We start from the raw sequence: 121,896 nt of genomic DNA, 5'->3' as shown, positions 1-121,896 counted from the left end.
ACACACTCGGTTGTGACAAAATGCTCAGTCAAGCATCCGCGCAAGCCCACGTTTTTTTCAGCGCTCGACGGTCTCCTTCGCTGACGCTGCAAAGACTTGAGGCGCTGACAAGCAAGTCAGACTCCCCGCCCACCCTTGGTTCCTTTACGCATGAATCGAGCTCGATCATGCTGGCCCGTGTCCATCTTTAAACAAGGACACCGGATGCGTGCAGCCCGGGTTCGCTTGATTTCATCCCGACAAGAGCCGCTAGGCGCGCTCCCTTCCTTATCAACCTGCAAGGCAGCAGGGCGGCTCTTAGGGCTGTCTGCAGAAAAGATATCCCCTTTCCGCGCCAGATACACATAAACATTGTAGGCTTTGTATACTGAGAACATTATCAGGGAAAAGCGGTGATGCCTGTCTGGGCAATGATTTCAATGATAAGAGACTACGAATGGCCGTGGTCGCGTAAACGCATGAAGGTGGTGCTGAAACCGCCGGCTACGCCAGTGATATATGCTACGACCTACGCGTAAGCTGCAGGAAACTTATTGAATACAGTACTATACCACTGCAAGACAGCATGCAAGTTTCCGCTTTCGTAAGAGAAGTTTGTCTTCTCCCGTTTCCTCTGCATATTTTCTCCGGTTTCCCCTTTTTCCTCTGTCCAAGTGCAGGGTATCCACTCGGGCGCAACCTTTGCTAACCTTTCCGTGTTTTCTCCCTTTTCGTTTTTCTTCCTTCTAAATTTCAGCCTCCATACTCTGGCATCACGGAAATTGAGCTTTGCAGATCCCGTGCCCCAACAAACTTCTGACGCCAATAGTACGAATTTTGAGCGGAACGTGAGCAGTACTACTGCTAATTTCGAACAAGTTTTTTGACACTCAGAAAGCATAAGGAACCTCTCTCTTCTTTGGCTGCTGAAATTTAAATAACAAAACGACAGTTATCGTTAGGACTAAAGAACTCCCAGCTGCTGCTTTCATCTGCCGAATGTAGTTTCGTTCGCCACAGCTTTCAGGACTCTTAACCAGGCACGCATTTCGCAGGTTTGTGTCACATCTCGTCGCAACAGGAGACAACGCTTCACTGACGGAGAGAGAAAAACGATTTAGTTATTGAATAAAAATAAAGTATAAGCCCCTATTCCAGAGCCAAGTAGTCTTGGTCCACAGAGGTGCTAATCTGCCAGTGACACAAGCTAGAGTATGATTCTCGTATGTGACAGAAAGGGAGCCCGCAGTCCGAGGACGACGCACGCACTTGGCCTCAGGTTTACTGAGTGTGCGAGAGGGCGGAGCCAGATGTGCCTGTATCCCTTTCACCGCACATCAAGAGAGAGATAGAGAGAGCGTGCGCAAAGTGTGCAAATGGGGACCTTGTGCTCGGCGGAGATATAACGTATCGACTACCATACGCAGGGACGCAGTCGCACAACTTCGGCACGATCAGCTGATTTGACCAACTCTACATAATCGTTAACTTATGCCTGGCCGGTTTTCTCTGGAATTCCTTCAACCGGAGGTTCGGAATGTCACGCAGCAGGCCGTAATTCGCATAAAAGGATTATTCATCAGAGATTATTTTATTAACGGCATTCAGGGACGCGATAACTAAGACACCGTCCACTCTGACTTTCATTCCAGAGTCCTCAGCGTGGTGTTCGCCAAGTTTGCATGCTGGGCAAGAGTAACCAGCTGCGAGTATGTAATGTTAGTCATATACAACTCTAAGTTACGTTACCTCACCCAGCATGGTTTAGAATACACTTCCCTGATACACTCCGAAAGAGAAAGAGAGAAAGTAGGAACGGCAGCAGGGAAGTTAACTAGACGCAGATCTGGTTTCCTACCTGGTGAAAGGGGATATAGGGACGAAAAGAGAGAAAGAAGGGCAGAGAAAGAGCAGTAGCTTTGTGTACACGTGGCTGGGGGCAGTCTATGTAAACACTCGCAGATACCTGTCGACTTGAGGAACTGCAAAAATGCTCTTGGGCTTTCTGCATCAGCGACGCGCGCTTTCAAGATCCCACCGTCAGTACGAGTGCGACAGGCCAACTCGTATGGAAAACATGTCGTACATTTCGGCATATTGGCTCCAACTGAGGCATCATGTGATTTTCGCCTTCGTCCAATTCACGCGCAACTGTACAGAGTGTACCATTCTTATATTCAACATAGACGATGAGCAAAACGAGAACAAGGTGAAAGCAGGAGCCTACGTTTCGACAAGTGGACTTGTCTTCTTCAGGGCGCCTTGAAGAAGACAAGTGGACCGCCTTAAAGAAGACAAGTCCACTTGTCGAAACGTTGGCTCCTGCTTCACCTTGTTCTCGTTTTGCTCGTCGTCTTGAATTTCCATCTCCCGCCTTCCCCATGTTTTCCTCATATTCAACATAGAAATTTCTCTTTCACTTCTTGGTCTGTATGAGTGTGACAACTGAAATCGAAACAAATCGAAACAAATAAATCCTAGAAGCAGCAAAGCAATTTAATATCAGATAAAGTATTCGTTATTGACCTTCTATTCAAATTCAATGAAATGACAGGAAACTCACGAGCCCGAGGACACGAAGTTGTATCCTTCTCGATAGAACAAAGCCTATATGCTTGATAATACTGTAGCGGACGCAGCTGCGAATCAGGCGCACAGTAACAGTCAATCTTCCCCCTTTGCGGAGTGAAGTCCGTCTGCTCCTGAGACAGATACCCTGTCGTCTCAGCAAAACTGCATCATTTGATCAGCAGTCTAAGAACCCGGAGTTATACTTTATAGACCAATGTGTAAACCTATGACTTCCGGAAAATCTAAGAGAAAAGAGAAAATTTGAAGCATTGGTTAACCGCCTGCGCCTTAGTACTGCATTTACGAGACACTTCTTATACAGGATAAAACGTGTCTCTAGTCCGCAGTGTTCTTGTGGCCATCCAGACGAAGATGTGCATCACCTCCTCCTCGATTGCGCTAAATACGATTCACAAAGAAGGGTACTTCAAACAAATTTGTTACTTTTAGGCAGAAAAAATTCACTCTAAAAATGATACTTGCTCCATGGCCAACAGCGGCCTTCAGAAAAGAGCACTTCTTGCTTTGAAAAAGCTTTTCGGAGGCACTAACATTTTGGGGCAATACTAAGTTTCAGTTGACCTTAATAATCTAAATGAGTTATATCAAGGTTGTTTTGGTTTCAAAATTTATTTAAGTAGTGATCATAATTTTTACGCAATGTCTAATTGTGTTCTGTGCTTGCAGTCTAATTACATGTGTCGTGTGTTTTGGCTGTTCAAATTATCTGACTTTATATATGCGTATGTGTGCTGAACTTATGCACAAAACCTTGTGATTCATGCACTGTTGGACTGTATAGCTTTATTCGCCTGGTGTTCTACTGAGTGCCATATTTTGTGACATTATTCTCCCTTTTTGCGCATATTTGTTTCCTTTGCTAAGTGACCAGGAGTAGGCGGCGCCGCCATAATTGCGCCAACCTCTCCTGTTAGTGTTTTCAATAAAAAAAAGGCCTATTGAGCATTACTGCAGTAGTCAGTGATCGAAATCTAGCATGAATGACTGGAGGGTTAAAGTATTGGTTATACTGAAAGCAAAATGTCGATTTCAAGTTAGCCGACTTTCCTTTCCGCCCCCTGTCCCTAAGAGATGCAATTTGGGTGCTTTTTGCAGTAATTATTCGTTGACGATTAATAGATTACAGTTAGTTGCCGAAGAATTTACATCTGTGGCCAAACCAGGGCCCACGTTCACAAAACTTCTCGTACGTTTGCGTTTGATAAGTAGACAATGCAGGAATCGATGGCCAATCGTCGGGGTTACCTCCATATTGGAAGTTGCGTAAAAACATACCCAGATCACGAAGCGTTTCTTTTTTTTTCTAGAAAGGATGCAGTTAGTCGGTTGCAAGTGTAAATATACGAAGCTACAAATTGTCATTACGTAAAACAAGCTGCTCTTGAGATTTCGTAACTGTCATGTAATGTCCAGATTCCGGAACAGGAAATGAGTTAATACCTCTGTTGTACTTAATTATGTGAGCAATCTTTTGTGCTGGAGATAAACAGGCCTGTTGCCCTACCCAGGCAGCATTGCGAAAACGCCAGCGAACAACGTCCCTTCTTAAGTGCCACGTTTATCGGTTTCGGGTGCAGACACTTCGCGGCGAGTGGTTCGTACGAATGAAATAATATAATGGTGCTATCAGTTTGCTGCGCGCCTGCGTTTATGAGGTCACGCAATGTGTTCATACCGCAGAGCATGGGAAGTAGAGTAACAGAGGTGCAGTAGTAGTAAAAAAATTATGTGGTTATACATGCCAAAACCCCTTTCTGATTATGAGGTACGCCGTAGTGGAGGACTCCGGAAATTTTTACCACCTGGGGTTCTTTAACGTGCGTCGAAATCTAAGTACACGGGTGTTTTCGCATTTCGCCCCCATCGAAATGCGGCCACCGTGGCCGCGATTCAATCCAGGGACCTTGTGCTCAGCAGCCTAACACCATAGCCACTGAGCAACCACGGCGGTTAGTAGTTGTATTTGTTGTTGTTGTTGTTGTTGTTGTCGTTGTTGTAGCAACAGCAAATTAGTGGCGTGAGATAATAAACGCAAAGTAGAGGCTGGTTACTAAAACATGGCTAGTTGAAGAAAGAAACAAAATGAACTTGATCCTTATAGCTGTAGAAGCACTGGTGGGCTTACGTGGGCGCTAAGTTTGCTTGTTTACTTCGCACACAGTGCTCTCTCTCTCGCACCAAGACGCCAGTCAGAAATACGGCACCAGTCAGAAACCAAATCTATAAAGCAGTGCGGGTTGGCAAACAACCAGAAAAAAAGACTGATCGCCTCATATGGGTCGCGTCACTTTGCAGGATCGTAATTATGTGTTACCGTATGAGTAGGGCCAGTGGCCTTTGTAGCACTGTAGCGTCGCTTTTCGCAACATTCGCATAGAGAGAGAGCTTAGAGCTAGGCTACCCTACGGCTGGGGGAAGGGAGAAGGGGTATTGCATAAATTGTGAACAAAATAATGCACGTGACATTTTTATAGCGCAAATGTGTCAAGGAAAAGAAAAACGAATGTTTCTTAGGGGGGCACCTCCACGGCTGCAGGCAGATTTTTCTTTAGGGGGTGGGGTGGTCACTGGTCAGTGTCCCGAAACTGTAAAGTCGGTTATGATGAAAGTCTAGCCGAGGTCTCTAGATTAACTTTGATCTCCTGGGGTTGCTTAGCGTGGACCTAATGCACGACGCACGAGCGTTTTTGCATTGTGCAGACCGCATTCCATTGGCGACCGTATTCCATCGGAATGCGGTCGCCGCGGTCAGCATTGAACCCACAACCTCATTCTTAGCAGCGAAATGCCATAGCCATCGAGCTACTGCTGTGGGTTGCAGAAATGCTAGTGGAGAGATCGCAGCTTCCTATAGCTCTTCTTCAACACTGAGTGCAACATCTTGAGCTGCCTGACATGCCCAAGGTTCTGTACAACTGCATATCAGCAGTCACTTAGGACAGTGACGGGTGCAGCAGAATGTAACCTTTTTACACATTACAACGAAGAAAAAAAACATCATATGGAGCGAAAGATGCAGCATCCTGCAACGTGCCCCATGAGGCCAGCAGCCCTTCATTCACTCCTTAAATTCTCAACCATGCTGGTATCTTCTAACTGTTATGAGCATTGTTTTTCTGGTCTATGACTGAGCTGTTTAGTGATGCCAGAAAGTATTCTGCGTCTGCACGTATCTCCAAAGTGTACGTACGTATGATTACAAAATTTTGCAGCTTTCTGGGCTAACCACAATGTCTGCAACAAGCGCATAAGGCGCACAAGTACGTTGGGCCAAGTCAGACGGATGCAATTAAGAATGTACGCGGGCAGCTAGACAGCTGAATGCGAAAATAACCGGCACACATAGTTGTGCACGTGTAACAACAGAGCGCAGGAGTAAACAAAATGTAAACAATTATGTCTAGTGAAGAAGAATAAACTAATACTTCAGTCGCAGCAAGTGCCGCACCTACGACTCAAAGTGGCTCGACGGAAAGCCCGCACGCATATAAACACGATGACATCGCGCTATCATTATCAACTTGAGTAATCATTAAAATTACAAATGATTGAAAATTATGTCGTGTACTTAATTGATTCACGTCTACTCAGTCAACGTCCACCCCCGCACCTCCGAACCTACTCTGCGGCCTACTCTGCGAACCTACCACCGCTACTCTGCGGCCGTGCGATCATCCCGCGGCTCCGCTGCCGGCTTCTCAAAAGCGCGGCTAACAATCATGCCGGCGCTCCTACGTCATCTGATAAGGAGACACCTAAGCCGCGACGCTGCAAAAGGCATATAGTACAAGAACCAAGGGCCTTATAATGAATGAGTGTATACGCGGTACATATTCGTTTTATTTTTATTTATTTACAAATACCGCAGGCATAATTTGGCCCAATCAAGAGGGGCGGCCAAATAATTGAACAGTACTGGCAACAGTACATAAGAATGAATTTGCTTATCTTAGTTGCGCTTCAGTTATAATTACAGAAAATTAGTACATGGTGAGCTTCATATGGTACGCAACGAAAGCGGGAAATTGCTGTGCTAAATACATGTGCGGCTCACAAGATGGTATATGGGCGTACTCTCATCGTGCTATAACTTTTGAAGACAGCTCGAGTCACACGAAGTTAAGCTGAGATAAACTGTTTCGAGGCATGCCTTTTTCGCGCCCTGACCTAGAACCTAGAAGCAATGACGAAATGAATTCTTCAAGCTTCGAAAGAAACGCATCACTTAGCGTTATACTTCGGCTAATCCCACTCCAACGACCACACCTTTGTGCAGAACTGCTGCAATGCTGTGCAAATGCTCTGATTTGTGTGCAACTACGAGAATACGATGACAAAGACGATGACGGCAGGGGGACGAGAGGTCGCAGTAGAATATACTGCGTGTGGTATCCCATACTGAAGAAATTAAAGAATTCATGGATCACGACATTACGATGTGCGCCGTAGGATAATGGAACGGACAGACGGTGCAAAGACTGTTTCCAATTCTTCACTCCTGTTGCAGTAAAACAGTATGCAGTTTCCGGAGAAACAGATCATGGCAAGCACAGAGTAATGTTTGCATATGTAGTTCTATTCGATAATATTGTTTACCAATCTTCGTTTACCCGGCACACGATTATACAGGATGTTTCAGCGAACACTATCAATTTAAAAAAAATTGCCTGTGGGAGATAGCACAATTCTACTGCATGAGCTGCTCTTCTCGAAGAAGTGGACATTACTTGAAAAGAAATGAAACGCATAATCAACTAATTAACAAAAATACACTAATTGAGCTTTTAACGAATCACCTTATGGTGCATATTGCAATTTGCAAATTATAGCGGGTGAGACTGCAAGGCATATCTACTTGAAAATATTTGTGTGGATGACACCCCTTACGAGATACGCGCCGTCAGACTTTCGGTAAGAATGCACTTTCGTTCCACTTATTTTCTTAACAAACCATCATTTTAAGCATTGCAACACAAAGTAACATGAACGCCAATGCATTTCTCTGCAAAGTTCAATAATTTGATATATCGAAAATGGTGTCATGCTGAGAATTCATTCCAAGTGAATCCACCTTGCGAACTCCCCGGATAGAATTTGTAAATTGCATTATGTACCAAAAGGTAATTAGTTAAAACTTAATTATTATTTTTTGTTAATTAGCGGATTACGCATTTAAATTTTTGATGGCTGCCTGCCTCTTCGAGTAGACCAGTTCATCAACTAGAATTGTGCTGTCTACCACAGGCAATATTTAAATATGTTTTAATGTGTTCGCTGAAACACCCGTAACGTGTACTGTAGATACTTAGCGAGGGATCAGGTGGAGAGATTGGCAACGCGTGCCTCGTGCTGTTTCATTTTACTTATACACGGGCTAAGGCGCTAAGAGTGATTAAAATTACTTCAAAAATTTTTGCTGATTGCCTAAAAAAAGAACCAAATGGTCGAAGGCGTGATGTGACACATAAGCACGACGTAAAAAACGTTAATAAAAATAAAATTCGGACACCACAGTGCAAAGTATAGAAATAATAAATCAATAAAAATAAACTTAAAATTCATGTACAGTTATACACGAATACTTTGAATTAAGGTTGCACGAAGGGAAATTTCTGCGCGGCACATAATGCTCTTGGAATGTCTGGAGCCGTCAGTGCAATAATACTGCCAAAGGTGACCGCTGGGTTGCCCGTATTTTTCAACGTAATTCTTTCCTGTACTGGTAATAAAGCGGAAAAGTTAACAACACATGTGAGATGTCCTCATCTGGTTCAACTCAACCGCATGATTATGGTTCAGCCAACCTTATTTATGCAGGAAGTGGTTGCTGAAGGCCGCACCTATAGCCGAGGTTGCCCAGGCAAAACGTTCCCAAAAACACGGCGACATGTGCGTTATTCTTGCCTTCTACCAACGTGATTGTGCGTATAAGCAAAATCTTCTTTAGCTGAGCGAGCAAACGATCACAGAGAGAGCATAGAAGGCCAGGCGCTGGGAAAAAGCATGATAAATGTCGTCGTTCGACTGTATTAACTTAGTAACAGCTTGTGATTTTTTTTTCAACCGGGTCGTTCAGTTCTAGGTGCGACAAACACTTCTGTAAAGACCTGCTTACTTCGTTCTGCCAAGTTCCTTTTTCACTCACGATAGACCGGAAGGGGATATCCCCTTTGTGCGTCTTGGCCGTGAAAAACACGATCAATCCATCACTTTTGCTTTTGTTGACTGAGGTAGCCAGTTTGTGCGGTTCCATATCACTGCACATGGAAACAGCCTTCGCCTTTATATTTGGGGCTTTCACTGGCATAGGTTTGAAGTTCTTTTTGACAGCAGCTTGTGCCTTCTCACAAAAATGCCCCGACGGAATTACTGCTAAACCTCCTTCTTTATCCTGCAGTAGTAGTCTGACGTCATTCTGTGTAAAAAACCGGACAATACCTGACGTTAGGTCCTTCCGCTTTGGCAGCTGTTCAGTCTTCTGAACTGTGTTGGTCAGGCTGTTTGATTGTGCGTCTTGAAGAGACGAAGTTCAACGCGCCATCCTTTGATTTTCTACAAAAAACGAACCTGGCTTCCCATTTGTAGTATCTTTTTCTTTGTTTCCGAGGGAGAAAGCCTCGGTCATTATTTCACCTATTTTCTTAACATTCTTTAAGTAGCTCGACCTGCAGTAATTTGTTCTTTTCGTATACTGCCGAACCCTATTTTTGTCATTGTTTTACTTTAGTCTGTGAGATATGCCGTCTTGTTCTGCATTTTCGCTTTGCTTCCTTTTTTCCTATCTTATATTTCTAAGTTTCTGTTCCCATTCTCCTGAAGAACAGGCAGGCGTTGTGTCCCTTCCGGTGACAGTTGCCAGCCTCCTTCTTGGTTTAATTTTCTCTATGTCAAGCTCATACGTGTTTTCAAAGTAAACAATAATAAGCTAATAAAATAACATAAGACTCCGTGAAAAAACCCTCCAGGGAATGGGCTTTCAAAACGTGTTTAGGCGGTACACCGAAGATGCACATTATTTATGCAGTAGACCCACAACTAAAATTCGAACTTTTCTGTTAACTTGTTGAGAGACATTCAAACGGAACACGCTTTACTGTTGGGTCTGACTGGCTCTGGCAAGTGTTTCCGCTGATTGCCGTTAAACGGTCGGCCACAGGCGTCCTTCAGAGGAAGAAACAAAGAAAGAGAGAGAGGGGGAAGCAAAGGCAAGGAATACAGCCATACGCACGTCCGGATTGCTATCTTATGCAGGAAAAAGGGCGTTAAGGAATGTGAAGACAAAAAAGGAAGATTTAACACTGGAAGCGCGTCTATGCGAAGGTGCACCTGGAAACTATAGTTCGCAAATACAGAGAGAGAGGAAGAGAGAGAAAGAGAGAAATAGAAGAGAGGAGCAGCAAGGATATTAACCAGACGCACGTCTGGTTTGCTACCCAGCACTGGTGGAAGGGGTATAGGGACACAGAGAGAGAGAGAGAGAGAGTACAGAAAGGGCAAAGTTTCGCGCATATTTGAATGTTTGCACAGAGTCTATACACGGTTGCCAAGACCTGTCAACTTGAGGTACTTCAACAACGCTTTCGTGGCTTTCTGTGCCATCAACGCGTACGGCCATGGCCCAAGGATCTTCATTTCCGAAAATGGTCTGAAGTCCAGCCGGCTCAATGCTGTTTGGAAAGCTTCACATTCGACGTCGTACTAGGGACAGAGACATAGTATGTGTTGGTGTTTCTGTAGTTCCACAAGAGTAGCACATGGGCGCATCGCCATTACGAGGCGGAACGAGTAGGCCTTTGTAAATGCTACTCTGAGCCGGAGTCGCCACAATACTGTCGCCTCAGAGCGGGAAACTTTTGATGGCACTTGTAGCTTTAGGGATGGGTCCAGCCTATGAAGATGACACTTCGGGAGGTTGGGAGAAGACCAGTATTTGTGTGCCATAGCTTTCGCCAGTATATGAAGCTTTCTTGTAGCGACCAATACAGAATTCCTGAGAGTGTACCGACGTAAATGGAGCGAGTCAGCCTCGGTATGCTTGTGAATTTGTGAACAAAAAGGTTGGTTACAGATAGTTAAAACATCTGCTTACAACAACGTGTGGAGTAACGGCGTTAAGTAGCAAGCTTTTATGCACATCCCCTGCACTACACGAACCTGCTAAAATGCACTACACGTACAGTAATAATTGATTCCTTGCGGCCTATTCGCAACAGATGGTCATGCTGAAACGCAATCCGTCAGTAAAATGGACAACAATACAAGGGTGAGCCTCCACATGATAGTTTAAAGAAAAAATGAAGAGTACCACGCTCGCTGGGCCCAATCAAACCAAAAATACGCTTAAGCTGAAACAAGAGGCCGGCTCAAACGGCTCGAACAGAAGCTTGTGCCACCTAAGCGAATGCAGCTAAAAGGTGTCTTGTAAGCCTGGGGTGATTCAGGCCGCACGATAATCCAGACGACATATGTTTGACTTTGAAGGCTATAACGTAAACAGGCTATATAGCCTAAAAAAATATCAGTTCTGGGGTTTTCCGTGCCAAACCCACGATATGATTATTACGCACGCAGTGGTAGGGGACTCCAGAATAATTTTGACCACCTGTCTTTCTTTAAAGTGCACATAATGCACGGTACACGGACGTATTTGGCAGTTCGCCCTTTGGAAAGGCTGCAACCACGGCCAGAATTTGATCCCGCGCCCTTGGGCTTAGCAGCGCAACACCAACGCCACTACGACACCATTGCAGGTATCCGACGACACAAAACACCCCGTGGATGCCCCGGAACGATCCGAACGTTCTAACTTTTTATGGGGCGTACAGACGATGTCCACTGCGCCATGTCCACGACGAATTTTCAACACATCTACAGCTGGGCATATCGTGAGCCTAACTTAACATATATCCAAGAAGCATCATGTGCAGGATATTCGCAGGATGTTGCTTCGTGTGTGTATTTGGGAGCTTCATGCTTAACCGAATGAAATCGGGAATAACCAAAAACAAAATACAAATGGCACACTAAAAAAACACTTTTATTTGTAGACTATTTTCTTTTCACGTTATTATTATTATTATTATTATTATTATTATTATTATTATTATTATTATTATTATTATTATTATTATTATTATTATTATTATTATTATTATCACCACCGACGATTCTCTTAAAGCAACAAACAGCTATCTCGAAGGCTATGCTATTGTAAGTGCATAGGGGGTGATGCGCCTGAGGTAGTTCGTTTGATACCGAACTGCATGTTAATAGTGGCAAGAAAGAAAGACGCAAAATTTCTGAGATTTCAGAGCACTTGAAAACACACAAATATAAAAACGGGGCCCTACAATGTGGGTTCCCATATCTAAGCTACGTGAGGCATATATTAACTGAATTTGTGAATAATGAATTGCCCTCTAACCACAGTGCCAAACAGTAGTGCCTTGGAAGACGTCCTGACGTTATCCTAAAATGGTCCTCCAATTATGTACCTGGTATGTTCTCAGTATGTACTTGGGATGGACAAATGAACCTAATCAGGAGCCTTTAGAATTAGTGCAGGTCATCTTTAGGATGTGCGACATCACGGAGACTTACTGAGGATGACTTTGCGTGGTCGGTCTGGGTAGTTTGATAGACTGAAAAAAAAAATGAAAAAGTTCAGTTCGTAAAGCGAAACGTTTACGTTCTATATGAGCCGTCTTACTTATAAAACAGTTTAATATAAAAGTCTCGATTTCTTTTCCTCCTTTCTGTCTTGCTTCCTTTCTTTATTTCTATTTTTTTTTCATTTTCACCGTTAAGGCGCTCTCAGGCTAGAAACAAGTGCTTCCAACGCGTGTCACTGAGCTAGTTTATTTATAACTGCGAAAGAACAAACGGGACGAACACAATTCTGGGACTAATTCTGTAATAGCCTCTCGTGCACGTTTCTCTCCGTTTTGTCATGGTCTAAGTTTGCGACATGTATTCTTCAGCCAAGTTATTCCATTCTCTCCACCCCACGCTGAAACTTATCTACTTGCCTCAAGCATCAGAGACACGAGTAACCTCGAACACGGAACTTCAAAAGCAGCTCGCATGCATATAGGCGGCATTCAAACGGCACCGCTCGTGAAGAACGGAACATAGCTCTGTCGCCATTCTTCAGACGCTCACCCGATGGCGCCACCGTCGCCAATCCTGCAAAAGTGGCGCGCAAGCGTTCCCTCTGGATCAATAATAGTTGTGCTGCCATGGTTGTGCCGGTATGCGAGGTGGTCTGCGCCTGCTCAGCCGCCCTTTGTGCTTTGTAAGCCAAACGGCTTCTCCGCCGCGCCGCGAGGTTTGAGCACCGTAAGTGCGCACAGGATCTTCCTGAGCCTCGCAAGGCGTGATATGAGAGCTGACTGCTGCACACGCGTCGCACGTGCGTATAAGAGACACAACTGCTGCACGTGTTCAACACGGCAGATTACTTCATTTCAAGTTTCCCGTCCTCTCAATCCCGAAATTGTAGTTTCGTCGGCCACTGTAACGAATGATTCTCCGCAGCGTTATAAATAGCTTGCAGCTCTGATATAGATTTACCGGAATGTTGTATTGTAAAAGAACAAACACAGTAAATACGTTTAGCGCGCTGTCTGTGCTTCGGCTTAGTACTTGGCTAGAAGGTAGTTTTACATTCAGAGGGATGTGCTATTTGTTGCCGGCCTGGTTGGTTTTTCGGCAATATATTCGTATCATTTGAAGTTCGTAACGAACTTCCACGCGTGAGCGAGCGCTCGTCCCGTTTATCTTGCTCTGACATAGTTACGAGCGCGAACAAAGCTAGTGGGAAAAGGTGGGACAGGACAGAGCCCTGTCCCAACCCAAATAGCCAAACTCCCTTCGTTAATTATTCTGTTTATCCTGTTGTACATTCTTCCTGCTATCACTGGTTTTGCGGGCAGTGTGTTCGCTCGTTTATTTTTGATGCACAAATCAAAAACGTCAGATTGAAATGTGCTGGGTAAAGTACTGCTACCAAAGGTGCCGCAAGTACCATGCCTCAATTTTGAGGTAAATTATTAACTTATGAGAATAGTGAATGCTTTCTGACATCGAATGAAGTACGAATGTCATTTGTGCAAATATGTCTGCGAGTGTAGACTGAATCCTAGGGCGAATGTTTTTCCGCTGTTCAAGAGCACAAAAAGGAAGACACAGTTAGCTAAAGGGAAATATTTATTTATAAATAGCTTGTAATACACGTACACGCGGAAGTCTGGCAGGGGAAGCTTGCACATGAGCAAAATGTGGAAGGTTGTCATAGTTTGTGTCATCATGGCAGTGACAAGAGCGAGACAATGGTAAAGCGTATACTGAAGTATGCTTCCTTGATGTGGTATCATGTGTCTGAGTACATAGGCGCATCTACGGGGGGTGGGGGGGCACTTGCCCCTCTCCCACTGCCAAAAGTGTGTGTAGGGAGGAGCAAAGTATGTCATTTGCCCCCCTCCTTCCCACTTTTGAAAGCAGGCACTGGCACTTCCGGCTGCACTCTGTTATCGTCCATTACAACTACAGCTGAAGCTAAAGTTTCTTTCTTAGTAGAGGGACCACACGAGTAATGTTTTTCTAAATTACATTACATTATGGGGTTTTACGTGCCGAAACCACATTCTGATTATCAGGCACGCCGTAGTGGAGGACTCCGGAAATTTCGACCACCAGGGGTTCTTTAACGTGCACCGAAATCTTAGTACACGGGTGATTTCGCATTTCGCCCCCATCGAAATGCGGCCGCCGTGGCCAGGATTCGATCCCGCGACCTCGTGCTCAGCAGCCCAACACCATAGCCACTGAGCAACCACGGCGGGTTAATGTTTTTCTTTACTACGCATGTGCCTGCGTGGACAACAACGATTGTCTTTTCTGCCTTCTCGGGACGCCCTGTAGCGGACGACGCGCGGGATTCGCGATACACGCTCGCGATGCGGATAACGCCTGGCGCTGGGCAGTTCCAGCCCAAACAAATTGTCAGCTTGCGCAACTTGCATCAAGCCTAGTATTTTTTTTTTTTTTTTTGAAACCGCTATATCCGTATTCTAAAACACAATCAGCTAGTTACATTTAATCTATGGGTGAGGGGAAGGTCCGGATAAAGTATCATAATCAGCCGCGCCCGACGACTGCTTTGCCTTAAGGCATGAAATCGTAGGATTATCAAATGCTGGAACTATTTAATCTCTGTCCGTTGCAGCATTGCGGTCTCAATATCTTGTCACCACCAGAAATCTAATGAATCCTCTTGCATGTAAAACTGTTGAATTTCATTGTGTAATCATGACTTATCGTAGATATGCTCATGAAAATGACCTTGGTCGATCTCGCAGAGTCATTTCAATACCAATAGAACACTGACCTGAATTTTTTCTGAAGGCATGTGTCACTTTGACTGACGATTTCATTTTCAGACTGTTTCTAAAAAGCTACACTATTACTTGCTTCCCGGCAGCAGCAAACATAGCAGATATTTCGTACTTTGAAAAAATGTGGCCACTTTTTCGTAATGTGTAGCGAAAATTTGCACTGTGTAGGTTGCTTATGTACTCTGAAGGCAGTAACTGACTGGTCGCCTTATCCGAATTTTTATCTGTTATATACGGCATTTGGTTGCTTTGGTGTTTCCTCGGTAAAATATGCGGGGCACGGTGTTCGTCTTTATTCGAAGTACTAAACAATGTACCTAGTGACAAGCGCTATATGTATGCTTATTCTGTACAGGTTTGTTACAGCCTTTGTAGAAAGTTACTCATTGAAGCCTTGCAGGGCGTCATACTGCCGCTAATATAAATGTTTCCTAAATTCTTAAAACAATGCACGAGATACGGACGTGAAATTCCGTGAACATAGGAAACTTTTAAGCGCAATGCGGTGCGGAACTGGGACTTTCCTGCTTTAAATGCAAGTGCCGCAGATAATTACTTAACCCTCGTTATTTTCATGTACTTTTGTAAAATGTCTTTTGTCACGAATCACAATCGACTGTCGATAAATGCGTGAAATTTACATAATTTTATCCCAAGGTGGCTGGAGACTCCATATAGAAAGCAAGTCAAGGTGGGAAAATGACTCTGTGCATTATATAGTGATCCACCATAATTACATAGTGCTTAAATATTCATTTGCTGTACAGTCAGTCATGCTATGTTTCTTCATTAAATATATTGAATCACTCGCTTGAATTACATGCACAGGTTAATTATTGGGCACATACGTTTAAACAAGGAAGGAAATGATGTTTTGTGATTACTACCCAAACGTCCCACTTCAAACGTCCCGTCAAAGACGGTGCTACCTTCATGAAAGCGGTCGTGTGAAGCGATACATTTCTGTCAGAAGGGAAATGGATGTACTTTAAGAAAGCAGAATGTTCAATTTGCTCAAAACTTAATGCGCATTGTGTATTCCTTGCAGCAAATGTACATTTTTTAGGTGTGCTGTACTGCTGCTACTGGGCGAGATCAGGGAACACTGTGGGGCACTCATTGCCTTTTGTCGCTGTATCATCTTCAGATTTCATACAGTTGCAAGAGATAAACGCAAATTCAGCTCATTTTTTGGCCCACTTTGTTTCACCATTTGTGATTGATAAATAGATCTCTGTCTGTTAAATGTAAATATAACTGACAGAACCATTTCCAGTCTATTTCATTTATTGTAATAGCAATTCGCAAGATATATGATATATATACATGAATATATATATATATATATATATATATATATATATATATATATATATATATATATATATATATATATATATATATATATATATATATATATATATATATATATGTATGTATATATATATATATATATATATATATATATATATATAGAGAGAGAGAGAGAGAGAGAGAGATCAGATCGTCTGCCGGTATGCCTCCCCCCCCACTCCAGAAATAGTTGGTGCGCCACTGTCCAAGTGTTATTGTACCCGTAACGTATAACGTTATGACACCTACGTTTAGCTCGCAACTTACCGATACTTGACTTCAGACCACGGAAAAACTATAGCACACAATGTCCACTCGCATTGCTAGGGCAACTATACTAATATGGATGATACCCGCAGGAGCATAAATATACATTGGCCGCTATAACGTAAAGCTGTTCCATACTTTTCTATTCCAATTCTGCAATCATCCCTCCACGACTGATCAAAAAGTTTTCGGGCTGCTCCCAGTTTCGCCTGTCTGTCACGAGACGTCACGAAAACCGCGATAACTCCACATATGATATGATATGTGCGCACTGATAATGCATGATTAAATTGAACAAAAACATTATTGTTACTGATTCGACAACTTTTAGCCATTAGCCATCCGCTATCGATCAAAGGTGTTCGGGCTGCGCCCACCTCGCCTGTCAGTAAGGCGACGTCACAAAACCGCGAAAATTCACCGCGTCAAAGGGACGTATAAGCGGTAAAGATACATTAATATGCCGAACCAAACATATTTTTTTCTTCTGAATAGGCAGAGACTGCCCCGTTGCGAGAGGAAGAAAAGACGGCTGCCCACCGATCGCTCAGGCACTCGCACCTCGCACCTGTTGGTGAGCACGGAATTATTGCCGTGTAGTAAACCTTTTTGCGTGGCAGCAAAACGTTATCCAGCCCTTTCGGCACGTTTACGACATCGCTCTGCCGACTCTTCTTTGCTGAGGATCCGTCTTAGCAGCATGCTTAACCTTCCGTTGCATGCCGCCGCGATTTTCGGCCAGCCACCTAAAGCCAAGTAAGGGAAAGCGGACCAATCGCAGATGCCGGCACCACCCTCTTCATCTGGTTATCGAATAATAATAATAATATTTGGGGTTTTACGTGCCAAAACCACTTTCTGAGGCACGCCGTAGTGGAGGACTCCGGAAATTTTGACCACATGGGGTTCTTTAACGTGCACCTAAATCTAAGCACACGGGTGTTTTCGCATTTCGCCCCCATCGAAATGCGGCCGCCGTGGCCGGGATTCGATCCCGCGACCTCGTGCTCAGCAGCCCAACACCATAGCCACTGAGCAACCACGGCGGGTATCTGGTTATCGAGTTTCAGTGCACTGGCTCGATCCCATCGAATCCTTCTCCACTTAAACGTGCTCCTCGCGTCTCGTCAGCCAATTAAATAACAAAAACTGCTCAGTGTAGGCAATGTTATTCGCTTTGAAAGCGAACAAAGGTGACCTCCTATGAACGAGGAGAGCGATTCATTGGGCTGATCAGCACGATTCTTGCGTCGACGGTTACGTATATTTGACAGGAGATTGGAATAAAAACACATTCTAATAGTTTTACGTTAGAGGACCCATTATTTACGACGGCATGCGGGAGTCGTCGATGTATGACCTCGTCTTACCTGTGACCACCACTTTAGCTTATACATGATGTTTCACATAACTTGAACCAAGGATTTAAGAAAGTGGTTAGCCGCAGCTGAATGAAACCAACGGCATATGGTTTACCGTCATGTGGCGCTCCTTAGAGTATTCTTATATTCCGTTTAATTAGTTCATTAACTGAGATGAATTACACAAAATTTTTAATATTCACTTCAGGGTCAAGTGCGTTTCGGTGCATTGTAGAAGGGATTCAGAAACGACCGATCCAATTTTTTGTGGCAACGTACAAGCCTCGTGGTGATTTTTTTTCGTGTTTAAATAAAGCCTGCAAAATAGAAAATAAAACCACGTGACTGTGCTCGTGCGCTATCGCATTGCACCGCTCTCACCCGTGCGTCGAGCCTATCGCTTATCGAGGACGACGGCGCTTCCTTTCCGTGTGCCACCGCCAAAGTTGCTGACGCATATTGAAGCCGATGCCTATAGACCAGAACACGATAGTCTTGAACCGGATGGGCTGAGCGCATACTCCGGAACCCAACAACTGGCCGCCATCTTCCCTGAGCTGCCAAGACGCATTCGCGTGCATGTAGCATGTGTGTGTTAAGGGGTGTTCAATGTGTAAATATGTCTGTGCCCGCAACATCCAAGTACAGAACATCATCGGGGCATCACTGTGTCATATATGGATGTGCAAATAACCAGCGAAAACGAAGCATATTGCAGAGCACCGTTTGCGACGAACACGATGCACCTCGAGAGCTGTGCCGCTGTGGCATATTCAGCCGCGCATGTTCTTTTGTCTCTGTATGTGTGCATCTGTGCGTGTCTCTCTGTGTGTATGCGTCTGTCTAGGGACCTCGATTACACAAAGGCCTGAGGTGGGCTTCGTATAGCGGCTCTCGCCATAGAACTCCGCACTTGATTCACAAGTAAATGCCGCAAAAGTGTTCGCACCGCTACAAGGTTCTGACGCTCATGACAGTCGAACTAATGCGTAACAGATTGAATTCCGTGCACTGGCGTTAGTGGCCACGAAATTTCGCAATAATTTTCAGCAACTGTTTGAAACCTTTACGTGTTAAAGCTGGCTTGTGTTGCTTATCGTAACTACTGTCCAGAGGGCAAGAGCGGCGATGTTTGTTAAAAAAGTATGCGTACATTGCACAGTAGATCCGGCACGGCTGAAGTAATGTTAATTCATTCTTCCGCCGTCCCGAGACAAAAAACGGACACATCTGGGCGTACACGCACGTGCGCTACGCAAACTCGAACGTACGGCATGCCGCCGGTTTTAAAGGTGCGGGCCGCGAGATATTTAAAGGCACTACAACGCGGAGGTAAAGTATGTCGCGTACTGCAAGGCTTTTACTAGTTCAGGAAGTATTGTCAGACGTGCAAATCAAAGTGGAGTAGCCGCAGAACCAATGTTTCCGCATGCGAAGGTAATACACACTTTCCCGAACGATCCGCTCCACCTGCGGATGTTGCGCTTGCCACAGCCATTCCGATTTGCAGCACACTCTTGCCGAGAAGCTGAAGCTCACTAACTAAATTCGCTAGCTGAAATTCACCATCCCGTCCTTCGTGAGAACTTCAAAGTAATGTCAAAGCGCAAGCACTGCGTCTACCTGCGGTCGCCTCGCTTGGCCGCTCGGAGCCGTTGGAGCAGCAGGTGGCGCCACTGCGCTTTGGAAATGGCGGCGCTTAGGTAGGACATGAGGCAGTATAATAGCAAGAGCTTGGTGGCGCAACCCACCGCCCCGTTCCAAAGGGGACGCTCATAACGTCCATCCATCCAACGGCGCCACTCAATATTTTTCCGTGTTCTGGTGTATAGCCGCGGCTGCTCACTTCGCCACGGTACGCGCGCGCGGGTCTTTCGCACGAAGCGCGGTTAAAAGCGCTGCCTAGACTCAACTGTGTTGATATGATAGGAAGAAATCAGCACATACATTGAAAAGGGGCTGGAATTGTTTCTTTGCATGTTTACTACAACTGGGAACAGTAACGGAAGTGTTTTGTAGAAAAGAACCTTTCTTTATATGCGTGACAATTCTGAAAAGTGAACGCTCATGAGTGATTGTAGTATAAATCGTGCCTATTTATGAGAAGAAAATGCTCAAACGTTCTTTAGATGAAATTTATTTAGATAAAATAACTCTACCTTTTTTTTGTACTCAATGCACGGAAACCTTAACGCGTCATTACGTAGCGTATTTTCGGCAGAAGACTCAAATGATGACGTGAATATGAAACCTTCGGCACCAACGTCCAATGGTACCATAGTCCTTATATTTGCTGTCTCGGTAGTAGGAGATTACAAAGCTTTTGCGACGCGATTTGTCATAATACAGCCAGGTGCAAAGGAAAATGCGCCATCACGTAGAAGGATGCGGCACCACAGGAAGAACTATCTGTTACAATATTCAGTAAGGGATATCATTCTTTACCAAAAGACTCCTATAAAAGTGTCATTATGGTAAGCGTAAATGCTTCGCATTGTAGCTAGTAACGTAAACAAGAATTCGTAAAATAGTCGGGTTCCACGAGAGATATAGGTTGAGGATGCAGCTGTCGGATACTGTCCACGTATGTTTACTTAATAGTGCATAAGCATGTATACACTGAGTGTCTGAGCCCTTATCTATTCTCTCCTTGTTTTGTTGTCTTCTTTATTTCACTTACGCAGTGACATTGTCATTCTCGTGTAGCTAACGTCAATTAAAAAAAGAAATATAGTTATCCTCTCTGTCTTTTCTTACTTCCCCGTTTCTCTATCATTTTCTCTTTAATGTAGAAACACTCTTTCTCTGCCTTGCACAATCGTTAGGCTTTGAATATAACGCTTTGGAACGGATGCCACGTAGTCGAAATCAGCGGCAGCTCTCCGGCGTTCCTCGTAATTCACCATGTAGGATTTCTACATAAGTACCCAACAGGCTGCTTACGTCTTCACGGAAGCATATTCATGGCGCACGTGACATTGCAGCTCTGCACTACTATAATGCAAATAAGGCAAGCTCACCCCTCTGGCTACCCGCCGTGGTTGCTTAGTGGCTATGGTGCGGGCTGCTAAGCACGAGGTTGCGGGATCGAATCCCGACCACGGCGCCCGCATTTCGATGGGAGCGAAATGCGAAAACACCCGTGTACGAAGATTTAAGTGCACGTTAAAGAATCCCAGGTGGTAAAAATTTCCGGAGTGCGCCACTACGGCGTGCCTCATAATCAGATCCTGGTTTTCGCACGTAAATCACCATAATTTAATATTTTTTGCGCCCCTCTGGCTCTAAATATACCCTGCGGGCTCGGTACAGTCAGCAAACCAGCGCCTTATGACAAAGCGCGGCAGAGAAGGCCGTTCACGTGAGTAAAACACATAACTATGCCTCGTCGCTTAGGCTTCTTCGGGTAACATTCACAATCACCTCCGGGCGTGTTACATACGCTCGTATCCTTCTTGGCGACAATAACGTCCCCCGTAGCACGCGCAGCCGACTCCGCCAGCAGTTGATGCATGCCGTAGACAGTACTCTACCTTATCCGTGCGACATGGTTTTCAGTATGCGTCAGCATCGGTAAGAATGAGAGGAAGGGAAGAAGAAGAAGCGCGGTGTAGGTGCTTTGACAAACTGCTTTCCTCGGAATGGTGCCAAGTGCATTCTTTCCAACTCAAATAAAGACACTCATTTCGAAGCAGCAATTGGAGGCGAAAAGCTACCAAAAAATGTGTAGCGTGGACTGCATGCGTCTTAGCGCATCAGCCGAGCAATACACATAGACGCCGCGTTGGCTCAGCGACTGTTGCGTTTCCCTTCGGCGCAGAGGGCCGCGGGATCGTTTCCCGACTGCGCCACGAGCGTTCGCCTTTCAGCGGTAGCGAAATGCAAAAACAAAACAAAACAAAAAAAGAGATTCGTCTACTTAGGTTTGGGTGCGCTTTAAAGAACCCCAGGTGGTCGAAAGTTATCCGGAGCCCTCCTCTACGGCGCCCCGCATTGTCTGCGTGTTCGTTCGGTACGTTAAACCCTACAATTTGACTTGATTTGAAGTTGCAAGACGCTTGCGATGCCTACTCTTTTTGTGTGAATGAAAGATAACTCTAAATGATTTTACCGCATGGCAACACGATAAGGCGTAGACTTGCGGTCGGTGCTCGCAACGTACATTCGAAAACAAAACTGTGCACATTTGACACAGAGATGCGTCACTTACCATCGTCAGTCCTGCGTTAGGCGGCCCTGTAGTCGTTTGCTTGCTCGGATAGGCGTAAATTTGTAGTATAACTGTGGATGTCTGCAATGGTCGTATTTTGTCTCATATGTAACGTATAACCAGTCCTTGTAGCCGACAGACACCCCTGCAGGCCTTTTTCGATTATTGTAGTCAAGGAAGAAATGAACTCGCTTGGACAATTACACATTTATTTACAAAACAAGTTGTGACTTCCAAAAAACAACATCAGTTGCATGTATGTATGTGTCCTGAGACAAACTGTCATCGCTGACAGTTAAAATGTAATATTCTCTCTGTTCTACATTTTCGTGAATTGAATAAGACACTGCAATAAAGCAGCAAAGCAAGTCATTTGTGGGCTGCTTTTCAATTCGCCATGGCACGCTTCGGTTCCCCTGCCTACGAATAACTGCGCCTAGTTGCTTATGTGCACAAAGTGTGGAATGTGTGGACCATTTATATATTTAAAAATGGTATGGTTCTACCAATAATATTATGTATATTAGTAAAATATACTCAGACATCTCCATGGAAACAAATGCAACCTTTTAAAAGCGTGATCCAGGTAACGACAGCAGGAGATGAACATATGTTACGCTATGGTAATTCATTTCTGCATTTTCAACAAGGGGTGAAGCAAGCAGCATGTACTGACCAAGGCGTGGTGGCGCTAACTTCTCAAGTTTTTCTCGAACCTGTTTCTGCTTGACTTTTCTGGACAATTATGACAATGCCACCACACACGAGGGCGCTCGAACAACGAATACCGGTCGTGTTTTTTTCTTTTTCTTGTTTCGCATTCAGATTCCTCCACACTTTCGCGTTCTGCAGTACGTAGCACTACATCGGTGCTTCGTAATCCTCGACCATTCGTTCTGCTTAGAGTCATACGTGCAAGCATTTCAACAAAGCAGATAGATGACTGGTAGCCGTCGCTTTACTTGTGATGCAGAACGCCAGATAAATTAGATATAGATGATATATAACATCAAAAAATGCTGTGCACCTAACTTGTGTACGCAATACTAATGATCCGACGTTCGACCACAATGGTGTAGTCAAAGTCTGCGCTAGGTTGTCTATTAATGAAGAAAAAATATGGGAGGTGTGCGCAGAGCGAAATCGGGGGACGGTGAACAGCCCGTCGTAGCTCATCATCAGTTTTCCGAGTAACAATATACAAGCGGAAACCTTTCAATGTACAAGCCAGTTTCCTCCTCAGAGGCGCCGCCGAGTGTTGTGAGAAGCATGTTGCAGCGACTGCGCGCGCGTCAGTCTGTCGTTGAGGGCTCTCAGAGCCTAGATGAGCTGTTCCGCTCGCCTCCCGCTGATCTCTTGTAGTCATCGGGATAGTGGTGTCCATTGATAACAAAGTCCACGGGAGGCGACTCGGCCGCGTACGCCGAGTTGGACAGGCCATTCCCTGAGCGGCCCTGCTTCTTTGGCGGGCCGGTAAAAGGCCTCAAGATTATCTTCTCCAGGTTAAGCATGGGCACTTCGAACAGCAGTGTGGCGATGAAGGCCGCACCGTACGAGAAGACCAGGTCCGACACCACGTTGTTAGCCTGAGAATAATGAGCATCAGATGTCAATGGCGGCATCAAGACTCGCATCGCATTCATTGTCTCTTTTAGAGATGCTCCACTTTCCTTGGAACAATTAATTACAGAGTTATTAGTGCCCACAGCAATCTACAACTCTTTCAAAGGTACAAGAGAAGAAAAAGGTGGCTCGGAAAGTGCGGAGCCGCCAATGCGAGCTGTTGTGCCAATAGTGATATAAAAAACACCCTCAAGCACTTAAATGAATACTAAAACACCTCACACCAAATGCAGATAATGGTTCAGGTGAAAAGCAGCTCCCAATAACAAACGCGTCTAATCCTAATAGCACTATATATAGTATAATTTGGAAAAGAAGCATTCCGTTAGGCTGTAGAAATGAAGCTCGCGTTTAGAGCACATATAAAACGGCATAATGCCTGAAATCGCTTTTGCTTTTTACAGCAAGAACATCCCTGCAGAAGAAGGCTGTTATAGAGTCAGCCCCATTTGGTCAAACGTTAACGTTGAAGTACGTGCTGCAGGAAAAGGTTGATGTACACGATGGATGCGCTCGGCGTTTCGATAACAAGGACGAAATGTACTTGCCATCTCAGGAAAGTGCCTGAGGTAGAAACGCTCCCTCAGCTGGCCTTGCTTGTACCACATGACCACTGGGTGCAGTAGATACGTCATGAAGGTCAACCTGCTCAGTGGGACCAGTGCCTTCCACTGGAGAAACTGGCCAATCCAACCTGTGCAAGAAACGCGCCCGGAGAAGCGACTACATATCAAATCTGCGTGTGTTATGAGCGGATTAACCGTATTGTTCTCCAGAGGAAATAGCTGTCAGGGGTGTTTTGTTTTAAAATTAAGGTACCCAGGAGACACCAGAGCCAACATTATCGCACTACGCTATAAAGTCTAACGTTATCGAATGAGATAAGGGCGTGGCCGACTTTCATTTCTTTGTATACAGTCTGGAAGACAAAATTAGCTTTATAACTTCACAGGTCACGCTATGTACACCTGAAAGATAAAAACGCTGATTTCAGTAACATAAAAAATAGTCCCCTTAGATTCAGTTTAACGTTCATCCAGGAAACCAACGGGAAGGTTTACCCACAGGTTGTTTAGTCTGTTCGAGTACACCTGTTCAATTGGAATTCAGCAGTTGGTATCGGTAGGCTCTACAAAATGACCTGCTAACGAGCTGAATTGTAATTGAAACCTGTTGCTGCGGAAGTACAATGAGACACGCTCAGACACAGCTATTTCTTTTTTTCCATTGACATGAATAAAAAAACGAGATGCTTGCACCAGTAGATAGTGCCGGCTGTTCCTTTGCGCAAGGGTGCGATGGAAACGCATCACACAATATCACACAGGTGGAAATTATGCAGGTCCCTATGCACTGTGAGAGTCGGTGTGCTCAAAGTTTTCACGAGGCAGCAAGAAATATGGTGCATTACGACTAGAGACGCGCTTCAGATTTCAGTGACCGACGCAACCGTCACTGATCATGATGGATCTTGCTGAGCAAGTGAAAGTTTACTCAGCATTAAGTCGCAAGACACGACGGACTCCGCCTTGTAGAAACGCGCCACAGTACGATGAGAGACGCGCAGCGAATTTCGGCGGCGAATGCGTCCCATTACTTCTGTCGTCATCATCAGGCAGAAAATGCGCGCGCTCACTTTTTGTAAGTAAATTGTTACTATGCGACGTGGCTAACGCGTCAAGTGTCTCAAAATGCTGGCTTGCACGAGGGAAATTCGTAAGAGTGTTTGAGACCAGGACATGCGTACGTGGCCTGATTGTTAGAGCGTCGGGCTTCTGTTAGAGCATGGGGCTTCTCTGGGCCAACAGTGTTCGAAACGTACCATCGGAACTCTCATTTATATGTACAGGGTGTCCCAGCTAACGTCTGCCAAGCTCTTAAACATGCAATATACGAGCAAGCGACCAATGGTATTCTATCAGCAGTAACGTACCGCACCGGGAGGAATCTTTTTTTGTAATTCAACTATCGGTAATTAGATGAGAATAATTAACGAACATTCTGATTACTGAATTGAGGGCGCGAATTTAGACCTAAAAGTAATAATTGTGTTTTAGAACACCCTATTCAGCTGTTTTCAGTGTGCTGTGTTTTGTGTAATTATCTTTTTCCGCGTTAAAAAGAAAACGCGCGAAATATGAAAATAACCGCGTGACCATGGGCCGCGACAGCAGCGGTCCCATGCGTTACTGACTTTGATAGAGACATGGGATCCAAGGACCCAAAGCGACACTGGCGTTAGGTGAGCCAGAACAGTAGCGTAGGGCTCCCAACTAAATTCAGCCAACCACGCGATTTTAGCGTGCATCGAAATACAAGTGCGCGAGGGTGATTGCATTCCTATCCCGGCCACGGCGGCCGCATTTCGATAGGGGCGAAATGCGAAAACACCCGTGTACTTAGATTTAGGCGCACGTTAAAGAACCCCAGGTGGTCCAAATTTTCGGTGTCCTCCATTACGGCGTGCCTCATAATCAGAAAGTGGTTTCGGCACGTAAAACCCCACAGTTATTTTTCTATTGCATTCCTCATTCGCGAGAATCCGGTCACCGCGGCCTGGAAGCCAAACTGCGACCTCGTGCTCAGCAACGGAACGCCATAGCCGCTGAGCCACCACGACGGGTTGTCAGCAATTTTGTACCTATTGTTACATATAGCAATTTTCCTCGCGCCTTAAATGTGATAGCTGAGCCCTATACTACGAGGCGAGTAATTGGTGCATATCTCTTGCGAAGGCACGATGAACAGGGCTTCTGCTTGACGGAAATGCAATCGAGCGGAGCGCAGATCACGCAAGTCGGTTGGATTACCGCTGAGGAAGATTGTATGTGCAGTTAACCGGCTTATTCTTGGAGCGTTTTACGGTTCGTCGCGCAGCAGGCACGATGCAACAACTTGACGTACCTCCGAGACCAAACTGCGAAGCGAACAGGATGTAGGCCACGGTGGCCGCCCAGGCTGTCCGGTGAGTGATGGCGAACACGTAGCCCACGATTCCCACTGTCTCGTAGTGCTCGTGCCAGTCGCGGATCCCGTAAATCATGGCCAACTGAAGCGTGATGGCGGCCGCCCAACCAAGGATGGCCAGCGCCTGCGAGACACCGTCATGGGGAGGCGACCAAAACTCTCGGTGAGGATTCCTTTATCGCAATAGTCACCACTGTGCAGTCATCGCTGTGGTTAATGAAAGCGGGAATGAGTAAGAATGTCGCGAGCATTATACGATGTATTTATAACACGCAGTCGCGCTGAACGTACGAGGAACGCCTGCATGTGAAATATCTGGAACGAAAACATTCTGATTCGGATGCACCTAATCACAGGTAACTTTCAAATCATCACGAGGTCATCGTTATTAAATATTATACATTCATTACTACAGGGAACGAGTGCCTGTTCTTGGCCGCCACTTGGGGATGCCTTCAAAAAACGTCAGCACCAAGGCGGGTTCAGGAAGAGGAGATAAAACGGGCGAGCAATGTACAGCGGACCATAAATGTTTTCGGGGCATAGAAATCGTGATGGAGTTAAGACACCTGACGGCCTCGCCAAAAAGCCGAGAATTTAGATGAGCAGTGCCATCTTTGTGCGGAGAAGTAAACACTTCTCTCTCTCTGGTTCGAGGGTGGTGCCTTAGCTGCGATAAGATTTCGCTTTTTTTTTTCTCGGATATCATGCTCCGAAAACGTTTGCGGTTGGGGGCATCCGCTTTAAACATACGTTTCGAATAGCGTATTCTTTATCGTGCTGTACAGGAGCCGCTCTTGCCTTGTCGGTTTCGTGTTCGCGGACAGTTCAAACATTTCGAAAGAGCTTTGCGCGTCGTGGGAGGCGCAGCCATAACGCGTTCCTTCGTGAACCGGCTGCATTTTTAGCGGAGCTGTTAATGCTACTAAAATCAGCCATGAACACACAGAGAAAAGCCTTCGCAAAAAGTGTTTGTATGCCAACTGTCCGTGTCCAATGCAAGAAAACTATTGGAGTTGTATCCGGAAGAAATTTTACAGAGATACACAAGCCCATGTGTGTGATATAGAGTAGAAATCGCAGGTTAGTGGTTTCACTGAGCGAGTCTCAAGTAATTGTGCAGCTCTTGAGAAAAGCAATTAACACGTACCCGAAAGTTTGAAGGGATTACTGTAATACAGCTAGAAACCAAATCTCCATGAATCTTGGATACATTAAGTGGGTTCTTAATTTGCAGATCATACGGGATGAAGAGTTGGAAAGACATGCGAGGCTAATAGTCGCACTAATTGCAGCGCATCGCAAATATCGCGGTGAAGCGGAAGCGATAGCCGTATGAAAACTAAACATCGAATGGGAATGAAACGTTGCAATTATAAAAGGGAAAGAGAGGGAGGAGAAGGAGTAATAAAAGAAAGGCAGGTAAATTAACTATATGCTATGCCTGACTTGCTACACTGCACTGTGGAAAGAAGAGAAAAATATGAGGAAAGGATGAAAGTGCCATGAACACGTACACTCAATCCTTCTTTGTTCGATTCAGTCGCGAGAAATTCAGCAGCGCCTTCATTGCTTTCGCATCGCAGGCACGTGAGGCCACATTCGCGGTAGTTATCATCTGTTTAAAGCATGTCGTCTAATTCCATCAAACCAAAGCGAAATGCGAGTCTTCGATCGTCGGAAAAAGAGTTGTCCCTCAGTGTGCACGGAAGGAAGACCGCTTGTCTTCGTGTGCGATCAATAGCTTATATACAGAAAGTGTGACTGATTATTAACGTCACAAAAATAATCTTTTTACAGCGAAGCTGTACATGGCTAGCCAATTCGTCCATCCGTCCGTCCATCCGTCACCTGTACGCCGAAAAATTCTCCGGCGCAACGCCATGCGCATGCGCGAAAAAGAAAATGAGAAAGAGAGGCGCGTGAATGGCTGCGCCAGTAGTGAAGTCGTTGCTCTCCGTCGCAGCAGAGCCGGGAACGAGCTCGTCTACGCCGTGCCAATGCTGCAGCCCGGGCACAAGAACAGGCTCGTGCAGCCGAGCGCAAGCAGCAACTGCGTACCGAGGATCCGGCACCCTAGCAAGCCGTCGTTTAATGAACCGCCCGGATTAGCCCAGTGATAAACACGGGGGCCGCGCGTTTCAGCTTTTCTGGTTTTCTGGTTACGGAGTGCTGGGGCGGTGATTTTTTAAGAATTCTGTCGCTTCTACGATTCTGTCGACTTTTTTGTGAGAAACTTGGAGGTACAAAGAATACCAAGAAGGAAGTCCGCGACATACCCCCCCCCCCCCCCCCCACCCAAGACAGTTATATTATGCACACTCTTTATGCGTTTCTTTAGGCTTTGCGGGACAATGTGAAGCATTTATTAGATACACATATACATACTGGGAAGGTCACGTGATGCGCAGGTTAGATAACCGTTGGACCATTAGGGCTACAGAATGGGCACCAAGAGAAGGGAAGCGCAGTACAGGAAGGCAGAAGACTAGGTGGTGCGATGAAATTAGGAAATTCGCGGGTGCTAGTTGGAATCGGTTGGCGCAGGACAGGGGTAATTGGAGATCGCAGGGAGAGGCCTTCGTCCTGCAGTGGACATAAAATTGGCTGATGATGTTGCTGTTGATGATACGTACTGAAGTCTAGATGCCCGAAAATTTGCGGCAAAAAGACATTGCATTCGTGTGGGCTGCGTGCGTGAGCAAGCGCATCAGTAGTTTGCCAAAATAGACTATCCAGACCACGTGCTTATAATTTCCTAATTCGCGAAGTCAGAACACCTGTTTCATATTACGGTAGCTAGGCAGTGTTCCATCAAACAAACGATATGGAAGCCATAACGCGAGAAAGAGAGAGGTGGAAGGAAAGGCGAAGGGGTGCACGTCCGCGTTGCTATACTACACAGAGGGTGGGGCAGCGTGATAACATAAATAAATCAATTAAATAAATAAAACAAATAAATAGATAAATAAATAAATAACAGATAACACTGAGTGCGTGTATGCGGAGGTAAGTGATTACTGATATCTGTCGATTTCAGCAACTGCAGCTATGCACATGTGGCTGATTAACGGCCACAGAGACGCTAAACTGACATCGGCTACAATACCTATGCATTCAAAGAAGCATAAATTAATGACGGATTGAAAAAGTCGCAATTTCGCCAGAATGTCGAAGCATCGATTGCGATAGCAAATTAGTAGACAGCTAGCTATACGAAGTAAGGAAAGTAGTTCTATCGGCCGTATAAACAGGTAAACATAGGCTTACTAACTAAACTAAAAACCATGGTTATTGGTTGTTCATTTTTTAACCAAATATATGTGTTATAAAATTGCGTGAAAACGCATCTTACATTAAATGTCAACGTTATTACGATTATCATTTCCGAAAGTCACGCGCGCACAAGCACACATGAACGCATCTCATTCGATGACCGCAGAAAATAGCTGTAAAAACGCTAGAGTGAGGAAGTGAGGCAGCAGCAGCGAGCGAATTGATCTTCGTGTTGCGTGTCGCATCAATGCGAACTTAGCCGCTAAAAGCCAGCGCGCGGCCGGACTCTGTCCCCGTGGCAGATGGCTTTCAAGATACAGCGGCCGGGCTGGCGCGCGTTGCAGCCCGGGTCGCATAAAGTAGAACGCCCCGCCCCACTCCCTAGCCTCCCCCCAGATCCTTACGCGCGACGGAAGGCGGCGCGGCTCCTCCCCGCTTCCCTCGCTTGCGTGAGCGAGATCGAGCCGCTATCACAGGCTCACCCTCACACGCTTTCACTAGTTCATATAGCACACGGGGCGCGCCGCTGATTTTATCGCCCTTAGACTTTATACAGAGCCTCACGGCGACGCCGACGGCGACAGCAGAAATGCGCTTGGAGTGTATATATAATTGCTATCGCAATGAAAAAAAAAACTTAGTGGCTGGCATGACCCTCTACACACACTTGGTAAAAAGGCACCTAGAGCCATTTATGAATAAGCAAACGTTCATCCTTACCTAATACGTTCCCCGACAGAAAAGGAAAGTCAGACTAGATACGCGAGTGATATACAACAATTCGCCTTCGACATTGTGTGCAAAAGAACGGGCATAACACTACCGGATGCCAGCGCGATGTCACGGCAGGTAGCAAAAACTGCAAGTATTTCACACATCTATTATCGCGTAACAGATACTATAGTGATCATAAATGAAAGATCAAAGGCATCAAATGCAGTGTATCTTCATGTTTCAGTGTAACTTCATGATGCGCGCGATTCCAGAGGACACAATGATTTGTGGAGGACATATCAAAAAACAAAATTCCTCTTACGTCCACTGAATGAAGGAAGATATCTCAGAATACGTTGGCACGCTGTATAACATCAAAAAAGCAATGCCTAGATGACGTGCTATTTGTCTGGCAATGACGCAGTATTCGACAATACAAATTCCATTGCCCACCTGAATTTCACGGAGCTCAGAAGTAAAGGGGCTTGTATAAAGATCACCTATGCCTTCTTGCTGGCTGTCGACGAATGGAAATCAACGGTACACCGAGAAAAAGAAGCCATATGGCGTCTAACTACACTCACGAGCTGTTAAAAGTCGTCGAAGCGAAAGTCTGGGGTTGTGGGTCCACAAACGTGTGAACCGTAATATCCGGAAGCAAATGTAGACACTATAGGTGATGTTAAAACGTTCCCCACGCCTTCACTCGAAGTTTCCAGGTGACCAGAAGTGTGCCTTGAAGGCTACAAACAATCGCTATAATATTTCCCTACAACCAGGCCGTGCTACAAGCCTTATTTCGCCCTGCATGGAAGCTTTGACTGGCAACGTGGTAACCGAGTCCTGGGCATTACAAACCTGACATTAAAGTTGAAGAATATATAACTATTGCGAGGTGAATGGGGTGCTGAACCAATGATGAACACAGAATAAAAATCCAAATAGCATGAAATCCTAGGAAATGAAGCCCGTCTCTGAAAGGAATCACAGCAACACAGTTTTCTTGTCTCGGCAGTGTAGAAGTGATGAAAAGTAAGAACATCGAGACGACGGCAACGCGCACAAAAAAGAAGAAAGAAAAGAAACAAACTTTTCAGAGAGTTTGTGACCATGACACGATAGCATATTGAAAAACACAGATATGGGAGCAATCATGTAGGAAAGGATGTCGTATAGTAAAAACTATACCTGAAAATTGTTTTATACTATAACAACGTTGTAGTATAACTGTTATAGTATAACTATTATGCTATAACAAACGTTATACTATAACAAAAGCAATTTTATACTTACGTCTAGTTCCGCATAAGGCAGAACAACACTTTCGCACCTGCGCTTCAGAATCGCAGCGGAAGCAAACAAATAGTTATTCTTGAACACACGTCTATTGCTGTCAACACTTCACCTTTCTGCAAAGCACTCAAGCGAACAACGATTTTCTCTATGGCGATTTTAAAAGTCAAGTGACCATGGGAGGCAATCGCCGGAGTGAAGGTGTGTGTGCGGGTGTTTTTTTTTTTCGCTTTGTTTTGAACGCTGCACAAGCAGGATCCCTCCTGCCCTCTCCCCTGTCCTCCTCACCAGCCCCACTAAAGACTTTAGCAGGTCGACAAAAGTATGAATGTCATCAAGAGCGCCCCTTAGCCTATTGATAAATTCAACATCCCAAGGACAGCTTATGTGCAGTTTCTGACCCCCACCCCCCTCCCCAACCCCTCGCTCCTTATTCGCTTAAAACACATGTCTTGCGACACATACCTTGCTGAAACGAATTTTCTGCTTCCTGAAGAAAATGAGGCCAAGGAAGAGTCCAACAGCGTAAGGTCCGTAATGCGTGTACGGCCTCCAATGAATGTAGAACGCTTCCTTCTTGATGAGGCTGAAATGAAATACGAACGATTGTCCTTTCTTTTTCCGGCAGCGTTCACACCCCACAGAACACGTCTCCAGGAAAGTCGGCGCGTATGACCGACGAACCATCAAGGACAAGCAGAGGCCTATGCAGCACTACAGAGCAAGTATTACTCCCAAAGTGATGAGCAGCTTATGCTTACACCAACTTTCTGTTATACTGTTCCCCATGCCAAAAAATGTATGCTTATGTCATAAGAGAAGCCAAACGAAAGTTTCATGATGCATTTTACCTTTTTAGTGCCGCTTAAAACTTAAGCATGAAGTTTACATTTTACCAACCAGAATATGATGTCACGTTCTTACGAACAGTTACGTTCTGCTTGCTCTTATGATAGTGTTGCTGCTCATACAACGATGTCGATGAAACAACTTTGTTATCAATCAGTTCTTTTGTAATTTGGCTTGATCACTTTAAAGGCAAACGATAAGAATAAGTATGGTGGCGGTTTGGTGAAGGTGCATTTTTCTATGCTTATGCGTGAAAAGAAAAGTGATTTCAGGGTTCGTTCTCAGTTCGTAAGCGCATGCAAGATAAATAGAAAATTGAAGCTCGCATGGCGCAGATGTACTTACTCGACATCGGGGTGCAGGAAAATCATGATGGCAGGGAAGTTATAATAAACTATTATGACCGCCATTATTATGAAGGACACGACGAGAAACATGAGGTTGATAAGACTTCCAAGGATTGGGTGCCTGCCACAAATAAAGAATAGAGATTGCTGTTAAAAAGACGCAAACTTTTTCCTCGCGTTTATTGTTGACTTATTGCTTTATTTTTGTTATATATATTTTTGGTCGTTCAATCATTACGGTAGGATGTCACAATAGTGATGAATTATTTAGAGAGAGACAGGAACGAAATAACTGAAAAAAAAATTCTAAAATTTCTGAAGCATTATGTCTCTAAAAAGACGACCTAAGTTGAAATACAGAATACAAAATACGAATTTACTATAGCTCCGCTTTCACACAGTGATATTAAATTTTAATTAGATGGATGTATACGATGGGTAACATTTAAAAAATGTATGGTTTATGAAACTCCACAAAAGATTTCGCGATATTGACGACTGCAAAGAATTTCCTTACTTGTACATCGGTAAAACGACTGCAAGCGCAAGGATGTAAAACTGCATGTCGCATTGAAGATACCACGTTGTCTCCAGACACTGCATATAAGAGAAGCACAACACGATACGACTCGTCAGGGCCGCGGTTAATGGCGACTAAAATGACATTCGCCAATGTCTGTTAGTAAATACGAGAGCCCTCGTTAATTAACTTGCGCAGCTAAGACTAACTGGATCGTCTCTGGTTAGAAGCAATAAAATTCTCCCTGACTACTGAACTTTCACTACACAGAGATCCACCTAGACCGCGTGTAAGAGGCCAGAGGGGAAACGAAATTTTTACTTTCAAAATTTACTTTCAGCCATGGTAGAGAACATAGAATGAAACAGCAACTTGATTTCACTTTTGTTCTAGACGATAAAGCTATTGAAGCTGTAGGCGCGAAGTCTACACGGCAGGCACATCTGCAGATACCGATATACATTTTTTATATATATAATGTGCCAAAAGTTCAATATAAGGCACTCACAATGGAGTCGTAGGTGGTGACGAAGTTCGCAAAGAAAAGCAGAGTCTGCCACCAATTTTGCTCGCACTTATTCGCCTGCACGTCCACAATCTCGTGCCACACGGGTCCCCGGCCGAACACGGGCAGCAGAATGATGATGGCCAGAGTGAAGCCCAATGGCGGAACAATCCTAGTGGGAAGAGTGACAGTGAAGCCTTGAAGCGCGTGAAGCACGCAACGATGTTTCACAGAACGCAATCGTGAGATAACCCGCGGCGTCTACAAATACAGTGAGACGCGCCGCTCCTGCCGTCATAACTCAGTCCGTGTCGCCACACATTGATCAAATGAGACCGCGACGATGTTGCTTTCTGTTCTTATAATAATTTGAGCGCAAAAGGTTAACATGGCCTACACGTTTTAATTACTGTCACTGGAACTCCCGTGGGAGCGACAAATGCACTTTTCTGAGCGATACGTCTGCCTGTTTGGGAGAGATGCTATTTGAACCGAAGCTCAACTGGCGCTGCATGGTTTCGTTTTAGGGAGTGCGCCCATACAGCACTAAAAAAAAAAACCCTCGCACGGTGACGTCACAACACAAGGAAGCCCGTACAAGGACTTCATGATGGGATGTTTCTCTGGCATTGCTTATGTCAATATTAATTACAAACATAATCGCTAAATAACAAAGTTTATTCGACCCGTTGTTCGCCAAAGTCTGTTCCAAAGCACATCAATCACCTATGCGAGCAGCATTCTCGTAGCTAGCGTAGCGTTTTCATTCAAATTACTCGTATTTAAAAAGATTTCAAGCTACGGTCGTTCTAAGAGGCAGCGATCAAGGTGCTTTTTCAAGCTTCGATAGCCCAATTTTTCTTTTAAAATGAGAATCAGGCGCCGTATTCCGAAAGCTTTTAGTTTGTAAGTGCTTCTTGCGATACATTGGCTGGCCGCCTTTACTAATGATATGTCCAGCTGCTCCTTCAAACAGCTGCAACGTAGCCACGTTTTCGTGAATATGGGCCCGGGGAGCTGTATTCATAAAACTCCTCTTACGTAAGTGCTGCCCGCAATTGGTCGCCGCTGTGGTGGTACTGTCGTCATCACGCTGATTGCAGTCATGATAGGTGGCCACTCGTTAGCTGACCAAAGAAGAAAAGCTGTTACGCACGAGGAGTTTTGCCAGTACAGACACAAAATGGCAAAGGCCATCGGAAGTAAACGGCCGGCATTCACAAAAAATTACCTTCCTTATATACGCCGTCTGCGATTGGCCCGCGCCACCGCGGTCATCTTGTTATCGTGCTTGTCGCTCAAAATATGACTATGGGAGCCCGAACGCTGGCCATTGAAGACACGCTCTTACGATAAGTGATATATTGTGAATATAGGTCTACGAGCACAAGGAAACGTGTGAAGCTTTTTGTTTGTGTTTTCCTATTTCCTAATAAACCCAACACGACGATTGGCTGGCATGAGCTCCTATGAAAAAAAAGTTTAGCGGAAAATATGTGAATACAGGCCTATGTATCCAATGTGTACAGCGGGCTATACAGGGTAGAGCAAGCGACGTGACGTTAAATATTATTTGTGAAGCGCAGCGAAGAGCAAAGATGTCACTAAATGCGTTCTCTCAGAGCTCATTGGCAGAGATTATCATGACTTGTCGGTGGCCTGATTGTGCTTCAATGATAGCCTTCTAATAATACAAATAATTTAGGTCATAATTAAACGTACGTCTCCTGAAGTAAAAAATAAATTAAATAAATGTTATGTAAGCGAAGAAAGATGCACAAGTGTATTAAATTAAATTATGCGGTTTTAACTGAAAACCACGATCTGATTATTGCACGTCACAGTGGGGGACTCTGGAATTTTGGACCACCTGGGGTTCTTTAACGTGCACCTAAATCTAAATACACGGGTGTTTTCGCCCCATCGAAATGCGGAGGCCGTGGCCGGAATTCGATCCCGCGATCTCGGGATTAGCAGCGCCTCACCATAGCTACTTAGCAACCACGGCGGGCGTAGAAGTTCATGGTACGGGCGGCTTAATTTAACTTTCAATTTGCAACTAGCTGCCTCGATCAATTATGAAATTAAGCGATTTTATTGAAATGACCGTCCACAACCGTTCACACTATTACTTTAAAGGAAGACATGCCGTGGTTGCTCAGTGTATATGGTGCTAGGCTGCTAAGCACGAGGTCGCGGGATCGAATCCCGGCGGCCGCATTTTGATGGGGGCGAAATGCGCAAACACCCGTGTACTTAGATTTAGGTGCACGTTAAAGAACCCCAGGTGGTCAAAATTTCCGGAGCCCTCCACTACGGCGTGCCTCATAATCAGAAATTGGGTTAGGCACGTAAAACCCCATAATTTTTTTTTTACTTTATAGGAAGCGGCTTTTCCTTTTTTTTTTCCAGAAAACCTGGTTTTAAGTACTCCTTAAAACTGGTGTTGAAGCGCCTGTCGTAAACGGTTATAGGGTTCCGCTGGAGGCTGTACTTTTAACAGTGATTTCACCTAAGATCTGTACCATATATTATTTATCGGTCTATGCTCATTGGTAGCAAAACTTACGTACGATGTATCAATATGAAGTCGATAAAAAAAACACAAAAGGATGTTCTTACCTAAAAATACGATGGAAAAAGTAGATGAATATGTTGAGACGTCCTTTGTTTTCCGCCATATGCCGCAGAGTTGAATAGGCAAGGGTAACTCCACTAGAAAGTGAGACAAGAGGAATTAGCCAACGAATACATTGTCAGAAGTAAGAAAAAGAAATAAAAGTTACTTTTTTTTTACACGTGGATAACAATACATACCCGAGCATAAAGAATGTGTCAACAGCCAACCAACCATTCATCATAATTTGGAATGGCCATGTAAATGGATCTTGATGAATGTTCTCCAATGACACTGAAAACGACATTGAATGATAAAGTTCAATTTATTCCTGAAAGCACTTAGTGATGGTGATGAAAAACTTTATTTATCCTCATTAAAGGTAGGGGGGCAACGGAATAGGGGGTGGGGGGAAGAACTAATTGAAGTAGCCTCCTCTATCCTCTCAGCCCACTCCAGGATGGCCTCCTGAAAGGTTTAACTGGTCTAAGTGGATTATATTGATTACTGCTACCTTCCCCATTTCTACACAGTTGAGACAGAAAAAGAAAAGACTGCGACAGGATGGGTATTGAGCAATTACAAAATATCACTAGTCATTTATAATCACCTCGGCAGGGAAAAGGTTGTGACTTGGAGTTGCTTTCACGAATGCCTACTCAGCACTAATTGGAATGGCTGATAGTCCTGCATGTGGCGTTTGCGGATGCGAAAAGAAAATTGACCACTTATTGTGTCATTGTCCTCAGTTTCAAGCACAAAGACAATCTTTGTCCAACACATTGAGAAAAATTAGATGATCGTCCTCTGAGTGAACAGACAGTACGTGAGCACCGTCCCCACCGATCATCGGCTCAGAAGGCAGTGAAGGCACTTTTGTGCTTTCTCAGAAAGTCTGGTTTGCGCGAGCGGCTTTAACTCAAATACTGTCCATACACGTATCTATACCTTCTCTCCCCTTTCTTTCTCTCCCTTCCCCCCGCGTAGGGTAGCCAACCAGACTCTTGACTGGTTAAAATCCCTGCCTTCCTATATTTCTCTCTCTCTCGGCAGGGAAAACGTAAAAACGTGGCAGGGGCGAGCATATATTGTGCCACTTTTGTTAAGCAGGTTCGTAGGACCAGTCGTAATTTAGAAAACACAACATTTTGATGCGCAGAAGTTTGTAATGAATAGAAATCTAATCAGTGTAGGATGAGAGATACAAAGTTAGGGGAAGGGTACGAAAGTTAACTAGGACCACGCCCTACTGCATCTTTATGCCCTGGAGTATAGTAAATAGAAGGAAATAAAGATTGGGACTAGATTGGCACTACCAGTATGCATTTAGCTGTAGCGCATACTTATCGCAGGTAATTTATTACGCTCTTATTGCACTAGTTTAATCATGAGCAAGCCATGAGCAAGTGGTAGTCAACGTGGTGAGCATTCAACAACGCTGCGGATTCTGTCACGTACACTCACACCTGTACGGCGTTACCATGGCTCGAAGGAATCGGGGTGGAATTCACAAAGCTTTACATTTGTAAGTGCTGTTTGCCATTGCCCTGTCTCCTTCGCTTATGATATGACGGACAAATAAAGTTTATTCCTATCCTATCCAACATCAGGATTGACTAGAATTAGCTCTTGCGAACAATTCTATCGTAAAATATTTTTGTGAATACGGGGCAATGATCGGTATAATGCAGCGATTCTTTCTGCTCGGTTCTATTCCTTTCTTATCGCCTACCGATTTTGGTAACAACGTGCTCGTGGCTTCGATAGGACCACGAACGAAGCGCAAATAAGGAAAGGAATTGAAGTGGAATCGTTACATTATCCCAGCCCAAGCTTCTAATTTCTTATTTCACGGTTCGCGTAAACGTTTGTAGTGAAATGCATGCCATGCAGTATTCTGAGGTTGAATGAGCTACGGCGTAGTGTCAGAACTGCCCCGGTAGGTAAATGGCGAGAAATTGACAGTACCGACGCGTTCAGGGTTCATGAATATGTAGGAGTGGCACAGCACGACCCAGCACATGCTCAGGAACTTAATGCCATGGATGGTGCTAAGCATTCCTTGGGAGGACTTGGTGTTAAAGAGCTTCTGAGCGTTGTCGTAGAAAGAGAAGCACTTCATGACGTCAAAGAACACATCTGCAGAGAAAGGCAAAGAAAATGCGTGTGAATTCAAATGCAACGCATGAAAAGCCGTGGAAATCACAATCAAATGGTACCCCCCCCCCCCCCCCCCGTACGGTTCACGCAGGCCCACTGCAATGACAAAGAAAAATGTCCTGAGACATACTCTTGTTTTAGGGTACGCGGAGTAATAAGGTTAATCTTGCGGCAGTCCTTGAATCATACAGAAGTCATTGATGCATGTTTAGCGAGTTATCAAGAGCTGATATTCTGAATATCTTTGCGGAACATTAATTAAAGGAAGCGTGCATAAAATTAGAGCAACAGGCGACAAAAATGAACCTCATATTCGAAATAAACACAACATTACATATATGTACAAGTTTTCAGGGCCATACATCAAGGAATAAATATTTTTTTAAATTTTTGATTCAAGACACATGGCTCCCCTCGCACTGTATGCTCTCGCACTGTATGCAGGTCAAGACATTTCATAGGCAAAGAACGTCGCTACTAAATCCGTCTCAGTCTCGTGCCAGCGCGTTATTTTATTCATGTAGTGCCTGTAGGATCCCTTGCCAGCCCGGAGACAGCTCCTCGGAAGTTGTGGCAAGCTTTAAAATGCACTATACATTCCGCAAGAGTGTGCCATACCTTACGGGCTAATCACGTTGCAAAAGTTAAGTTGCACTGTTTATTCTGGGACATGATTCTCCTGGGGAGAGACCAACGGGGCAACAGAAGAGTCGAGATTATGTAATGTAACAACATGGCAGAAACAGACACCATCCGTAATGGCACTGCCAGAAAGTCGCATGAAACGTTCTTTTGTGCAAACACATCTTTGAACATACTACTGACTATTGGGTGCTAATCCTAGCTTCCACAGCGCGCCGCGATCTCACTGAAGCAGAGCATATTGGAAACATGTCTACCTATATACACAAATTGTAAGTCTCTTAGACGTCCTTAGTAAAATGTTTTGATAATTTATCTACAAGAATGTGCGTATTTATTACAAGCAGATTCGAACATAATTATGGTAATCCTAAGCTTTAAACTTGTACATTGTATACAAGAATGTTTTGCGCAAGCAATGCTGAACAGTCCGCAGATCGCGATGACAAATCTTGACAACTTCGACGGACAGATCTTGCCACTCCATATGCCGCTGGCTTGAGTACCGCAGTAATTTGTACGTGTGTATGGGGTGCGTAATGAACAATGTATGGGACAGTGTATGCAGTAAGACTATGAGTTTCGATGCTGACGAAATGCATCTAGTCTACTCACTCGGTCTTAGGTTCTTTGGATCTTGAGAACATATCCGACGGCATGTGGTTAAAATAGTGCCCAGGACACACAGAATTACCACGATGCCAATGACGATGCTGTGCCAGAGAGCAGAACATAGCGAGAAAGTTAGGTTTCACATTTATTGTGCGCATTCAAGCAATGCCGCCGCAGTTACGTTTTCAATCACGCAATCACTGAAGCAGAACAACTTCATGCACAACGCCAATGTGATACGACTAGAGAACTTGACATCCCATCTTTGGCAAGCTACACTATAAACATGTAACATTACGTCTTTGTAAAACATATCCGATTCTCTGAAATGACCAAATGCTGTAGGGCTTACACCACCCGTTGGAAGACTCCGCTCCACGCTTCTCAGGTGTGCACATGATGCAGCAAGAAGGCAATCACATATGAGCGAGCAGACTGAGAGAGGAAGAGACGAACAGCAGCAGAAGAAAAGAAGTGCCCGGGAAGCTTAACGTATTTGGAAAACGCTTCCTTGAGAAAGCCTGTGATTTAGCTGCAGTGATGTTAGTTGTTAAGCTCGGTCACTCGTTTTCTAACGGTTCTGACGACGCTGCATCAGATGAAATAACTTAAAGGGACACTACCAAAATACATTAAGTTAGTCTTACATTATAGACTTGGAATTTCATGAAGGTCAGTACTCCATTCAGCGGAAACATCATAAGCCATAAGTGGCGCGCAACCAGAAATCAACTAGAGACGCTACCTTGACCTTCCCGCATCAGCTATCCATGATTCCAAACATTTTGTCAGCGTTTACTCACGGCTAGCTAATTGTTTACCAATACAAAAAAAATGTTGCAGCGTGTTTGTTACTAAGAACAGTATCGTAACTGTTCCAGAATTTCCCTGCGCGGATAAGACTTAAGTACGTTTAAATAGCGCGAAATTCGTGAAGTCAGACTGACATCCGTACCGCAAAATTAAAAAAGGACAGTTGTCCGTTCATTTTCTTCGCTCGTAATCAACGTTTTCTTTGAAAAAAGAAGTGCGAGTAAAGGTTTCTAGACCAGCTTAAACTGGTGTATTAATCGTCTGTCTAAGCTTGGGCACGGCACGGAGAGTACATCGTCGAACATACCATTAGTAACACGTAGCGGGCCACTTGCTGAGCGCTGAGAGCTAGGAAAAGAGTGTGAAGGAAACCGATTATCGACGTAAAGAGCGTGAACCCAAGGAACAAGTGGCCACTAGCGCAAAAAGAAAGAAAGAAAGAAAGAAGGAGGGAAGGAAGGAAGGAAGGAAGGAAGGAAGGAAGGAAGGAAGGAAGGAAGGAAGGAAGGAAGGAAGGAAAGAAAGAAAGAAAGAAAGAAAGAAAGAAAGAAAGAAAGAAAGAAAGAAAGAAAGAAAGAAAGAAAGAAAGAAAGAAGGAAAGGTAGATAATACCAGACGCCAGGACTAGAGAAGCCAGAAAAAAAAATTGTGAGCGTACGTCACGAAAAACGTGTAGCAAAAAAGAAAAATTCTCATGCCAGCCGTTAGACGCATAGAAAAGGATAATGAACTGGGAAGCATAAGCGAGTAGTAATGGGCGGTAAACTAAAGCACTGTGTTTCCCATTTAACCTACTGCACGCAACGCAACTTTTTTTTGTTTTCCGATTCGCAATTACCTGAACGCGAAAGTGCAGTAATCACTGTGTAGTGTAGTAAGCAGAGCTCTCCTATTGTCGTAGAATTTCGGTAAGCGCAACAACCCTACATCGCCAGAGAATTAACCCCAAATGTTGTGGTACGAATGAGCAAAAACAAACAAGCTGACTCACATTATAGCCAACTGGTTCTTCTTGATGGTGATTGGTCCGTCAACGTCGCAGTTGATTGCAGTAGCATTCCAATCCATGGGCTTTAGAACTGCACGCAATGAAACGCTGTTTAATAAAAACAATTTGCACAATCATAACTTCGCGTTCATGCAACATGGTGCAACCTGGTTGACCTCCCTGCTTTTCGTTTTCTTCCGTTCCTCTCTCTCTCTCCCTCTCTCTCTCTTTCTCTTTCTCTCAGTCTTACTCTGATGAGCAAGCGCATAGAACCTCATCTAATACTTTATCGAACTTGTTAAGGATAAACAAAATTGATGTAGCTTGGAGAATTTAGCCCTGTTTTAGAGAAAGAAAAACCATGGGACAAAAAAAATTGTTTCCTCATGTTCCTCAGGACACTTCAATTAAGTTCTTGTCAATTGTCCCAGAAAAGCATGAAACCGCACAGGCGATAGCCTGCGCCACAAAGTTTCTTGCAATCACTAGAAGAAACTGTGGCGATGCGATCGTTCAGCCACCATGAGAATGATGGGTAGTATATGGATTTTTCTAAAATTAGTGCTTGGCGCTTCGGACGTTCTTGTGGCTTCGTTTATTGTGCTTCATCTGGGCCTAAATTTCAAAGCAATTGGAAAGACTCTGCAAGGACGCATAATCGCTGCTAATTGCAGTGGTTCCGCTTATCCATGCGCCCGTGGCATAATGGTTTCAATATCGGGCTTCAGTGCTAGAGGTCCTCTGTTTGAATTCTGGTGTCGGACAATTTTAATAATGTTTATTTAATAATTTATAACGCAGTACTTTCTTAAAGATGATCACTTGGCAAAGTCTCGAAGACATTTAAAATCAGAAGGACGAAGTTTAGGCAAATCCATGTACTACCCATCATCCCCATGCTGGCTGAATCACCCCGCTTGCAGCTGCCGTAGACACTAGCGCCCCAGTTACCTCTAGCACTTGCATGAAAGTCTATGGCACGCGCAACGTTACGCGCGGGTCACTTGACGTAAGCAATCGCAGCAACACGTGAAAAGTCTGCGTATCACTATACTGGGCTTTGTGTGTAGCTGACCCGTCCGTATTGAGGGCACTTTTGTTCGGGACCTGCTTTTGACAAAAGTAGGATGGCTCGACTTGAGCCACCGAATTCGGGCTGGGCACAAGGTTTCGTCCCAGCTCCAGCCCGTACAGAGGGTTAATGGCCACTGATTTACGCTACCGAAACCTGCTTCCAACATGCTGTCTTGAACAGCCATCGCGTCCACTCAAATTCCTCTATAATTTACGTAAAAGATAAAGAATAAAAATAAAAATTTTGCGATGCCCTTTGGCCTATTCTTCTGATAATACAAAATGTTAAAAAAACTTTATAATTTTTTTTAAATACGCGGGTGAAACTGCGCCGCAAAGAATCACATCACCAAGAAAAGAGAATTGCGTCATGGAGTTTGGGGCGCATCGAAGGTTTTACTGTCTGAGCTATAACTGCAAAGAGTGCGTTCTGCGTCCGTGTGTGCCCCTCTTAAAAGTGTGTTCTGAAGAAAAGTATTTTCGTCAAGCAATTTTTACTTCTAATGCGCAGCGTCGAAAACAAGTTAATGGGGTACATGATCAGTGAATTTTCTGCTATAAATTTTATGGGCCATACATGACCGCGCATCAGCTGTCTTGTAGCGGACGAGGGAGGTTATCGAGATGTAGATGTTAAGAAAAAAAAAACTTCACGCAACCTGAACCAAACTTTAAGTAAAAATTAAATTCTGGGGTTTTACATGCCAAAACCACGAACTTGATTACGAGGCACGCCGTAATGAGGGACTGCGGATTAATGTTATCCATCTGGTATTCTTTGAGGTGCACCCAACGATGTAGAGTATACACGGACGCTGTTGCATTTCACCCCCGTCGAAATGTCGCCGGGCTTCGATCGCGCGCCCTCCAGCTTAGTAGCGCAACGCCGTTGCCACTACGCCACCACGGCCGGTCGAACCTTAAGAAAGGAATTGCTGCTTAATGAATAGATAAGACCTATAGCGTGTTCTTCGTGGTTGCTTTGATAACTTACGGTATCCTATAGTGTGATTAGACAACTAATTAGTCAATGTCAATTCTGCAAATTCATAACCATTCATCTGAGGACACAACTTTTGCGTGAGAAGTTGTAGGGCGAACTAAAACAGCTTCATAACATTTCTTCAATGAAAGCGAAAGTGCACCTAACAAAATAATGCGAGGTCCTCCAGCGCCGGCCAATATATCAGCGTAGATTCTAGTGGTATGCTGGGGCTGTAGAGACTCACTTTGCGCAGGTGCGTCATTCCGTTTACTTGCATCTGCGCATTTTCCCACTACCGTAAAGGCAGAGAGGATAACCAGATTACAGTTCGCAGTCTGCTACCCTGTACTGGGGTTAGAAAAGTGGGAGTTACAAAGAGTGTAAAAGAGAGAGAGAGAGAAGGAGTGCGACCATGAAAATTTCTGTCACTGCAGTAGGCAAGAAGTATAGTTACCGACGTTGATGAGGGACTCAATGTCCTCTCCAGAACAGGCAGAAGGAATGCATATGCCAAGCTTTGGAGACAAGTGGTAGAAGTAGGGCGCTCCTCTGGCCATGTCCTCAAGGAGCTGTGTAAAAAAGCATGAGTTTGATCGCAGCAATATTTTATGTCTCGACGCATGCCCAGCCCTAAGCCAAGTCGTAGGATATTTTGCATTATATATCAGCACAATCATTTATTGATTCCTCGAATTCCCTGCCCTCTGACAAACCGAGATTTGTGTAGCACGCTTGCGGCTGCCCATTACTTCAGCCACTCGAAGCACTTCATTGCTTTTCCTTCTCAAGTTTCAGATGGTTTTGTTTTTATTGTTCCTCTATTAGATGAGTGCAGGTATTATAGAACCGTCGTTTCCGCTCTTTTATTTAAAAGTGCGCACTCTATCCTCATCAATTGCAAACGCGGCAGAGGGTTGTAAAGAAAGTTGAGAGAAGCCTGAAAAGTTGCGCACCAGTGGTATATCAATCTCAAAAAGCTGAAGGTACTGGACACCACACATGCTGTGAGACCGACAAGTTCGCGAAGAGGCTTATGCAGTATGACGCTGAATATTCTCCCTGACTATTCACCTTACCATTATGTGTTGTGATAAATATTTCGAATAATAATGAAAAAAAAAATAGCGGTGGGAAGATAAGACACCCATTATGCTGGGAGGCAATTTACCCCTCCTTCTTCCAGCGTGGTGTTGAAGATGTTCTGGTGGTAGTTGAGGCGCTCCGGCTTGGGCGGCATCGGCGCGGCGAACTTGAGCGTGCAGTACTTGCCACGGAAGTTCTCCTCGCCCGTGTGTTCGTCCACCAGGCGAATCTTGAGGCACTCGTCGTAGTTGCCGAAGTCGGACAGCGTGCCCTCCAGGGTGCCGGCCGCCGGACGACCCGTTGAGTCGAGCACTGCGTGAAGCGCGGCACGCTGTTACACAAAAGCGTTACGTTTGGGGCGAGTTGGTTGTACGTGGTTCTCATTAGACTTGCGCGCGCACAAAGACAGGACGTCGAACGAAGAAGGGACACACAACATGCGCAAACTTCAACTGGCTTTTACTGTGACAGCGACACACACACACACACACACACACACACACACACACACACACACACACACACACACACACACACACACACACACACACACACATATATATATATATATATATATATATATATATATATATATATATATATATATATATATATATATATAGACACATATAGACACATATATAGAGACACACAACATGCGCAAACTTCAACTGGCTTTTATTGTGACAGCGACATATATATACGCTTCTACAATCAGGAAATTCCTGATTTTTTTTCCTGATTGCGGAAGCGTGTATATATATATATATATATATATATATATATATATATATATATATATATATATATATATATATATATATATATACACGCTTCCGCAATCACAAAGAAAAAATCAGGAATGTCCTGATTGTAGAAGCGTATATGTATGTCGCTGTCACAATAAAAGCCAGTTGAAGTTTGCGCATGTTGTGTGTCTCTATATATGTGTCTATATGTGTCTATATGTATATATATATATATATATGTATGTGTGTGTGTGTGTGTGTGTGTGTGTGTGTGTGTGTGTGTGTGTGTGTGTGTGTGTGTGTGTGTGTCGCTGTCACAGTAAAAGCCAGTTGAAGTTTGCGCATGTTGTGTGTCCCTTCTTCGTTCGACGTCCTGTCTTTGTGCGCGCAAAAGTCTAACAAGCACCATGCTGTTACACGTTCATCGAAACAGGCACCAGAAGCTCCTAACTCGGTGGAAGAAAGGGTCGTGATGACAAATTTCTCTTGACTAACATAGTTTTCCCTAAGAAAACTCTTGCTATACTTCAGCTTTGACGTGTTGGCGAGGTTCAGTTTTCCTTCGTTAGAGTAGGGATGGGGTCAACCTCAAATTCATAGATAACAGCAACGAAGACAAACATGCCTGTATTATTCAGACAGTCTTGTTGCACATGCAAAGACAGTGGCAGCTTTTGCTGCAAGCAAGTCACGCGCAGAGTTCACTGACCATCCTCTCTATCGTACGAAGATTCATCGTAAGCCTTTATTTGTAGAATGACGTAAACTGAGTTTTACACTAGCGGATAGCTTCCCGCATGCTTAACCTTAGAAACATATGGAAAAATACCCATCATGACGGCATAGAGATGCTTTAGCTTCTCGTTGGCGCGGAGGAGTCATCGTACTGGTTACTTTATTGTTAATCGAAGCTTTCCATGAACTAAAGTTCGTTTGTACGCCAGTAAACCGCATAAACACTATATGTAGATACGGTCCCACTATCACGCACCAATAAACAAAAAGTTCGGCAGCATATTACACTCCTGTAACACGTGAAGGCGAACGCCTGCTGCACACGTGGTAATACATTAAGTTGTACGATCGGAGGGTCAGACTTCTTGCAAAACATAACGAGCCGCAGTGTGAAGTAAACGTATGGCGCTGTAGGTCGACGTCTTCAACGACACATGCCACTATCTAATGTACTACCTAATGGTTATTTCATTCTTTCTTTCGTTCCCTCTTGCTTTCCGTCTTTCTTTTCTCTTTCTTCCTTTCTTTAGTTCCTTCTTTCTTCGTTCTTTCTTTTTCTTCTTTCTTTCGTTCTTTCGTTTCTTCATTAATATTCAGCAATTGTATTTTTGCTTCCTTATGGGAGTATGAACTATTCCTGATGATGATATTTTCTGCGTCACTGGACTAGACACCGCTTTGTTCGGATATGAGCCATTGCAACGAGCCACTTTGAGCTTTTGCCTTAAAACTTGTTTAACGCGAAGCCTTATATGTGTATGGAATACACTCCAGCGTATGCGTTAAGCAGCCACCTGTAGAAGCCTCCAGTATTATTTTTTTTCTTGCGTTATACTCGATTCGTTTGTAATTAATATTCAACTCATTTTTAAAACGTATTCGTTAATTTATTTTAATTGTTACATTTTTGCATAAAATATGTGACTACCAAACGTTGCACACAAACTTTTCCTTTTTATTTCATTTTCTTGGGGGGCCGTTAACTTTTCTGCGGCTATTTTTTTTTTCTTTTGCGTTTAAAGGAAAGCGAGCGATACGCTATCTGAAAACAGCCGACCCGGTGTTCCCGCTTGCGTGTCGCAGCATCGCTGCTCTCGGACACATTCTGAACGAACTAAATGCTTTCACAGCATGGAATGTCACTAACACTGATAGCCGATGGAGAAAAAAAACGCTGTAGACAATGCACCCCTTGAAAGATAGTGCTCTAATAGAGAAGCAGACAATAGCAACAGTCTGCAAAATTTCGGGGCATTCCAGGCACACTAATATATATATATATATATATATATATATATTAGTGAGTGCTGGTGAACTCTCCAAGGGTCAGATCTAGTAGTAAAACATAAATAAAGGGGATGGGAAAACGGCGCCGGGGTAGCTCAATTGGTAGAGCATCGCACGCGTAATGCGAAGACGTGGGATCGTTCCCCACCTGCGGCAAGTTGTTTTTTCATCCACTTTCATTTTCATTTAGTTATCATGTATTTAATTCAATTCTTAAGCACAAGTAAATTCGCCTATGTGCCCGTGATACCATTGTTTGTTGGCTTCTTATATATATATATATATATATATATATATATATATATATATATATATATATATATATATATATATAAATTAATGCGGTTTACGTGTGCCAAAACCACGATATTATTCTGTCGCACGCCGTAGTGGGGGACAGCAAGTTAACTTTGACCAGGTGGTGTTCTTTAACGTGCACCTAAACCTAAGTTTTATAATGTTTCATGACCACTTTAGAAGCTTACAAACACCACCAATAAGTCGCGACACGAGCTTGCTCAACAATGAAAGGCTCCCAGAATGTGTTCTTCCTACTCGTGTTTCTGAGGGAGAAGTGAGGTGAACCATCCTACACCAAAAGAGCACAAACAGTTGTCATGCCCACGAAATTCAAATGAAACCTGTTAAATTTGTGGCAAATATTATATGTTTCAAAGTACATATTGGATAGGCGCTTTTCCTTTGGAGTCTTCCCGGGCTCCATACAGACTGTTAAGATCATTGTCATTTATAGCAAAGGAGACAAAAATAACTTAGACAATTACCGACCGATCTCAATACTAGCGGTCTTTTCAAAATTTCTAGAGAAATTGATGCATGTACGGCGCTAGTCATTTGCAAATAGCGCAATAACAATAACTGATTGTAGATATGGCTTCCAGCAACTCATATCTACACGATTGGCTATCCATCGCCAAAAGAAGTTATATTAAGACATTTGATGATTGAAAACTATCCCTGAGAATATTTGTTGACTTTAAAAAGGCATTTCATTTTTTAAACCGTGAACTTCTTGCTCACAAACATTTACATTATGGCATCTGAGGCCAACCGCTACAGTTAATCAAATCTTATTTATTGAGTCGACCTCTGTATGCTTTTATCAATAGACACAACTCAAATAGAGATACATATACTCAGTGGTGCCTCAGGGAACGGTCGCGGCTTCATTTTTGTTTAACATTTATACTAACGACATTGTCAACGTAGAGGGACGAGCTAAATTTGTAATGTTTACCGATGACACCGGTATATTCTGTTTATAAACACCGCAAATATGTCTTGCGCCAGCTTTTTGCCTGGACTAAGGCAAATGGTTTAATAATTAATGAGGATAAAATGGAAGCAATGTTGTTTTATACGAAATCAAATATTGTACCATAAGGATTGCAGCTGTTTAAAGAATACTGAGATTGGACTTGTAAATGAGTTTAAAACACTAGGCCTTCTATTTACTTCAAACATATCTTGGCAGAGCCATGCGATTTACTGCTTAGCATCAGGATTAGCCTCCGTAACAAGCTCAGTTTACCGGCACAGCAATTACCTTCCCTCTATAATATAATGTTGTTTTTCTAGACTTACCCTCTTTCTCTCAAATATACTCCTCCCCCCCCCCCCCCCACCATGTTGGTCTGGGCTACGACTGCTTCAACTAACTAAAGAAATTATCTAAGCTTCAAATAAAAGTGGTGAGAGTAGTGGCATACTCTGCCTATAATTTTCCGGTAGAGACAATATTTGCGCGTCTTCTTGTATTACCTACAGAAGACACCTATAGCTACCAACTGGGCAGAAGTAATCAAAAGAAAAATATTTTAACTGCACTAACCAAGCTCGTCGTTAAAGCTCCCACAAAGTATAACGTGAGAGCCCTGAATATTGGTAAATGTACCCAATCACCCACTAATTACGGAACACAAAAATTATATTTCTAAGCCCCTAAATCCTAAATATTCTACTTAAGGCACGTGGTCGACATCCCTCGACTCAAGTTATCCGAACTCCACACGCTATTCTTCCCAACATAAGTGGTTATAACGTGACACCACAAAGTGTTCTTTTCTTGTTTCTCCGTTTCATAGCCTTCTTCTTCTGTTTTTTCTTTCTTTCTTTTTAGCTGTTCTTCGTGCTTTGATATAGCTCTACAGTTGTTGAACAAGTGTGTTACTTCAACATCCACTTATGTTAAACCTACATTTTCATGCTGTACAATCAAATTCATCTGCAATTGTGCATAGGGCGATGCAATGCAGTGTTCTGTGCGTTGTTGAATTTTGTCGCATGATTCTGTTTTCACATTATTAAATTTCGTAGATTTCGCGCTACTCTATGTTTTGGGAGTGTGTACTCCGAGGGTCCTTGTTCCGTTGACGCTTCTCACACAACCTTATCAGAGCGTTGCCGGGTTTGCGTTTATTTGTGATTTTCCTCGTCTATACTGGGTGACCATTTTTAAGTTTTACGCAATTTTTACGCGATAGCGTTAAGAGCCCCTGTAGCAGATAATCCGGCGTCGGTGAACCACGTATACCCAACAACGCAGGTCCTCCGTGTAGCGCAAAGCAGTTACTGTATTGAATCTCTCAAAGCAAAATGCGCCAGAAAAAAATAAATCGTAAAGTACGACTTAAAACCTACAGACTTGATAGCGTCGGATTGTGGCTTGAATATACGAGAAAACATAATTCTGTTAGGCGGAAACTCAAACACAAACCACTTTTGACGCGATAGCACTTTCCAGCTGCCGTTTGAGGTCTTTCTTAGTAGGAGCGACGCGGCCCCCTGAGTTCCTTGCGCAACATCCCCCCCCCCCCTCCAAAAAAAAAAAAAAGAACCGTGAAGCTCTCCTTCGTGCATAGCGTTCGCCGCCAGCGTTTGCGGTAAACATTACGTTAAGGTCACATATACGCTACGGTTGTCGGGAAGCGTGAGAAGCACTCAGGGATCTTTCAATGCTGTCGCGTTCCGCTCTTAAAGTCCAAGCTCAAGCGTCCTCCAATTTAAAAAAAAATTGCTTGTGGCAGGTAACATAATTACGGTCCTTGTGCTCGATTATTCAGAGAGGTGGAGATGACTTGCACGAGAAATAGAAACATATCCAAATATTATCAAAGATAAACTAATTAACTTCTTAATTAATTATACTTTACGGCACGTACATATTGCAATTTACCACTTGTAGTCCGTGAGCTTGCAAGGCGTATCCACTTGGAATGAATGTTCAGAATTATGCCAGTTTTGGAGATATGCGCCATCTAACTAGCCGTAAACATACACTGTTGTTCCACTTATTTTTTTTTTTACAAAACGCTGTCTTATGAAGCAGAAAAGTATTTGGAACACCCATGTATTTCGTCCCGCACTTCGGGAAACAATATCTCGAAACGGGTGTCATCCTCGAAATTCATTTCAAGTGGATACGTCTTGCAAAATCACGGCCTAAAGTTCGTAAACTGCAATATGTGCCGTAAAGTAATTAATTAAGGATCCAATTAGTGAATTCTTGTTAATTAGTTGAATGTGTTTTGATTTATCGCGGCAAGTAATGTCCGCCTCTCTGAATAATCCAGCACAAGGACTCTAATCATGCTATCTGCAACAGGTGGTTTTAAGAAATGGCGTAAAACTTAAATATCACCCTGTATGCTAGATCCTTTTGTTTACCTATGCCCGACTTCATAGGTATGTGTACAACAGCAGACGTACCAAAGTTCAATGCGCTATTTTTGTTCTGATTACTATCCCCTACTCATAGTCCTGGTTCTGTACAGCTATTCTACGCGGTGCAGTTTTGAATGTTTTCTGTTATCAGGATGAATAACAATTGCGCAATGTCGGACGCTGCTGTACAGCTTTTTTGCAGTGAAGGTTGGTCAAGATTCCTTAAAGTTTTTTACCTAATTTGCTCCCGGGTTATAGACACGCATCCTCAATAATAAGTAGCATTTTCTCATTTCGCCCCCAGAACGTTAAACAACTCGAGGTGGTCAAAATCATTCCGGAGTCCTCCACGACGGCGTGCCTCATAATCATATCGTGGTTTTGTCAAGTAAGATCCCAGAATGTCTACTGGTAACTGAACTATTAAAATGATGTTTTACTAGCTCGGGACATGTTGGGGAAATCTCAGCTCTAACAAACAATAATTAACGACATCTATGTTTATCTTCGCACTACAGGAGAAAGTGAACGTTTATGGCTATGATGATTTCTTCGGGTAATGACAGATCGTATTACGGAAGTAGCTAGCTTCAATTTCATTATTTTCGATTAGTAGTTTCAAAGAAACATAAGACTGCCAAGTTTCCTTCGAGTCTTGGAGTCTCTAATGGTTGAATTCCATTTGTAAGTATGAGGAGTGGTAGTGAATCTTCGGTTTTATGTTTGCTAAACACAAACATCGCTACAGCCCCATGACTTCCTTGCCCTTCACCGGAGGTTCACAAATACACAGCATACTCAGATACGGTCATACAGAAGCTGTGACGTAAAACACGCTCTGTACGCCAACATTTTAGCACACACCGCGATTTAAATAAGAAGAAACACTATCGCAGAGGGAGTTGTTAGAAGTTACGTAGTATGTTACACGTAAGCGTTAAAGGTAGAAGTACCATAGCACAGTTAATTTTCTCGTTCATTCGTTGTACAATCGCTCCCCATTCCTATAGTTTTTCGTTTAAGAGTCCGCAGCATCGTACAATGTGTGCCTCCCGAATAGCGCTTTCAGTTCTTCCAAAAGGACGCACGTTTTCACCGGAGCTTCCGAGCGAACGTTTGTGGCCCACGACTCAAGTTCAGCCACCGCCACGCGCATACGGGTCATCTAAATTTTTCCCCCCTTTTTTTCCGCCGCCACTAGCGAAGCACGTGCACCTGTGGCAATCAACCAGCGTGGAGGAACGCACCACCAAGCCGCTCGACAACGGCAACAGCGGGAAGGAAGTGGCGCTGGCTCGTGAAAAGAACCGAGCGACTTCCCCCCAGCGGTCGCTTCCTCTTTCTGAAGCACGTTCTCAGCCGGCAAAGCGACGGCATTTCGGGCTCTGGGTGGTTGGCCGATTCTTGGCACGCGCTCCTTCTGCGCCACCTGATCCAATGGCCACACGTTCCGAACCGGCTGGACGAGCTATAAACGGCTCGGCGGGAAATTGCCGATACATATCTCAGTTGTTAATCGATACCAGCGGCACGCCGCGACGGACGCGCAATTAGATTCTGCAGCAGTGGAATTTCGCGTTCTCTCCTCCCTTTAAGAGAATGCGATGCATCGTCTATCAATTATGCGGTAGATACCCGTTACTGAATTTTCGCGCTACAGAGATTTCGTGAATCACACACACACACACACAAAAAGAAATCGTGTGCTTCTCATAGCGCGCGCGCATTAACTAAGCACTTAATTCTGTGTCGCAACTGTCGACTTGACGGTGCGTATTCATTGAAGACAAGTTTGCAAATGCGCGCATGTGATGATCAGTATACGCACTGTACAATACTGGAATAAGCACATTTTACTAAAACGAGAAAGCAAGGAGAGGAAAAGCTGGTTGACCACCCTGCCTCCTCTCTCCTTACTTTCTGTCTGTCTGTCTGTCTGTCTGTCTGTCTGTCTCTTTCTTTCTTTCTTTCTTTCTTTCTTTCTTTCTTTCTTTCTTTCTTTCTTTCCTTCTTTCTTTCTTACTTTCTTTCTTTCATTCTTTCTTTCTTTCTCTCTTTCTTTCTTCCTTTCTTTCTTTCTTTCTTTCTTTCTTTTTGCACCCGCAACGGATGAAACAGAACTAGCAGCAAGGATATCAACGGGAGCGCTGCCTCATGTTTAAGTATTGTGGGAATCTTTGAATAAACGAAGTAAACGAACCACTGCCAGAAGTAAGTCAGGCAATCTTAGGTCTGTAGTAGGCCATACATACCGACTGTGGTCAAGTCATGAACATCGGCACGGCGGTCAACGACCGCAATAGGGATCAAATGAGAGGCGGTTATTACAGATGCGCGAGATGTCGGGCATACCAGAGCAGCGCTAATGCCGTTCGTGGCCGGTACGATTCACGTATCTCCTTGCAGACGCCGCTAACACGTGCGGCGCAAGGAGCACGCGCGCCGAAGAAGCAACTGAAACCGGGACGGACGCTTCGCGCCACGCACCCGCCAAGTGGCGCAGTTCGCGCACATCTCCGAAAAGAGTGCGCGTGGTGGCCTTCCCACTGGAAAACGGGGCCACCGCACGGCGAGCGGCAATTGTCCTTTATTTAGCGGGACTCGACCTTATCTCGCCCATTGTTCCCCGATCTCTGCCTGCGCATGCCTTCCAGCTTCGAGGGCGCGAATGCCAGCGAGGCGACAGGTCGCATCCCTCAGTGCATGCGACACTGTTGCGACGAAAGGCCAGGCGTTGCTGAGGAAATTGTGGACCCACGGGGTGTATTATTTAACTCGACGGCCGCCGTTACTGTGCGACCCGAGAGAGAGAGAAGAAAACAAACGATGAAGCGCGATTAGGAATTAAAGACCGCGGTCGCTATACAGTTACCCATCATATAGTATAGCATTATCGCGTAGTGGAACAGCTTTTCTTTCTTTCTCGGTTTTTCTTTTCCAAATTTTGTTTACTTGGTACAATGAAATGTGAAGGTCGTGGAACAAGTAAGGTGATGCGAATATGAAAGTGAAAAGAGGCAAATCATTCCAGCACTTCGTATGCGTCTGAGCACCGCAGCAGCAACAATAACAATAAAGCGTTCAGAGGGTGAGTAGGCTCTATTTTGCCAAGTACAGTTCCCTGCATACCAGGATGGTAATAGTAACGTTTCAAATCCCAAGTTTCGAAACACCGGCGCTTTCTTACATTGCGCCCATAACAAAGTGCAGCTGCCGCGACCGGGAATTGTTCTCGCCACATTGTGCTTGTGCAGCAAAACGCCATGTATGCATTAAGCTACAGCAACGACTTTTGATTGCGGAAGCTGCAAAAACGAGGACTGTTCCGACGGGCTGCCTAATATTTTCGATTTTTCATGACACTGCGCACATATGTCAATATCGCCAACGCGCGAAGACGCGTTGAAATAGCAAACGCGTGAAAATCTCGCACGTCGTGACTCAAGGGAAAAAAGAAATATGAAAAGACAAGTCCGAAGGCAACAGCATCGCTGATGAGAGGCGCCGCGATGTACCGTCTGGGGCTGATGTCAATCAAGCGGAGATTATCGCAATGAAATGATGTAGCTTAGGCAGCCAAGAATCCAACCCATATAATTTCGGCCAGCCACTGCGGCGAATAGCTCGAACATTTTTGGGGTCAGAGCGGTGTAGGACCATCAATTTACGTGCGGCTTCTCTCCCGCCGTGTGCGAGGCAACGATACAATCCATCGCCAATTCGCAAAGGCCATGCTGCCTCTTTTTGAATCTGCATGCGCACCCTCTCCCGTTGATGGTCACGTTTTCCCTCGTCGCCTAGAAACCGCTATTTCCAGTTTTGTCGTGCGACCATCAGCGTTGTTATGTACTTTGTTCTAGAAGTGCAATGAACATATTTTGTTTGTTTGTTTCTCCATTTCTTTCTTTTTGGATTTCTTTGTATTGCATAGAATGAAAGTAATGGCTGCGACGGTTCAATAATCAGGCTCAATTTCCCTCTCTGCCGATGCAGAATAGCATTTCAGGCGACCACCTGCACGTAGTAAGAGTGCAAGCACTGCCCTGATATCGAAATTGTCATGTCCTTCATACGCTGTGAACAACGGACCGAAAACATTTCATAAATGGACAGGCCAAAAAAAAAAAATATCTCTGTTAGTGTTTGCCAATTTCCTTACGAGAGTTGTTCCCTATAGCATGCCTAACAAAATTTACTGGGCGTTTATGTACAAATGGCCTCCTAGAATGCAAAAATACAAGAGACGATTATCGTGTGCGCGTAATGGCACATCGATCGTGCACTATAAAGTTTTATGCTGTGCAACGTTTCAGAAAATGCGCAGAGTTACCCATACGCCCATTATACGGCCTACACCTTTGGCCGCACTCGCGAGGCCATATAGGACCCAAATTTTATACAAACTCATTTGACCGCCTTCAATTCGCCGTAAAATCCGTTTGAGCCGAGGGACGAATGTACTTGGTTATAATTTCGCTTTTTTTATGTATAGTAAGGCTTGTTGGGTAATACTAATTACCGAAGCTCAAATAATAAGGGATTAACCGTTTCATTATTCGATTAAAGAGCTTTAATCGTGATTGATTATTGAATCTGGCAGCTCAGTGAATTTCATATGGGCGAAACGCGTTAAGTACGCCCACTTAAGGTTATAATAGATTGCGTGCTCCTACCGTACCCTCCCACTACAGGGCCGGTTGCCTACGCCAGGGTGCATTGAAGAAATGGCTCTTCGAAGGGCCCGCTCGAGATAATGGACATTTCCCAGGCTTCAGCTTAGCCGCTCTGTAATTGATAAATTTTCATCGCTTTCCGTAAATCGCTAATCTGTCCGTTATTTTGAATCCAGACTATCAGTTTGTGTGCAAAACTGATATTGAAGATTCAGAATAACGTACACCATGACGTAAGCCCCCAAACCGTCCGTAATGTAATGGCGGGCAGTGCAAATTGCACGACGTGTGGTTCTGAAGGAATTGCGAAGTGCCCTTTGTTTGACTTCCCTTCCTTTAAAGAACAAATACTTGCCCTTCGCATTCATCTGAGGCAATTAAACGACAGACATTTCGTAGAAGAAAATAATCATTGGCCCGTGTCCTCGTTTGTCTGCTATATAAAAGTAAAGAAATGGTTTCTCGTGATCCAAATGCATATGTGACTGCTTGTGACGGAACGACAAACGCTCGCGCTTGTGCGTGCATGCCTGTGTTATTATTTTCTTCTTTTCTTAGCCTAATCTTTCTGCCCATTCTTTCTTCACGCCCTCGACGTAGGGCAGCTAACCGGGTGCAGCCTTGTTAACGTCCATACCTCTCCCTTATCAGCTCTCTCTCTCTCCTTCTGAGCCGTTATTCCAAAGACACAAGACCTATTCGACAAAGTACAGTTACATCGAAGCACCGAGCATTGTATGAACGTTAATGTTAAAATCCAGCGGCCAAATGCACCTGGAAAGGAAGTCGTATGCTTGTAGAGTAAGCCACTAACCAAGGCTCATTTTTTATTCCCTAGTTGCACGCGCGCGTTCGTGTGAACTGCCAGCGTGTAAGCAAGCGCACCGGTTTCCGTAGATAACACCGATAGCGCATCACGATTCTGAAGAGTGCGTGCGTGCCTCAGTGCAGCTCAGTGCGTGCGTGCCTCAGTGCTTCATGTAGCTCACTGGCTCACCATTCCGTCTTTCATGTTGTTTTTTCTCAGCGAGAAAGACCACTCTTGCATTCTGCGAGGTGGCTAATTTCACTGCTCCGTGAACTGAAGCGAAAAGCAGCAAGCGTCTTCCGTTATCTTTATAACCAGCAATGTTGAGCGCTGGAAAACTTGCCAAGGCAAAGTCGACTGAGACACTAGGGTGAAGAGGTTAACTGTCATCGAAATGGTCCTGTCGAAAGCAACAAGTAGCGGCTAGTGTACTTTACTCTTTACGGGTAAAATAGGATTGTGCTGCTACTACTACACTACTTCTATAATTATTATTATTATTATTATTATTACGTTGTTGTTGTTGTTTATAGAACATTGAATCGCGCCCACACCAACAAGTACTTGCAAGTAAAGAAAACATTCACAGATAAAGAAAAATTGCGCGAGAACCCACCTCACGATGACTGTCGACGGTAATGCGTTAGCACTGAATGAACATCGTATTGCTAGTGTTGAAACTGGTTATGTATGGGGCATGTACTGCACTGGTACTCCTCCTTCGCGCTTCCCTAAGAACACCCGGCGCCTTGTAGCGCTGCCGCTGCGAAGACTGCACGTGGCCTACGATATGCGTGGCGCGCCGATGCGTGGCGCAGGCTGAGAAATGCTTCATGCGGCAACCGGGCTCCACTCTAGCGCTTCATTCTGAACACGCTGCGTCATCTAGTGCACTGCTGAGAAGTCCGCGTGTGGCCTCCGAGACCAGAAGCGTGGCGCGCCGGTGCCTGCGAAAGCTGAGGATTATTCCCTTGCTTGCCGCACAATCTTGGTACATACTCAGTGGCTCAAATGGCGAGAGGTTCTTTGAAGAGCGACACATGCCCAGTGGCGCGGCTCGCTAAAGCGCAGCGTGAAATAGATTTACTGAAAAGCGGCAGACCTCTCAGACAGAGGTACACCCTTTGGGGTGTATATCTGCCACACAAAAATAATCATCTGCCTTGCTTGCATTTCCTTTCTTGAAAACGCCGCACCTGCTACTTTCCTCTCGGGAATGCTATGTCATGCTGATAACGTGCATGCCGTTTGTTACTGGGAAGTACCGGGCTCGCAGCGTTAAAGAAACGAAATGCGGACTAGACAGATGACGTTTATTGTTGTGTGGCAAGATACAACCCAAAGGGTGTAATCTTGTTTTACACTTACACTCTAAGAAAAGTTTACAGCCTTTGGAGTGCCGCTTCTGCCACACAACGATAATCGTCATCTGCCTTGATGCGTTTCCTTTCTTTAACGCTGCGAGCCCGGAACTTTCCAGTAACGAACGGCATGCGCGTTATCAGCATGATAACATTCCCGACAGGAAAGTAGCGGGCGCGGCGTTTTCAAGAAAGGAAACGCTTCAAGGCAGATGACGATTATCGTTGTGTGGCAGAAGGGGCACTCCAAATGGGTGTAAACTTTTCTTAGAGTGTAGGCAAAGTTAAACCCTTTGGGGTGTATCTCTGCCACACAAGGATAATCGTCATCTGCCTTGCTTGCGTTTCCTTTCTTGAAAACGCCGCGCCCGCTACTTTCCTGTTGGGAAAGCTATGTCCTGCTGATAACGCGCATGTCGTTCGTTACTGGAAAGTACCGTGTTCGCCGCGTTAAAGAAAGGAAATGCCGACAAGACAGATGACGATTATCGTTGTGTGGCAAAAGGGTGTAATTTTGCTCAAGAGTGTAGAGTGAGGTATCATGTGCATTTGTGGCGCAGACACCCTGCTAGTGCGTCAGGTTGATGTCCTTGGGGAACCCTTGTGACTTGGGTTCGATTCCGCTCAGCATCTAAGAAGATTAAGGGATATTTTTCGTGATCGTAGAGCGGCACAATCCCAGTGGCGCATGCCTAGCTACCCAAGTTGGCGTCGAAGACGTTCATTGAAGAGCTTCACACATCTACTGGCACACACCAAGTGACCCAAATTGACATCAAAGTGGTTTGCTGAAGACCAGCACAGACCGAGTGGCACATGCCACGTGCTCCAAGTCGGCGCCAAAGAGTTTCTTCGAACAACGGTACCTCCCGACCCTCGCATCTTACAATGACCCATGTCGGCGTGAAAGGTTCGTTGCAGAGCGGCACATATGTAAACATTGCCACATACGCGGTGACGCTAGTCGGGAAAACGGTTACATACATACATACATACATACATACATACATACATACATACATACATACATACATACATACATACATACATACATACATACATACATAGCTCTCAGAAAGTGCGTGAAGTACGCAAAGAATCACGCATTAAAAGACGAATCTAGAAGAAGAAATCCGAGTCACTCACAACTATAACCGCATCCACACTTGATGCTACAGCAGTACGAATTAGAGAATGCGACACTAGCCCACAGCCGACATAGCGTATTGCCCCATATTCGTCTGTATATTTTCGACGCTGTAAATAATCTGAATTGTAATGATAAAGATTGATTGATTGATTGATTGATTGATTGATTGATTGATTGATTGATTGATTGATTGATTGATTGATTGATTGATTGATTGATTGATTGATTGATTGAATAAAGATTGATGTGTGGCTGATATACGCCCGGAGTTGCCGTTACATACGTCGTTAGGGACTGGTCTTTGCCATGGCAATCGTTATTCTTTTCCTGGGATATCTGTGATAGAAGTGCCATTGCTATCAAATGCTGGCAAAACTAAACTGCGTGTCCTTCCGGTTATTGTAGGTCAGGCCCTTTGCACATGTCTGAGGTTGAACAGACGCACTTTGTTTGTTAGACTGGCGCATTATAATTACTATGTGCTGCCGTTAACTTCCGCTTCTGCATTCACATACTGTTCTGCCGTTTTTGATTGAGCGAGCTGCGACCTTAGCAAGAAAGAAAGAAAGAAATAAAGAAAGAAAGGGAAGCTTGGTTTGTGGAAGCTTGATGTAAGTAGACAGCAATGCAGTAAGGTGTATGTTGACCACCTGACTTAGGCCAATGAACTGAGGCAATTGGCGAATGGAGCCAAAACAACGGCCGCGGTGTTCTGAAACATCCCCCCATCACTTCTTCTCTTCTGACCTCTACGCTTGTGGCACGGTTGCGGGGATGAGCCTTCAGCCAACCCCACCACATTGTAGTACAATCCTGTGGATGCACATCGAGAAGCACTCACAGTGTGAGGAAGCCAGTTTCAAGCCTTCGCGGCTCCCTGTGACGGCGCCATGGTAAGCATTCGCCACTTGGTGATGCGGCCACTGCTTATCACCGACCGGAATTAAAGTTGCGCAACTGGGTCGGCGTACTCGGTCACGCAACCCCACGGAAAGGAAATGCGAAAATCCCCTCGGCGGGGCCAATTGGGGTCTCCCTCGTGAAAAGCTGACTGCGTGCCGTGCGCAGATCAGGAGCTTGATCAGGAGTGCAACGAGGCAATTTGTCGCTGCTCAAGGCATGTGTCAAGTTGTGAGCGCCATGCACTTTGTCTGAACAACTTATTGCATGCTGAATGCTGAATGCTGAATTAAGATAAACAAGCAATAAACAATCAAGCAAATCACTTTCTCAACAGAAAATTCGTACATACCTTGCTAACAACCATACGATGTTCGACGAAACAGCGCATACGACGGGACGAGTGAAGAACGGACAGGACAGTGCGCTCAATATCAACTGATTCCTCATTCGAAGCGACATAGTAAAATTTGCAGGACGCTTAAGCTTCGCCTTTAACAGTGGAACACGATAGCATTCAAAGATCCCTAAGCTCTTCTCACGCTTTCCGGCAACTGCAGCTTATGCAACCGCAATGTTTACCGGGAAACGCTGGCGGCGAATGCTATTGCACGAAGGCGAGCTTTGTGGTTCTTTTTTCGACCGCGTGCAAGGAACCGAGGGCACCGCGGCGCTGCTACTAAAACAGGCCTCAAACGGCAGCTGGAAAACGCTATCGCGTCGAAAGGGGTTTGTGTTTGAGTTCCCGCGTAACGGAATTATGTTTTCTCGTATATTCAAATTAAAATTCGACTCTATCATGTCTGTAGGTTGTGTGTAAGTCGTACTTTACAATTTTTCTGGCGCATTTTATTTTGAGAAATTGAATTAGTTCAGTAACTTCTTTGCACTACACGGAGGACCTGCGTGGTTGGGTAGGGGAGCTTCGGAATGAATATTTCCGAAACAGCGGTCGACGCCAGGCTCGGGACGCCGGACGCCGACGCCGGATTTTTTGCGACACGGAGCCCTTCACGTTATCGCGTTAATACAGGACAGAGGGCACAAAGAGCACAACGCTATATATGTGTGGCTCGGCCGGCTCCACCAAAAACTGTCAGAAATCAATGAAGTGATATTTGATACTTAAAAACGACTTGACAGGTGACTCCTCCATCGTTCCTCCAGAGAAATATAAAGGATTTTTTATAGTTATAGAGAGGCACACGCCAACTTGCATATACGGAGTGATCCAAGTTCATTGAAGACGAAATGGGTTTACTGAAAACCAGCATAGTCCGATTGGCACATATCCAGTGCTCCAATTCGGCGTCAATGAAGAGGGGTACGTGCCTAACACCACACCCATGTCGGCGGAAAAGAGGGCCGTTGAAGACTGGCACACACGTACACATTACCACATACTCAGTACCTCAAGTTTGTCCGACGGTTGGTTTCGAGCCCTGTTCCCTCAGCACAGCAGCCCGATGCTCTAACCATTCGACCATGGATGGCACATAGACCCAGGTTAACGGGAAAGCGGTTATATACAAACACAGACAGACAGACAGACAGACAGACAGACAGACAGACAGACAGACAGACAGACAGACAGACAGACAGACAGACAGACAGACAGACAGACAGACGGACGGACGGACGGACAGACGGATAGATAGATAGATAGATAGATAGATAGATAGATAGATAGATAGATAGATAGATAGATAGATAGATAGATAGATAGATAGATAGCCCCCGAAAAGTGCGCGATGTACCCTAAGAATGATAACGCATTAAAACTGCCGTACGACGCACCAGTCAGAACGCGCCAACACAATTCGATGTAATATTAATGCGTTAGCGTCCTTAGGCTACTTTACGTACATTTCTATGCACCTATGTCTCTACCCGTTTTTCCCCCTACCTGGGTCACTGGATGCTCCATGGTCAAATGAAATACTTCCACACCGAAATGGAGCTCAGGGTATGTGCCAGTCGGTCTCTGGTGGTCTTCAATGAACCTCTGTAATGCTAACTCGGGCCACTGGATATATACCAGTATAGGCGTGCGCCGTGCTTCAACGAACATCTTTGACGCCAACTTGTAATTGGGCATGTGCCACTGGCAATCTCCCACTCCAAAACGACAAAAAGAAAGATGCGTTTAAGTTTCTCAGTTGCCCGGTGGAATCGAGCCCACGTCACAAGGTTTCCTCAAGGACTGCAACCCGATGCCTTAGCAGGCTGCACAGCAAACGCACTGGTAATGTGCCGCTCTTCAATGGACTTCCAGCCAATTCGGGTCACTGAGTACGTGCCACTAGGTGCGCTGGAAGTGCGGCAAGCATGGCAAGCCCCTCATGCATATGTCGTTTCGAAGATACGGATATGTTGCGTCGCTATATCGAGTCAATGTTAAACGCATTATCGTCGACAGTCACCTAGAGATCGTTTCTGCCAAACTATTTATTTATTTATTTATTCATTTATTTATTTATTTATTTATTTATTTATTTATTGTGAATTGTAAATGTTGGCAACAAGTACAATATATCGCCGGCTTCAGTGCAAATGTAAATTCCTAAATGAACGAAGCGTGATCATCGGTTAAGTGATACACTTCACCTATATAGCAGCTCGCAGACAAACGAGAAAAGGAGGGGGTAAATTGCAACATTAAAAAATGCAAAATAATAAATGATTTTGAATAACGACATGGAAAATAGATAATATATATCTCATCCTCACAATCTGCAGTGTGGACTCAGAAAACTGTGTTCTAGTGCTCAGAGACACTCCACAGATAGTCATTTAAAAAAATTTAGCTTTCACAGTCTTGTTCCCCTATTCCACAGGAAAAAAAACATGATACATTATCAAAGGGAAATGCACACGTAAACGAAATATCACACTCGAGGAGCCTACAAAAGAGAACTGTAACATCATGAAACACACACACACACACCAAACGAAAAAAAAGGCTGCGCTTCGCTGTATATCAATAATCTCATATTATATCATTATCTCTTAGGAATGCTACTAAAGCCTACAAAGCAGTTTGTTGCGCTGATACGTTACTCCAAGGTTCAACAAGCTTTTGCAAGTTAAATGACCGGTAATCAAGTTGATTGATTGCTGTTCTCTAAACGTGCCTATGTGGCTCGTATCGGATACCACTCATTAGGAAGTGTATTAGATTTTTCCACGAGTGTCCGCATTCGCAACAACGCGAAAGAGCACGACGTATAAGGTAACGAATACTGCCTATATATGCTACTTAAAACCTCAGGCGATGGATAACTGAGTTCATGTCGGGGCTATTACAGATATGCACTCGGCAACCTAACTGTGGATCCACTCTCTATCCGCCCTAGATCTTGGTTCTGGCACATCAAGCCCCATAATTTTTTTAAAGTCTCCAGCAGATGCTCGAAGAAAGAGAGAAGTGCGTAGGTTTCTCCCTGGCTCGAAGAGTAGCTGCGGGTGGTTCGTGTGGCTCAGCAGTCACCAGAAAGGCAGAGGTCATAGTTGGCACTCCTAGTCGAACCCTCAAATGTCGATCCATAATCGAATGCGTACGGGGTTCCCGGGTGAACGATAAACTCTTCAACACTGGCAAACGATAAACCGTACACTGCCGAACGCGACTAGCGCGTATTTGGAAGAGAAATGACACTCCCCATCGAGGCCTCTAGACAAGCAGCGCATGAAACGAATGATCCCGTTAACTTTTTCTTCATCCTTCTCTACATGTATTTTCTAACAAAGTGAAGCATAAAGAACCACTCCAAGGCATGTGTGATGACTGGCACAGTGAACGGACATTCCATTTGCAGAAGGCAGAAAATCCTTCATTCCTTTGCCAGCCAAATAATGAAAGACAGACTTTTCTCGAGATAATTCCATACTTCGTGCTGGAAAGAACCAGTATACAACATCAACATCATATCGCAATTGGGGCTGCCGATCGGATCTGATGCGGATCCGATCCGGATACCCATATGCAGACATGATCTGCATATATACTAATGGGCAACGGCGGAGGAAGCGTTGAAGGCAGCTGTGGCATCAAAATATTATACAAGGTAGCACTGAGGACGCTGCCTTGGGGAAATCCATGAGATATGCCAAAGGGTGGCGTTTGAGGCGAAATTTTGCCATTCAAAGCTGTCAGGTTGCGCGCAATACTAGTTGACCGCCTAAGCATTAATATTCGCTCTAACCCCAATTAGACGTATCCCGGTTTCACGAGTGCTTTTACCTGTCGAACGAATTTTCTCTGCATATTTTCCTAAGGCTGAATGATTTTCTATCGAAAAACGAAAAACGTTACCTTGAATCTCGATTCAATGAAGTTGTTTGTTCCAAGAAGTCTTTAAAAAGAAAAGGAGATGTCACTGTAAAGCAATATTTCTTTTCTTACTCTGTTTATGAGCAGGCAATGGAATATATATATATATATATATATATATATATATATATATATATATATATATATATATATAGTAGACAGAAAGAAAGATATAGAGAGTCGTAAAATGACACGTTTGAGAGCAAACAAACAATATTTTACTAATGTTGCGTGAGCCGGCCTTTGTCAGAGTGAATGGAACTACAGAACACCTTTTTTTTTTTTTAAGCAGTTGGGAGGGAAAAGGGTGCACACGTTGGTGGTTGCGATGTGTCGCGACACTGTAGTATGTCCACGGTATCACTAAGACAACGTTGCCGCTCCCCCCCCCCCCGAGGGATATATATATATAGATATAAAGTGCGTTAGGCCTTTCAACACGTTTTATTTTAATTCTTGTTTCATTCGTGATACAGCGCAGAGATAAAAAATGGCTTGAAGTAAAACACCAATACACAGGCAGAAAAATTAAATTATGGGGTTTTACGTGCCGAAACCACTTTCTGATTATGAGGCACGCCGTAGTGGAGGACTTCTGAGATTTCGACCACCTGGGGTTCTTTAACGTGCACCTAAATCTGAGAACACGGGTGTTTTCGCATTTCGCCCCCATCGAAATGCGGCCGCCGTGGCCGGGATACCCTGCACTTCCTGCACAGCACATCATGCGGCACAGCAGGTGTATATCCTGTATCGTTTTGGAATAGTTCAAATACGTACATTGCGCTACTCTCCTGTAAATTGAGGAATACGCGACATTTAGCCAATAGTTTTGCGAGTTTCTGTAGTCTTCAAACACAACGCGTCAGGCGCTAACGGCGAGCGCTTTAAGAGGAAGCTGTAGTTGGTGCCCAACTCCGATGCGGCCCGTTCAAGTACATGTAAAACGCAGAAACGCTTTTCTGATATAGCCACTGGGCTGATTTGAATGAAATTTGTTGTATTTGAGAGAGAAAGTTAAATTCTAGTGACTGTTGGTAGCGGAATTTCGATTTAGGGCTTTAATTTTGTTACAAGAATTTTCAAAAATTTGGAAGTTAGAAAAGATAGAAGCATGAAGTTTACAATTTAATAACTCTGTATCAAGAGCAGATACCGCGATTCTGTAAACGGCATCCACTAGATCATTGAAAGCGGACAAATTTGATATGTCATTTGATACGTTACATGAATTCGTTAGGTTGTGTACAAGGGTTCTGCAAAAGTTGCATTTTCATATTACTCAATCTTCTGAGAATCATGTGTGACATATCAGTTTTGTCCGCTTTGGATGTACTATTATGTGCAATTCACATAATTGTTATATCATTTTTCTCTATCGAGTTACGGATTTGTAAACTTGATAGTTTCGTTTTCAGAAAATTTGCGATTTTTGCCAATTTTTAACAAAAAAATGGCTATCTAAATCGAAAATTCGAAACCAGCATTCACTAGATTTTAGGTTTTTCTTTTGAATGCAACAAACCTCGTCAAATTTCGTGCAGTGGTTGCCGAGGAAAACGAATTCTCCTTTTACATGTATTTATATAGGAGCACCCGAGCTAAAGCTTCCTCTTAAGTCTAAGTTGTTTTAGGTTTTTAGCGCACGAAAAAGGAACGAGAGGACAGAGGTACGACGCGGACACAGCGCTGTGTCCGTGTCGTACCTGTGTCTCTCGTCCCTTTTTCGCGCGCTAAAAACCTAAATGTTATGGAATACCAACATGCCCAAACCTACGCTCTTCCAAGTTGTTGCCACGGTCATTAAGAGACAACACAAGTAAGTATTCTATGCCAGTTATCGGCCGCTTTTGCTAATATGTCCAGCAACTCGGCTGGCTGGAATTTATTCTCACGAACGATTCTAGCGTAATAGCTTTTCGTGAATAACGACCCAGGGCCCGCATTCACGAAAAGCTATTACACAAGAATTGTTCGTAAAGGTGTATGCCAGCCATTCGCAATGGTGGACATATCACTCAGTAGGCGCCGGTCGCCAGGTGAACACGACACATCGTTACATCTTTCTCGCTCTCCCTCCTTTTCCCTCTCTCCCCAGCTGAACAGGACTATCCTTCATAAAACCGTCTGCTTTGCGTTAAGCAATTTTGCTACTGGTGCGATTTACATGTGGAAGTCCTATACAATACCACAGTAAGCTTCTAGAAAAGGTGAGCGAGCACCCATACCATTAATGGCGCGATTGGAAAGCGAACCACCGAACACCAGTAGCCAGGCAAAGCAGGACCTTGCGGGGATACTGCGTGCTCAAGAAAGCTGTTGCAGCGGTGCGACACGTGCCGCATAAGTTCTACACGCATCCCTCTGCTTCCACGCCGCAGTCAACGTTGTAGCAGACCTCGAGAGGGCGGCCGCGTATCACTTTCCGCTCCACATTCTCCACAACCACGCGCACAGTGAAATGCTCGACACCGTCGAATTTCCTTCACATTTCTTTCTTGTTTCGTTCTACGGCACCATGCTCGGTGCGCGCGCCTTCATCGCAGCTCTGCTTGCTGGAATCTGAGAGGAACCACGGCAATCTGCATTCTACATCTAGCTGCCGCCGCCTGCATATTTTTTTTTCTTTTTAGCCCGCAATTCGTGCAACAAACATATTTAGAAGACAAGAAGCGTGCGCACAGATGGAAACTCGAAAACGAATATAAGCAAAGCAGGGGATGGCGGAAGTCCGTGGCTGCGGTATCACGAACGAGCGGTTGTGAGAGCCGGTCGCGCTCGCTGCCCAGCGTGCGAACGCGCACTGGAGTTTACGCGGTAATGGCGTCTAAAAATATGCTAGTTCCCTGATGGCGAGCGTGTCACCTTCGGTGGACGCTTCCAGCGTCTTTTTACGAGGTAAAAAAGCGAAGCTGTAGATGCCACGTATACGGGCTGGCGCAGTGATGGTCCATCGTAGTGTCTAACGCTTAAACGTATATATATATACGGAAGCCTTATGCCATGTTTTATCGACTACACCTTTCAGTCTTCCTTCAGACGACCGACGAGCGGTTCGCAGTGCGAGCGCTCAGACTAGTAACGCTACAGGCTAGTGCATCAGAACTTGTCTGCCAGAATAAAAGTGTACTCATTTGCTGCAATGATATCAGCAGGAAGAATGCGGGATTGATTTCCCCAGCAGGAGGCAGTAAATCTTCGCAGCATATTGTTTTTTTTTATTTTATTTGATAACATCGGTTTCAACGGTAACACTGTGTAACATCGCCTACGTATTCCAGATAATACACGCCGTTAATTAAAACCCATGAGAGCGAGAAACATAAGAGGAAGGTAGGGATGCTGAGCAGTCAAGAGGCCGCTTGGAAGCCTTACGCTGGGGGAAGGGAGAAGGGGAATAGAAACAAAGGGGAGAGGGGGCTAGAGGAGACTAACACGGACAGCACTACAGAGTCAAAGGCGCTCACACAAGCTAGACGTTATCAGAAAGCACAAAAGACCTTCAATGCAATCTGAGCCAATGATCGTTTGGGGCGGTGTTCTAGTATTGTCTGTTACTCTCAGGAGACGAACAGATTGTCAGATGAACATTATTGTCACATGATCGTCTCAGAAGACGATCATCTAGTTTCTTGAATGCCTTGGACATAGACTCTTTCGTCGATAGAAGCGACGCTTCGTGTCGGTACACTCTGGCCGGAGGTCCGAGCTGTAGAGAAGAGTTTAGTCTGTGCAGTCTGGTGCACCTTGTATGCGCGGTATTCCATTCGGCTAACAAGAGTGTGCGTGCTAAAATACGAAGCTGTCTTGCAGAGTCTGTCGTTGAGAAAGGAAGCGGGACGTAGCCGTCTTCCTGTTTTGAACTCTGAGCTGCCTTATCTGGGCTATCACCAATGATACTGCAATGGCTTGGTATACATCGAAAAGAGATACCATGGCCTTTTCCTCTCAAGTGACGGATAAGTAACACGATTTCGCACGTCAATTCATCGTGAGTTCCGAGTCGGAGGAACGAATGTGTAGATCGTAAGGCCGGCTTTGAATCGCAAAAGTTTGCCCATTTTCCAGAGCTCTTTGCATTAATCACATGAAGTGCGCCGCGGGGAGCCGTGAGCTCTGCAGCTGCAGACGTAGAGGTATGGGAAGTCTTGAACCATTGGGTTATTCCCCTTATTGGCATAACTACAGCGCCACCGGAACTGGTTGATGTAGTTGAGCCATCAGTATAGACGTGTGTGCAGTCGCTGTATTTCTCGTACAAGAGGAGTAAACTAAGTTGCTTGAATATAAACGACGGTAAGTCCGACTTTTTATGAAGTCCTGGGATTGTGACGTTTACTTGAGTACGGCTCGTACACCATGGAGGAATCGAACGTCTTACCGCAGGTGCACACCCTGACGTAAGCGAGGCACGGTGTGCGAAAACAGTTGAACTGAATGTCGTGTGGAGTATTTCTACTGGGAGACGTGCCAGGTGGTGGGGTGGGCCTGGGCGAAGTATCTTATGTACACACGCATTGTTTCAACGGTAATTCGCATTCTGATAATGTAAACTGCAGCGATTGCAATAACTTCTGTGGTTGACGCGCTCCGCGGTAGACTAAGGCATATCCTAAGGGCTTAGGCTCGTATACCTCGGACTGTATTCAGGTTAGTTCAGTAGGAGTTGGAGATAACCGCTAGGCTGTACTGCAGGAAACCACCAAATAGGACTCTGTACAGTAGCAGCATAGTGTATTGACATTCCCCAGGTCTTTCCGGCTGGGAGCCTAAACATATAGCAAATTGCCGTCAGGCGTTTTCTCACATAATTCACATGAGGGGTCCAGGAGAGATCTCTGTCAATACCCACTCCCCAAAATAAGTGACTTGTGCTGTACAAGATCAACTGCCCGTCGGCGGATATCACGTACGGAGGCATTGCTTTCCTGATATTTGACGTCCTTGTTCCCGAAGGTAGGCTGATGTTAAAGTGCCTGCCTCCTGAAGCCACGCGCGAAGGTCAAGTTGCGTCACACCCAACGTCCAAATACAAATGTCGCCGGCATAGATGGAGAACCGAACGGTGCATGGAAGGATGTCAGCGAGTCCAATGAGTGTTAGATTGAAAACTGTTCGGCTCAGTACTCGTCCTGTGGGATCCAACGGTTACTGTAATGCTGAGAGCTTAGGCCATCCTCATGAAAAAGGATCTCGTTTCTAGGTAGCTACTAATCCAGAAGTAGATCTTGCCGCCAAGTCCTACTGCCTCTAACGTGCTGAAGATCGCTTCGTGTGTCATGTTATCGTATGCTCATTTAAAACCGAAAAAGAAGGCAGCAATAACCGTCTGCAGGACTTCGGGTGCTCGACGTACATCACCAAGTCGACAACGTTATCCATGGAAAGACGGCGACGCCTGAAACTGGTCATTGCGTCTGGATATGCCTCGTAACGTCCAAGGCACCATTCTAATCGTGCAAGAGCCATCATCTCTATTAGTTTTCCGATGCAGCTAGCAAGAGCAATCGGTCGGCATGAAGCAATGTCTACAGGTGACTTGTCAGGCATGAGCAGGGGAATCAGGCGACTGGTCTTCCATTCCTGGGAAAGCGTGACTGTCTACCAGGAGGTATCGAACAAGCGCAGGAGCATTTTCCAAGCCTCTTCGCCAAGATTACATAGGATACAGTAAGTTAAACAGTCGGATCCTGGCATGATGAACACTTGCACAAGGCAAGTGCAGCTTCGAGTTTGCCCTTAGTGAAAGGACTATTCAAGTGGGGTTCGCGTGAAGTTGGTGAGTGGTCGAGCGTCGATGTTCAGCGGAACCAGTTTCGCCAGCAATTCTTCTGCAGAAATCGTCAGCGACATCAATCTCTCTGCATGATTCGTGAAGGGCCAAAGACTTAAAAGGGTGGCGCTGCTGATCGGTTCCACGGGGACCATGAACAGTTTTCCATATGCGAGACAAATGTACTCTTGCATCCAAAGACTCGCATAACGACATCTATCTGTGCCATGCGACTTTGTCCATGCGACGCTGAATTTTCTTTGAGTTCGTCTGGCCATCCTCAAGTCATGTACGGCCTTTGTACGCATATATCTTCGCTGCGCACGGCTGGAGAAGCTTCACTCTGCACGAAGCTTCTCCAGCTCGCTGTCGTAGTTGGTGTGTGTAGACGTTCTCGAAAGCGAATACGTGGCAACCTCTAGGGCGCCGTTTATAGTGTCTTCTAGGCTTGAGGATAAGCCATCACGACATCCGTCTTCCACAATTGGTTTGAACATCGGCCAGTCGTTACATCGGATGACGCCGGGTAACTTGGAGTCCGTCAGCCCTTCAATCCTGAAATAAATCGGAAGGTGGTCATTTCGCCGTGTTTCAATATCCGAAAACCACTTAGCCTTTCTAGTGAAGAAGCGTGAAACAAATATGAAGTCCAGGCAAGTACTGTAGACAGTTCCACGCAGAAAGGTAGGGCTTCCACAATTTAACAAATACAGCTCTTGATCGGAGGAAAATGACACTTAGATTCTGCCCCTCGAGTTTATCTTAGAGCTTCCCCATATATAGGGGTGGTCATGAACATCTCCAGCCATCGCCCAAGGCTGCGGAGTCACTGTTGTGATTCGCCGTAACTGCTCGCAGTCCAGCCGACTTTAGGGCAACATGTAGTCTCCAACTGCTGTGAAAGTGAACTTGCCTGAAAGTGACCAGTACGTGCCAACTGCCTGAAAGTGAACCAGTACGTGTCAGACACACGTACTGGTTTTCATGTTCACGCGGCACTGGATGATGAAGATACGTAAGATCACGACGTATGAAAGCGATAACCTTGCTGTATTCTCCGTGTGTGGCGTACATGAAGTTCTCATACCCGGACAGTCTGATGTGAGCTGATAGGGGCTAATAATGAGGCACTCATTCATGAACACAAACTATGGAAAGTCAGACATGCGCAAGGGTAGTCATCTGGCATTCCATTGAAATATTGATTAGACCTCGTCAAAAAACGACGGGTTGTGGCGAGCCATGATTTCAACCAAGGCACTGGAAACGAAATGCCCAGCACCTGTAGCGCGCTTTGCGCAGACGAAGTTTTCGTGTTGTTTAATATAACGTGAATGACATTCATGAGAGACTGCAAAATGTTAATGACCTGGAGATCATCAGCCATCTAGTTTTATAAACACCTAATGACATCAACACGATGTTTAAAGCCATGGTGCGTGCAATGACCCAACTTCTCAGGCACAGAGGGTTTACACCACGGATGCGCACGAACACATTAAAGCAGTATTGTACACTATATAACTAAATCCATGGTAAACTAATATAACCCATGTATAACCTTATCGCACATAGTTAACTTGAACCGAATTCACAAAAGCTTTTCATTCTTAAGTGCTGTTTGCCATTGGCCGGCTTCCTTCACTAATATTATGTGCAACATGATGATCGACTGGCTACTCTTTTTACGATTTACGAACAGTTATATACTCAGACGAGAACCACAAGCTCCGCCCAGGATACCACACCACACCCATCCTCTCGGTCTCAACGCTCCAAAACGTAGTTCCTGAAAGACGCCGATGTTGAAAGAAGTTCGCCTCCGCTGTGACGTCACGGAAATCAGCGAACGCCATTGGCTGCCGCATTTATAGGTATTTTTTTTCAGCTAAACAGGTGGTGTATTTGCCACTGCGTTCTTTGTTCTTCAACGGCACTGTGGCGCAAAAACTTTTTTGTGAATACGGGCTCCAATGTATTTAGACATATAGTAAACGGAAAGGGGTCGGGCCTTGATCGTGTGACACCAGCTCGTGTTTCTACAATGTTCCTTCGCAGTCTTAAGAGAAGTAAACCGTAACGGTGACCAAACATAGTACAAATGACGCCGCTGCAGCTCGAGGTTTGGTTGGCACAACACGCACTGACAACTTACACGTACAGCAGCGTATTATGCGGGTCAGTACGGCGTCTGCACTCTATTCCGCCAGTGCGGCATTGATTGATTGATTGATTGATTGATTGATTGATTGATTGATTGATTGATTGATTGATTGATTGATTGATTGATTGATTGATTGATTGATTGATACATATACAAGTGTTAGAAATGTTGACAACATACGCGGTATGTTGCCGGCTTCTCCACAATGTTGAATTACGTTTGCCTTCATAGTACAGTCGTTCGTTTTCACAGCCTGTACAATCATTCGCTTAATAGTTTATTCTACGCGATGTTGGCATATAGAAAGGCAACATTTCTGACGCTACGCTTGATAAAGCAGGCACTGCATTCTTGCACCAAGCTTGCGACAAGCTTTGGAGGCCGCTGCAGTACCACCAAGAACAACGAGCTCAGCATTTAGAGTAGATACTTTGGACGTTTCTTCTCAGTGCCCTTGGCTCTCTCGGTAGGATCAGCATAACATCAGTGCATGCATATTAATGCATCATGCTTCACGATAAGATAGCGGTGGCGCTTCAGTAATTAGAAAAATTAAACAGCGTGAAAACGATGAAACAGCCTCTATTCTGGCGAGGCCCGCACTTTCCCGGTGTTACGGAAGGAGGAAGTACCCAGTATTCAGATGATGCACGTCGCTGATTCGTCATTGCCTCATTTCAACATGTGTCGCTCGCGTTTGAGCGCCATTGCTCGCTCGCAGTCATTGCCTCTATTATCGATCGGCGGCGGCCGACCTCCAAATGTAAGATTCCCAGCCCTTTTTGCTATGCGTTATCTTAAGCGTGAAATAGCGCGATATAGCTGAACAGTTTACTACGCAAAGTAATAATGTCCTAATAAATATAAAACCGTGTTTGTCGTGTCCGTAATGTCGCGCTGTAATGCATACAACGCTCAGACAGATAGATTAAGCTAGTGGATCAGGAGGAAAGGTTGGAAGCACCCGCTTTCTGCATTCTACACCATTCCACTTATACATGGGCTAAGACGTTACGAGCGATGAACAAAACATTTCTGATTCACGCAAAAAAAAAAAAAATTAAAAGACACTAATGGTGGATGACGTGTGCCACATTTACGTTTTAACTTGAAAAAAGAAAAGTAAGATTGAAAATAAATTTCAAAACGCATGTACAGTCAATCAAATGTAAAAGAATAAAAAAAAATGAAGTTCAGTCGCATAAGCACTTGGTCCTTTAAAGCGAAGTTGCGCGAAAAAGGAAAGAACCCACACAGTTGCACTATATATATATATATATATATATATATATATAATAGAAAGTGTGCGTGCGCGCGTGTGTCTTGCGTGATTTCATGTACCACCGGGAACACCGTGCCGGGTTTATTGCCAGGTGAAGATGTCCAGCATGTATTAGGGAATGTGATCTCTATCCCCTGTAATTGACAAAACATAAATAAAAATGTCGTTTCCCTCGAAGTCCTTGAAAACTGCCTCATATAGGCCGGGTATTGCCGGCAGAGAATGCCGCGTGTTCTTTTCTGTAAGTGCTGCCCGCATTTCATGACGCGTTCCTCGTGCTTTTTCTGTCGGAGTGGCGCGTAATTTCTTCATAAATTTAGCATTGATTACGAAAGTGTTCCCTTTTCTTCCCCTGGCGTGTTTATAGTGGACGCGTTTAAGCAGATATTGCAGGCCCAATTCGCCGATTGCGAAGGCCATGCAGCTCCGCTACTTAGAGTTAGCGGCGGACCGCGCAGAAAAACCAGATCTTTCTTTATCACGGCACGCCGGAGTATGTGCTGCACTCCACTGTTCTACCAACACACTGAACTCCTTCCGCGGAAGTTAGGCCAACGCGTTACAAATCGCCTCGTTGCAAAAGCACCGTGAGGCGCTCGCGCCGCCACGCAAGTCCCCGCGGAATGCGTAGTTACATCAGCCTAACGCTCGACTGCGCAACCGCGACCGCATCAGCACGCCCGCAAAAACCGATAGATAGCTATCAGCCGCACCGCGCTAACCCTGTCGATCGAAACGAGAGGTCTGCTGGGGCACGCGACAGGGCGTCCGCCCGCCGATGAACAGCGGCCAGCGCGCTTTCCCGGCTGCAGGAACCAGACAGGCCCGCGGCCTTCGCCGGCGGCTTCCGGGTCGGCGCACGAGCAGCTCGCGGCAACGCTCGGACGGGCCTGTCGACGGCGGCGCGTGTTTGAGGCCGCCGACATGGCGGGTCGCCGCGGTCGGCGCCTTGCACGAGATCGGCCGTTCGCGTTTCCCCCCCGACTGGATTCGCCGATTTCACCGCGCGCTCCTGCGGGAAGCGGGCCAAGCCGTAAAGTCTACGCCTTCGCGTTCCCACTGGCAAGTGCCTGGTGGCGAAGATGGTTAACTCTCCGCGATCACTTTCCTTTGCCCTTCTGGCGCAAGTGAGTCGTCCGTGCTGCTTCTACGCCTCGAACTTCTCGTTGCTTTTTTTTTTTCTTTACGCGTATAAAGCTAATGGATGAGTTTCGCGTCTTTCTTGACTTCACTGTTTGGCAAATAGCAAGTCCATAAAGTAAGAGACACGTGGGAAGATGCATTCCGAGTAATACCAAGCTTTAGCCTGACCGTGAAACAAACCATTGCCGTTTTCGGAATACCGAAATATCGCAGACGCGGACGAGTGCTGCCACCATCTTGTGGCGCTAAGCTGAACAAGAGTACAGAAAAGTGACATCGTAACCATCATGTTCTACACAGGTTCAAAGGTGTCGGCACGAACATTGACGCATGGGCAACCATGCAGCGCAGGAGGCGCTACGGCAGCTTGAGTGTGAAACTAAAATATGCTGACACCGTCCGTTGGAAGGCCACGAAGATTGCACGGTATATATAATGGTAACAGACGCGTACCTGTACTAACGTTTGCGTAGACCGATGCGCCCAGCCACGTTCTGTCCGTCGCCATACGCGTTGCGAGGGTCGCATGCGCTGCTACGCTCTAGCTCATCAGTGCATAGGGTAGAAGCTGGACACATGTGCTTCGAATGAGCGGCGAATATGATGATGCAAAGTCGTAGTATGCGTCACTGTAAACTGTGTCCACCACTCGCTAGGCTCGCCACGCCACTCGCCACGCGAAGTTTCCGCTCTCGTTGCCCATAAGTGACTTCTTTCGTCCCCAGCACCTCACTCCCCGCTCTTATTTTATTTTTATTTTTTTCAGTGACGACACCCCATGCAATCCAAGAACAATCATAATGGTTGTTAAATAAAGCATAACGAGCGGCCACCACCAGCACTGCTGTCATTCGCTGTTCCGGTATTCAGCAAACGCGAATATAGTATGCGGGCAGGCTCGTTAGACCGGTTATCTAATGGGTTCATTTTACTGCTCGTGTTATTTGTTCGGCTATCTCTTACGGTAGTCCTAGATCCTGTCTCATTAACATTCCATGCGTAGTCAACAGGAAGGGAAAAATATGCGAGACTCTTTACGCCAGCGCGTGAAGGAGATATACTGGCTATAGGCGAGGGTACCTTTGTGAGGGAACATAGGGCAGCTGTCAGTTCTTAACGGCTAGTGGCCATCTGGCTGATCATTGCCGTAGGTGCCCGTGCACTGCGCTGTTTCAAAGCACTGGTTTACGGAGGCGGCTCGAGTAGCAGATCGATAGAGAAATATTTGTAGCGTTTTGCATTAAAAAGCCGGTGATATGTGTGTAAGCACCCCGTCTCTGGCTGTCATCAAGAAAGAGTGTTCGTATCTAGAAAATAACCTGTCCATTGATTTGTTCCGCGCTTAATAGGGAGACGCCGCTGCCTGGCGGCAACTGCGGACCAATTCTTTTCCTTGTTACCACATGCTACCTATCTATCATACCAAATAATACCCTTCCTATTGTCCCTAAAGTGGGGCCAAAGCCGCGGTGTACCACTCCACATGGCAATGCTCTAACCCCCCGGGTGTTCCTCCTATACCCAACCCTATGTATACCCTCTTGGGAGTCTGCGCTGCTCAGTTCAAGCCGGCAGGATCAGCAGCGGCTGATCCAGCGGGCTCGCAAAGTCGCGCGTGGCAGTAGAGCCCTGGGGAAGTATTCTGTAAGAGTCCACCTAGTGGACATAATTATTTCGCTGCTGCTGAAGTTCTGATTGGCTGCGGCGCCTGCCGGCTGCGGACACGCAGCGCAGGCCAGCCAATCAGAACCTCAACAGCAGATGAAATGGATACGTCCGCGGACTCTTACAGAATCCCTCCCCAGGAATGAGGGCCCCACTCATTGAGGAAGAATTTCCGACTTGTTTTCCAAATAAAAGTTCATTCTTTCTACTCTCTTCCGAGATGTTAGAGGTAAAAGGGAAGAAATTAATGTTGTCTTCCTTGCGTCTAGGTTCTACGCATCCCATGAACCTTATGTTTCTTTGTATATAGTAAACATTAAGCTGAACTCTAGCGTTCCGTCCTGTGTGCTTCTCACTGTTGTCCGATGTCTTTTCCGTGCTAGTTAGTTAATGATCTCTCAAGTCTGGAATCCTCTGGCTTTGCTTCATTCCATATTCGGCTCCGGATTATCTGTCTTGTGTACCACAGCCCCTGACTAAAGATCCTCTTAGCGCACACGTTTTACGTATTTGCAGATGGCGCATTAATTTGGATAATCGTTTCCTTTCTCTCACTTTTTTTTTCCGGGGAGACGAGGGGAGGCGGGGAGATTGGCTCGAGGTTGAAACTTAATGAGGTGTATTTCTGTCGATAACTAATTTATTTTTCTCCAATTACAACGCTATCAATTGCTGATGTCACGATAATAGGGTCCGAAAAAGCCTCGCGTTCACCTGCGCAAGTATTAGTGGTACACAGCCAGAAAAACGAATACACGCGCTATGTAGCAAGCATGCAACCATGCAGTCTTACAAACTCGCCCTAGATTCTGGGCTATCAAATATTAGTCTTAATAATCCAACTATTCTCCCACTAGCTCATCCTTTATTACACAAGAACAATAAATCACTTTTACTGAAATGCGCAAGATGGACGAAGAATATGCACGTCGATTGCATTACAGACGGTAGTAAATTCACAAGAGGCAGCATATTTATTAACTGACCTTGCCGACGTTTTAAGCGTCGTAATTTCAAGTCTTGCTGGATTTATATTGCAACAGCAAGAAACTATACAAGCGTTTGTACATAAAGTATAATATTGTAAAATGTATAAAACTATAAGCTTATTTTCCTCTATGATTTTTACTGACGCCCACAAAAACGTATTATTCTCGGCGGGACGTATACGCTAGCTCAGCATTGCGAAGTCCGTTCAACGCTTCGCAATGGCCGCGTTTTTATTCGGGCTCGTAATGTGAGTTATGTAGCCACCGATGAAATCTGAAGAAGCATGGTGAGCACATGAGCTATGATAGCAGCGTAGTTATTGCGTGACATGAAATGTACGCTCCGTTACCGGAGAGAGATATATAGAGAGATAAACGTTTATTTATGAACTAGCGATAGAGAGAAAGATCTCTCCTGGGCCCTCAGGTAGGCGACTTCCTCATTCGAGGAATCCGTGGGCTCTCTCTGCCACCCTGGCCCGGCCCACCAACTTTCGCTGGTCATTCAGCCCTGGGCAAGACAGCATGGCCTCCCACAGTTCTTCCTTGCCCTCTTCCATCTTGTCTGAATGGGCTGTTTTTTCATCCGCCGTCTTCGGTTTTCGAGGGGGTACCGCGGCCCCCGAGCACTCCATTACCAAGTGGTGCAGGGTGTCCGGAACTCAGGCCAAACTTGCAGAGTTACGGGAATCGCATTGTAGATATCCTATGCAATAACATACCGTTAGCATAGAAGTTCGTTTGTAGTCTTCTTAAAATAACTGTGTCTTCTCTGTTGAGTTTCCGCTGAGGTAGGGGTACATTCTGCGTTCGAGTTTATGGTGCTGTAGTATACTGGCGTATTCCTTGGGGATATCTTCCTGTCTCGTCGCCTTTCTGATCCCCTCTAGCAGGGAAAGCCCGGCTTGTATGCTCTCGGGTTGCGGCGTCAGCGCTTTGTTCTCCGCCAGGGACTCATGTTCCGGAGTCCACTTGATGTAGGTCTCTGGAAGGTGTGCTGGTTTCTGTATGGATGCTAAGGGCTTGCTTCGAGATTTTTCCTGTTTTGGTAATTGCGACACGCCGCTTGGGAGTCGCTGATTATCACGGCTGAGTTAGTGCACGCGGAAATGGCGAGCGCGATACTGGAGTTTTTTTTTTCTTTTTCTGCTCCGTGTACACTTTTTATGAAATTGCAACACTGAGCATTGTGTCACTTTGGGGTGAAGTGGATTTTCCAGGGGCAGGCGTTCTGTCAGGCGTTTTTGCCTTTTCGCTGGTCCCCTATGCGCCTAACATTTTTTTTTTTTGGTTCCCTGAAATAAGCTTCAACGACTTGGCACGCCAAAGATGCCACGGGAAAGCGTTCCGCGCGGTTTTCGCTCACGTAATCGAGCGCCTCAGACTTCATTTCTCGAGTGCGTGGTTAAAATGAGGGAAGCACTCGTTTCGTGATCTCCACTCACAAACATTAGCACGCTCGGCTACATACAGAGCAACGCTCGTTCATTTCTGCGGCCACAGAGATGTGGTCACAGGATCGACAGCCCGCGCGTGCTTGCGCCCAGACTCGCGCCGCTCCGCCTAGCTGGCCGGCAAGTTGCGCGAGCGTCGCAAACGAATGTTATTCGGCTACTGGTCAACGAACTGGTCAGAGAATTGCCGCTACTCTTTGTCCGCCCCGAGACAAAGCACGGACGGCACGGGCCTGGCCGAGGTCAACAAACTCATTTGTCTGGCCCGAAGCACGGCTACAACGCGGTCCGTTTTCACGCTTCGGATGGCGCAGCCGAGCAATCGGCTGCATGCAGCTACTGCAGCATTGGCGACGACGGTAAAGGCGAAACTGTCCCGCGCGGGCCAACCTGTCCTCGTCCTTTGATCCTGCGCCCCGCGCCACGCATTCTGCACGCCGCCTATAGTAAGGCGTGCGTGGACGCCTTACGCAACGACCGCGACATGCGGGTCGACATGGCCGCGACGCAAATCGGCGTAATCGTCTACGGGCCTCGTCTCTCCGCGACTCGGCGCGAGGGCTTTAGCGTCGCGTACATACAGAAACACCAGCGAGCACATTGCGCGAAGGGTTTCGCTGTTTCTACGTAACACAGCCAGCCTCGCGAGATCTTTCGAACTTAGTGGAATAACAGGCGTTAAAGAAAATCGCAGTTTCACCTGAAAGGCAAAGCATCTGTTTCGATAGCAAACTAGCGGACAGCTATACGAAGTAACGATAGTAGTTTTATCGGCCGCATAAAGTGTGAGCCGCGATCGCCGGCTCACCCTCGCACGCTTTCACTCGGACATAGAGCATACTGCGCGCGGCAACGATTTCATCGCCATTAGACTTTAAACAAAACCTCACGGCTACGCCGGCTCCCATGGTAGAAATGCGCCTGGAGTGCCCATATATTAGCTATCGCAGCAAGAAACACCCGAGTGGTTTAAGTATGGTGCCGATTGTAATGCACTGCATAAACCGCTCTTCTTGCTACATTTTATACCTATGCCCCCCAAAACACTGCCGAGCGCTTCACGAGACGAAACAAGACAGAACCAACTCCTTTGCGCGTCGATATAGGACAGTTACTAGAGTGACAGGTCATAGCAGTGATGAAGCAGTAAATCCATGGCAACGCCTCACCCTCGCTCACAAAGGCTTCCTCAACACGCGTATACCGCATACCCGCTATTTCTGGACAACATGTTTCTTGCCTTCACGTCGTGATTCTCGACTGTGCAAAATACAAGTTGCGATTTTCTTTCTCTTTATCTTTTCTTCGCCGATAGTGTCGATTTACATTAAGATCCGGTGCTTAATGAGAGACGCCGTAGAAGTAGATTTCCGGATATATTTTTACCTCATGGGGATCTTTAACTCTCTCAAATTGCTGATTATGGTAACTCTCGCTCTCTCTTTTCTCCATATATCTTTTTTTTTCTTTTGCATACCGCTGTCAACGCAATGCGGCCGCCGCAATCGAAACCAAGGTCCCGTGCTCAGCATCAGGACCCGGAAGTCAACCATGGCAGGTCGGCCGCTTTTTCGCTTTTTGAAACAAATGTGCGAAAAACACACCGGTAGGTCGTACCTGTGTCCTTGCGCAAATTTCGGAAAGAAATGAAAACAATTCATTGTTATTATTAAGAGGAACCCTTAATTACATGTTCATTGTGTTTTCGTGTTTATGGAGCATTTGTATTTGTTGCATTTAGATAGAGTGCGGCATCCATGTGCCCAACACCTTCTGTGTGAACATCTTGGTTTTGTGAACATTAATGCTGTGGGAGCTCATGTGTTGCGTGTGAACATTTCGGTTTTGTGAGTATTTATGCTAGGTGAACTCTTCTGTCGCGCGAAAATGTATTTATATTGCAGTACTGAGACTTAGTACGTGAATGTTTGTTCATACGTTTATTTGTCCAGTTTGGTGATTGTTGACAACTTTCCGACGATAACTATCATGTAAGAGGAGTAGCCGGCGCCACCCATAGGCACCAACCTCTGCTTAAATACATTTATTTAAAAAAATGAAAACAAGCACAGCTTGAAAAGGACTTAGGTGGTGTAGCTTCGTAGTTCTGTTGCGCAGTGACTGCAGGCACAGTGACACACGAAGTTAATTGAAAACAGGGAACCCACGACAAGGGAAGCCAAACTGCCAAGAAACAAGAATCTATTCCCGTATAGATGCTATAGCAGCTGTCGACAGCTGCTATACTCAGTTGACAGTTTGCGCTTTTCTTGTCGTGTGTTCCTTGTTTTCTACTAACTTCGTGTATGTCACTGTGCCTGCCACAGCGCAACAAAACGATGATTCCAAAAATATCGCGAATACAGGTATCGGCAATAAGCGAAATTGCGTAGTGTGAATGAGACCCATTAGTTACACCGGCGGCATAACCGTGCATCTGTATAGTAGAGAGTCAGCATTGATGGATGGATGGATGGATGGATGGATGGATGGATGGATGGATGGATGGATGGATGGATGGATGGATGGGTTGCACCACCATGCTCTTTTTCTTATTTTGCCGCTTGCCTTACCTATCTTTTCTTTTTTTTAAAACAGACGAAAGATTCCCCGCAATGCTTGAGCGAACAGCGCCATTTGTGCCTGAAACTTCTTTCGGGGCACGTCAATACCAGACACCAGTCCTGAGGAAAAGTGCAGGACATTTGCCGTACATTTGGTGCACTTTCGTTTTAAAATTATATAATCCAGTTCGTAATGACTTTGTAAAGAGTACACATTACAAAGGCTGTCGCACGCACAACTGTTTAAATATTTAACAAAAGGTCGATGAGCCAGTTAGAGTTACTCAATGTAGAGTCCTTGCAACACTCAAAGCAGAAGCGAACGTTGCCCTCCACGTCATGAAGAGAGTTCGTCACGAGTGTGACATGTTCATGTATCTATCTTGCTGTATATTGTCCCTTTTGCGGTAATTTTAGCGAGGGCTTCATTTAGTTTTTTTTTTTCACACTCTTGGGATGTTGCTTTCCATAGGACAGTACCATAATCACCGAAGCTTGATCGCGTCTCTAATTTATGGCCATATTTATGCATTCGCATTCTTTTTGCCAACTGTGATAATCGGGCTCCGTACGACCATGCTGCAATGGCTGGTGAAAACAAGAATACAACCAGTATCACCTCAACTTCCCACTTACAAAGGAAACCATTACTACGACGTTTGATGACCGACGCAGGACAAAGAAGGTCGCGTAAGCGCGCGGCGCAATGAAAACTGTACCTCCGCTGTCACTATCTTCGCGTTGGTGCTTGAGGATGCTCAGTGGACGGATAAGATTGCGTTGTAAAAATGCCACGGACACTTCCAACTCTTTGGACGATGACCCCAGTACTATAATAACCGTGTATGTACCTCTAACAGCGTGTAAATAAGACATTCGACTCTTGAAATAATTTAAAATACGCGCTGTGACCCTTTTCTCGTATTTGCAATAACAGCCTGTGCAGCCGACATCAGAAGAAATGTGTACAGCCTTCGTTCTTTATTGCATTGTTGATAGGAGTTATGAGCAAAATAAGCACAATAAGAATGTTATCGCAACACGATTAGCCTGCGATCTCTTGAAAGGGTCGACACGCACAGAATGGTGCTCTCCGCACAGGCGTAGAGAGAGGTGGCTGAAAGTATGAGTTATATGCATATACATATGTTATATTTGAGTTAGACCATACTGGACGATCGGTCATTGTCCGTGCAGGTGCTACTTGAAATCGTCCCCATCGCTCGTCGGCCCACAAAGCTATGAGGGCACTTTTGCTTTTCTTTTGGGCGACTGACCTATGTGGACGCCTTTGACTCTCTCAGGCCCTTCGCGTGGGTGCGCGAGCTCACAGCGGCTTTCCTCCCCCTCCCCTCCCTCTGTCTAGGTTTCTATTCCCTCTTTCCCGCCCCCAGAGTAGGGTAGCCAACCAGACGCATTTCTGGTTAACATCCCTGCCTTCTCTATTTCCTTCTCCTCCTCCTAGCTTCGACCATAAATTGCGTTACGAATTTTTAGAGCGCAGCTCTTAGGCGCCCATTCCCACGGCGAGCGTCGGCGTCGTCCCTCAGCGTATTCGTAACCGAGCGAACGAGCACAGCAAAAGGGTGAAAGAGGGAACGCGGAACGCGGATGAAAGACCGCGATATCAAAGCGAGCGCGAGGAGGAAAGCGAAGGAGGAGGGTATGGCGAAAGCGTGAGAAGAAGAGCGTTGTGCCGCGCATAACAGGCTTTGTGCAACGATGGTTACGAGATGGCGCCATAGTAGCGCGCGTCGTCTGTACGGAAACAAAGCGATGTATGAGTGCAGGTCTGTCTGCGGCAGCAGCCGTGAATCGCGCCCACGCGTCACGATTAGCGAGGAAGTCGCGCCACATTTCACTCCGTTTGCAACGTGCTGCACGAGACAGGGTGTCCGCCCCTGCCACCATATGGCATAATTAAGAGGCGTATATAGCTGCTCTCAAATTTCACATTAGGGAGCATCGTAATCGTCGTTGAACTTCTTTAATAACTCTAAATTCAATGTCATTGCGCGCGCCTTTATCTCGTAAGTACGCAATCAGCTTTGCGGATAGCAAGTGTCTTTTATGTTTGAAGCTATAAAATATCTGAATGTAGATAAAACCAGGGTAGAAAACGGTGATCGCGCCGTGCGTTCAGAACTCCTCCTCCGGACTTTTGTCACCGTTTCGTGTGCCATCACCGAAATTCCCGCCATTACAGGCGCTGTTCGCTTCACAGTAAGACTGCTGCACGCTACATGCACCTGTATTGCTTAGGAATTCTGCGAGCTCTCTAAATTCTTGTAATGCCAGGACTGAAAGAACGAAACGGACGTAGCTGAGTGGGCGAGGACTCACATTCGAGAATGCAGGCTTTCTGTATATTCACTGAGCATTTGCGGTGATTCCTGTTGCTCTTGTCCTTCATGAAATCGTGTTGTTTTTAACCCGTCTGTCCATGGAAACGGCGAATCCATTCAAAAAGTCATGCTTCACAGGTGCCGCGCGCGAGTTGTCTGCTTTTCTGTGTGTCGTTGAGAATACACTCAGCTCAACCGTATTTTGCGTAGTGTAAAAAGCGTGAGCAGTTTCAGTACATCCTTGTTCTACCTTCTCCGAGGCGTGGGCAACAAAATCCGACCAGCTACCCGCCATACTTGGAGTACTCCAGCAAAACAGCGCTCCGCGAGAACAGCGAAACTGGGCTAGAACTATAGGACGTATCGGTGTCTCGGCATCACCTCTTCGACGTCTACCAGTCGCGCAGAGAAAGAACAAAATTCGACGCGCTGCTGCTATTCGCGTCGGCCTGCTGAAGGTGCAAACAATGACACACGCAACCGTTTTCAGGGAGACGGACTTATATCATCGCATAGTAGCGGCGTTGCCCTGGGCTCGCGGCGAGAGCAGAGAAACTGACCGGCCCCGTCCCGAAAACAATGCGCGCGAAAGAAAGCAACAGCAGCAGAGCCGCCCATAACGAAAGCCGAGAAAAGAAAGGCGCTCGCTGCCGCCCCCGTGCCCATGGCAAGCTCACGGTCTTGGAAGCTGCCCGGCTCTTCCGCGGCCGGTTCACTCGGCGTGGCGGTTCCTTGTGCTTAGTGGAGTCAAAGCCCGCTTGAAGGAAGTGCGTGGAGCCAGCAGCCGGCCCTGCGTGCCCGCCGCCGTACGCGTTTGGCGGGGGCCGACAGGCACGGCAGTCGCCGGACTGCCGGATGGATGAGGCGCCGGGCCGACAGCTGCCTGCTGTAGCGACGCTGCGCGCGCGCGCTAATATAACAACTGCGCGTGATGGTTTGCTCGTTCGCGGAGGTGGCGGTCAGCGGCGCCGCACGGCCGCTGATGCAAGTAAACAGACGTCGTGTAGGGTGCATCGTAGACGCGCTTAGCCTCCCACTGTTTGCAGTTCTGCTATGTCCATGGTGTTAGACGAGTTCCTTCCTGTGACTGAAAGGCAAGCGTGCAAACACGGACACACGACGGGACGAAGAGGACAACGCAGACTAGCAACTGAAGGGTCGCACAATCGGGTAAAAGAAGGAAGACACAAAATTTTAATGCGCATGCTCAAGGGAAGGCAGCGCCAACCCGGCAGTCATGAACACGCGCAGCTACTCGCGAAGGATAACTGCTTATAGGCGTGACAATTCCTATTTATTAATAGCATAAGTTCGCTAAGCAGGCGGATTCTGTGTATAAGGAGTATTGCGTAGCAACTTCGGAGCCTATCTGAATGATTTTTTTTAGTTTCGTATACCAGGCCGATAACAGAGCTGAGTCATTAAGTGGCCAACATAAGCAAAAGAAAAAAAATGTGGAACGCCAAGCTACAAATATACGGCTAGCTATTATAAATACAGATTTCTTGTAAAGTTATTACAAGTACAACCTTGTCCCGCGGCAGAACTTTACGCTCATTATTGAGTAACCAACGTATAACCCAGAAGATCGCTAGCTAAACATCTTTTTCTGTATGTTTTTCTCTCCAGCAACAATCTCCTTGAAGTATAGCAACACGACGAACGCGAGCGCATCTGCCTCCCTGTTTAACCTGTCGAACTTGGAAGAGCTATTACAGAAATGCACTGCATTATAGGTTCACTTTTGTGGGGCACTTGCGCGACTGTACCATAACCGGCTAATTTAACAAATTTTCATTGGTGAAAGCGTAAACATGTTTCTGTTGTTTATTTTAGTTTCTTTGAAAGCGCTATATCTCAGTTATTTAACAATCATATTTGAAGGAGAGGAAGTATACTAGGTTTTATAAAAATATTCTTAGTAAAGGAAGCAAAACGCGCGTTAGATATACAGCGAAACACTCTTAAATGTTTCCTTCAATCGCACCGGCTAAATATTCAGTTCTTCAATCAGTCAAAAAGCTGCGGGACCATTTCATACCGTACTAATTAAAAAAGTCTCAGTTGCGTTTTTCAGTACACGCTGTGTGTTGTCACGGCCGTGTGTTGGTCATAGGCGGGACAAAGAAGGTACATAACTACGTATACCACTGTGGAAAGGTCGGCGGTAAATTTTGCCAACAGTTTATGCAGCTAGGTAGGGTTAAATGGGGTCCAACCAGAGACCTTGGAAGCATAACTCCACTGGCTCTTCCTACTACCTTATATGAAACATGTAAACTCATTGTTCAAAAACTGAATAAATTAAACAGAAAAATGAAGAAGACACATTGGTACGCGCTAACACTAACACATACAAGCAGAAAAAGCAAAGACAAAACTTCAAAAACGAACGCTCGAGTCACTGGATCAAATCGGCTCTTATATTCTGAACACAAGACCGCACTAATAAAAAAAAAGTGAGATTTCACTGCGATGAAAGCTGTCCTTTAAGTGCCACTATTATTATCTTACGTTTCCTCGAACAAATGAATCAAAGAACACCGCGTAACATAGGGGCACGCATAAAGATAGGCGATAGCCTGCATGGTTGCCATTTTTCCTTCTGGACTGCAAACTAATATTCCTGTTCTTTTTTTTTTTACTTTTTGCATTTGGGTGCCAATAAGTAGTATGCGATATTCCCCATTGTTGAGTTGCAACGGAAAGGAGAAACGCTGCTTTTGGTCAGTGAGGATGCTTAAATCTATTTCGACTGACGCTCTAGCGGACGAATCGTGATCCAAGATTGGTGGCGCCGTACGGTGACCGCAACAGTGACCCGTGCATCGCGCTGTTCTCGCGGCAAAGGGCGCCCGTTCACCTCAACTCCGCGGCCAATTCCGATGCAGCGCGTGCCTTGCCTTCCTCGTGACCCAAGAAGACATTCGAACGAGGGAGGCTTGCATCGCGTAGAAGGCGCCCCCAGCATTTCATTCTCTTTTTCTATGAGTCCTGAGGTCCCTCTATTATTATCTCGACCTTAACGACATCGCTGTTGTTAAGAGCTGCGCTCCACGTCGCAGACCAGCTCTGTGTATATAGAGGTCAGCGGCGGCAGCGTTTCCCGCCAAGTCTGCTGTTCGAGTCACATTTGCGCGCGCTGCGAGCTTTGTTCCTGTTTCCGCGAAGGGTATATGCTCCCTTTCGCTTTCGTTGGCCCTATCAAATGAGCGACATAGTCACGAACTCCCTCGAAGGCGATTTTCCTTTTTTTCCTGAACTTCCAAAAACAGAACCTTCTCCAAGCGCGAAATGGTACGGCATTATTACTACTATATTTAAAACAGCATTTCGTTATTTCTTTCTCTCCGCACTGTTTAGCCTTGTCCATCCCTCATTACTTCCTTCCTCTCCTTGGCCGCCGCGTGACCGTTCAGGTATGCACCGACACGCGAGACACTTACACTGGTCTACAGCCTATCTCCTCCTATTATGGCCATTCACACACACACACACACACACACACACACACACACACACACACACACATATATATATATATATATATATATCATAAAAAGCCAAAAAACACTGACACCAAGGACAACATCGGGGAAATTACTTGTGCTTAATAAATGAAATGAAGAAACGATAAATTAATGAAAATTAAAGTGGATGAAAAAACAACTTGCTGCAGGTGGGAACCGAACCAACAACATTCGCATTTCGCGTCCCACCACCCACCACCCACATTAATTGCTGCTAGCTCCGCAGTTGTTGATGACGTTGGATGAGGTAATTGAAATATACGCCTTACTTGAGTCGAAGGGCAGAAAAAAAGCTGCAGAGGCACCTTGACCGTCGCTGTGTACAGATGCATCTGTGAATACTTGAAGATAATCTGGAAACTTATCGAACATGTGAAACTGAGCCAATTGGAATATTGCCGAAACAGGCATATCAGACTTTTTGTGCATGTCAGGGATTGCGAGGTAAATGGGGAACACGTGTTTGTTGATATCTTTTGGAGGCGGATGCGTAACTGAAGCAGCATGTTAAAAAATGTCAGTGATATTCATAAATAATGCTGCCATTTTTCTCATGCGAGATAACAGGCGGTGAATGAGACGATCGAGGAGCGATTGACCATTCGATGCGCGGTGCAGACAGTGCCGATATGATACAGAGCTCTCTGATCTGCTTGCAGCCTCAGGGGTGACTGATGCACTTCAGTGAGTAATGCAATAGATTGCGCCTCGCGAGGTAATCCAAGCATTAGTCGAATGGCAAAGCGGTGATCTCGTTCCAGTTGGGCCATCAAACTAGGTGATACGTTCAGGACTGGTAACGCATACATCATGCCTGAGAGTACAGATGACTGGTACACCTGGAGAGCCGTCGTTTGGTCGCAGCCTGCACCTCTGGCAGTCAAGGCGGCCAAATACTTAAGGAGGGAGTGCGATTTGCGTCGTACAAATTTAACGGCAGGACGCAAAGAGATGCGATCATCCACAATTAACCCCAAATAACGGTGTTGTCGCACCCAGCTTATAGGCGTTTCGTCAATATACAGTCGGCTCATTGTTCGACGAGCGCGTTGTTTAGGGTGGTGTGCTATTGCAGCCGACTTAGCAGATGATATGAGCAGGCCAACTTCACCCAAGTACTCCGAAGTCGCGTTTCGAACTCTTTGCAAGCTTGCACGAAGCCGCGGACCAGCGTGCGAAGGGCCGCTCATCCACAGAGTAATGTCATCTGCGTAGACAGCTATGCTCACAGGGAAGTCACTGTCCCGAGGCAAACGACTTGGAAGCGCGGCGAGTACGGTGTTAAACAAAAGCGGCGATAAAACGCTGCCCTGTGAAACACCGCACTTCACATTTCGGTATTCACTAGTTACTCCTCCGACGCGCACTTTTATCCGGCGCTCCGATAGAAAATTATGCACAAAGCGGAGCAGACTACCCGAAATTCCCACGGTTGCAAGAGCGAAAATAATTGTCTTATGCGGAACTGAATCGAAAGCTTGATGTAAGTCTAGAAAGAGCATGTAGGCGGAATGCTTGTTTCCTTAGCAAATTCGAGCGCTGAGACAAGGTCTGAGATGCTGTCCAGCGCTGCACGCCGGCGACGAAAGCCACTCATGACATCAGGGAAAAAAATCAGCAAAGATCATAAGCCATACAGCAAGGTCGGTATGTTCTTGGCAGTGCGCCTGATTAGAAAATTACCAAGTTATAGCAATGCTCTTTCAAGGGCAAAGTGCTTCGTGAAATTTAAACTAAACGAAAACACTCGACTAACAGGTAACAAGCTGCAGTCCATGGCGTGGTGGGTGCGGCGTTGATCCGCATATATTTTAGTTTTTTTCCCAGATCCGCAAGACAAACAAACAAAAATATGTTTAAGCAAAAACTTTTTTTTAAAATTATGGGGTTTTACGTGCCAAAACCACGTTCTGATTATGAGGCACGCCGTAGTGGAGGTCTCCGGAAATTTCGACCACCTGGGGTTCTTTAACGCGCACCTAAATATAAGTACACGGGTGTTCTCGCATTTCGCCCCCATCGAAATGTGGCCGCCGTGGCCGGGATTCGATCACGCGACCTCGTGCTCAGCAGCCCAACACCATAGCCACTGAGCAACCACGGCGGGTCAAAAGCAAAATCTTCTGGCAGACAACTGCATAGCGAATACTTCAAGTTCATAGCGCATACTTCGAAGAACTGCAGAGCGTAGTCCTTGCCTGGACGCCCCCGGAAAGCTTTTCGAATAACACCTTTGAATCTAAACGAATATTTACAGATTTTAGTAAGTGTACTAGACAAAATCGCTGTAAGGCGCAATACAAAAACACTTGCTCGTGATAGCTCGCAGCAGTATGCCCCTGGCATCACTGGTCTACGATCGTATCCCACTTTCTTTTGAAAACCCGGTTCGATGTAGCAGAAATGACGAACAGCATTTGTCAGAAATGTGCAGTCCGCTCCTCATGTGGCAAAGACCGAATCCGAGTGGAGTAGCTGACGTGATGTTGCAGTGCCCTGACATTCAGGGAAATCAGAAGAACCCCGTTCTCACGCTCCTGGCCAAGAGTTCTCGGCCAGCGGAGTTCTCTCGGCCAGGGAGGGCCACCTGACGGCTCGGAGTCAGCGCCCAATGCTGAGATACTGACTGGGTGTTAGACATTTGACAATGTTTTTGTGCACGATATCAGCCTTCCTAATTGTGCCATTCCGTTAGATAGCCTAACTGTCTGCAGAGAGAGAGAGAGAGAAAGGCAAAGGAAAGACAGGCAGGTTAACCAGAGATTATCTCCGGTTAACTACCCTGTACCGGGGGGGGGGGGGGGCAAAGGGAAGCGATAGGTGAGAGAGAGAGAAAAAGTATGAAAATAACATACACTCTCACACACACACACACACGATACAGAACTGTTTCTGTGGGCACTGTCACGCAGTCTGCGAAGGCGTTCCTAGTGATAAGCAGTGTCACCATCCAATCCTACGTCACACAGTGTGCAGTCACAATTTGTCACAAAGTCCCGGGCCTTTTAAGTAACGCAGTAGCGCCTTCATATCGGATCGCGCTGATGTTCGCTTAGGCCAGTTTACAAGGATGCTGTTTTCCTTAGTGGGTGCTGGTCGAGTTGGTCTAGGGTGGCGGAGAGGACTGCTCTTTGCGGGTTGAAACGAGGGCACTCACAAAGAAGGTGCGCGATTGTTTCATTGCACCTACAGAAGTCACAAAGTGGGCTGTTAGCCATTCCGATGAGAAATGAGTACGCATTTGAATATGCTACTCCAAGCTATAGACGGACTAGAAGGGTGCAGTTACGTCGCGGAAGGTCGGGCGGAATGCGGAGCTGTAAATTAGGTTCCAGGGTATGAAGGTATGCACTTGTAAATTCCGATGAATTCATTGAGCTAATGTTAATTCACGCGCAAGTGCGGAAAGTTTTTTCGTTGTATCGGCTCTCGAAAGAGGAATGGCAACGCAGTTGATGCCGTCATGGGCAGATCGGGCAGCTGCGTCCGCTCGATCATTGCCATGTATGCCACACTGATATATTATATAGTGATGATATAACTATGTGATGGTGGACTTCTCTGACCTTTGCGATGAGCTGCTGATGTGATCTATGGCGTAGTGCTGAGAGTACACTCTGTAGGACTGCCTTGGAATCACAGAATACTGACCATGCATGGGGAGGTTCCTCCTGAATGACATGAAGAGCCGCACGCAAGGCTATCAGTTCAGCAGCTGTCGTTAATGATACATGTCCCGTTTTTTGCTGTATTTTGACTGATCTTGCTGGTATCACCACAGCGGCAGCTGAACTTGTAGGTGTGGCCGAGCCATCGATTTAAACATGTGCGCGGCCACTGTGCTTCTTGTGTAAAAGTACTAATTTGGCCTGCTTCAGGGCAATACAACGGCACGTTAGCTTTCTTCGTGATTCCTGGGATGGTGAGGCGCATGTCAGGTTTGTGCAAGCATCATAAAGGTAAGGATGGTCTGGCTGCAGGCATGTAGTTCAATGGCAACGAGGTACGATTGGCAACAATTATACGACTGAAAGTTGTGTATGGCCTTTCTGGAGGTAAATCAGCAAGATGGTAAGAAGGTAGTCGGGCAACGTGCCAAATATGCGCCTTGAGAGCGTCGGTGGCTATGTACGTTGATATTGGGTGATCTAAAGCTATGACAATCGCTGCCGCTGTAAACGAACACTTCGGAAGACGGAGATTCGTTCTTACAGGGCTTGAGCTTGTAGTCCCTGGAGTACACGCAGGTTTGTTTTGCAGGTGTTGCAAAGCACAGGGAGGTTGTATCTTGCGAAACCAATGAAAAAGGCCTTATAAAGCTCCAACATTGACCGCACCGATGTGCCCCATGACTTTCCGCCGCGAAATTTGAGGAGATGTATTATTGTCACTAACCTCCTCTTTAGGTATAAAACGAGTGGGCTCCATATCTCATCTCTCCCTTGCTCATAGCATCTGAAGCTTCGGCTCAGGACACTTGTTCTTAAGATTACTGCTATACTCGCCAAACCAGGTAGGCTTCTTTTTTTTTTTTTTTCTTAGAGCGATATCTGTTATGGGCCCCTGGTTGTTTTGATATCTGCCGGTGTCGTCGCTGGAATACCAAACAATTTTGCAAAAAGATTACAACGAAAGAAAATTTTTCATTGTGCCACAAGGGTTCGAACTTACGACCGACATATTGAGAGTCCACGGTTCTACCTCTCAGTCAGTCTGTCGGTACTACAGCAGTGGAAAACACTGATACTGGAGACGGCGATCGCGTCAGTATAGCTGGCATGATTGGCTAACGCCCGCTCAACATATGTGTACTGCATAGAACTGGCATCCGTGCCTTCGTGTTCAATCACATCGCCTTCAGAGTTGGGGAGGTGATGCTAAATTAGGGTTTCTACTTCTACATGTAACTACAACGATTGATCACGTCTGGTTATCTTTATAAGTCTTGTTCTTCTAGCACTCGGTTTCTTCGCATGTTCACTCGATGTCAGTAACGTCGTCTTGTTTTTGCAGCGAAGCTGTTAAAGGCTAGTTCCCCCAGTGTCGTGTCCGCGTCTCTGCACAAAACTCGAGCCTTCTCCTCCGGCGTCCGCGTCAAACGCCGCCTGCGTTCGTGCCGTCGAGTACGCGCCGTGATTGACGTGGCCTTACTAGAATAAAACGTCATTACGTAGGCCGATCCCGAACATAGTGCAATGCCGGACCGACCCGCGGCGGAGGTGAAGCAGGCGTTAAGCACTCCCCATACGTGCGCTGATCCCGAAGATCGTGAAATGCCGGACCGACCCGCGGTGGAGGTGCAATTCGCCATTAAGGGGCCCACATACACAGCTTCGCTGGTCATCCTTCTTCACAGAGTGGAAAGACACCGAGGTTTTTTTTTGTTCATTTCTCTTTCTTTATTTTTAAGGATAGCGCGTGAGGTAATAATTGGGTACCCGAAACATGAATTTGAGAAAAGTCGAACGAATCCAGCAGTAAGAAGCTAAAGGGTTGTTTTAGTAGAGCCATTGGCTAAATCAGGATAGGTACGCGGATGAAGAAAAATCCGAGTCTTTCCACTTCACCACCGGTAGATTCAACTTCCACAAAAGAAAACGACTCGAACATTTCTTTTTTTTTACTTTCTAAGGGCTACTGCGAACTACATTTCGGCAAATACTGCATCAATTCTTCGCGTTACGGGCGGAAATATTTCTTTCTTTCGTTCAGTCACTCATATGCGGACGACACAAAGTGCCTTAATATTGAAATACGCCGCTTATGTGATGTGGCAACCCTTTCAGCATTGTGTACAGGTTTATATAAAAGGTAAGCTCCAGTGCGGCGGGAATCGTGTGGCAAAATCACTTCCGGAGTCGGCGTAGCTGGCGAACACGAGATCGAGGGCACCAAAGAATGCCAACACCGCTTATCAGGAACGCGTGAAAGGCACGGTGCCGTGCTAGGCGAAACACATGGCCATTGCGTGTTCTAGCGGCCAGCTCCGTCTTGTTTACCTTAAACGGTTACCAAAATAGCGGCACCAGTTCGACATGTTCCCATCCGCTCCACTTCGCTAACTGAAAACGGAGCAACTGCAGCAGCTCAGAGTTGGACGCTTCTCGCATGGAAACGCCGCTCCGAGAGCGCTCTCTCGAGAAAAACGACAACGAAGTAGGCTTGGAGCGGGCGCTCTCGACATCTCCGGCTCTCTCTGGCAGCGAAGGGCATTTCGTTCCACGCGGTCCGGAACGCTGTCTTCTAGGCCGGCCTCATTTCCTCTCCGTTCTGTCAGCGGAGACAGAATGTACGCGGGAGCGCCTTTGGTGGCGGTCGCTCGGACTCGCCGTGCTTCAGAAGCGTCCCGGATCGCTTGCTCTACGCTCACGCAGAGCCGCCGACCCAGCTGTGCCGCTCTGCTCCCTGCACCGCGTGCTCCCAGTGCGGCCTGTCCGTTTGTGGAGAAAGGAACCTGCAGATGCAAATTACTGCACTCCTGCCCGCTTTTTTTCGTCTTCTTTTATTTGTCTATGTCGAAGTATTCTTGCGCACGTGAAATGAGTCTACGGCGCTTAAGGGTGCATCTCCGAAGCGCAGAAAGGGCCTGTTGTGCTGTCTGGCCATTTCTTCGGCCGTTAGCCTTGCCTCACTATAGTTTATTGTGTGCAACCAAGGGGCCCTCCACTCCTTTTACGTGATGTCGCCCATGATCCGCCCTGAAACAAAGGCGAATTTGTTGCTGTTTCGGTGGGTACATGCTTTGCCATTAGTCGCCTCTAGTTGTTTCCATAACCAATAAGAAAGTTGCGCACTAATTCATGTAAATGTAAATGCACACGTTCTCAAGAACTTGTTGGGATGCACGACGTGTTTCGGTAGTTTTGCTTGATAAGATTTGGTGCGGACCGGTCGTGCGTCTGGTTAACCTCTCTGTGAGCGTGTAAACGCCGTTAACAAACATCGACAAAAGAAATGACGACGCCTGTTGACCGTGTTTACACGCTCGCGATGCTCGACCAATTCGCCCAACTGGCGCTGTTAACCTCCCTCTGTCTTTTCTGCCACACACTTTCTCCTCGTCACGAGTCATTGGAAGGTAGAAGCGTAAGCTTGACTTCCCCTTGGTGCATCCGTCGCAATACACGTGGCCGCGTACATTGTCACACTCCTTACATGCAACTATCACAAATGCCTCTAAAATATCGATAGGACATGAAACGTGAAACGACTGAAGCGTGATTAGTGATTTTGTTTGTTTCGTTGGCTGAATGGTTGATTAAGTTCACTGATGGTTGCTCTTGAGAGATGGCGATCTTCCGTGAAATAATTATTCGAACACGAAATGGCGCATATTCAAAATCAAAAACAAGGGCCGACCCTCTCGCGCAGCCATCTTTGTTGACTTGCACCGCTGTTGAAAGCGAAGCTTCCCGGCGGCGCCGTCAGTGTTTAATTACAGGCCGAGGCAAAATGTTAGGAATGACGAATGACGACCCCTTTCGCAGTCGGACGCGCAACCCCTTGTCAGCTTTAACGGAGAGCGAGACGTCGGTCGAGTGAGTGAGCACGCACAGATAGAAGATGATCAGCACGCGTGGTGTTTGACAAAATGAAGAAAGGCCAGCCCCCCCCCCGTCGTGGGGCCGGCGAGCAAAGTGCCTCGGCTGTTTGCTCCGCGGAGCGTTCCACTGACCGGAATCGCCGGGGCGCGATACCGAGCGCGCTCCCGTATAAATGACCCCCTTGCTGCGGCCGCAACCGGGGTGGGGGCGAGCGGCAGCGAAACCTGCAGCCGCAGGCGGCGTTCGGTTGCCCAACGCGAAAGGGACGCACACGCCCAACGTTCGCACCGAATCCTCTCGGGGTCTCGGGAACGCGCCGTCCCCGTGCGGTCGGCCACACGGCGCTGCTGCTACTCGCTGTCCTCTGCCGATGCCCGAATAATCGAGCCACGTGAACATGCCGCTGACAGGCGTCACCGCGTGAACTTACGGGAGTGAATTCGGTGTCTATGGAGCAGGAAAACGGGTGCTACCACGGTGGAAGCGACGTCGCCGCCAAAACGTGTCGAACGGGAGGTGATATTTCCTCTTGTCATTTCCTTCCAAATGTCCTTTCTCTCTCTCTCTCTCTCTCTCTCTCTCTCTCTCTCTTTATATATATATATATATATATATATATATATATATATATATATATATATATATATATATATATATATATATATATATATATATATACTGCAATCTCCGGAGAGGGTTCAGGGACTGCTTTAATGATCGCCAAGGCACAAATAACTGTTCAAATCGTAGGACCCACGTCTTCCACCTCTTTCTCCACTTTCGCTTCCGGCGTATTTTACTTGCTGGGACCTGGCCCGAAGTTCACCAAGAAAGAGTGGGACGCGCTCCTGCGAAGTCCCGTCTTTGAGGACCAAATCCTGGCCGTCCAGCGCGCCCGCAATCGGTCCGGCAGACTAGATCAGTCAGTCCCGTCGTGGGATTAGCCGGGTGCGCGTTTCATTGCGCTTTGCTGGACCAAATAAAAGTTTATTCACTCACTCACTCACCCTTTGTACCGATATATATATATATATATATATATATATATATATATATATGTGTGTGTGTGTGTGTGTGTGTGTGTGTGTGTGTGTGTGTGTGTGTGTTGATTTTGTTTAAAATAAGGTTATGGTGGCACTATACTGAAACTGTTGCTCTCTTAAGAGAGATGTTGAATTATGAGATGTAGAGAGCGAGGAAGAGGAGCTTAAATTAAAGGCAAGGAAGACTAATGAAAGAGTACGATAGCGATATGGTGGTGGTGGTGGTTGTGGGGATGAAAAACCTACGCTGAACGTACATTGCGTGCGAGATATTTCTGTGCAATGTGTGGATGCAGTTCGACGCAAGGTGAAGATCGCCGAGCTCAATTCAGGCTCCAATCTAAGCTTAGCTCGGATGCGCAACAAATAGCTAAGCTTGGCACAGTGTCGTTCTATTTTCACGGGATGTGAATGACTCGTGATCCCTCCCAGTTTTTTTACGAAATCTGTGCTGGAATTCTTGTCAACTTATGGACTAGACTCTGTGTGTGATGTGATATGTTGTGCCTTCCTCCTTTCTTTTCCTGTCTTTATCTCATTCCTTCTCTCTTTTTATTTTTCAAATAAACAACTTCATAATTTAATCTATTCAGCTCCTGAATCCAAGGCAGTGATCACAAAAGGTACGTTCTTGATACTGGTACCGCACCAAACGAATGGTGTAAATAGGACGGAGTGCAATATAAATAAATAAATAAATAAATAAATAAATAAATAAATAAATAAATAAATAAATAAATATTGATAATAATGATAATGATACTAGTAATAATAATAATAATAATAATAAAAACTTAAGAGCGAGCTAGCAAAACTGAACGGCATGCCCATATTGCATGCCCAATCGCCTTGTACAATGCCACCGTAAGGCAGTATAACTCCTCTGTAATTCCTTCGACGACTGCTTACCATATAAATGCCTTAGCATTTATAGTATTACAAAGCGGAAAAATGAATTGGTCAAATATGACCTGGCTGCTGATGCATTACTATGAGGTATTCGTGCAAGCATGCGTAAGAACCCTGCTGGGTAAGCGACCTGCATACAGGAAGTAACGTGTATTCAATGTTTACATTCCATCCGCATGTACCTTGTTCTGCTGTTTAAGAACACTCGTGTTTTCGAATAACGAAGAGAACACATTCTTCCGATGCCTTTTTCAGACGTTGTATATTAAGGCTAAGACTAATGTTACTTCGCTCGGTATGAACGAGATAGTACGTTGGAGGACATAACAAAAATAAAAAATGTTCTGCTGCTGGCAAGTTTCGTTCTTCTCGTACATAAATGGCGGGTTTAAGCAAATTTCCCCTCATGTAATGAAAGTATGTTAGAAACAAAAGCAGTGAAAACAAAAAGCAGAGCACTACAGAAATTATCTGGTAGGCCAGCTACCAGAAAATCATTTTTCCAGAAAAGTTTTGCATAGTATGAGGTGCCCTTCTTCCGCCGCATTGAAACGTGCAGGGTTAAATGGAGTGATTATACTACACTCGAAAGAAAGCAGCAAATAATACCCCAAAGTAGCATCTTGCTAATATGGAGAGCAGAACTGTCATGCGTTCTCTAGTTTCAAAGGTTGGGACTGTAAGTCATGACAACAAGATGAAGGGTAAAAGATGGCACTTAAAAGCTAGTGGCACCCAACTTTTTTCTGTCGCGTAAAATTAGGCAGCAATTTAATTCTGGTCACTAGTATAAATGTTATCGACGTTCTTCGAAGAGAGGCGATCACTTTCGGTGCCGTGGGCGGAGAAGAGCTCGCATTCCAGTGAACGCGCCGCGACAATGTAGACGAATCTTTGTCGACACTACAGTCTCAAAAAAAAAAAAAAGATATGCTGTCAACAAGCCATCGGCAGATAAGGTGCAAAGTGGTTGAAAACAATCAGTATACATGTACAAGAGAATATGATTCACAGAGGCCGACGCCCCATTAGAAGGAATGCATGTTCTGATAGTCGCCGCCTTCTATTCTCCCGTCCGGTTCCTGCCAACCTGCCCCTATTTACACATCAAAAGTGCCCGCGCAAGCAGAGCGGCCAAGATTGCCGCGGACATGAAGGCGAGAATTCCTGCTAAGAAAGTGGCGGCTTTCCCCACATGACCTCATTCAGTGATTTCCGGAACTTGTCATATGCGAACGAACTAAATTCTGGAAGCGAAAGGTTAAACTATACAGCAGAATAGCGTGAAATGAACAGCGTTTGATGGCAGAACCCTACTGCCCTACGGTCACGCTAACAGAGACAGAGAGAAAAGAAAAAAGTAAGAAAACATCGGCTCCAGCTTCGTCGCGAATTCCTCTCGCACAGGCTGTCAATCTCCATTCGCTTCTGTCGGCGCTGGCAGTTGTCTCCTGCCCGCGCAGCTTTCCTCGCGCAACGCGCGCACCGTCCGATGACCGCGTCTGCGTGGCCGCGAGACTGCTTTTACTTTATGGTATTTTTCCTCATAGCGCCGGCCGCGCTTCGCGTCCGAATCGCTGCGCTCAGCTTCCGGATTTTCTAGCGGTGGCCGCCGCGCGCTGAGCAAGTGAGCGCGATCGCCCGGCGGCACGCAGCTCCGCCGTCTCTCCTCCTCGCGGCCCACGGCGCGGTGTCCCGATATCGTGCTTTCCGGCCGGCGTGTCGGAAGCTTCCTTCCTGGTACAAGGGAGACCGCGATCCCAATCAACGCCGTCTTTCACGGGCGTGTCTTATTGGGCACCGTTCCTTTTCAGCGCGAGCCGACAAGGCGAGTGTGCTCTTCTCGCCGAGCTCTGGTATGCGTGCCTCCGTCTCGCTGTCGACGATGTCGACGAAGGTACTCTTGGTCGTGCTTCTATGTTATTGTTTCTTTATCTCCTTGACGGTGCTGTTCTCTTGCTTCTTTTTCTTTTGTTACGATTCTTTCAAGTACTTTTCAAATGTGTGTTTGGGAGCGGAATGCACTCGCATTCCTGTATTTTGTGTCTCTCAAAACGCATCGCGCATGCATGGGTTAAAGCATGCAATAACGCCAGTGCGATGGCACCTCAGTGAACGTTTCAGAGCTTAAGTGGGAAAAGATTCCTCCGCAGCCCTCCACCACGGTGTCAAGTGTAGCTTTAGGACTTAAGACCCAAAACTACCTACAATTTTTTTCAGAGTGCAAAAGAGCACAACGGGCTGAAAAAGCTAATGCTCAACGGAGTATTCAAAACGAAACAAGCACATTATGTTCTGAACATAGCGAATGATATTAACGAAATCATTCTTGCAAAAAAAAAAAAGAACTATCCTGGCTGCTCAAGTACTTTGAAGATTATCTTTGAACACACCAACAGTGGCAACCTCTGAGCAGATACGCGATGACAGTTATACATTCTATTCATTGTTTTCGTTTTTAAACACGCTGATCGCACCATACTATTTGCATTTAATTGACGGCAACCTGGGCTTAATGAACTGCAGTTCCGGAAAGCAGTAGCTTGAAGGGAAGGTAGTGCGGCGCTGGTTTGAAACGCCGGCTCGACGCACGGAACAATGGTAAAATACCGCCGTGCTGGAGCTTCGCACGTACAAATAGGCACGCGCAACTTTTAGTAGCCGCACTCAAAGCGAACAGCGAGGTATAGCGCAAAGCTGAGCCGTGAACAGCCTCTATCGCAACCTTCACCAAACAGACGTTTCTTTTGGAAATGTTTAAGAGAACCATGGCCACTCACAACGTCCGAAACACTGCACGGCCCTGATTAAACACAATTAAGCTACTGTCGCCCTAGGATAAAAACAAGAAACAAACTACCGAATGATAGAACCACTTTTCAGTCAGATTCTTTTTCATGTGGTCTATAGTTTAGGTGTACTTACTTCAGTCGGTGGCCGACCACTATACAGCATATACCTAGCAGCTTTCTAGCGCTACTGTGGATAACAAGCTCTGTAAAAGCTTATCGCTGTCTTTGTACACTGAAAAAAAAAGAATGACAACAACTGAGGCATCACTATTGCAAGAGCACTGTGTTTAAGATAGTATATGTTAAACTGTATTAATTGTTTCTTAAAAAAAGACAACACTGCTCATACCCGACACTTTCACGCCAGTTCTCAGTTTTTGGATCACGCATTGCTGAAATTGGAAGCCCGGCAAACAGAAACTACGACACCTCCGGGTCCGTGCTCACAAAACTTCTCTCATGTAAGAACATTTCCACGTCAGCCGGTGTTCGGGTGCACGCCACTCATTATAGCGATCGGTGTAGTAACGAGAAGCTCGCTTCGTATACCATGGTCATTTGCGGACGGCACTCGAGTTTTGTCACCAAGTATCTGCGAAAATGTACTGAATTGTTATCAGCAGGCACTGCAGCGCTTCTATATACCGCGGAGACGTTTCCGGTAGTATTTGGTAACCATGTTCGTGGCTAACGTGAAATGCGACTGGGATAAATAACGCCAAGTAGTTCAGGCGTAATCGCAGTGGTACTCTCAGAAGAGAGAGTATAGAAGCCACTCTGTTTGGACATCTGCTCAATCCATCATTCACCGTCACCATAAATGCGCCTATTCGTAATCACACCAGCATGCAGAGCGGCAAACTAAACGATGATATTGAGTAGCACAGTCTGCCTATACAGAGAACGCACTCTAGAAACGGCATAAACTGTTGGCCAAAACCACGTCAAGAAGATAAATGTGACAGTTGTGAGCAGGCACATGTAACTTCAACCATGCTTCAATTGGGCGAACGTTTCTGAAAGCGCGTGAATTTGTTTCCGCGGATCATCACTGTATAGCCACTGAATTAACTGATTGATGTTGTCATCGTAAGGAGTACGACAGCTCTGCGTGAACACTATGTTACGAGACAAAAAGCAACATTTGAGTGCAGCTTCTGAATTAGAGGGACAATGTTTCTGAGCCAGTTCTTTGTACATGAATAAAGAAGTCACGTAAACTTGATTACCGGCCTTTGAACTCCCTTCTGTAAACTTTCGGCATGTGCGAAAGTGTTTTGTCTTTTTTTTTTTCCAGAGCAGATAATAACGTGCGAGAGCAGCGTGTTTCCTATGTGTACGTACATACATACCAAAATAAATCACCTTATTTCGAAGGCAAACATACTTTTTGCCCGTTGTGTTAGCTATATGCGAAATCCTTGAACGTATGAACGAATTAATAAGGAAACCCAAACTACAGTGGCGTTACCATGAACGACGACTGTTTCACCTATTTGGATTTTTCTGCGTTTTGACACTTTTTATAAATAACATAATCGCGCATGCGTCTAGAATATATTCTAGGATGAACTGGAATATATTCTAGCTCGTATCAGGGGCAAAGGGCATCTGTCACTGCGATCCTTGTCTCAGCGCGCGCGCATCACCGTTCGCGGGCTTCGCACTCACGTCTGATGGCCCAGGACTTGAGCTGGCGCAGTCCGAGCATGACCTTGAAGTTGGCCGCCTGGCACTCGGGTGACATGCCGGCTTCGCCGCTGGCGCGCAGCATTTGCGGCAAAAGCCGGCGCAGCTGGGTGTCCACCGTCGACTTGAGCATCGACTCCACCTTTGCCCACGACTGGCGCACGGCCTCGGCTGCGTCGGGCGTTGTCGTCGGCGGCTCGTCGGTGGTCGGCGGCAGGGTCGTCGTCTCATCCGGCGTCGTCTGCGCTACAGCCGCCTGCACCGCGAGTAGCAGGAGCGTCGTCTTCCACGGGCCGAGCCCCATGCTGCCAGAGGTGCGGATGCCGGGTGGACCTGTACTACTCCAGCACGCGCGGTGGTCGAGACGCTAGAGAGCTGGTGGCTGCTGCTGGACGGATGGCGCCTCAACGTTCCGTAAGTCGGCGGCCGCTGCTCATGACCCGAAGATGCCGAGTGTAGACGAGCGACTGGCGCTGGCCACCCGTGGGGTCTGTGGAGCGTTGCCGGGCCCCGTGGAAAGGTGGTGCCAGTGGACCGGGCCAGCTGCACGTGCGCGCGGCAAGAAAGAAACGCTGACGTCGGGCCAGCCAGCGTTGGCCGGCGCCAATGGCAGGCCCGTTTACGTGACCAAGGGAAAGGGGGCCACCGCGGGGGGAAAGCACAATTCGGGGAGGAAAGCCGGCGCGGGAGTCGCGCGGCTCTGCACAGCACCCACACACGCCGAGGGAAGAAAACGCGCAAGAAACTCACGAGGCTGACCTAAATTAGGGGACCCTCGCTGTCGCGCCGAGGGCACAGAAGGAAACGTGGACAACAAGACGGCCGACCGCGCGCGTGTGTGTGCGCGGCCATCTTCAGCAGAATCCGCAGGAACTCAGCGGCCACGCGTTAATTTTTATTTCTTTTTGTCCTCCGCGGTCTACATTTCGGTCGTGCTTCTCCGGCAGCCGCGCAGCGGAACACGGCTGCTGCGGCGGTTGCGGCTGCCGGATTGTCCCGGCTGCGCGACATCCATGCTTGCTGCTTCTTCTGTGCTTACAGTTGTGAACGCACCTGCGACTGAGTGCCGTGCACTGGTGGTTAACCTCCGGCAAGCAATTAACGGCACGCGCAAGGCAGGTGTGCGCTGTCAAAAAATATTTTGCTATTGCCGAGTGTTGTCTCCGCACACACAGTTGTGTGAATCAGTTTATTAAGGCCGCATTGCTTTCGCCAGGCTTTGGTGCACTTACACTGTGCGTAGTCTTTTGTTGTCGCGATATGAGCCACCAGAGAGGGCGAAAGAGAAATCAAACAGGAAAGCAGAGAGGTTGACTGGACGAACCATTGAGATAAATACAGAGGTGAGCTTCTGTTTTACCACCCTACACAGGTGTGAAAGCTAAGGGGATAGAAAAAGTGAGAGGCAGAGATATAGTGAGCAATGTATGATCACAAGAGGATAAACATCAAAAACTAGACAAGGCCACTCACGCTGGTGCACTTCAAAAACTAGACACGCGTGCGTTGCTTTTTGCTCCAGCGAATGCTATGGCCATGCACGGTTCTAGAAACATCTCACCTACAAAAGGGAGGCACTGGCCTAGTCCAACCCGTTAGATAGACGCTTATGTTCCTTCGCTTGAATTTTGAGAGCCTCTCTACACCAGTGTTTTAGATTTTGCCACAACTGAATGTACGAATCTCTCGTTTTCCATGCAGTAAGAAAAAATAGGGCCGGCAGCTAGCTCAGTATTTGGCGCATTGAACTAGCAGCCACATTTTATCATTGCGACCTAGGTTCGAAACCTGCAGGTGTCGAAATGCAAACTTTATTTTTCATTTATTTTCCCGTTTCGCAAACGAAATATGAGGACTTTTGTTAAATATACTTACCCTTATATATGGCTTTTATTTAGATTGTAAACTTCCACCTTTTACCTAGCCCCTTAGACTGGGTCAACGAACATTTCTTCTTTTAAGAAAAAAAAAAAGGTCGAAAGTTATTTCCTAATTACGAAATACCTAGAAAGCGTGAGAATGCCGCCAAATGATGGGTGAATGTAACAGAATGTGTCAAAAGAACACTCACTCATAATTGCAAGACCTAATAGTATATACACTAATTTAGAGCATTCCACTTTAATCACGATCTTATAAGTTAGGTTCAATATGCATTCTCAGAAGTTCAGATGTTCTTGTCTTTATTAGTCACACGGAATTGATAAATACGCGCTCAGTATCAATTCTGCATGTTTTCTCTTTCTCTGTATCACTTCGCGCGTGTGCATGTGCGTGCGCGCGCGTGTGTGTTTTTGTTTGTGTGTAGATTCGCACGGGTGGCAAAGGTGGACACACATCCGGTTGAAAGCCAATTGCCAGCGACATCAGTATGAAGGCTGTGCTATTGGAGGGCGACTGCAAATTGTAGCGCTAAACAACATTACGGAGGAAAACTGATTATGCTGCAATGTTAGCATGAAATAAATCATAATATACAAATTCTTAACCATGTAATAATTCTTGATGTAATTTCTAGTTTAAATTTAACAACAAATAATTTTCTCTATGCTTTCTTTGGCTTCATTAGCTGTTGGCTTCATGTGGTTTTGACTCACAAAAATAGGACCCCTCGGTTCAATTTCTATTCTCGTTCCCATTTATCAACGTAATATTTATTTAATTTCTTATGCGCCGTCTATGAATTTGAGCACATATTGACATGTCCTTCTACTTGCTGACCTACTGCACATCTGATCCATGCGCGGGTGGTGGTGCGGCGGAAGTATAGAATGCCTACCGCTTTCGCGCTTTTTTGTTCCTGCTTCTGCCTGACCTATTATTCGTGTCTGCGTTCTTGCTGCTCTCATATGGCGCCAAATTTCTTTGCTCTAGCTGTGCATATTTTTTTTAACAGGTAACTTGTTATTGTTTCATCCACTTGGCTCGGCACTCTTCACACCCATGGGTCTCCGCCACTGGAAGAAGCGTTGTTCTATGACAGGCTGTGCAAGTGTTGACGGCGTCAGTTTCGCACTCCATCGTTTTTCAGAGTTATATCGTACGTGCATCGTGATGTGTTACACCAGCACATTACAATTTCTTTCGTGCAAACGAGGGCCGCACGACAGCGAAAAAGGCAGTACAACGAATGTTTGCTGGTGTTGTCCTCGATAGCGAGAAACAAGCTGTGAAGTATGAATCAACAGGCCCAGCTGTGTACGTTGTGAGGATGCGCCAGCACCGATACGTGCTTCATACGCGGATACCTTAGCTGGGGCAAACTGCAGTTTAGTAATCCCAGTAATGATGTATCATATGAAGCCAACAAACACTGACACCATGCCATGATGACATAGTGTCAGTGTTTTTTGGCTTCTTGTGATATGACTAATACAAATCAGGCCCCTCGGTTAACCCCTTTTCTTCTCGCTTAGTAATGATGTTGGTCATTTCCACGAATTCGTACTTTAGCCACAGCTTACGTTAATTGCGTACCGAGGGAAAACGCCACTAGCAGGAATCGAAGCTGCAGACTTCTTAAAGGGACACTAAAGGTTACTATTAAGTGAACGTGGACTGTTGAAATACCATCCCAGAAACCTCTAAACGCTTGTTTCGTGCCAAGGAGAGACTTATTTTAAGAGAAAATGCGTTCTGAAGCGTCCGCGTACCTCTAGTGCAGTTCAAATCGCCCGCCCTCCGCTCGAGAAGTACTGACACCATGGTCTCATAGTGACGTTGCGCCATCGGTGAGTAGAACGGCGTCCGCAGACAGCGCTACGGCTTTTCTGCGCAAAACGCAAACGCGCGGCCAGAAACAGAGCCAAGACAGAGCCGACAGCAGAGCGAAAGCGGGAGTATGGTGGCTAGCGGAAGGAGAAACGCGCGACCATAAGCTGGTACTTTATTCTATGACGCAAACTTCGATGCTCGTCACAATGGACCCTGACAACGACAGATTGGCTCGCGATGCTGGACTCAACTTCAGCGATTTGAGCACTGACGAGCGCGACCTGCTGCTGAGGGCTCGCGCTGCCGGCGTCGTTGCGTACTACGACGGCGGCCTCGACACCGGCTCTCCGGAGCGGGAAAGCAACGAGGGCTTCCCACGACATCACAAGGACGTGGCATTCTCACTACTTTTTCGAAATGAAAGTTTCGCGAGCCAGCAGAACCCGCACAGCACGACGCGATAACGAAACTACTGAAACTGCAAAGCGTGCGCGGCGCAGAGTCGAGCCAAAACGAAACCTTTCGACCACCCATACTACTGAACGGTAACGTCAAAATGTTATTTTTTCTTAGAATCGAATAGACGCAGACAAGTAGCATTTTCTTCCGCCTTATAATCGAATGAAATGATATTTTAATACGAGTAGTTGAGTATTAGTAACACAAATTATGAGGAGTGCTTTCGTCATCGGGCTAGTACCGGAATGTCGCTGGGGGGTCTCAAATCGTGTCATGCATTTACCTCAATTTCTCGGTTACTAAAGCTCTGCTCGCGATTAGATTGACGCCTTAGACGTTCTAGAACATTGCTCTACCACTTTAACTTGACTTTCTGGTAACCTTTAGTGTCCCTTTAATGGCGTCTCTCAGAACAGCACGTGCGGGCACGTGTTCAGATATGCCACTTGATAACGTGTCGCTATTGTGTTCCTATCGCATGCTCCGGTTTAACGGTCGTTCGAGAAAACAGAAAGAGCCACCACCGAAACGCGTCACGAATGAGCCGTGTACTGCAGCCGGGCTCCCCTCTCACGCTTCCATCTGGCCGCGCTGCGCCATCTAGCGCCGCTCGCGCGAAGCCCCCCTCTTTTTGTGGCCTCCGAGATTGCACCACCAGTTGCGGGCGTGCTGATGCCGAGGACTAATCGCTCGCTGCGCAACCCGTGGCCATAACCGAGCGGACCCAGCATTGGGATGCTGGGGGACCTAGGTTCGATGCCAACTCGCACCGAAGTTTTTCGAGTTTTTCTTCTGATTAGAAAAACTTCCAGAGTAAAGAGGCTAGAAACACGATACCAACCCGCAAATTATGGGAAGTAGGCTAGAAATTCTAATTGCAATCGATTTAAGAAACTTCGAAGACACAGCATATCGCTACTTTTCCTGACACGCAGACTCACTCACATGGATAATGCGCAAGTCAGGGCTGGTCACGACACGTCTGGTCTATTCACGAGAACTCGCCCTGCTTTTCGTGTCGTTATGGATTTGTTTATTGCGATAGCCATTATATGCAAACTCCAGGCGAATCTTCGCCGTCATTGTTATGTTTCGTATCAAGTGCGATAAAAATGAGCAGTCCGCGCACCGTATGGGGGCAAGCGTGTGAGGGCAAGCATGTGAGCGTGAAGCAAGAAGAAATAACCTATAAGTGACACTACCTCTTTTGGAGTCACCCGCTTCGATTAGCAATTTAAAAAAAAGTAAAAAACGCACTGCAATAAGGCGCCTGTGCAAGACCACAGAGATGATTCACAATGCAAAATTTCAGTTTAAAATTACAAATTTTCTTTTTTTCCTGCACCGCCCTTACACTCTCAAAAGGCACCGCGGCACATCACTTCTCTCTTGCAGAGCAAACTTTGCCGCGGTATATAGCTTCTTCACCATGAACGAAAGCCCCTGTATCAACCTGGTTTGCTCACAGGCACAAGAAGCGAAACGGAAAGAAGCCTTGCAAGCTAAACCGCGTTTCCTGCACAGCAGAACACGTACCGTAGTGTACGAAACGTAATTGTAGTTTAGGGGCTTAAAGGGAAATTTCAAAAAACCAGGAGCGGCGAAGACGAAATAGCGTGCCTGCCCCACAGTTTCGTCAGAAAAATAAGAACAATGTTCCTGGTTTTCTCTTTAGGTAACAAAGCGGCGAGCAAAACGAGCGTGCAAAACCACAACGCCACTGCTGAACGGCGGCCTCTGCTGCAGGCAGCCATATACAAGGTGGCGAGAGGGATATGAAACATTTCTCCCGACCGCAGGTGTCCGACCGCTTTAGATCATTGCTTTACTCTTTTCTAGCACGGTTACGTTCCCTGCAAGCAAACGGCGCGAAGAGCACTTTCCCGCTCAATAAAGAATTCACTGTAAGCGAGGCTGAAGGGAGGAAAAGAATATACATTAGAAGGAGCGTCGGAGAGTGCAGGGAGCGCCCGCTGGACGCGCGCTTTCGTTCTCGGAAAGTACGTGTGTACGCGCGGCCGGCGTTCCACAGCGCACTGCGCCGCGTAGCCTTCGTGATGCTCGTTGCGGCTCCTCCGTTTGCAGCAGCGGGTTGATCGGCTCTGGGCAAAAGGTCAACGCCTTCCCGACGAGAGCTGGCGGTTCGTTTTATCGCGAAAGAAACGTTCGAGTTTTAACTCGCGTTGGCGCGTGAATTTAGCTATGCCTTTTTACGTGTTGCTGAGAGAGCGAGAGAGAGCGAGAGAGAGAGAGCATATAGAGATTGAAGGTAGATAGGTCAATTAGATGATCGTCCGGTTCGCTACCTTACACCAGGGGGAAGAGAAAGGGGGAATAGGAAGAGGAAATGAGGGAGAGAGCGAACACTGTGCGCACACAGTAGGACGCACAGCAGAGCTATCCAATTGATCGCTAAGGCCGGCGTTCCTCAAAAACATCAGTATAGCACGAATAGCTTTCTGCACCATCGACGCATGTGGCCAGGGTCCAAGAATTTTTTGTCTCATAAAATGTTCTACTAGAGTCCAGTCGCCATAGTGTGGCCTGTAAAGGGATGCGATGGACATCGTATTGAGGGCAAGTGCAGAACGGGTGTTCGACAGTTTCTTCAAAACTACAGGTATCGCGTATTGGTTTATCGGCCATTTCAAGACAGAAATAATACGCGTTCATAAGTACCACACCAAGACATATAAGTGCTAGATTAGCGTTGTGTCCACGCGGGAAAAGCTAGTTGGCACTTGCAGCCGTAAAAAACGCGCAGGGTGCCTAGGCGGCAATTAGAGGCGCTCAACGATCTCCAAAGAACTTGTGTGGATGAGCAAGCAAGCAAGCGAACTTCAATCCCTTGCAGCTTCCGCCCTCGCCGGTGGAATTGAAGTAGGTTGGGTGCTTTCGTGGGCAAACCGGGCAGCCTTGTTAGCGAGGTTGTCACCGATAGTGTCACAATGGCCCGGAAGCCATTGAAAGATGAAATGATGTATATTGAGGTACTCAAAAGCATCTCTTCAGAGCGTCAAGTCTGCTTTACGCTACAGTACATATGAGCAGCCGATATCTGAAATAAGAGAAGGTAATCACCATGCTCTGTAAAAGGTCATGCGCTTTTCCCAGAGCATGAGGGTTACTTTCTCTTATTTCAGATATCATCTCCTCATATTTACTGTGACGTAAAGCAGATTTGACCCTCTGAAGAGCTGCTTTTGGTTCACAAAACACAATCAATTTATCTGCTTGTCGGTAAGTGACAAAGTTTACAGCGGCACGGAGGACCGCTGTGCGACGGATTCCGCGGGTTGCGGAATCCTGCCACTAAGGTCGTGGGCTTCAAACACAGCGTTCGGCTGCGGCTGGCTGAATGAGAGCAACAGTCCATATTACGACCAGCCGCTTATACAAAACCAGTAATTCCGGACGGTTAGATATGACCTGCAAGGTGCCAGTGATAGTGCCGTATTTATTTATTTATTTTCAATACTGCTTCTCTCAACCGAAAGCATAGCATGGAGGGCAATACAATATGTCAATACAAAAAAAGGAAAGTGCTGCAAATAGGCAAATACGCAACTAATACAAATATAATGAATGTAGAAAAAGCGGAAGGGGGTATACAGTAACAAAAACACAAAATAGAGGTTACATAATATATAGGCAATGCATTGCAATGTATTCTAACATTATGCAGCAGGTATTGGTAGCGTGCCTTGACGCACACTACATAGAGGTGCCCTAATGACAGATATCTGGCAGCTTTGGCAGCGATGTCTTAAGCAGAAGCTCCTATTGAGGGGGATCGCACTCTCGCGAGTGACGAGATTAGAAGGAAAGGAAACGGATAAGCGAAGAAAACGACGAAAATCGAGAAATGCATGGCGTCGACTACACATTTCAGAATGGGGAAGTAGAGAGGAGCAGTTTTTTCCCTGCCACTGAGCAGTACCTAGATAAAACTTGCTTGACGCTATCGCAGGCAAACTTCGAATACAGACGAAACAAAGCGGCTCTTCAATACATCATACTGTTATGCGCTGTCTGTTCCAAAAATGCGTAGCACAACGCGACCGAAGTAGGCTATGGCCTTCTGATGCCGCTAAACACGTATCTATGGGAAGTCTTGGCACCGCCGAACCTTCCATGTTCTCGAAGCATGCCAATGCCGGTAACCTCAGCACCGCCACTATACACGTCAGGACAGTTCCTTTGATGATCACAGTGGGCTACACTTTTTTCGTACAGACAGCACGTGAAAGCTCGTACAAGGGGTCCCGTTTGTACAGGGAAGGTAAAGTCTGAGTTTCCACTGCACTCGCCAAGCTCAAACCAGCGCCAGCCCATTATAGTGCGTGCTAGCGGGAATGTGCTTGTACCCATAAAATGTACTCTTCCGTCGGTAGAGAACAGCTCTGTATATAACAGCATGATCACTGTTAATCACTGGGCTACTAAGCTTGCTCCAACTATATACGACAGCCAGTTAAATGCTCGATATTATAAGTTCCATCTGTCCTCTATGTTATGCCGTCGTCACCATTGTGTCATGATCAAGCGACCTCCTCATCCTCAACTCCACACCCACCGAATGGCGAAGGAAAACAAAATTAATATCAGCATCGCGACTATAGCCATCGAACTCGTGTCCTCGCGACAAGTTGGTAGGCGAACGCACTAACCACAGTGCTCTCGCCCAACTTTCGCGCCGCTTTCCGCTTTATGCGCGGATTTTCGCGCCATGCTGACAATGATAGATGCGGCGTCTTTGCACATATTCCGGAGGCCACAGTAGACAATAGTGCAGTGGAGGAAGACCATGTTGCGCGCCTCGCAAAGCAATTGTTCTTGAAAAAATGACGGTGTCCGCTGTGAGAGCCTGCTGCTGTCGCACAGTAAAGGAGCGTTCACACTGGGAAGCTTTCTGTCGCGCGAGTAGACGCCGTCGGCGACAAACTTCATTGGAGCTTTCTTCCCACACGACGACGTGTTCATCGACGCCCGCTGACTCTACCGAGATGTGCTGTGCATGTATTGAAGCTCGTTAGGTTACTTTTCACAGGTTCGTTCCAAATGTATGGTTAGTGCAAGAGTATTCGGTATATATGTGTGTAGCCAAAAAATTATGCAGATATCAAGGGATCTCCCTCGCTGCCCCCGTCCCGCTGTGAGTGCACGCAATGTGGGAATCGGGAAGCGAAGCTTTAATTAGTCAGCAAGGCGAAAATCTCGCGTTCTGATTGGCTTACGACAAGCGATTCTCTTTCGCGGGCGATGAAAATCGTCTCGTACTGATAGGCGCGACCAGGGCTTTTTTTTTCTATTGCGCGACTTCGCACGACGTAGATTTTCCGGTCGCCACAATAGCCCATTCATTTCTCATTGCAATGACCGAGTCGTGTAATGGTGACTCGTGCAGCTGTGAAGAGAGAATCGGACAAGTGTGGGGCTTTTGTCATCGTATGGCGTCGAGTACAACGTTCTTCGGACTGTATTAAACTGGCTAAATCCTAGACCATTCTCCGAGACGAAGATTCTTGGACCATTGCGTCATGCGACGCAGTCTAATTAGGCAACGCGAGCATTACATTCAAGCCCGGTTATAACGAAACTTGTCCGAGCGCTAAAGATAGTTTGACAAACCAAGTTATATACCAAGTAATTCGATATATCCATGCCGGTGTATAACAAACCTTCTTGATTAGTCTTTTATATTTGACTACAAGAGAGAGAGAGAGAGAGAGAGAGAGAGAGCCAAATATGCTGAAACATCGCTTGGCGACTCAGCCCTGTAAGCAGCGCACGCGTATGCAAAGATGCAAACCGACAGGATCTAGCTCTCCACCGGCTTGTGTATCGTACCACCCCGTATACCTGGTTACGTCCGAACGTGATGTAAAAGCATGCCCAGCCCGATTGACTGGGGAATAAAAAATACGTACTCGGAAAGAATCTGCGATGCGAACGGCCGGTGGTTTTATGACACTGGTTGTAGGCGCTGGAAGTTCAATATATATATATATATATATATATATATATATATATATATATATATATATATATATATATATATATATATATATATATATATATATATATATATATATATCTTTGTTTATTTATTTATTACAGTACTGAAATTCTCGGAGCGGATACGGCTAAAGGCAAACATTTGCCTGACTAGACCGTGCCACTCGTACAGTGGCAGCAGTATGGCAAAAGTGGCAGACATTCACAAAAGCACACATGAAATTAAACTAGTACACGTATTTTTGAACAGTTCAGTACACAATTCATGAAAAAAGAAGCAAAAAGCTTACTCTCATAATTTGCCAAGACATATGCTATAAAAGAACGTATACCAAGTGCTTTATACTTGTAGTTTAACATTAGAATTAGTCTTCTGACAGTAACAATTCTTTTTATCGTCTTCTTAAAACATTGATTTGAAATTCCAGAGTTTACGAGGTCGAATGCTAAAGGGTACTTGTTTAGAAGGTTAGGAAGTTGCATTGCCAGTTTTTTTATCTCCGTATTTTGTTCTGCAACATGGTTTAACTGTGAGACTTTTGTTGAAGTTATAGCCTGGCGATCGTTTTACCATGGTATTTGCTTTGGAAGGAACACTTGTCTACCCAGAATTGCCGCGAAATTTCGAGGAATCATTTATAATTGTGAAGTTTTCATGCTGTTAGAATTTTATATTTGTCATGGTATGGTTTAGTGGTATCAGTACGTCCTAACTTCCCTGCTGAACGCAGTGCGTGGTTTTAAAGTGTTTGAAGGCATCCTAAGTTAGATTGTGAAGTTGTCGCCAAAACCAGGAAACAATAAGTTTATCGACAATTTACAAGCGCATTATAAATATTGCTCTTCACATTTATTGATAGAAAATATTGCAACCTGGGGGGGGGGGCGCTATAACGTAAAACTATTTCAATTTTTTCTATTCCAATTCTGCAATCAGCCCGCCGCGATTGGTTAAAACTTTTTTGACCACCCCCACTACACCTGTCTGTCACGCGACGTCACGAAAACCGTGATAGCTCCTGATCTGATATGACGTCTACATGCTGATTATGTATGATTTCACCGAACAAAAGAAAAATACTTATTTCTCATTCAACACCTTTTCGCCAGTAGTCCTCGGCTATTGGTCAAAAGTTTTCGGGCTGCACCCACTTCACCTGCCTGTCCCGCAGCGTCACAAAATCGCAAAAACTCACCGCGTCGAAGTGACGTGTACGCGTTAAAGATGCATTAATATGCCGAACAAAACTGAATTTTCTTCCGAATAGCCGCAGGTTGCCCCGTTCCGAAAGGAATAAAAGATAGCTGCCGCCGATCGCTCAAGCACTGGCTACTGGCACCTGCCAGAAAGCATGGGTTTATTTGTGTATAATAAATCTTTTTTCGCGGCCGTGTAACGTTTTCGAGCACTTTCGGCACGTTTGCGACCTCATTCTGCCAACCCTCCTTTGCCGAGGATCCGTTTTAGCGTCATTCTTAAGCTTCTGTTGCATGCCGCCGTGATTTTCGACCAGCCACCGCAAGCCAAGTAAGGGAAAGCAGACCAATCGCCGATGCCGGCACCACCCTATTCATCCGGTTATCGATATTCAGTGCAGTGGCTCGGCCCATCGAATCCCTCTCCACTTGAGTGTGCTCCTCGCCTCCTGTCAGCCAAATAGATACGACAAGCCGCTCAGTGTAGGCAATGTTATTCGTCTTTCAAGCAAACAAAAGTGACCGCCTATAAACCAGGAGAGCGTTTGAGTGGTCTGTTGAGACAACCCTGCGGGTGACCACCCGATGCTTGAGTCGGCAGTTACACAAATTTGACGTCAGGAGATTGGAATAAAAACATATTGGAGTAGTTTTATGTTATAGCGCCCCTGTTTAGCGCACCTATAGCAAGAGTAATATTGTTTCTGAGAACATCTACGTGCGGTGACCAAGACAGATTCTCACGGAATATAATACCTAAAAATTTCGCTGTTGGTGCCTGTTCGATGTTGACATTTTGAAATTTAAGTGTATAATGTTCAATCCCTTTAAAGAGATTTATTTTCCTTGAATCGCTAAATACTATTGCGTGTTCGATATACAGCATAATTCGTTGCACTTGGGATCATTATACAGTCTAGGCGTTGTAAAGTGCCTAGATTTACGTTAAGCCGTTTTGTACCTATGTTACTGCTGCACACTGTCGAATTGTACCATAGGGGGCCGAGCTTATTCAAGCTGCAGTAATGCAGCTCCCCCCTACCCTCCCCCCTTTGCTCTCTTTGTTGAGAGTTGAAATAAAGTTTGATTTGATTTGATTTGAGTTTGCATGCAGTTTCTGAAAGTGACTCTATTGCCTATCTCCCCCTGCCATCTTTCTTTTACCCCCCGCCGTTCCCTCGTGTAGGGTAGCAAATAGGACTCACGTCTGGTGGTCTTCCCTACCTTTACTTTCTCTGTCTCTCTCTTACGAGGAGTACACGTTTACTTTATTGGCTTAAATACTTCGAGTAGCGACACCTAAGCAATGACGTCCGCTAGTTCAAGAGAAGAAAGAAAGATAGAGAGAGAGAGAGAGAGAGAGCAGGAATCCGTAAACCCGTAAACATCTGAGCGCTCAGCGAGCCGGAGTATCCATAAATGCCCGCTGTGTGCGTTGAGAGCGGTGTGCGGAGAGAAGGTGGCGGCAACTCTTTCGTACGGCGCCTGTCCCTTCCATGGTAGCTACTGGGCCTGATTCGCTTCACCGGTGCGCTCCTGGCCACCGTGTTTGTTGTTCAACCACCGCGTGCTCCACTTCGGCAATCCTGAATTGGGTGAATCAGTGGACCCCGAAACGTCTGGCTGCTCTGACACATACATACATACATACATACATACATACATACATACATACATACATACATACATACATACATACATACATACATACATACATACATACATACATACATACATACATACATACATACATACATACATACATACATACATACATACATACATACATACATACATACATACATACATACATACATACATACATACATACATACATACATACATACATACATACATACATACATACATACATACATACATACATACATACATACATACATACATACATACATACATACATACATACATACATACATACATACATACATACATACATACATACATACATACATACATACATACATACATACATACATACATACATACATACATACATACATACATACATACATACATACATACATACATACGTACGTACGTACGTACGTACGTACGTACGTACGTACGTACGTACGTACAAACATACATACATACATACATACATACATACATACATACATACATACATACATACATACATACATACATACATACATACATACATACATACATGCTACTTGCTCCTTTGTACTTGCCCCATATGAAATAGAAATCTGACTCGATGCGATACGTGTGTGTGGAGCGCATCGAGTCCAGTATTACGGGCAGACGGACTCACATATTTCGGAGGGAAGTAGCCCTAAAATGCTTACGCATTAAAAGTGGCTTCAGTCAGCTTTTTACAGGTGGCAGAATCGATCAGCCCTTCCTGGCTCAGATCCTTCGACATATAATAGTCGCACTGACCTTATGCACACAGGTGAATATGTAGGCGGATTCGCACGCAGGCGAATCGCGTCTTTAAGATTTTCTATGGTGCCTGAAAAAGGCAAGCCGCCCTTTTCCGTACAAGGGAAGCGCATCGCAGCAAATGCAAAACTATATCTGCACGAAGTTAAACCTGACGCATAGCAAAGGCGTCCAGTCCCATAACCGCCACTGACACTGCGATCAGTCTAAACGAATTTCTTACACATGTGAAACGAATATGTGTAAGAAATAAAAGATCTGTAAGACGACGACGATAAAACAAACGATGATGCGTACGTTGTATTGAGATGAAAAGGGAACTTGGAGAAAATGCCGACGAGTAAAAGAAGACGAGGATGAGAAACGGAAACTGCGAGCTTCTTGAAGAAAACGACGACGACGCCTTACAGCTCGTGCTCGCAACCACAAGAACGAAGGAATAACAACAAAAGCGGCCTATCATCGCGTGCCACACCTAGACAAGCAACGAACTAGCAAACGCCGCGTCAAGGCCAGCGCAAATAAAACTTCAAAAACGAAGGGAAGCCACGAGGTCACGTAGCGCGTGAAGAGTTGTGAATCCAGCGAAGCTGCCACTACAGACGTCCCAGCCTGGTTCAACTGTGCGTGCTCGGCCTCGCCACATCGATTTGCTGGCTGCTCCTCCACGTCGTCTCAGCTAAGCTTTCGCTCAATGGCACGTCGCTGTTCGACACGGCATTTCGTGAGTGAACTTTTCAACTGGTTCGAAAGTTGCCACGTGATGCTATAGCGCATTCAGATTGTAATAATTTTTTTCTCTGCAACGCTCATAATCAGCAGTACACCTTGAGCGCAGTTGATGATTAACGACACCAGGTTCAGATACGTAGCCGCTCATTTCCTACGACTGTTAAAGCGTTTAATTTTGCGTCTCCAAATCTAGGCGAATCAGGGACTTGGGAATATTCGCAACAGTAAACTTGACAATTTCGGTTTTTCGCCGTGCGGCTCACTTGGACCACAACAGCTTCTTTGCCGTGTTTTTTCATTAATTTCTGCCTTTTGTAAAATGTACACATGTACACTTTGTATCCTACGCGGCAGTTCAGTCACACGTGTCTCATACCTTTCACAATCGCGACGCAGCCGAAGCACTGCAAAGATAACAAAGTGCCTGTTTGACTTACTGATGTAAAGTCACCTCACGTCTGCTGCAATATATATATATATATATATATATATATATATATATATATATATATATATATATATATATATATATATATATATATATATATATATATATATATATATATATATATATATATACAATTCGGGTCGCGCTGGCCATTGATGCGCAGTGGGTCCCTACACTCAAGGTGCCTCTGACACAGTGTGCTCTACTGTAGCCCCGCATTATTTCCCCTGCTTATTTTTGGTGTGGCAGTTTTGTACCAAGAGGCAAATCGGTCTACTTTTTGTTGCATCTGGAAATGGCGGAGCAACAAAATCGAAAAGACGCGGATAGTTTTCAGAGTGGGCGCCGCTTCACACTGTGGTCAAGATGCGCTGCAATGATGAATCCTTTGGTCTTAGTGCACGCCTAGCAGCAGAACTATCGCGGAAGCAGTTTCCCACTTATGCGCCAAATATTGCTACATTACTGTTTTTTAAAGTAATTTCGTACAATTAGGCATATATGTGCCCCCCTGTATGTCATTAGTGTGATGAGTGGGGGCGAAGTATGCTTTCCTTTGCAACAGAAAATTGACAGCTTTCTACAGCAATGTTGAGTCAGAAACGTTGCTCAACAGCACGAAAACGTACGTTAAATGAAGTAGGCAGCTGTGCTCATCGCATAACCCTAAAGAAATATTGCAGGAGGTGTATATGTACCTTACTTTCTGAACTTTCACTGCGCTAGTACGAATGAACGTCCCGTGTCAGCTAAGAGTGTACAGAAGTGTATTCGTTCTGTACAGACTGTACAGAACGAATAGATAAAGAAGGAAAGGCAAGGAGGTTAACCAAGGTTATGCCTGGTTGGCTACGCTGCCCGTGGGGAAGGGAGAAAGAGAAATAAGAAGGAAGAAAGACAGTCAGTGAGCGGCACAGCTGCAGATGAATGTTTCAAGAAGCGCATCAGCACTTCGGAAGCCTTGTGCATATCTAGAATTCTTCGGCCAAAGTCACAGGGTCATCTGAGAACAGTCTGTCGTCTAAGCGGCTGAGGCTGTACTACGCAGAACATATTCTTGATAGTCTTAGGATGGACTGATGGCACAGAATGTGCAAGGAATTACATGCGACGCTGTTGTGTATACCGATGAGGAATGAATAAGTGTTCGTGAAAGCAACGCCTAACCACATACGACACACTCAAGTTGTTCGACGTCAGGAGAGTCCTGGTGGCAGGCGATGTCGCAAGTCGGGGTCCAATGAATACAAGCGGGAACTAGCGAAGCCTGGCGAACTCCAATGTCGAATTGCGTTGCAACGAGCAAATGAATAAACTTGTCGCGCTATGTCGCGGTTCTCGACACTGATCTTGCTGGCGAGCCGAGCGCGCAGCCTCGTCTGCCCTGTCGTTGCCGGCACTTCCGCAGTGGCTCGCCTGTCGCTGAAGTATAATGCTGTGGCCGTACTCGAAAGTATGGTGGTGAGCGTGCCGTTCGTGTGAGCCGTGACGAAACTCAAACTGCAGAGTTTGTAGGACGGCCTGTTTATTCAAGCTGTGAACACCCTGTCCCAGGTAGTACGCTTAATTAACCCACGTGTGTCGTACATAATACAACCACATCGAACATTGCAAAACTCATCAGTATACCAAGTAATTCCGGCGCAGTTCGCCGCATCAGAACGTCGATGATAGGAAATGCGGTGACACGACGATACGAAAGCACTAGCTCTGGGCCTTGGGCAGCGTGAGCTGCTTGAGCATGACTTCAGGGCAGAGGAAAGCTATGCTTTTCTAAATTGTAAAAAAAATAAACTACAGCAACGATGCAACGATAATTGCTTAAGAGACATTCGCCGCCCTGGCTAGAACATAGAATCAAGAGGACAACCGTGAGCTTTTGGAAGCGCAAATAACAGATATGTCACTTGTGCTTGAGTCCCGTTTTCACTGACAGACACTCACTAGCACTTACGCTCACACTCGGTACCCACACGCGCAATCACAATCGTGCGTTTCAAAGCTCAGCGTTATCGAATACCGGTGCTATACTTAATACAACTTGCTTTTCATTCGTTGAGTCTTCGTTACATGTGAAGCACATTGCCTCACATAAGATGGTCAATTTCCTACAGAGTACGTTTAAGTTAGCGGTCAATACATAACTCAGAGAAGAGGTTAAAAGCCTCTGCAATATCTGTGGAGAAAAGAAATTGGGGAGCCCGCAACATTTCCGGGGGCTACTGCGAAAGCACTAAAGGGAACACATTGGGGGACTACATGGGGGACTACATTCGGCCTCGCGTTTACGAAGATAGGCGTCTTGCCGCTTTGCACGCCGAGCCGCGTTGCGCTGGGCCCGTGCTTCTTCTTCCGAGGCGTACTTTCGCGGTCGACCATGTGGCCTCGCGAACGCCGCCTACGTAGATGCTCTTGGATGTATTTTGCAGCACGCAATGGGGACAAGTGATACATGGTGTGTCCCATCGCACCAAGAAAGCCGCAGGCCGGGCTAGTATGAAGGTCGTGTTTACTGCGCCTAACAAGTTGGGAAGGATTTGCAAAAAAGTCAACGAAAGCCGGAGGACACCTGGACTGTGCAATAAGCAACATGTCGCCAAGCTTGTAGATTGCAGTACCAATGTAGTGTATTCCATTCCCACCTCTTGCGGCTGCACTTACATAGGGCAAACTGGACGCTGTATCAATGAACGTTTGCGTGAGCATGCGCACTGTGTCAAGACTAAGACTGGCAGTAATCTGTTCATTGTGCAAAGTGTGGCTGTTCACCACCCCTTGACGACACACGTGTGTTTAAAGGTACAGCAATCAGATGGCCAGAGAAATCTTTGAGGCATTTTCAATGTGTCAGTTAGGAGCCACCTGTGTTAGTTCCCCTTCCATAACACTTTGTGAGAAAGAACTTAAGTTCCTTAGAAGTTAATCAGTTTGGCCTGTGTCCACCTTGTTATAGTTACTTTTATATTGTTTAATGTTATTGACGCATGCGCAGCAGGAGTTGACCGACGATGACTCGCCTTCCCCTTCTTCTTTCACTCTCTTTATGCCCGTTGCAAATTGTATATATTTGCGCAGGCTCCAATAGAGGTGTTCTTGGCAGTCAGCGCTCGTCCTGTGTCCTCCCTTGTCCGTGTTTTTTTTTTGAGCGCTGTTTTAAATATGAGTGACAAGCCAACGCGCGCGTCCTTTTGTATACAAGTGGCGAGCCCTCTACTCGACGTCACAAACCGCTAGGCGCGCCGCACCACAGGTACACCGAGCACCCCCCTCTCCCATGACGTAACGAACTGCTTGGTGCGCCGCGCAAACTAGACGCTCCCTTGTTTCGCCGATGTGAAGTAGAGGTAGGGTGGCTAGAATGGGTAGTCGTGAAGACTGGCCTCTTGAGACTGGCCCAAAAACGCGTTCCTGACGCGTGACGGTGCTGCCGGCAGGAGCGCCGTAGTTTCTCGCGGCGTCTGCATACCTCCGTCCGGGCGGGCAAATATTTCGTCGCGCTTAGTTTTTCCACTTGAATGCTTTCGATGCTGACAAGTATTTATTTGCTGTCCTTTTGTCCATTTGCGATGCTGTCCTCCGACAGCAGGGACTCCAAAAGTCTAGGGGACACATTTCCTCCCTTGAGGCTCTTTGTCAAGCTGTAATAGCTCATGAACTACCTTAAGAGCTTAATAGAGCTGCACTACATAGACCACGAGAGCTACCCTGCGTGGCGCCGCGGCCTACGAGACTAATAGGTTGACGGCGCCCCCGACGGAAGCGCCGAATTTTCACCCAGTGGCAGGAACGCGCAGCAGGGCCCTGCTAGGCAATGGTGGCGGCCCTGTGGTCTTCACACCTCCCCGTTCTAGCCGTCCTAGTAGAGGTAACACTTCTGTCTCTCACTGCAAAGCTACATCAGTGGCGCCTGGGTTCGAATCCGCCTACGGGCAAACACGTTCCAAATTTTCTTTTGAGATCTCTTATTTTATTTTACCTGGATATGTCTACATAACCACTTTCCATACATTATGACATTTTTCTTTGCTCTACATCGATCTCATTACATACTATACTTGCATTTTAGCGTTCCTACCACAAAATGAACCACCACGTACCGCCGGACACCGGCGAAACGCCAATGAGCCAAGTAGTGCTTTCGTACTAAAAAAAAAAAAAAAAAACGGTGGCATGTACAAGAAAAAAGAAAAGTCAGATGGTGCCCGTCACTGAAAATATCTTGACCCTTTCAGCTGCTGTGTACTGTACGACAAGATAGCGCATCAACAGCAATAGTGTTGCTGAAAGTAATTATATTTAAATGTGTGGCATACATCTTGAGACACTTCTGGTTGAAAATGCGCTGCAAGTTTGAATAACGTGTGAACAATGTTTTTGTAAGATAAGTGGGATGACGGCTTGGTGTTCTTGCTCGATGTCTTGGCAAAATTAACTAAAGAATTGAAAATTCTTAATTTATTCTGCAGCTGTACGCTTGCGCAGTAAATAAGATTTCAATGGACAGAAATAATTGCCGCCTGAAAGGGCTAAAGCAAGAAGCGACGACTGCGAATTATAGGTCACGCTTGCTGCGCAGATAATGTCAAAAAAAAAATTGACGGTCACTTTAGCATACTCCAAAGAGGGTGAAAGCGAAAGCCTGCGCGCTCAAGGTACATTAATTAAATTACATGACATTTTCATTCGAATGCGTCATTACTCCATGCTAGTTTTCTCCCACCAATGGTCATGGTCTCGAGTGCCTTAGTCGGCGCTACCTTAATTAACTTGTGCCTCAATTTATCGTGCCTAAATAAAGGTCGCGGGTTGGGCTCCCACCGAAGGTCGTGGGTTCGGGTGCCTGAATGAACTCTATACTAATGAACGGTGCCTTCTTTTTTCTTTTTTTCTTTTGGGGGGGGGGCGGCGGATGATTAGCGGTATCAGAGCCAGCTGTGGAAGAAGGCGACGACGAACGCGCGAGGTGTAGCACAAGCCCGTGTCTGCACGAGGCGAGCTCACATGACTTTCTGCACCGCACGCCGCCTTTTACAGACCATCGGGGGCTATGAGCCACTTAAAGGGCCCCTGAAACGGTTCGGACAAATTTTGTAAACGCGTAGGGTAC

The 121,896-nt window shown here is 45.8% G+C and overlaps 1 protein-coding gene and 1 non-coding gene across 2 annotated transcripts; one reads left to right on the top strand and one right to left on the bottom strand.

Moving 5' to 3' along the window:
* Positions 1-22,389: 22,389 nt before the first annotated feature.
* Positions 22,390-102,095, bottom strand: LOC142587708 (nose resistant to fluoxetine protein 6-like). Its single transcript, XM_075698938.1, has 15 exons — positions 101,774-102,095; positions 45,311-45,537; positions 44,597-44,711; positions 42,087-42,174; positions 40,286-40,383; positions 38,837-39,007; positions 37,069-37,162; positions 36,874-36,966; positions 34,255-34,423; positions 33,744-33,823; positions 33,225-33,347; positions 32,496-32,616; positions 26,685-26,871; positions 24,329-24,474; positions 22,390-23,743 (listed from the first exon to the last, which is right to left on the bottom strand). Exons 1-15 carry the CDS (start codon positions 102,093-102,095, stop codon positions 23,471-23,473), a joined length of 2,307 nt encoding a protein of 768 aa, XP_075555053.1. The 3' UTR covers positions 22,390-23,470.
* TRNAT-CGU (transfer RNA threonine (anticodon CGU)) lies at positions 48,081-48,152 on the top strand. The gene has a single exon. It is a non-coding gene; the product is annotated as a tRNA-Thr (tRNA).
* Positions 102,096-121,896: the final 19,801 nt, after the last annotated feature.

This window comes from Dermacentor variabilis, chromosome 1, assembly GCF_050947875.1.
Source record: "Dermacentor variabilis isolate Ectoservices chromosome 1, ASM5094787v1, whole genome shotgun sequence".
NCBI classification, from domain to species: Eukaryota; Metazoa; Arthropoda; class Arachnida; order Ixodida; family Ixodidae; genus Dermacentor; species Dermacentor variabilis.
This window is presented reverse-complemented; position numbering and strand designations above follow the sequence as displayed.

What these genes read in the sequence shown, in the direction of transcription:
- LOC142587708 (XM_075698938.1), bottom strand. Translation starts at nt 102,095, where the DNA reads ATGGGGCTCGGCCCGTGGAAGACGACGCTCCTGCTACTCGCGGTGCAG. An exon ending in CATGAACCCTGAACGCGTCG is followed by an intron (nt 37,163 to 38,836) that starts GTACTGTCAATT and finishes TGTCGTTTTCAG; the next exon opens with TGTCATTGGAGAACATTCAT. An exon ending in TTCGCAGTTTGGTCTCGGAG is followed by an intron (nt 24,475 to 26,684) that starts GTACGTCAAGTT and finishes TTTCTTGCACAG; the next exon opens with GTTGGATTGGCCAGTTTCTC.